This window comes from Pleurodeles waltl, chromosome 6 (assembly GCF_031143425.1).
Source record: "Pleurodeles waltl isolate 20211129_DDA chromosome 6, aPleWal1.hap1.20221129, whole genome shotgun sequence".
NCBI classification, from domain to species: Eukaryota; Metazoa; Chordata; class Amphibia; order Caudata; family Salamandridae; genus Pleurodeles; species Pleurodeles waltl.
Genome location: NC_090445.1, coordinates 428,234,547 through 428,378,725, shown reverse-complemented (window position 1 = coordinate 428,378,725; position 144,179 = coordinate 428,234,547). Strand labels below are relative to the sequence as shown.

The 144,179-nt window shown below is 46.1% G+C and overlaps 1 protein-coding gene across 1 annotated transcript; it reads right to left on the bottom strand.

The window, feature by feature from the left end:
• Nucleotides 1-44,103: 44,103 nt before the first annotated feature.
• On the bottom strand, nucleotides 44,104-125,297 carry LOC138299840 (lumican-like). Its single transcript, XM_069238440.1, has 4 exons — nucleotides 125,107-125,297; nucleotides 75,961-76,602; nucleotides 51,036-51,353; nucleotides 44,104-45,177 (listed from the first exon to the last, which is right to left on the bottom strand). The coding sequence occupies exons 2-4, from the start codon at nucleotides 76,580-76,582 to the stop codon at nucleotides 45,026-45,028; spliced, it is 1,092 nt and encodes a 363-aa protein (XP_069094541.1). The 5' UTR covers nucleotides 76,583-76,602; nucleotides 125,107-125,297; the 3' UTR covers nucleotides 44,104-45,025.
• Nucleotides 125,298-144,179: the final 18,882 nt, after the last annotated feature.

Here is a 144,179-nt window from a genome sequence, read left to right as displayed (position 1 = left end):
GAGAATGGGAGGTGGCCCGCACAGCATCAAACCCTGGGACTACTGCAGTTTAAAACAGTAAATCTGTCTTCCTCGCAACAAACCACAGTTTACTGCTTATTTACCCAGGGCCAGGACAAACCATGGCTCAGCCAGGGCGGATGTACCATCTGCTGGATGCAAAGGAAAGAACAGCATGTGGGGCTTGGGCTGGTGCCTATTATGAGCCATCTTGCTGGGGAGAGTCTGAAGGGAGGGCAGGGAAGGGATCAGAGGCGCACATTTGTGAATTATGTCATGTATTGCCTGGGGGGGGGGTTGACACACTTCATTTAGAAAGGACTGGGACGAGATGGGCTGAGGAGTTAATAGGGGCAGCATTAAACAATACACTGTTCTTTGGACATGTTTACAATACACATATTTATTGTTTCAGGCACAAGAGGATGCAGTGATTGGCCCATAATCAGCCATCTTTGGCCAAGTGCTGAAACAGGATCAGAGCCCAGATCTATGGTTCAAAGATCAGCAATTTAGCCACCAGACCACATCCTGCAGCCTGCACGCACTCCCTGGTGTTCATGCCAGACGTTTAACCTTTGCCACCACTGAGCTGTAGTGGGATCCCTACTAAATATGCGGTAAACAGATTACTGCGCATGTTAATTTTTTCCTGACTTAGAGTGATGTGGTAAGACCGCAAAAACAAGAACAAATCTGCTGGTCACGTGTTCAGTGTAAACCTATACTGCTGCTGCTCACGTTTACCCTGGTCTGAGTGGGAAGCGTGACACAGCCTGTGCCCATACACCACCTGTCCTCTGTCCGAGGGTACATGTTATGCACATGAGAGGAGCGTACCCTGCGTTTGCCTGTGATGTACATGTTCAGTATGTGGCAAGCATGTGCTGTACCTGCTCTTTGTGTGTGAGGTGTACCTGCAGTGCCGCTGCTCATGCTACACCTGCTTGTGAGGAAGGACCTTGTTTCCCTGCTGCTGTTGCGGTTTCTATTCTGTGCTGGAAGCAGAGGCAAGCTTTAATTGATCGAACAAAGTATGCAGCTTAACGGCCAGAATTGCCGACTTTGATGCTGGGGAAACAGGTTCGAGTCTTGGCAGAGGCTCAGCATCCTGTGATTTTGGGCAAATCACTTAGGTCCTCATTACGAGTGTGGCGGTCTCAAGACACACTCGCGATGGCGATTGGACCACCACAGACAGGGCGGTCCGACCACCCTATAATGTCTGTGGCAGACGGGCCACGGTCCGACTGCCGGCACCGCCAGCTTGCCGCCTGTCGACAGCCTGTCAGTCTCGGCGGTCACAATCCGCCAGCGCAGCGCTGCCCTGGGGATTACGAGTCCCCTTTCCGCCAGCCTTTGCAAGGCGGTCTCACCGCCATTCAAAGGCTGGCGGAAAGGGGGCATCGAGGTCCTACAGAGGCCCCTGCACTGCCCATGCACTTAGCATGGGCAGTGCAGGGGCCCCCATGGACAGCCCTTTCACACTTTCCACTGCCCGAATTAAGGTCAGTGAAATGCGCAACAGATGCTGTCGCACCTGACGCACCACCACATTGCCGCTGGCTCGATTACGAGCCGGTGTCAATGTTGTGGTGAGTTTTCCACTGGGCCAGCGGGCGTAAACGCTGTTTTCGCCCACTGGCCCAGCGGAAAACCCCTAATAGGGCGCCAGCACTGGCAGTATGCTGGCTGCAGCGGCTTCAGCGGTCTTGAAAAAAGACGACCGAAGCTGTAATGAGGGCCTCAGTCTCCCAGTGCCTAAATAAACATTTGTTCAACAGTGTCAATTGTTGTCTTCTGATAATGATGATTGCCCATCTTCGAGTGCCGTATACATCTGTATAATTAATACATCTGTGGCGATGTAACTCCACATATGACCCACACACATGCTGTTGTCTTAATTATCAGGGCTCTGCGACCAGAGTGGCCTGGCTCCGTGGGTTATTAGGGTAGCCTGACACAGACATCCTGCTTTCTGCAGGAAGCTTCGGCTGATGCTTGCTGGTCTGTCTGCGAGACAAGTGTTTGCCATCCCAGTGTCAGAGTAAATGCAGAGCTGCAGACTGTACACATGACGTGCTCTACATGTATCTATGCATTCTGACTGCCCTCTACCCATCTGGATTGGCCCTGGCGTTTCCCTGAGCAGAGTACGTGCTGCTCCTCAGTCGCCCCCAGTTCCGCAGTGAGCTCTGCCTCGGGGGACCACTGGGCCCCACCTTTGAGGCGGAAGTGAGCGCGTGGTTAGAGTGTGTAGTCAACTGTTGTGGTCCCTGGCCTTTCAGGATGGAATGAGGTCTCCCAGATCTGGGCCTGACTTCAAAGACTGCAAATGAAAAGCAGTAAGAGGGGTTTGAAGCTAATTGCAAACAGTAATTCCTGAGCAATAATTAGAACCGCAATATTTTCCTCACGCTTCTATGCCTTCCATTCTCTAGGCACACGCTATGAGCCTGCACACTGACAGGCGTCTCCATCCGTTGGACACACGTGATGGGACACGCGCTCCTGGACACTCAGGGTGGGCCTTCATGCTCTTCGTGCTTATATTAATCTGCAGAAACTGGAACACAAGGAAAGGCCTGGACGCTTCTTAGTGGAAGCGATGAGATGCATGCACCTGCACACGTACGGATCTGCCTGTCCAGGAAACACAAGATACGCTCCTGGCCGTCAACACTTGACTGGTCTCAGACTATTGATGCTCGCATATTGGGCTACATGTACAGAAATCAGGTTTTGTGACTCGCAAATTGCGAGTCACAAAACCTGATGTACAACAGTGTCAATGACACTGTTTGCGATTCACAATAGGGTCGCAAATGACCTACCTCATGAATATTCATGGGGTAGGTCGCAATTTGCGACCCCATTGGGAATGGCCGCCCTCACAGTGATGGTGGCCTGCTGGAGACAGCAGACCACTATGTCTGTGACTGCTTTTAAATAAAGCTGTTTTTTAAAAAAAATGCAGCCCGTTTTCCTTAAAGGAAAACAAGATGCATTTCAAAATCAAAAATGAAAAGTTTTCTTAGACCACTGCCTGCTCTAAAAAATATTTTCGCTACCATTCACAAAGGGGAAGGGGTCGCATGGGGACCCCTTCCTGTTTGTTAATGGGTTAGCACCAGTTTGGAACTAGTGCTAACTGCGATTGTTCTGCGACCGCATTCGCGGTCACAAAACAATCTTACATACCATCTGTATTCGATACTAGGAAGGGACACCCTTGTCACGCCCCTTCCTAATACCGAATCGCAAAACCCAAGCATTTTTCAAGTCGCAAACGGGCCTATTCTCCGTTTGCAACTCGAAAACTGCTTCATACATCTGGCCCATTGTGCCTTCCTCTGCAGTATTTAGAGTCCAAGTGACAGACCTGCATATTCAAGATATAGTCAATGGGCCTACACGTGTGTGGCATTTGTATAACACAAACCCCGTTAAAAGCCATTGTAGCGCTGCGCGGGAGTGATAGGCAGGGATACAGGCAACAGGTAATTTGAGCAGTAGCTGGTTTTTGGACTGTTATTGCATAATGAGCCACCTCATTGTAAAGAGTCACATCTTCCACTCTTTCCTGGATTGAAGAAGTGTTGGGATGGTCATGATGGGTCCAAGGATGTTATACAAGTTCCTAGTGTATACTTTTTACTCTTGGTCTGATGTCTAATGGTGTCCACGCTATGGGTGTGCCCACAGGCAACAGAGATGGCCAGTTTGTTAGACAGATAGGCGATGGTGCAGGTCATAAGGGCTTTGTAAATGATCTGTCTGATTTTGAAGATCATATGGGCCAGCAACAGGAGCTAGCAGAGCTCCATCAGGACAGGGGTAAAGTAATCATCTTTCGTCAGGTCCTGGATGGCACCTGCTGAAGCATCTGGCATGCCCTTAACGGGGATATGTTGTAGCATGGGAGGCCATGTAGTTGGATGTTTCCATCATCCTGCTGTGAAAGTGTGAGGGCTTAAAGAGCGTTTTGATATTTATATAGCGCGTACCACTCCATTGTGGGGCACTGAAGCACACTACACCGTCTGGGGTGTGTGGATGGAAAGGTGTTGTATTTATTTTGATCCTCTGTGGAAAGTGCCTTTTGATCACCAAAGTAAGTTATCAGCAAACAGCGCTTAGCAGTGTGATGAGTGATGTGTGAGGGGTAGGCACGTAGTTAATGGTTTTTGCTAAGCTGGCAGATTTATCAGCTCTGCAGGATTCTTTGTGGTATTTCACATGATCACAGTCCACTAAGCTTGTTAGAGCACGGAGTTGTTCATGCTGACGCTTTTTATTTTTTTTATAGCTATGAGCAGCCATAGGATGGAGGGAGATGGTAAGATCTGATGGGGTAAACGTCATTACAATGATCTAATATATAACTGTCATTCTCCCATGTCAAGAGGCAGTCATCATATGTGGTTAGTTGGGACCCACAGTAATGGACAAAGTTGAGTCCTGCAGTGGCCAGCAACATGCGACAGACCTGTTCAGTTATTCCATGTCTAATCTAATGATAATGATTTGTTTGTCGCCATAAACTGGTATACTACTGGGTGGTAGACATGACCTCTAATGGCTCTCTTTTATCTGAGTGTAGAAAGTCAAGCCCTATAAGGGAATTCTTATGCAACATGTTTGAGATACACTCAGCTGCAAACCTGCTGATTGTTATATTATTAACAAGGATCAGGATGCTTATGTATGCGTTTACATTACTATACAATATTCAGGCTAGACACTGGTCAGCTCTTGGTAACTTACCTGCACACAGAAAGTTGTTAGTGTGTTTGCGCAAATGATAACAGTTGTTGGTTGGGCTGTTACATATCTGTGGTCTGTTGATTTTAATGAAGGAGCAATTATTGTTCCAGGTTCTTTCTCAGGGTTATTTGATGGTGTAATTATCTTTAAAGCAGCCATGATTTTACTTCTCTTCTGACCTGAAAGTGTCACTGCATTCTTCCTATTTAGCTGGTAGTGACTTTTCAAGCTTTGAATGAGAAAGCAGTGCCTCAAATGGCTTTTTTATAGGAGGGCAGTATGATGATCTATGGTGCAAGCCTGGAGCGTAGTGTCCTAATGTGTTTGTATTGCAAGAATTTAATGCATATGTTTAATGGTCCTTTTCCTTGGGAGTCTCTCTGAATGGGGCAATGTGCCTTGAAATTACCAGAATTGACAACACTGCTAAAAAGGCAAGGCAAGCACTAGAGGGAAGCCCACTGAAGAATAAAACATACCTCCTCCGGCAGCAGGTATACAACACAATGGCAAGAACCAGTAAATTGGCTGTCCTCACATATCCACTACATATCTAGCAATCACAGGACCTGCCAACTAGCCCCAGCTCCATACCTTCAAAGATCCGAACACTGGATCATAATAGCTTTGGCTCCAGAAGGCATCATAGAGTGGAAGTCCTCCAGCTGAGGATGAAAAACACCTACGGTACACTCACACACATCCTTTCACTGGCAAGAGGCATGCACCATACACAGAAGGTAAGGCTGCAGCAAGGGTCACTAACACCCCTAACGGATAGAAACTGATGACCATGCCCGAGGAAATCCTACAACGTACAGTTAGAGTACCATCAAAATCCAAGCTACAAACACGGGACATCAATGAACTACAAAAATAATTATAAACACCAATACCAACCCTGAGAGGAGAATATGTGTATATACCATGTTAGATGACAGGAATGTAAATTGAAACTTTGATCATAACACATGCCATCCATCACTAGGAGGACACATGAATTAGGCCTATACAGCCCAACTAAACAACACCAAATACAGGGCAGGAACCTGTGCTAGAAACTACATAAAACCCACAGTTAAAGGGAAGGGCTCCACTCCAAGCGGGAAAAACCTTGTGCACATACCAACCCCCCAGCAGCCTACATAGACACAGTGTCAGAAAAAGAGAACCTCTTCCTTCTCAGTCACAAATCCTCTACGATGAGGCATTAAAGTAGCCTAACAGGGGAAACCCTTATGTACGAGGAGGAAAACTGTTGCTTTTGGTCTCTGTATCCCGGATGGAAATATGTCCCCAGAGCCACGTGGAGAAATATACGGCTGACGATCAGGGGGCGAGTGCTGGTCATACCTGGAAGGCCCTAGCTTCTGAACCTCCCATGACGCCTACAAGACATAGCTGTAGAAGATTGCAAGCCCCAAGATCAGGCACTAGCTAAGTTTTTTCCAGAACATTTATCATAGCAGATAGTTTGAATACATACATAGTAGTGTCTGCAAAAATAAATTTCCAATTAGGTTACAAACTCCATGAAACGCAACCTCTCTTCTTCCCATTGGAGGACATTTCCTGGAACAAAACGCTAGGTGCAGTTCACAGTTCAGGAAAAGATGTAAGGTTATTAATATGGAGGAAAACACCCAGAGGGATAACACTTCTGGGACTGCTTCTTAACGTTGCCTCCACTGCCCCAGTGTGGTTGGGAGTCTCTCTTCAGAGTGTTGTTCTTCCTAGGCAAGTAGGCCACAGGCAGGGTTGTTGCTCAGAGAACAAAACATCTCTCCATTACCTTACACACAGAGGCCTCAACATTACTTAACACTCCTTGTTAAAGTTTGCATGTTAGCAACTATGGCCCGAATTTATTCTTTTTGGCGCAAAACTGCAGGAATGTATTAGTAAAATCGCGCAAGCCAGCGCTAAACTTGGGCTAGCGTTTAAAAAAAAGATACTAGGCGGGTGGGGGTGGCAGTAGGGAAGGAGGCGGTTGTGTGTCAAAAATGACGCTAGCATGGTTAGAGGCAAAAAAATGCCTCTAACCAGACTAGTGCCATTTCCTGACGCACAACCATTAGAACATGACTCCTGTCTTAGAAAAGACAGAAGTCATGCCTACCACCCCAAAGGCCAGCACAGGGGACATGTCCCCTGGACATGGCCATTGCACCCTGTGCATGCAGGGGGCCCCACGTTAGGGCCCCCAATGGCAAACAAAATACTTTAAAACACTTACCTGGGATGGGGTCCCCCATCCTCCGGTGTCTCTCTGGTGGGGGTGTTCCTGGGGCTTGGGGTCTGACCCAGGCATTACATAATGGTGCTAAGCAAACTTAGCACCATTATTTAGCCCCTCCTCCCACCTGTGCTTCATTTTAGCACAGGGGGGGATAAATATGGAGCTATGGGGATAGTACCATTTGTTGGATGGGAACGCCTACCTTGCATCTCATTGACGGAAGGTAGGTTCACTCATCCCACAAATGGTGCAAACTCCTATATTTTGACGCTAGGCGTGTCTAACGTCAAAATATAAATATGGAGTTAAGTTTGCACCAAATTTGCAGAAAAAAAAATGACACAAATTTGACGCAAAAGAAGTATAAATATGGGCCTTAGTATCATGACAATGCTTACACAGCGACAGTATCACAGTGTGTAGGATGATGGCCGTTTTAGCTAGATAGACTGTGATGGATCTGGTGGATGAGGTGTATTACATAACACAAGAATAAAACATACATTATTCATATAAATGCATTCATAGCTATTTGTCTACCATAGGAAGAACTATAGTGAGTAGTTAATAAGATTCTTATAACAAAAAGCTAGTACCAAGTGGCCTTTGATTTTTGGCAATGTGTTGCTTGAAGATGAGGTTGGTGCCCTGAGTGCACCAAAGGGACTTCACATTGAGTTAATGTTGGGGCTTAAAGCAGTTAAGGTTCATGTCATTGAGCCAGGGTTGTACAATTTCTTGTTTGTCTTTCTTGACAAATAACAGTAACAATGTCTTGGTGGGTTGAGCTTCGGGTAAGTGCTGGACATCCAAGTCTGGATGAGGGGCATGCAGGGTTTGAGGTGTTGGATGTCTGTATGGTTCCATATAGGAGAATATGATACTATTACTGGTGAGTAGAGCACCAGTTGGCTCAACATAAAGGTTGAAGGAGACACAATGATAGGGATAATCTCAGACCTAGCAATCTAGTTTGAAAAGTGGGAAGAGAACCATTGAAGACATTGCAAGTTAATACCAATTGAGGTTTCAGGGTGTGGATAAGGGTGGGATGGTCAATGGTGTTCAAGGACAGCGGAAAGGTCCAACAATATCAGGAGGCAGAGTTCATCTTCTTCTGTGGTCAGGCAAGTGGTGACAATGATATGTCATGTAATTGTCTCTGTGCTGCAGTGTGTTCTGAGGCCAGATTGTTAGTCATTTAGGAGATCTTTGGGCCCAGATTTATGAAGTCTTCGCATTGTCCTTGTGTCACGCAAGGTAATGCAAGGACACCACAAAGGCTTTAGTAATAATTACAAAGCCACACAAGGGGCAATTTGCACCACCTTGCATGGCTTTGAAAAGAAATGTAAAGCAACACAGGTGCTTGAGCCACGTTACATTACATTTCAACTTGAAAGGTGTTCCATGGATGGAGCATGGGCATTCCAGTGCACTCACCTATGGCGTTTGGTGCATTCCCAGGTTTACTAATGCTAGCACACCTAGGAATGCGTAAAAATGCTACTTCTGCCACAGTGAGATGTAACGAGGAGAAATTGCTTTATTTCTACTCAGTAGTTCCTCTTTCCACTTGTGCAGTAGCACACACAGAAAAAGGAAAATGCCTCCAAAGATTGGTTTTGTGGAGTAAGTCTTACCTTCCTGCACAAAAACAATCTTGCCTATAACGAAGGCAGCCTTGCACCATGGTGCAATAGTGTATGCATTGGAGCTAGGCTGCACACAGTGTTAAAAGTGCAAGGAGAGGGCAGAAATGGTCTCTATCTTTGTAAATGTGGAGCTGTTCTGCTCCTCTCTACCTCCCACTCAAAGTAGCACAGTGACTCTGCTTGCTGCCCTATGTTGCTTGAAATATAAGTAAATGTGTCACTTGGTGTTTATGAGATCATCGAGCTGAGTGTACACTGATTTTTGATGATGTTGCTGATGAACGGTAAGTGAGTGATGGGCAGTAGTTGGTGACACCCTCGGGACCAGCATAGGTTTCTTTAGGAGCGTGAGGATCTAGTCTATCTTGAGGCAATTACTGGGCTTGTTCACTGTAGGTAGCTACACTATGCTTGCACTTTTTCATCACACATGCTGGTTGACGAGCTCCCCAGCATCCATAAAGAACATGCACAATCCTTATAAATTCTCTGGTCATGCATGTTCCCTGACACGCATACTTTTCAAGGTTTCTGTTCTGTCACCAGTTGAATCTCCATGCTCAGGAAACTATGATTCTGTCTGCATTCTAGTGGCAAGCATGATAGGCCTGTTTGCTACAGGCTTACAAATTAGGAACATGAAATGAGTTTGTACCCTTCCAGGTACACACCTGGAACACTGTACACACTGCTAAGCCTGCATACTAGAGGGCCAGTAGGGTGGGCCAACTTGCTCATGAAGGTCGTTTCTGCTCAAATAGTCTAGTTCTCTACTCTGAGGGCACTTTCACAGAGTTTATGTTTTTCCTAGGTCCTCACATTAGATCACTTGCTCCAGGGACAGACGGGCTAGGTTTGCACAGTGCAGGAAAGCAGGCTGGAAATGCACTCTGTGGGCACACATGCCCATTGATGTCCAGCAGTGTCATGAAAAACAGCTTGGGTCTCCATTCTACACGGCATAAATGCTGATGTGCTCTCCCTGGGCACTTGGAGTGGATCTGCACTCTTCAAGCATGCAGGCTTATTCTATACTGTCCATGCAGGCATGCTTGTTGGGCACTGCTGGGGAAACACAAGCTGGGTGTCACACTTCCGGGCACACAGGTAATAGACTTTTGCTTCTGAAAGACATAGACCTATACATGCCATTGGAATATCTATATCACTTTTGGAGACATAGATACCAAGTTATGGGGCTCATAAGACACAGGTCCCACCTATAAGTTTTGCTAGGCCGCAAAGGATGTTACTGGGACCGTTCACATCCTGCATCATGGCAGGACCTGCCTAAGGCTCCATGTATTGCGAGGTGCCAGCTCTCTCAAAGACCAGGGGTGAAATAGAGCAATGAGCATATGTAAAGGGAGGTGGTTGGAGTCAGAGACACATACAACTACAATTACAAGCCATCTCTCGGTTATCAGAGCATAAGCCCCAAAGTGTTAGAACTCTAAGGGCCTGATTTAGATCTTGGTGGACGGGTTACTCTGTCACAGGTATTCGATCCACGGTATTACAATTTCCATAGGATATAATGGAATTGTAATGCAGCGCACGGGATATTCGTCACGCTTGTGACAGAGTAGCTTCATCCGCCAAGATCTAAATCAGGCTTTAAATGCAGAATATTTGTATCACTAAAGTAGCAGGGAAGCTTACATGTCTTGTGTTAGAAAATGTTGTAATTTTTGGTCTTCTGCAAGTTCAACAACTCCTTTATATAGGAGAAACATGCAGGTGATTGAGAGTAGAAAAAATAACATTAAAATGTTTTTCCTCGTCTTGCGATAATACCTAGTTCATTGTATTTGTATTGCGGTCAAACACTCATGAGACCTCTCCAGAGCACTACTGAAATAAAAGATCATGGTCATAAATGTCTGCGATCCTGCATGTGAAACTGAACTCATGTCCCATGCCACACATTACATAATATATCAGAAATAAGTACATTTATTAAGATGGCATAATCACTTATATTGAATCAATACATTCCAAAAATTAAGAATAAAAGCAGTGCACAGTTACTTAAAAGCAATAGTTGCAGTCCTTAGTTTGTGTTTTATGGCAAGTATGAATGACTGTTTCGTTGATGCATGTATTTTTTTAAATATTACCTCATGTAATAACTGCAACATTGTCTGAGTTGCAGGTACATGGACATAAACGTGTGGCTAATGTATGAACATACATTGAACATCGTATAGTTACATTTATATATCATTTGAAATAATTCACTAGCCCAATTGTATCTTGCTGCAACCATGGTTATCTGCCCATGCTAACAAAAGTCTCTAGAAAGGGCCATCCTCTGAAGTGTTTGAGACTCTCTTCCACATCTTCGATCCCAAAACGAAAAAGTGCTGATTAACCTGCTCAGCTGAAAGGCCATCTTGTTCCTTTCTAATGACCTCGGTCTTCGGACACCTATAGACTCCCTTTGTTGTAATCTGTCACTTGCTCCCCATTGAAGAACCGTCCATGAAATAATATAAATGTGTGCCTTGCCTTTGCTTACCAAGCATGTCCTATCCCAGTATTATGGGGGACACCCTGGCTAGTTGGACTCGTGATTCGCAGGCTATTAATTTTTATTTGTTACTATGCCCTTGCAGGCTCTGATTGGATTGTGAGATTTATATAACAGACCTAGGATGTTTGGCCTACCCTTGACCAGATGCAGTAATCGTGGTTGGAACAGACTTTACACAACAGCCCCAGGTGCCAAAGGTTGATGGTGGATTCTCCATTAGGAACTTGATTGACTACTAAAGGCAGTGGTTGCCAGAGGACCAAGCAGGGATCCCTCACCGATGTTAGCCCTGTGCTCAGCTCACCGAAAAGGTCGGACAGTATCAACACTTTTCCAAATTTTTAAATTGGGAAATTGGATTGGATTGGATTGACTTCTGCAATTGTGCTTCAGACCTAAGCATCCATGGAATCAGCCCTACCAGAGGACAAAATGATCTTAGACGCTGGTAACAATGCTGTATTGATTTTATTAGATCTTTCTGCAGCATTTAAAATCATCTCTCACACCATTCTGGTTCAGTGGCGTTTCAATATTGATAGCTACCATAGTGCATTAGCTTGGCTCAGATCTTTCATTTCAGACAGGAAACATCTGGTTGCCATGGTTCAGTTTTCGACAGCTGAACGATCAGTAACTTCTGCTGTTCCGCAGGGCTCTTCACTCAGCCCTGCGTTATTTAATGCCTATATGGCCCCACTGATATCCTTAATAGCCTCTGTTGGAATTGCCACTGCATCATATACGGATAACACCCAATTGATCTTTTCTCTTGATAAAAACTCTCTGGTATCAGAGCAGAACTTCAGAAACTGGCTCACCAACATAATCCGCTGAATGAAACATAACCACGTCAAATTTTATACGGACAAGACCAAAATTCTCCTGTTCACCCTCACAATGTCGGCCTAACTCTGCCCCCGCTACAGTCGACATAGCAAAAAATGTTAGGAGTCAAATTCAACACTGCTCTTTCCTTTTTTCAGCAAACAGTTGCTGTGGCAGGCGTGTGCTTCTCTTTAATTAGATCTCTTAAAAATTCCACAAGTACCTTCCTTCAACTGCGAGGAAAATAGTTGCCTTTGCTTTAATCACCTCCAGAATTGCAATAGCCTTCACGCTGGAAGATCAAAACAGTTACTTCACAAGCTTCGGATGGTGCTGCATGCGGTAGACAGACTGGTTCTGAAACTCCCTAAACAGAGCTTAGCTTTCGAAGTGCTCAGAAAGCTGCATTGGTTACTAATCCACAAAAGAGTCCTTAAGGCCCTTGTCCTGGTTTTCAGACCTTTCAATTCCACTGGCTATAAATACCTCATGCCAGATTCACCCACTATGAGACCTAGAGGATGTTAAGATCCTCCAATGCCAATCTCGCAAAAATATCCCCAACTTCAGACTCAAATCCCAGGGTAGGAAATCCATTATGGTCTTAGGCACCAAAGCCTAGAATAAATTTCCATGTGTGCTCTGGTTTACAGACAATAAGGCCAACTTTAAAAAGAACCTGAAGACCAGGCTCTTCCTCGCAACTGACATTCTTTGTCACTCCTTAATTTAGGCGGGGCCTTGGCCCTCCCTCGTTTTTACTAAGCATAGTTACAAGTCGTCAGTCACAACACAGCCAGAGTGCTCTCTTGTGAGTGACAGTGCTCTACAAATCCTGAATTCACTCAAATGTAAAATTTGATTGTGTTTTGGGGAGTTTGTGTTTAAGAGTGAAATATTGTCATCAGTGTAGGTGATTACGGGATAAACTTGTTTGGATAGGTATGGGGGAGTCTTGGGACAGTAGGAGTTAGATTTTTGCATGTAATCCACAACATAAGAGAAGGAGGCTCAAGAGAAGCATGAGGAGGTAAGGGTTGCCTGGGACATCTAGTAGAGACCCTGATAGACTAATGTGTAAATGAAAGTGGTGCACCGATTTAGCCAACCCTGAACCTCAAAGCGGGCCAAAAGGCTGTTGTTACTGTGGGACTCTGAATGCAAGTGGGTTAGTGAATGAGTACGATTTCACTTCCCTACCTCCATCCACAATATACAGATTGGCAGAGCGGTTAGACTCACTCTTTTCCTTCTTTCCTACACAACCAATGGGAAGAGCTGCAGCATAAGCCTGGCAGTCACCTAAACATGTAACTAGATGGGGGGAATGAGGCTGTAGTAAGGAAATTAGGGCAGATAACTCAAAACTGGAGAAAGCCACAGTAAGACCCTCATTACAAGTTGTCCAGAGCAGTATCCCCCCAGGCATACTGCTCCAGGCAGCTACAAGGTTTCTTGTGTCTCCGGAGCTGGAGTTATCAGATCCTCAAACTCTCGACTTGATCATTAAGGCCCAGAGCCACAGGACCTGGTGAAACTCGGGGGGCTATGTGAAGCAGCTGCACCCTGCTCCTCTCTGTCCTCGTACTTCAGTTGGTGGAGCAGAAAAAGCTCCCCGCAGCTGAAGTGAAAGAACTTCTTCCTCCTATTGACCCCGGCTCCAGACCACATCTCACAGCTCAGAAAAAAGCAACCAGAACATTTACCGTCTGCTCAAAGCAGGTGGTAAATGCAGATTTGGGCCTGTTATTTCCTCCTGAGGGGACAAAACATGAGAAATTAGTCCTGGCATTAAAGGGCCCGCATGTCATTACCCATTCTGGAAGAAAAACTTGCTAGTGCAGGCAAACTCAGAACAGCTGTTATGTCCTTCTCCTTGCTTCTACGTGTTATGGGGTCTCGCTGATAATTAAGGGAAACATATAAGGAGTTGGCGATGCAGTAGGGCGACAAGTCCCTTAAATGACTAGTTTGGTATCTCAGTTTCTCATGTGTGCCATTCAATCCGTGTACCTAAGATTCTTGCGGTCATTTAATTGAACCTTAATTCCAGTTTAGAAAGGGTGCGCTTTGTTCCGGGTTAAATTTATTTATACTTTACTTAGGAACTTGTAATTGTTTCATAAGGTTATTCAAGAACTCAATGTCAAAGGTACCTTCTTCTGGAAAATACTTTCTGTCTTCATTACTAGTGGACGTAATCCAGCTGCAAATATACCTTGCATATGTTCTTGGCATTTTTGCGGTATTTCGCATGGATTAGAGCCCCATTTAAGGCCTCATTCCGAATTCCCCATAATCTCTGTGGAGAGGTGGTTGGGCTGGATTTAACAATACTGTCTCCCAGTGACAATGAGATAATTAGAATTACAAAGGATCTCATACTCACTCCTTTTCTTCACTACACTTTGGTTATGGTTTCCGTTTTTTTCACTGAGGGCGCGTTTACGCACATGCTTGAAAACATTTTGAATAATAACATTTGGTTTACAAATGTTGATAAAGTTTTATGCCTCTTTGCAATTCTTGAGTGTTAGTCGTGTGTTGCAAAATTATTTTTGGCATTAAATGCAGACAGCGATTTCACTGAATATTGTAATTTGTTTACGAACAATACCAATGAGAACCTTTAGAATAACCATTAACAGCCCCGTTTCCCATTTGCTTGAAGACTTCTCTTTGATATAAATATTTTTAGATATTTAGGGTACATCTTCTCAGTGGAGCAGTGACACTGCATCGAAGCTGTTCGTAAGTTGCCGCGACCTGTTATCATCTCCCATGTACACACTCATGTAGGAGCGGCAAGGCGCTGCAGGCAGTGGGTTGTGGGTATGCTAGCGTTGCCAAAGATTGCGACATTTCATTATGAGAGACACCACTGAACCTTTGCCTTGGTCCAAAGAGACAGAACGAGCACTTGTAGCTGAAACAAACATTATGCTGTGCACCGCATTTAGATTTCCTGACTATGCCATACCTTCCACGCTGTATTGCCATGAGAGGGAGGGCTTTGCTTTTGGGTTGTTGGTAGAAGATCATGGTGACAAAAAAAAAATCAAGTCCTTATCACCCCTTTGCCCTAGGTATAACAGGGGTGGGGCTGCCAATGGGCCTCTGCACGGGGCTCCCTGTAGCCCATCGGGTCAAACCATCTGAAAGCTTTATGTTGGTGCCACCCTCACTGTTGCTGTCCCTCATGCTGCAGGTGCATTGTTGTTGACCACTAAAACTCAGCACCTTTCCATGCCCTGGTTCTCAAGATAGGGGATACTCTTGTCATCTGCTTGTTAAATAACACTGGTACTATTAGACCTGGCATCTTTTGGTGGGGTGTCCCCTGACTTTTTGCTTTCTGACCTCCTGTTTTGATAGTGTGCTGAACTTCGTTTTTGCTGGCTTTAGGACCCTGTGCACTTTACCACTGCTATCCAGTGCTAAAGTGCATGTGCTCTGTGTCTAAAACAGTTGTAGCATTGCCTTCTACATGATTGGCCTATTTGATTTTATAGTAAATCCCTCATAAAGTGCACTATGTGTGCTAAGGGCCTGTAAGACAAATGCTACTAGTGGGCCTACGGCACTGGTTGTGCCACCCACTACAGTAGCCTTTCAAGCATCCCACAGGCCTGCCATTGCAGACCCTGTATGTGCAGTTTAAACTGCCATTTTAACCTAAAATTTCCTTTTTTTACATGTAGTTCACCCCTAAGATAGGCCCTGGCTAGCCCCAAGGGCAGAGTGCAGTGTATTTAAAAAGTTAGACATATACTTTTAAGTTTAGCACATCCAGGTAATGAAAAACTCTTATATTCGTTATGTACTTTTGCAAGGACTATCTCTCCCCTAGGCTAACGTTGGGGTTACCTAGGAACATCTTCTACATGTGATTTTGAATTGGAAAACGATAGAAAAATGGGAGTTTGGTGTCTCTGGACTCGCAATTCAAAAATACATCTTTTGGTAAAGTTGGTTTTTAAATTGCAGGTCTGAAAATGCCACTTTTAAAAAGATGACATTTTCTTACTTTAACCATTCTGCAGTTCCTTAGCCTCTGAATACACATTTGCGTTTAAATGACAGCTACATTTGTGCATTCTCTCTAGATAGCCACAAACAGGAAGGGCTGGGTGTGACAGGAGATACATCTGCATACTGATCGTCATCCTGGGTAGGGAGAGGGAGAGGCAGTTTACACTTACATCTGAATAGGCTGTGTCCTGCCCTCACACAAAGGGCTGATTACCCCCTACTGGTAGTCTGGAGCCAGGGCTGAGTTGAAAGGGAACCTTGTGCACTTCAGAGAATTATTTTGAAGTTACCCTTGCATCAAAATACTTTTTGTGTATATGTACTTGGCCTCTGACACCATATACTCAGAACTCTTCCAGACTGAGGACATTCTACCAGGAAGGACCACTGTGCTGTCAGGAGGGACTTCCATTTTGCTGTTTGCTCTGCTGTGTTGGCCTGCTGGTTCTTGCCTGGGAGTGCGAGGACTGGATCTAACTCTACATCCTGCAATCTAAAGTTCCTCCCAGGGCCTGACTTAGCTGATCTTTTGTTTCTGAAGTCTCAGGGATATCAAAGACTTTGCCTGCATCTTGCTACCACCACTTGGGCTCCTCTGCTGTGAGTCCTGCTCTGACACATGGTGCCAAATCTAGTCCTGGGCCCTTGGTGGTGAGTGTGGTGCTTCAACCCAATAACTGACACATCACTTAAAACCAACACAACCCGCTGCAGAAATGCTGCTTTGCCACTGCCTGCACCAAGCGCCCACTGCGCGATACAATGACCCTGACTTACAACGCAGCCCTGGCTTGGCCGACACAGCACAGACGCATCCGAACCAGTACTCATTGCTTCTGGATATCAATACATCAACGACATTGCCCACTCAGAACATGATGCATCGTCTGCCAGTGCAATGCATCCCCTCCTCTGGATCAGCACATCGTCACTGAGCATTGACACAACAAAGGTACTGTCAGTAGGTCTGCGTGACTCCTGTACCCAGACCGCGCTCCATTGCAGTTGGACTGCACTTTTTGGTTTGCCCCGGTCCAGCGTGACCAGATAGCTCCAGTTGAAACAATTGTCTTATAAGCACTGCACTTTGATTTAACCTTTAAAAATTCATAACTTGACTTGTGTATTTTGGATTGCTATCATTTTGTCTTGTTCTACTCAGATAAATATTTGCTATTTTTCTAAATTGGTGTGGAGTCTTTTTGTGGTGTTTTCACCATGTTACTGTGTGCACAAATACTTCACACATTGCCTCTTTAGTTTAGCCTGACTTAGTTTAGCCTGACTGCTGTGTGCCATTCTGCCAGAGGATGAGCACAGGTAAACGTTTAGGCCCATATTTATACTTTTTTTAGCGCCGCATTTGCATCATTTTTTTTACGCAAAAGTGGCGCAAACTTACAAAATACAATGATATTTTGTAAGTTTGCGCTACTTTTACATCAAAAAATGACGCAAATCTGGGGCTAAAAAAGTATAACTATGGGCCTTAGTATGTATCTTGCTTGCCCTGACTAGGATTGTGGTCCCTACCTGGACATAGTGCAAGCCTCTGCCAACTAGAGACCCAGTTTCTAACAGGTCCGATGTCCTGTGTTAAACCCTTCCTCCATCTTCCCTACATCTCGCCATGGACTGCCTTCATGAGTCCACACATTATACTGTAAGTGGACAACTGAATGGAGAGACACTGGACATGCAACCCCAGATGCACCTGAACCTGCAAACCAAAATACTCCTGCACCTACTGTCTAAAGCAACGGTACTCAAAGTACGGCCCGCGGGCCGCCAGCGGCCCCACGGACCTAACTTGGCGGCCCGCGAGACGCACACCAAACGCAATAAACAATGGCCGCCGTATGTAAACAGAGGAGGGCCGCAGGAGCATGCTCCCGCGGCCCTCCTCTATGTTTACATACGGCGGCCATTGTTTATTGCGTTGCCCTGACGATCGTGGAAGCCAAAGCCCCATAAAAGTCAGCGCTTGCAGCTAACTTTTACGGGGCTTTGGTCGTCTGCTTGCTGTCACCGGCTCCACGTCTGCTGCCCGCCTGCCTGCCTGCTGTTCCAGATTTGTGGCATCTTTACAGTGCTTTGAGTCAGGTAAGGCTCTTTGGTTATTTATTTATTTGTTTTTAATGTAGTGTGTGTTACTGGGGTAGGCGTGTGAGCAGATGGCGCTGTGTGTGTGCGCGCTGTGTGTGTTACTGGGGTAGGGGTGAGAGCAGATGGCGCTGTGTGTGTGCGCGCTGTGTGTGTTACTGGGGTAGGGGTGAGAGCAGATGGCGCTGTATGTGTGCGCGCTGTGTGTGTTACTGGGGTAGGGGTGAGAGCAGATGGCGCTGTATGTGTGCGCGCTGTGTGTGTTACTGGGGTAGGGGTGAGAGCAGATGGCACTGTGTGTGTGCGCGCTGTGTGTGTGTGTTACTGGGGTAGGTGTGAGAGCAGATGGCGCTGTGTGTGTGCGCGCTGTGTGTGTTACTGGGGTAGGTGTGAGAGCAGATGGCGCTGTGTGTGTGCGCTGTGTGTGTGTGTGTTACTGGGGTAGGGGTGAGAGCAGATGGCGCTGTGTGCAGATGGCGCTGTGTGTGTTACTGGGGTAGGGGTGAGAGCAGATGGCGCTGTATGTGTGCGCGCTGTGTGTTACTGGGGTAGGGGTGAGAGCAGATGGCGCTGTGTGCAGATGGCGCTGTGTGTGTTACTGGGGTAGGGGTGAGAGCAGATGGCGCTGTGTGCAGATGGCGCTGTGTGTGTTACTGGGGTAGGGGTGGGAGCAGATGGCGCTGTGTGTGTTACTGGGGTAGGGGTGAGAGCAGATGGCGCTGTGTGTGTTACTGGGGTAGGGGTGAGAGCAGATGGCGCTGTGTGTGTGCGCGCTGTGTGTGTTACTGGGGTAGGCGTGAGAGCAGATGGCGCTGTGTGTGTGCGCTGTGTGTGTGTGTTACTGGGGTAGGGGTGAGAGCAGATGGCGCTGTGTGCAGATGGCGCAGTGTGTGTTACTGGGGTAGGGGTGAGAGCAGATGGCGCTGTGTGTGTGCGCGCTGTGTGTGTTACTAGGGTAGGGGTGAGAGCAGATGGCGCTGTGTGCAGATGGCGCTGTGTGTGTTACTGGGGTAGGGGTGGGAGCAGATGGCGCTGTGTGTGTTACTGGGGTAGGGGTGAGAGCAGATGGCGCTGTGTGTGTTACTGGGGTAGGGGTGAGAGCAGATGGCGCTGTGTGTGTGCGCGCTGTGTGTGTTACTGGGGTAGGCGTGAGAGCAGATGGCGCTGTGTGTGTGCGCTGTGTGTGTGTGTTACTGGGGTAGGGGTGAGAGCAGATGGCGCTGTGTGCAGATGGCGCAGTGTGTGTTACTGGGGTAGGGGTGAGAGCAGATGGCGCTGTGTGTGTGCGCGCTGTGTGTGTTACTAGGGTAGGGGTGAGAGCAGATGGCGCTGTGTGCAGATGGCGCTGTGTGTGTTACTGGTGTAGGGGTGAGGGCAGATGGCGCTGTGTGTGTGTGCGCTGTGTGTGTTACTGGGGTAGGGGTGAGAGCAGATGGCGCTGTGTGCAGATGGCGCTGTGTGTGTTACTGGGGTAGGGGTGAGAGCAGATGGCGCTGTGTGCAGATGGCGCTGTGTGTGTTACTGGGGTAGGGGTGAGAGCAGATGGCGCTGTGTGTGTGCGCGCTGTGTGTGTTACTGGGGTAGGGGTGAGAGCAGATGGCGCTGTGTGCAGATGGCGCTGTGTGTGTTACTGGGGTAAAGAGCAGATGGCGCTGTGTGCAGATGGCGCTGTGTGTGTTACTGGGGTAGGGGTGAGAGCAGATGGCGCTGTGTGTGTGCGCGCTGTGTGTGTTACTGGGGTAGGGGTGAGAGCAGATGGCGCTGTATGTGTGCGCGCTGTGTGTGTTACTGGGGTAGGGGTGAGAGCAGATGGCGCTGTGTGTGTTACTGGGGTAGGGGTGAGAGCAGATGGCGCTGTGTGTGTGCGCGCTGTGTGTGTTACTGGGGTAGGGGTGAGAGCAGATGGCGCTGTATGTGTGCGCGCTGTGTGTGTTACTGGGGTAGGGGCATTGTTTTGAAAAAGGGGGTGGGGTGGTTGTTCCCCCTCTAAGCCCCGCCCCCCGCTGTCACTTCAGTGCGGCCCTCGGCCGCAAACCATACTGCAATTTTGGCCCCCGAGAAAAAGTTTGTGAGTACCCATGGTCTAAAGCAACAGTCCCTGGATTCCAAAGTGCTCCTGACCTTACGTCTGCTCTTATGAACTGAGGTGCTCCTTCATCCACACTCCTGCCGTAGCACTGCACTGATGGCATCAGAATGTGGCCCCTCCTGCTACCTACCGCTACGGCCTGTGAACGTGGTCCAGAGAACTCTTCCAGCTACCTCATACTTCGTTGGGTCTGGCTAGCCCTCTTCCCTGCAACCTTTTTTGGCTGACTCACTCCCTGTGACTGGAAGGATCAGGTATGGAGCAATCAACCATACTGAACCTGCTGTCCATCTTCGGGACCAATGTTCCCACTACAAGGAAAATACTTTGTTGCAAATCCTGTGGTGCTGCAAATAGGATTTGAACCTTTCCTCATGTTGCGTGTGCACCCACCTGCCCATGGATTCTAACAGAGGTGAATTGATTATCCCAACCACATTTGGTTTGAATGAACATGTGGTGATTTGCATTGTCGTCACATATCTGAAGGCGACCTTCATATTACCCAGCTCTCATTTGCTGATCAAGCAATGGCCTTGCCTGATCAATGCATCATGCCTTCTGCTGTCCGTCTTGCCACTGCTGTCCACAGAGTAGTTTGCTATGTCAAAAACAGAAGTTTCTTCGTGAGGCATAGTGACTGTAACTTGATCCCAAGTACCCAGTTATACCCAAGGATACTAAATAAATCCCCTATCCTGTTTTTACGTGTGTGAATGTGGCTCAATCTACTCTTCTACAGCCTTGCTTGCACACAGTATCTAACATGTATGTGGGAACAAAGTGTATGTGTGGTTGCTTAAGGGCTCATCTGGAGCATTGTGTCTTGCTTATGTTGTGCCAGGTGTTAGACATCTTTCCATATCCTCTTGTTTCTACAGACATTTCAGAGACTGTCTGGTTCTTTTCTCTCCTGATCCCTAGCTATGGAGTGGAACTGTCCATCTATGAGACATGCCAAGTTGTCAAATTATTGGAGGAAGCTGCAAACTCAAATGCTTAGTGCTGATCTCAGATCAATTAGTGGCTCAATGAACGGTATTTTTACAGAATAGACAAACTCTTAATTGTGTTCTGCTACCTGGGGTCAGAGCCATCTTCCCCTCTGAAAATCTAGAATAATAATGATGATCTGGATTTCAAATCTGATTATGGACGTCTGGAATATTACGAATCTGGTATGGAATAAGAAGTGAATGATTTGAAGTTTACTGAAATGTTTTAAGTTTTAAGAATTGCACCAATTAAATATCGCAAACAGGGAGGAATTGTGAAAACATGTAACTTTTTCTGCTCACGCTAGCAGTCGCCTAAGGGAAGTGCCCATCTGACACGTTTGAGCCTATCACATGTTGGCTCCTGAGATTAGAAAGTGCTGATTACCCTGTTAAACTGGAGTATATGCATTATTGTTGCAAAATGAAGATCACCTTTATCCTTTTTCCTGATCTCATTCTTTGCACAGCTGCATATTCCCTTTGTTTTAATCTATCAAATGCTCCCCATGCAGTCATTCATGAAATTCTATAAATGTGTGCTTTTCCTTTTGTTTACCAATCATGTTCTATCCTGACTTTCTGAGGGACACTGGATGGCTGGACCTGCGATTTGTGGGCTATTAATTTTGCTTTTGGTAATAAGCTCTTTCAGACTCTAATGTGTGGGCAGATTTTTTAACAATAATATAATTTGCAATGTGTGTGCCTTGACTGTAACTGCAAAGGAAGGGTTGTGACATCCCACGTTATGATGATGTGACATCATTGCCTTTGCTAATTATTCCCCCACCTATTTTTAAGGAGCTGTTCACTGCTTTGCAAGTTCGAGGGCTGCTTGGGTGCCCTGCCCTGGTTGGTTGGCACTGCACAAAATAAATACATTTGTTTTTGGTTTGAGCATGCAAGGGCTCTGGCCTGTTGTAATCTGTCTGTGGGCTTTTAACCACGTCCATCACTACCACTTGTTCATGGGCTTGCCTATCAAAAATCCCTTATTGTCACTGGTAAATGCTTTACATTTGTCCCTCCGTGGGGCAGTTTTGTTACCGCCTTGGCCATCGACCCTGATAGACGGATAATTGTATAATTGCCAATATGTTTGACTGAGTGAACTTCTTTTTCCTTTTGTGTCTCTCCTTCGCGCTCACGCTCATGGCGGCCGTGGCACTTTGAATCGGCCTGCTTATGCCAATTGTTTTACTTTTCATTTTTAATTTATGTGGCAAGAAAAGTCCAGTTTGGAATTTCAAACGCTAATAGCTCTAACTCGAGCAAACGTGAGACCCATTGCATTGCAAATGCTTGTTTATCCATGAGTCTGGGATGAGCACTGTGCTTAATTTGTTAAAAAACATATGTGCAAAGGTCCAAAGTTGTGCTTATGAGCCTGCTGCCAGTGCTGCTGAATACAGGAGGTGGTCAGATACCAAGGAGACCTAGAGTTTATTTCTCATTCTACCTCATGTCCCTTTCTTCCACCCCTTACATTACTGTTTCACCCTTTGTCACTGATTTCATATCTTTTGCTTCCTCCTTCTTCTGCTTTTCTCTAGGGGTGGGTGAAAAATTCTGCTCCGCGAGCGAAGTTCACTGAGTTTTAACCGCTCTGCTTGGGGTGTGGAGTTCCTGCAAAACTCTGTCAACCTTCGCATGGCAGAGATTTTCTTGCATGTGGCTTACAAACATTAACTTGATGACCATGAGTGAGAATTTACATCCTGTAGCACAATTATCAGGGACTAGAATGCCCCACAGCACGATTTCTCAATGTGGACGGTCGTGGCAGGTCGTGACCGTTCGCGTTGAGAAAGCTGCCACCGAGTAGAAAATCCACCCTTTGGAGCGCTTGTGGTGCCGTTTGCGCTGATTTGACAGCACGAAACAAGCTCTGTGCGCTAAAAATCAGTGCGAGCAGGGTAATGTGCTCACGTTCTGCCCACTTGCGGAACTCAGTGGAATCTCGCTGAGTTTTTATGTTACTGTGGATTTCCACAGAGTAAACTTCCTGAGTTTTGCCTAAGCCTACTTTTCTCCCTCTTTGTCCAAGTCTGATGATGAAAAACACATAAGCCTTGGTCCCCAACATGAGTACTACTGCACTCCACCTTAAACCACCAACAAAAATTCTGCACTGGGCCTGCTTTCATTCCTGCGTCCTAGCCATAGATGACTCTGCACCTAAGTAGGAGCATTGCAGGTACCACGCCGGTCATCTTGCCTCAGTGGAGTTATTCACGTGGCCCGGGCCCCAATAATAATTTTTTGGGCCAGGCTCCCATGTTGTGAGGCCGCCTTGAGTGACACTTTACCAAAACACAGCGCTATATGGACTGTCAGGGACGCTACCGTTTTCGTGGGGCGCAACTTTCTTCCGGCCGTGTGAAGCTCTTAAAAACATCATGGCATCTTAAATCCAGAAACACTTGCAAAATGACGATGCGTAATGGAGAGGAACCTGTTTTTCATCATTGGTGAAATATTGTGTGCAAGCAAAACGCCACATGTCATGGGAGACAAATGAACTGGAGAAGTCGGTTTACAGTGTATTATATTAAATATGCTTCACACGAGGAAGGACCCTCTGGGCAGGAGCCGGGTTCTTCTGGACCTGCAGCAGCTGCTCTTGGCTGACCTGCCAAGTGACCTCTCTTCAGCCAGATGTTCAGCTCGGATATGGTTGTTAAGGTTTTTGTAAGCGGGAGGGTGTGTGAATAAGAGAAACGGCCCCCAGAGCGGTGCCCCCAGTTTTGCTTCGTGGCGAGGGCTCAGAGCACCACACGATATTTACTTACAGTTATAACCTGTTGTGTCCTTTTTATTTTGTAAGTAAATGTCATTAATAAAAACCGAGTAAGTACCGTGTGCACGACATGATTTGAAGTACGCCGCTCACTTGGGTGCGCGTGAAGATAACATAGTCAGTTCGCACGTTCTGGGGTTCTGAGTATCGTGGGGAGGTGGCTCAGAGGAGCGGGGCGGGGGACTTAAACAAATGTATTGTTCTCCATAAAGTATCTCCCTTACAATAAAACTCCTAACAACGTGCCTCGGGTTATTTTTCATCACACGTTTCGTACACGTGTGAAATTCAGCTTTTCCCACAGCGTGACTCGAGAAAACAAGGCTGCGTCAGCCACTTCTGACCTCCCGTTCGTCGGTTGGAGCACCAAAAGTACCTGATTTCCGTTACCACAGAGCACCTCGTCCGTCTTCTAAAGCATAGCCCTCATTGAGGATTCATCAAGCTCAATGGTCCACCACAGGTCACCAGAAAAAAAGAGACATTTTCTGGGCCACTATATTTTCATACACTGAACAGATGTACACAAAAAAGTGAGCAAGACTTGCACTAAGTGATACCGGAGAGCAATTATCAATAGCCAGATTTCAATAGGGCGCAAGCACCTGTCAAATCTCACTGTAGCGCACTGCCCAGGATGCTACCATACCTTTTTGAATTTGTTTTGTAAACCTGCAGGAAGGATCTCCACCACTAATGTGTATGCTCTGGTATTTGCCTGTCTATTTCTTCAACTCAGTGGGGAAAAGGGAGGCTTTTCCCTGCGGGGATACGAGTCACCCAATCAATAGGATAACAAATAAATTGTGCAAAACTGCAGGGCAAATACAAGAGCAAAAAAGAAAGCCAATAGAATACAAAGAAAGCAAATAGGATAGACAAAACGCCAACCAATCATAAGTACGGCTCCCGGTTTTATGGTATTTTTTTTTAACATTTCTGTCTGTATCTATATTTATTTTTTGGCCATTTGATTGGTATTTATCCATATTTATTTTGTCGTTTGAAACTAAATGGAGTAGCAAAATGGTATATTTCCATATTTATTTAACTGTTAAACATGTACTCATACATTGATATGCCTGTAGCGTTTTAGCCAATTAAGCAAAACGCTACGGGAAATGCCCGTGATCAAGGTCTCTCAGACCGAAACGCGTAGGGCAGGTGATTGTTGAGCTGTAAACGAAGTTAATGGAGCCTGAATAAATGAATTTTGTGAAATAAGAGATCCCGGAGTGCGGTCGTTCGTGAAGTATTTCATGAATGTTGTTGATAAATTACGGAGTGTCCTGCCGTCACCAGCACCACCGCTGAATTAAGTGCGCTAGTACATGCCAAAACAGGGACAATCTTTGATATATATATATATATATATATATATATATATATATATACATCTATATATATATATATATATATATATATAGATTTATATATATATATATATATATATATATATATATATAATATAATAAACAGTTACTTCTGTTCTTCCTGATTGTGCCTTGCGGAGTTCATGCACAGCTATGGGCGCAGGACCCGTAATAAATCCAAAAAACAACACAGTTCACAAACGGCACTCTAAGCAGCTTCGATGTTTTCTTAAGGCTTATACAGTTTTTTCAAAATAACAAATTATCAGCTTGCGAAAAGCAACTAGTTTCGACCTATACGGTCTTCTTCATTGCTCCAAGGGTCAAGTGCCAATGAAGAAGGCCATAAAGGTCGAAACGCGTTGGTGAATTATCACACATCTCCAATAACAACAGTACCCCACTTGTGTGGGTAGGCCAAGAGATCGCCACATACAAGGCCCTGAAGCTTTATGTGGAGAGATCAGCAATAGTGGTAGCTCTTGTATTTGGGGCTGTACTGGACCACCACCCATGGAAACCTATCAACCACAGATGTGTATGAAAACTAGACACCCAGAGGATTCCCCGGTGGTGTGTCTTGCATGAATACCACAAGCTTTTCTTACCCACAATACCCTGCAAACCTCAAACTTTGGCTAAAATCACGCATTTTCCTTATATTTCTGTGATGGAAACTTTCAGAATCAGGAGGAATCCACAAAATTCATACAGCCCAGCATTCCACCACTTGTTCAGATAAAAATGCTGCCCCACTTGTGTGGCTGAGGCTATTGGTTGTGACAGGAACGGATCAAATCAAGGCCAATGGGAGCTCCACTGTGTGACTTCCATTGACCCTGGTTTGATCTCTTCCTTTCACGGTCAGTAAGTCCAGCCACAACTGTGGTAGCATTTTTATCGGAAAAAGTGGGGGAACGCTGGGTGGTAGAAATTTTGTAGCTCCCTACTGATTCCAGAAGTTTCCATCACAGAAAAGCAAAGACAATTTGTGATTCTAGGCAAAGTTTTAAGTTTGCAGGCCATTGTGGGTAAGAAGACATCATGGGATCCACGCAAAGCACACTACCCTGGAGTCCCCTGGGTGTTTAGGTTTCAGAAATCTGTGTGTGTGGTAGGTTTCCCTCAGTGGCCTCCAATCCCAGACCCAGTTAACGCAGCTAAGCCCATTGCCAAATCAGTTTAGCTTTTTTACAGGAACTGTTGATGTTTCCACATTACGTTTGGGGCTTTTCCTGTTGTGGACACCAGGCCCATCCACACAAGAAGGGAAGTGGGGAAATTCTGGGCAGTAGACATTTTGTGCATTCCTGTGTATTCTGGAAGTTTACATCATAGAAATGGAAAGAACATGTGTGTTTTAGGCAGAGTTTGAGGTATACAGAAAATTGTGGATATGAAAACATCATGGGATCCACGGAAGGCATATGCTGGACTGCCCTTGATGTCTAGTTATCTGAAAGTCTGGGCCTGGTAGTTTTCTCCAGGTAGCAGCCACCCAAACTCAGAAAGGGCAGCCATTCACCTAGGCAAGTAAGACTATATTGGGATTTAGCCCTACTTTCCTGGCCCATATGTAAAAACAACACCCAAAAGAATCAAGTGTCCTTTTGCTTGTCTTTGGCTGCAGGAGAGCAGAAAGACTGTTGAGGCTTTGGAGCTGAGGGTAGGGCCTGATGTCAGGATGGAGCAGACCCAACTCATTATTTTATAAATAAATATAGTCCTGTCATGAAGTGAGCTTTCTGCCCACAGGAGCAAATTAGGGCAAACTCCCTTTCTGCCCTCCGGGGAGCCAAAATACTGGTTTGTCCCCTTCGGAGTGGGAGTATGGACTGATGTCAGAGTGTGACACCTGTGCAACTTTCTTTTGCCCCAAATGGAAACTCCTTGGTGTTCAGTGGGCTTTCTATCCTGGAGGGGGGAGATTTGGGGCAATCTCCCAAATTGGGACAAAGTTCCTATCTGCACATAGGGGGCGCAGAAAAACAATATTGCCCCTTCTGAGGTTGGGGTATGGCTCAATGCCAGGGTAGCTGCTCCTCCTTTTGTTTTGAGTTCCCAGGTATCTATAGAACTTTCTGCCCCTCACAGGGGCAAATTGGGGTAACCCTCTGTCTGTCCTGGGGGAGAAGGCAGGAAGACTAGTATGCCCCTTTTGGGGTGAGGGTGGCAGCAATGCCAGAGTGCAAAACCCACACCCCTATCTTTTGTTCCTAATACAAAATGGCTGGTGTTTAGCGGCCTTGCTACTCACCAACACCCGAGGGGAAGATTTGGGGCAACCTCCCTAATTGGTACAAATTACTTATCTAACCAGGGGGAGGGCAGAAAGACATTGTGGCCCCTTTGGGGGAGTGGGTATGACTCGATGCCAGGGTAGGCTGCCCTCCACTTCGGTTGTTTTAGAGTAATTGTCAGTTTCCTGGTGCCTGAATGGCTTTCTGTCCCCCACAGGGGCACATAGGGGGTAAACCCTCTGTCTGACCATGGGGGTGGGGGGGGGGGTCAGGAAGACTGGTTTGTTTCTTTTGGGATGGAGGTGTGGGCAATGCCAGATTGCAATGCCTGTGCAGTTTCTTTTGCCCTAAATGCAACATGCCTTGTGTCTAGTGGGCTTTCCACCCCTACAGGGGACAGAGTTGGGTGGTGGGGGGGGTCAGAAAGACACTGTTGCCCTTTCTGTGGTGGTGAGATGGCTCGATGCCAGGCTAGGCCTCCCCCTCTTTTTGTTTGTTACAGTGCCATTTTGAAATCCTTGGTGTTTTGTGGGCTTTCTGTCCCCCACAGGAGCAAATTGGAGGCAAACTCCCTCTCTGCCCCGGGCGGGGGTACAGGAAGAGTGGTTTGTCCCTTTTGGGGTCAGAGTGTAGACAATACCAGAGTTCAACATCCATGCACTTTTATTTTGCTCCAAGTGCAAGTTGCACGGTGTCAAGTGGGCTTTCTACCTCGATGGAGAACAGATTTGGGGCAACCTCTTCAATTGGGACAAACTTTCTGTCTGCCCCTTTTTGGGCAGGGGAGGAGACAATATTGAACTTTCTGGGGCAGTGGTATGGCGCCATGCAAGGGTAGGCCACCCCTCCTTTTGTTTCTTTTGGCGCCATTTTGAGTTCTATGCTGTCTGATAATTTTCTACTCCCCTCAGGGGTGAATTGGGGCCAAACCCCAGTCTGCCCCAGGGGAAGGAAGGAAGTCTGGTTTATCCCTTTTGGGGTGGGGGCTGTAGGGAATACCAGAATGCAATTCCTGCACCCATTTCTCTTGCTCCAAATTCAAAATGCCTCGTGTCTAGTGGGCTTTCTACCCCAACGGGTAACAGATTTGGGGGAACCAGCTGGGACTGACATCCTATCTGCCATTGGAGGAGGGGCAAAAATACACTATTGCACCTTCTGGGGTTGTGGCATGGCTCAATTCCATTGTAAGCTGCCCCCTCCTTTTGTTTGCTTTAGTGTCATTTTGAAATCATTGGTGTTTAGTGGGATTTCTTCAAATCAAATCAAATCATAAATATTTATAAAGCGCGCTACTCACCCGTGCGGGTCTCAAGACGCTAGGGGGAAGGGGTTACTACTGCTCGAAGAGCCAGGTCTTGCCCCCACAGGGGCAATTTGGGGGCAAAACCTCTATCTGCCCCTAGCGGGGGTGGAAAGATCCAATTGTCCTTTCTACAGCAGCAGCATGCCTTGATGCAAGGGTAATCCACCCCTTTCATTTGTTTGTTTTAGCACCCTTTTGAAATCCTTTGTGTTTTAGGCTATCTGCCCCCTGCAGGGGCAAATTGGGGGCAAACCTCCCTGTCTGCCAAATGGCTGGAGAGCAGGAAGCCAGGTTTGTCCCTTTTGTAGTGGGGGTTTAGGCAATGCCAGAGTGCAGCACTCATGCCCCTTTATTTTGTTTCAGATAAAAAATGCTTGATGTTTTGTTGGCTTTCTACCCCGACAGGGTACAGATTTGAGGGAACCTCCCCAATTGAGGCAAACTTCCTACCTGCCTACAGGGGGCAGAAAGACACTATTGCTCTTCTGGGATGGCGGTATGGCTTGATGCCAGGGTTGGCCGTCCCCTCCATTTGTTTGTTTTGGCACTTGGTGCTTGGTGTTTTAGGGGACGTTCTGGCCCCCAAGAGGGCAGACTGGGTGAATACTTCAAACCACTCTCCTGGGATGGGGGAGGGGTTGTAGGGAGGGGGTGCATAAAGTCTATTGGACCCCAGGGTGGAGGAGAGCATGGGCCCATGCCTTGGGGGGCACTCCCAACCCTATCTAGTGGGCTGTCTACCCCTGGGTGGGTTGGGAATATTCACCCCAATCTGCCTTCCATGGGGTTCAGAAAGACTGTGCCTTTCTGGGGTGGGGGCATGGCCATGCTCATGATGGGCAGCCCCCACCCCCTATGTTTTTTTTTCAGTTACCCTGGTGTCTAGAGGGATTTCTGCCTACGTCGAGGAGCAGATTGAGGGTAATTACCCCCATCTGCCCACTGGGGAACAGCAAGACAGTCTGTGCACCCTTGGGGTGGGGTATAGTTATCTCCATGGTGGGAAGCCCCACTGCTAAGTTTAGTTTGAAAAACGATCCTGGTGTCTAGGGGACTTTCTCCCATGATGGACAGCCCACACCCAAATGTCTTCTTTTATAATTTACCCTGGTGTCTAGTGGGCTTTCTGCCACCCCGAAGCTCGGATTGGGAGTAATCATCCCCATAAGGCTGCCTGCCTCCTTCTTGAGGTTGGGACATGGCCATGCCCATGGTGGGCAGCCCATACCCCTATATTTGTAATAATATTCCCTGATGTCTAGTGGCCTTTCTGCCCCCCACCCCCCACCCCCCACCACAGGGGGAGGGGGCAGTTCAGGGGTAATTATTCTCATCTGACCACTGGAAAGGCAAAACCACTGACATTTTTTCAGGTGGGGGGAGTACAAGCCCTTGCCTAAGGGGCTCCTCACCCATGTCCCTGGGCCCTAGTGGGTGGATCCCTGCTTGGGGATCTCTCTGCTGTGGCGATCCTCGGGCAGGGATCCACTGACATACTAATAGAAAGAAGAGATTCTCCCCTTACCATTCATAACTCTCCAAAAGCAATCAGTGCTTAGGGGACTGAGATATGCCCCCAAGCACTGATTCACTGAAAGTCAAATGCACCAATTACATTTATACCCCTCCCCAGTGCAGGTAGAAAGAAAAAAACACAATGAATTTTAAAAATATGCTTTTTCATTGTTTGCATTGTAAATGTAATTTACACTGCTGTACATTACAATGTATTGTAAAATTTTTGTTGTAATGAGCACGTTGTAATGCACCACATTGTAAATCTAAGCATAGTATTGTCTAATATCCACAAGTAGCACTGCCCATAATGTAAATGAAACAGCTTGTAAACATACCAAATAAACAAGGTTGTGCTTACAGGCCATCTTCATTTACAAGTACTTGCAGATGTATTTGCGTCTCCCCATAGGATACAGCCATGGAACCCTATAAGGGTGTGGCCACAGACTGAAGTCCCCTGGTATAGTGTTTCTAAGAGCAGGTGTGCATCAGCTATTGTCATGCATTAACTGGAGGGAAGATGGACAGGGGCAAAGAGCTGGGGATGGGGGTGGGGGCAGGAAATGCTTTTTTTTTTTCTAAAGGATGCAATAGGTTTGAAGAGTTATGCTGTTACGTGGATGTGAGCTGGTTGTGGGAGCTAATTGGCTAACAGGGTGGAACAAGGGCGGGGTGGACGTTAGTATTTGCATTAATGAGAAAGGGCTTGTTAACAATGTTAACAAAATAGCTTATGAAGTTGTTGAATTAAAGTAACCTTTTGCACTAGAATTTTCTGGACTATGGTTATTCGGCCAGTCTTGCTCAATGAAAAGTGGCAATTGTCCCAAACTAAACTATACATATGACTACGTGGAAAACCATTCACTTTAAAGAAGACCTAACTTTTTATTTTTGTCAATGGGTATTTGCAGTAGGGCCAGGGTGTGAGGTAATTCTTTTGCTCCTTTTAGGTCGGACATAAGCGTACGACCTCAAGTATACTTTAGTATACATATATCTGTGGCTTAAAGCCATCCCCCTGCTTCCCATTTGTTTGTTTCAGTGTCCTTTAAAAATCCTTGTTTGCTAGTGGCCAGTCCTGCCTCTTTGTCCCTCCTTTTCTCATTCATCCATCCCAGGGAGCAGGGACCAACTACTGTATCATTACACTTTGGTTGTTTCATCTGTTCTTTAATTGGCTATTTTTTCTTCGTATGAATGTTTGTCTATGTTCAGCTTCGGTGCTGTAGCTGCTTGATTCTTTTGTTTCTGCAGGGCGGCATCAGAAGGTTCTCTTTCGCACAGCTGCTCCACCTGCCTTTGGAATTGCAGTGTGTTTGAAAACAGGCCTTTAAATCTTACTAACATGGCACGCATTTGATTTTATGAGCCTCTTGTTTTTTTATTTTCATCTCACACGGCTGCTGAGGGCTTTCTGATGCATGCGCAGCGAATGTCTATCCTCCCTCCCTCTCCTTTTATCTATATCCATGTGCAACCATTCACTCTTTAGTAGAGGCATCATTCTTTGCATGTAGTGACCAGTTTTTTGTATTGAGGTTTCTATTTCCTCCTTTTTCCATGTAAGTCTTGTTAGGGCCGGCCCCCGTTCCATCATGGCTGCCATTGTTTTGTGGGGTCAAGTTCAGTGTAGTTAGAGTCACTTTACTTTTTTATTCAGAGTAATGAAGGTGATGTTTCAGGGTTTTTATATTCACAGTAAGTGATATCATTTTTGCTTTTCCGACATTTTCCCATGTTTTGAATGTTAAGGTATCTGAGCAACAGAGATCATGCATGTGGTTTTCCGGTATGCACATACTTCTCCATTCAAGATGGCCAGTCTTAGGCCTTCTATTATTTTGAGTACCCGTGTGTGCGTGGTTGGCGTCTCCGCCGTACCACACTTGAAAAGTGGCCACTTTTTCAGGTCTCTCTTGCAGACGTATATCAAGTTGCAGACAAAGTCGTTTGAGCTGACATTCTGGTCCAGTCTCGCACCATGAGCCTGGGGATCGTGAAATATTTGTGCAGGCCCTTGTGTGTATGGGGAGTTAGTTTGAGGTAAGTTATGGCTTCCTGGTTTCAGGTGGGGGTTCTATTATCTATTACCTCTTAGCTCAGTTGCCAATCCGCTCCTCTCCTCATTTTTTAGTTTTACAGCCCTGAGGACGTTTGTTCCATTTACACTGCCAAAAAAGGTTGGATTTTGTAATGCCTATCTAGGAATTGTCACAGTACTTTGAAGTGTTCCCAAATGATCTGCAGATGAGTCTTGGCCTATTGGGAGACCTCAGCGATATCTGATGTTACGTATTGTAGGGCTTCTCCTTGTACTTAGTAAGCGATTCACATAAGCATGTCGCTATTTCTAATTTGCTTATCTTCTACCATATTGTTTTTCAGCCACGGGACCCTCTATTGAGGTCTAAGGGTTCGGGTATTTCTTCCAACTGAATTATGTACTATCCCTGACTACATCATCATAGTCAACTGTATCGATATTAGGGGGGTAAAATCAGCTTTGTTTGCTAAGCAGCATGTTATTGGGTTATTACAATATGGTGTAAGCAACCTGGGTTTATCTATGTCGGTTTTACAGAGGTCACCATGCTTTTGGGTTTTCTCGTTTGGCCTCCTGAACAATTCGATTTTTTTTGTTCACCGCTTTTGACTTATTTAATACTTAGCATGTTTGGGGCATGTTATTCTTCTTTTTGGAGTTTGCTAGGAGATGGCTGTTGCTCAGTGGCTACAAAATATTCAATTTATTTTGCATCTTTTGGTATAGGTTAGGGCATTAATAATTGCGATTGGTGAAATGTGATTGTAAAAACGGCTAGGAGGTGGATGTTCTGAAGAAGGTGCCTCTGCGCCGAAAAGCACGTCAATTTGATTAATGATCATTGCGATTCCATCAATTTGGTTAATGATTATTGCAATTCCACGGAGAAGAAATTATGGCATATTGACTGCAGGAGCATTCGGGCACAAGAGACCCTCATCCCTAGCCAGGCTACAGGTGCATTCAAAGCTTTACTGCGCCAGCCCCATTGCCACCATCCTACTAGCAACCCATCTATACCACTCACCATCTAGGCCCTGTTTCCCATACTCCCATGCTGCCTCTGCAGCACCAGCCCCTCTCCAGGGGCTTGGTTTTCAAAGGTGCCCCACTGGTGCTTCTGTACTGCCTCGGTGATTTTGGACCTTATCCAGGGCAGAAAGATATTCACACTGGACATCTGAGCTTTAGTTATATCCAGGGCTACTGCAATTATGTGGCACAGAGGACCAAATATTAAGGCAGGGCTGACCAATTTATGTGACAAGAAAAGTCCAGTTATGTATTTACAACGTCAATAGCTCTAACTGTCGCAAATGCGAGACCTATTGCATTGTAAATGCGTGCTCTTTCATTGACGCACAGGCTTTGTGCCATGAGCCCAGACGTGAGTGTTACCCCAGGGAAGAACGCCCTAGAATTCTGGGTGTTTGCAAATATGGTTTAGATGTGCAGTTGTATTTCAAAATGTAACTTTGCAGACAGCAGTAAACAGTCAAACTCTTGATGCTGTGGAAACGGTCGCTGCTGCAGGTCTAATCCCAGGATACGTCACTCTCCAACACTGCCTAATAGGAAAAAAAAAAAATCCTGAGCCTTTACATTTGAGTAACTTATTTTGTAATGTCGATAACTGAAACCCTGTCTGACCCTAGCTGGAGGCCAGGATAGCAGCTAATTGAAGGCAGTAGCAAAGAACCCTGATAGCGCCAGAAAGACGAAGTACTTGTGGCGCCAGAGGACACTGTGATCGCCAGAGAGAACATCTGGACGTAGCAGAGCGAGCACGAGGGTCAAAAGAAAAGCGCAGAGTTCACCCAAGAAAACACCTAGATGCGTGAGAGATAGCGCCGAGACCAGTGGTGCGGCAAGAGCGTCATGGGCCATAAGGCAAGCCAGGAAAATAAGCCCCTAAACTAAGGTGGTTTGTAAAGTACAACCTTTAATGGGGTGCAGAGGGTCAGTCATACTCCTGGCCTCCGGTGCTTCTGCCCTCCTGCGCTGTTGATCACTCTGACCCTGCCAAGGCGTGAGAGGAAGCACTGTAGTCGTCTGTTGTGCATATTCTTCATTAAACACGTGAGCAGTTGTAGACCAGTGAGTTATTGGTCATGGATCCGGGGAGCCACATAGGCAGCAGTCCGCTCCAGTGGAATCGGCTGACACAGAATGCCACGAGCCTCGGGGAACCAGAATGTTTAGCGTCACAGCATTCTGTATTCCACTGAGCCAAGCCCCACTACACACCCCCTTCCACAGTAGAAGCAATAAAAATGATAGAATATGCATCAGGATAACCAGACTGCAACTGTACACAGAATAATAATATAATTAGCGAAAAACAAGATTATATAACAGGAACAGTGGAGCGGAAAATGCAAAGAAAACCACAAATAAAAAACTCTGCACACGTGCTTTATAAAAGAATAGTGAAAATGAAAGGTGAATAACATCATACAAAGATATAATCAAGTTATGAGTGTGGAACAATCATACAATTCCTCTTCTTCTCCGTATACATAACGCTCCAGCTACTTTGGAAGTTTCCTGCACCTTTTGTTTGTAGATTCTCGACAGTGGTGGTTGTGATTCATTGCTTGCATCATCTCCAGCAATACTGTCGATTAAATCCAAAGGGAACACACCACCAGGTGTATCATCCCCTCCTGCAGTGGTGTACTCACATCATCCCATTATGATTTCCTGGATACACATCCTGGCCCACCTTCTGACTTGCTTCACCAGAATTTTTTAACAAAGTGTTTCCACCTTCTTCGGCAGATTCCTCAGTTGTCACAGTCATGGACATTATCAGCCACCTCCACTCCATCATTCAGTACACCACGGTCCTGTCTCACAAACTTCTCTTCATTACATATGCTTTTCCATTATTCACCATACTCCATTGGAAAGCAATTGAGGGGATACACTTTACTATCAATGAATCTTAGGAATTGTGCAAGACCTTTACAGCTTTTATGGACTCGTAGAACTGATTCTTCCCCCTTGGAACATTACTAGAGTGTTTTACATCCAGCCTGAATATTTACTTACATTTATGATAGAAGTCTATTATTTTGATCTTTACGACCTCCACTGACCACTGTTCAACCACAGAACTGAATAACCATCCTGAACTGTGTTTTTAGTTCTAGGGTTTTGTCCTCTCAAAATCATGAAGGAGACAAATCAGTAGCCTCCTTGTTGGTTGATCTATATGCACAGAAGGTCTCGCACCCTTAAGTACCTGGTTAAATCTTTCAATCACACTGTTTCTGCCAGGGATGCATAAAGATGTGATTGTGTCTTCCGCTACTAACCTGTGAAAATAGCAAGTTGCCTAGTTAGACAAAGGTTGCACCCTATTGTCACCAACAAAGTGACAGGAATACATTTATTAATGAATACTTGGCCCAAAAATTCTAATACCAAGTCCATGTCGTTTCTTGTCACTATTTTCGTGAAAGACCAATGCGCAAAGATATCGATAAGTATGATATTATACTTCTGTGAAACCATCACAAGTCCCATGATGTCTATTGCGAAAGAATCCCAGGGGCTTAAGGGCATAGTTGCTTAAGACACGGAAGACTTAAAAGTTCCTAATGTCTTATCCACCTTAAAGTGTAAAGTACACTCTTTTACACCGCTGTCTACCACTGTGTCCATAGCTGGCCAACCAAGTACTTTCTTCACTGCCTGACTTGAATCCTACAATGCAAAAAAATGTCCTACATGCCTTCCGGAAAGATCAGGTGGAACAGCTCTTTCTCCTCTCATAATCATCACATTTTCCACCGCAGATCCAATCTCATTTGCCAAAATGGTCTAAAATATTTTTCCAAGAAGTTCTATGCTGGCCAGCCTCTTTCCACATATTTCATGACGCATTGAAAAATAGCATCCTTCTCATATTTGTGAAGCCAGTACGTTCTTCCGTTCTACTAATAGCTACTAACCAAGTGTCATGAACTAATATTACATGGTATTCTTTCCACACTTCATCCTCGCACTCCTCAATTTGTTTGGTTATTCTAGAAAGAAAATTTGCAATGACGTTCTCTATCCCATGAACATAAATTATTCTGTAAAGGAAATCCTGCACATGCATAGATACTGCTGTAATTTTAGCAAAGGCATTTGCTGTACCTTTTGGAGGCAACATTTTCACAAGGGCTTTGTGATTACAATGCAATGAATGGCTTGCACCATACAAATGCCCTGAAATGTTCTAGCAACCAAACCCAAACAAGCATCGCCCATGCAACTGCCAAGTACTTTTCCTCATTAGGAGACAAGGATCTAGACTCATATGCAATGACTATTCCTCACCACACTCCTCAATCTGTGTTAACATCCCACCTAGACATTTGATGCTGGCGTTTGTTGTGATAATACAGTGAGCACTGAGGTCACAACCTATAAGAGCAGGCACGTTTTAAATAGGAAATCTTAAAACTCAACCAGATGTTCATCAGACTACATAAATGTGATATTATTTTTAAGCAGTTGCCTAGTATATTAAGCTTTATTTGCTGATCCAATGTAGCACCCACCAGGGAAAGTTGTTGGCTTCATTAATTACATGGTCAAAGTAGGTAACATTATTTTCTGAGAATCTGCATGAGGTATACTCAAGAGTAAGTCTTTTCTGTTTTAGAATGTTAAGTGCTCATGTTTACTTTTAGCAAAGATTGAAATGATATATTGGAAGAATTTAGTGCGTTTCTTTTTCCCAAAAAGTTGGGATATCAATTGCTGGAACTCAGAAGTGGATGACGATAAGCCAAATGGTGTGCACTTGAATTGAAAACACTCATCAGGGGCAATAAATTCACAAACACCTTGCTAATCAGGATCAAAGTAAATGTGGTGGCAAGCAGAGGATAGGTTCACCCTTGAAAACCATTTAGCCCCTTTATCCTTCGCCAACATCTCATTTATTTTAGTTGTTAAGCACCTGTCAACAATGACATTATTATTCCAGTGGCACAGAAAATACATCCAATGAATATATCATTGGTAACACCGGAAAGACAAAATCCACTTTCTCATTTGGTCCTCCAAAATGGCCAACTCACAAGGTCATGCTGTGTAACCCTGCATGAGCTGATGTGCATATAGTGTGCTGCCTGACACACTGAGATGAATCACACATGCCTGCTGGCATGCTGTCACTGGTGACTAGGCATTGTCAACAGAGGAAACAAGCATTGGCATAGCCAATATGTCTTGTCTTTGGGTCCTTTTAAGTACTTAGCCATGCAGCATGTTATCTTGGTTGCTACAACATCTACTGTTCTTTAACGTGGAAGCATTAATAATCCATGTAACAGGGTCAGTCTTCAAGGGGGTAACAAAACAGCCTCAAGGTGGGCCAAACATAAAAGCATTTACCTAACAAACCAAATGAATTTTGAAAGGCATGCCAAACAACGAATGAGAGTGATGGGCGTGGTGAAAGCCCACAGAAGTAGATTACAACATGTAGCGAGATAACGCATGAGCACTGCCTAGGCTCGACCTAATAAAGGGGACTGTCCAGGCTTGTACTAGCAGTCCAGGACCATATCTGGTAGCGCATAGCTCTACCTCCTGCGAGGCCTGGCAAGGCCTATGCGAGTGCCACTACCCTGGTAACAAGGGTGCCACCCCTCCATACACCACAGGCGAAGAGGCAGTTTGGTCCCAACTGCGCCCTTCATCTCTCTGCGGGGTGGCCCAGCCTTGCTCAAGCCGAAGCAACCCAGAAGTCAATGCAGAGGCAAGCTTGCAAGACCTGCATACCCTGTACGCATAACTTTAAAGAAGATCCCTGTCAGTTTGGGACCTGCCGCAGGCACTGTCGATCTCTGCTGCTAAACTAAGGTGTGACTGAACAAACCAAAGACCAGGGCTTCATTGTGCACCATGCACCAGCACTGTAGACCTTCACATATCTCCTATCCAACTGCATGAGGCGCTGGGCCTCAGACTCTATTCAGCTCCTTTTAAGGAGGGGATAGAGCTGCCCGCTCACATATAAGTAAGAACCATGTCAGGGCCCCACCTACCATTGTAGACGCCCACAAAACAGAGGCCACTGTAGCTGAGGGGTCCAGTTGCAGCCTGTTGGACACTTGTGAGGTTGCCACCACAGTCCCTCAGCAGCAGGTGGGCCAGAAAACATAGCAAGCCACCTACCTCTTCTGGTGAACACCAACTGGTGCAGCAGCCGCAACGGTGGGCCTCCCCCTCTTCTAGGATGAGTGATGGAGAGCTGGGGCCAGCAGAGAACGCAGTGGAGCCTCAACTCGGCAGAGCAGCATGTCCTCTAATTGGGCTCCCACCACACACAGTTCAGATGGCCATGGCCCAAGCACTGTGGGTAGCCTTTCACCAGTTCAGCTACTCTATCAATAATCTACTTTCGCCCTTCAACAAACTGCCTGCCCCTGCCACAGCTGCACCAAGTTGGAAGACCTGCATTGCAAGGCCAAACAATTATTCCAAAGCAATGAAGGATGTTGACAGAGGAATGAAGAGGTGCTTGCAATTTGTTTTATAGATGTTCAATCTCTTTGAGAAACTAACACCTGCTGAGAAGATTACTACAACATGGTGGTGACAGCATTTGATGCCCACTTTATCCATAGCTCAACCCTGATTTTGAATTACTTAAGCTGTGCTAGGCCAAACAGTATGAAAGATACAATTGATGACTTCTATGCACGACTGTGATCCCTTTAAGAAGGTCTGAGTTCAGCTGACCGAGAGCTGCAGGTCATCTGCCCTGAGACCTCACATCCTAAGGAAGCCAGGTATATATGCACCATGCCAGGCGCTCGCAAACCTAGAAGCGGCACAGGAGTGTGCCCAGTGAGCATCTGCAGCTATTGCAGAAGAAAACCTCACAGTCTCAACATATGCCCAGCCCATGGCAAAATATGCTCAGCATGTGGAAGGGTCAACCACTTCACAGGGATTGTTAAGGTGGGCGTTGAGGAGGACAAACCAGAGTTGCCCTCTATGCAACATTGCCAGTACCTAGGAAGCCCATGATGCCTCACGTACGCACCTGAAGATGCACTGCTCAATGACAGCGATGATGATGAAGAAGACTTTTAGGCATTTATCATCTCCTTTGCTACCCCAGCATCTGCTGAACGCTCCACAAGGCCCACCTGCATGGTCCAGCTATATGGCTGCAAAGTGGCAACGCTCATCGACACTGGCGCCTCCGTCAGTGTCATGAGCAAGAAGCAATTCAAGCACCTGAGTACTAGACCACAGCAGAATCTTACATAGACTATATGCCTTCTGCAATGCCAAGGCCTTCCTGGTGCTAGGTGCATTTGGCATGGATATCTGTCATGATGATCAAACTATCAGACAAAATTCCTTGTCACAACGACCAGAAACTAAACCCTCCTCAGCTGTTCTATGGCATAGTCCCTCTAGCTGGTCACGTTTGCCATGAAAGTCAATACTATTGGTGTCAAGGCCATCCTTCAGGATTTTCATTGCCTTGTTAAAGGTTTGAGGTGCCTGAAGACAGTTCCGCTGCAGCTACGCTCTGACCCTTCTGTACAACCTAGAGATCTCCAGTACTGGTGCATACCTTTGCACTTCCGCACCAAGATCTCAAAGGAACTGACAAAACTAGAAGACCTTATTGAAATAGAAAAAGTGCAAGGACCCACTTCCTGAGTCTCCTTAAATGAAAACAACTTGAAGCTGTCAGGAGTTGCGTGGATATGAGACTGCCCAACCAGGCAATGAAAAGAGAATGGCACCTAACCCTAACAATCAATGATCTTTTGCTTATATTGAGCTTTACCCAATAGTTCAATAAACTATAACTCAATGTGGGATATCATCAAAGCCCCTTGGATGATAGGAGCCAGTATAAAACAACCTTCTCTATAACCTATGGTTGAGACAGTACAAGGCAGTACAAACGCCTTAACTTCAGGATCTCACTGGTACAGAGTCTATCCTTCTGTTAATGTTGGAGCATATCAAACACTCCCTGGATGGGGAAAATAACGCTGCCCTAACCTTATTAGATTTATTTGCAACCTTCAACACCATTTCTCATTCCATTCTCATTCCAAGATTAGGGAAATAGGCATTGAAGGGCCTAAATTAACTTGGATCTCATATTTTCTAACCAATAGATCTCAGTCACTGCGTCTCCCTCCTTTTCTCTCAGATCCTACTCTTTTGGATTATAAAATGCCACACAGGCCAGGGAAGTGCTTGTCTCTGACACCAGCTGCCCAAAGGGGATCTCCAAGCTGGAGATAACAGCTCTCTCAGATCTTGACCCCTGCATTCAACTTGCCATGAAGGCCTTAAGGAACCACACATAGAGGAACTTCCTGTCCTAGGTGCAGAGACCTCAATAGTTGACAAGATGTGCTGGCCTTATGGAGGGTGAACGATAAGGTGAGTGCAACTGCAATCCGTATCCTGATGAGAGGGCTGAGGCTAGGTATGCCAACAATGCTGCATGACTGAGCCACCCAAGTGTCACATTAGGGGGGCACCAAGGCATTGTGAAAACCAAAGCCCGATTGTGGGAGGAATTGCATAAAAAGATGACACACCCACAGAAGGCAATGGGCAGACATATTTCACAGATGCATAACACAAGTACCATATTCATGCCTGTGTTTGCTTGTGCTAACACATTAAAGCCAACGCTAATGGCTTTGACAGTGCTTGTTGTCAGTATCTTGGAGGTCTCAAGATTTTACCATTTCCAAATCTGCATGTTTGGGGAGGGTTAATTAAAGTTAGACGTTTGAAAGGAATCAATAAGTGGTCTGACTAATCTAGTTTTTATGGATTTTGTGTGGTGTTTCTTATGACAATCAGGCTCAGGTTAAAGTCTAATTGTGGGCAGTGAAGGTGCAATGTCGTAATAGGTTGATGACCGACCAAAGGGATTTAAGGATGGATAATATGCTAGTTATAGATGAAAAACATTTAAGTATGATACGGATAGCGCACACAATGTCAAACAGTTACGGAAGAAGTAATGTAATGTGCATGGTGAAATGCTCCGAAGCATTTGGGTTAATGTTTGTGGTATGCATTTAGGAGCCGGGAGCTGAGTGAGAGTCTGGGGAGCAGGGGAAGGCTAGAGTGCTTTTGGGAGAGGTAGTGATATTAAGAAAGAAACGTAGGGTGTGGGTTTGCAGACTCTGTGCCAGATTTACGTACATGTCACTCAACACAGCGCAGCACACGGAGCTGCTGCGCTGAGTGAGAGGGAGATAGGAGGAAAGTGACATATCTACAGAGATATGGCACTATCCTCCACTCTCCCTAGCTGGTGTATAATCAGGTTGCTAAGCGCCAAGAACACCCCTTTGCACCATAGTACAAGAGTGGGAGTGTAAGTCTGAAAGGTAACCTTCCAGTACAAAATACTATGCCTAGAGAAGCTGTACAGTGCAGCACACATGCAAAGTCATAAAAGAAAGGAAAAATAAAAGCATTTCTCCTTTTAAAACATGCTTCAAAGTGGTGTTATCTTGTGATGCAAAACCCTGGCGACTATTGTTAGTAGATAGGATTTTGTGTCAAAAAGCATGGGTGGTTGCCAGGGAAAGCCCACGTAGTACCCATGTAACTCCCCTCTGTCGCAGAGTAACTCAAAGTTGTGCTTGTCGCTGTTTTGCGTTACTTTTAGGCAATGTTCCAATCCAACAAAAAATGTTTTACACAGGTTTTTATTACTTTTGTGACTCAAACCCAGCGCAAAACCCCTTTGATTCATCTCATGCATGGGCTACAGGGTCAGATTCATGTCAAGCAATTCATTTTGGGAAGTGTATGAAAGATTTGAACTCTAGTCAGTTTTAAGTGGGTGCACTGTGGTATGAGAAAAGTACTTTCTCCTCTCTTTTGAGTCATATTTAGGGGTGGTCGAGTGCGTCGTTGGAGAGTCTGTGTTGTTTTGAACTGGACTGGGCTAGGAGGTTGGTTAACAGAGGGAGGCTGTATGGAGGGGCGCTGGTGGCTGCCGGGAGAGTTGTGGGTTTGGCAATGGACCTTGATGTGTGTATTATTCAGTCTGGTTTAATTTCCCATGGGGTAGGTGGATGATAATGGGGAAATGGTGTAGTAGAGAAAGGTGAGCAAATTGCATCATCGTCAAGAGAGATGGTTGGCCTTGCATAAATATTAATATCCCTGCCCCCCGTAGATGATTTTAGTGCCTTCAGAGTATCTGACAACATAGTAATGATTTAAAGGTTGATATCTGAGAACTGGATCATGGACTTTCCATAGTCATACACGGGTCCAGCTCATTTTGCTGGTTATGGCACGTGTGATAATACGTTTTTTCACATAAGGGATTTTTTTTGTTATTTGAAACCAAGAAGTAAAGTGATAGTGTATTGGTCATTGAGAGAGTGCGGCTGCTGCATGTGGGAGAACAGAAAACTGATGCAGTGTAATCTTAATCCCACCTCGGACCTCATCAATCCATTTACAGCTGCTCCCTGCCCCTTGAGCTCTCTCTTGCAGCTTTCTGCTTTGTCCTTTCGTGGCTCTTTTCCATCTTTCTCTTACTCCGTTTTTCCCATATGTGTCTTATGCTCACAGTAAATGACTGCTGCAAAAAAATAAGTGTCAGCCCCCGATAAATAAACGCAGGTGCCCATCCAAATGCAACCAGCAGCTCACATTAAGCACTGTTTGCACCATAGTCAAATGTGTCTGTGTGATATCTAGCATACGTTTTGTACTGGGTGCCCTTCCAATACAAAATACAATGCTTAAACAACCATTTAAGCCTTTCTCACTTTGGGTGTGTGCTGTACAGTACAGCACACTTGCAAGGTCAAAAATATTTATAGAAGTAAACACAGTTCTCCCTTTTAAAGTTTGCCTCAGAGACATTACTTTTTGTCACAAAGGCCTGCCTGCCACTGTGAGTAGATCGGGCTTTGTGTGAAATAGGCATGGGTGGTCGCATTGTAATACCCATGTAGCACCAGGGAACACTCCTCTAACGCAAAGTAAAGGAAAGCAGCGCAAAGTACTATTTTGCACTACTTTCAGGCAGCATCCCAGTAAATCCCAAATAAACATTTTACAATGGTTTGCGTCACTTTTATGATGCAAACTGTTAACATATCTGCTCCTAGTCTTCCTCACTTGAGGACACGACTACTTCTTAGGAATTTGAATGGTCCTGGATTTCGTTGGAGAGAGGCCACTAAACAGTATGACGTAAGCTAGGGGCTTTCTGTGAAAGGATCTGGAAAGTCCACAACAGAACACTGGACAATACACCAGGACTTCCACACTCTTGGAAATCTCTGCCTGGAAGCTGGAGCCAGTGGACAGGTGTTGCTTGAGTCCTCACTGTGGGGTAATCCACGAGGCAGGGTTTTTGTAACGGTGTAAATAAGCAGACACTTGATTTTCTAATGAACTAGACTACAATCAGAAGAAAGAAAAAGTGACTCGGCATTAAGCATCTGTAGCAAAGTTTTGGGAGCTCTCAGCCCCTTGGCTCCTTTGGCTAAATAAGACTGAATATCAGTGGAAATGCACGTTCTGGATGTTGTAGGCAGAGATAGATTTATTGAACAGCCAAATGAGTACATAGATAGTGTAGGACATGACTGCATAAGTACACTCTTCAGGTATAAACAGGAAATAAACACTTATTATAACAAAAAATATTTAAAAACACTACTTTTACGGAACAGCGACCTTGTGAATAAAGAAACACAATACTTAGGGCTCAAATGCAAGCGTTTTTGATGCAACATGGCAAATATACATTATTTTAAAATGTTCTGGTACTGAAAGGAAATAAAGGTTTGTCCAAAAACTCTTAAGTCCTAGAACGCATAGCGTGGTCTGTTTAAAAGCCAGCGATGTTTCGGAATGTCACGTGCGCCATTGGGCCTCTTGGCCGCAAATTATGTGGAGGTTTTCTTAATTGAACCCGTGATTTGCTTCAGAATTTATGCCACTTCTAAGTAGCTTATCGAGTTGGGCCTGTTTCTTTGCATTCCGATACTTGTATTTCTAGTGTACTCATTATACAAATCTCAGAATGCAAATATACAAATCCAGGATTTCTTATGCACATAAGAGACACGAGACAGCCAGCGATCTCCTTTTTCCAGTGGGATATCAAGGGTGTTCTGAACCCTAATGCTAGCAAGGAAAACTGTCCCCGGCCCCATGCAGGTACTAAAGCACAGCCATAATTGGACTACAGTGGACACACTCACACCCCTGGGCGTAGTGCCTGACTAATTACAGCCGCAACCCTATTATTTTACTCCGGTTCCCCAACTAAACCAGTGGTAAATGGGTCGTGGCTGCCACATATCTTGGCCGCCCCAAAAGGAAACGAGGAGCCCTTGTGACAGGCTGTTGCCTACGCCAGGTCGGGCTAGATTCCGCGGAGTGTTCGGGCCTCGCTGCAACGTAAAGCTGGATACCTCTCCTCAAACTCCAGAGCGTGGCGACTAGATGTACACGTGGCCCACGAGGCGCAGGCAGTGCATCCAATTGGGAGGAAGATCGGAGGCGCGCAGTTTGTTGCCGTCGAGACGCAGCAGGCGTAGGCGGGAAAAGTGCACTGGGGACATCATGCGGCAGAAACTGCTGATGTTGAAGGCTGTGAGAGAAAAGAGCCGGAATGAGAATGAAAAGAAACCACGATCTAGCCAGAAAAGTAGCCAATATTTAGGTTCCCCACGTTCATCCAGAGCTGGGGCACACGAGTCTGCCCAAGTGCCTCAACACCGCCCTTCAGCGTCCCCTTCTTTTCCTATCTAAACCACACAAACTTGTGCGCACATACATACACAGCTCTGCCAAAGAACCCAAATCCTGCCTTGTAGTGTCGCATTCCTGACAATTCCAGCACTGTATCCTATAACAAATCCTATCAATAGCAGTGTTATAACCAAGTCCCACACACAGCTCTGCAAATTCAGTCTTGCATCATGCCTTACTATGCCAACATGGGAATCCACTCACAGCTCCACCAATGTACCTTGACCAAGATACACACCACCATGTTATTCCTGAACTATATGTGTTGTCGCTATGCCCACAACGTGCCCAGCACCACCACCTACTATTACAGAACAATAGCACAAATACATATACGCAAGTGTACCTCAGTCCTGCCTTGCAGCGCGTCCCTATTCCATCACAAAATCCTACACCTATCTCTGTCAATGCACCTCAGTATTGCCGCGCTGTTCCAGCCGTAGACACATCTTCCAATGCAATCCCTAGTGCCAGGATGTCTTCTACATGAAACAGATGCTGTTTGGAAAAGAGGAGCTGCCTATTCCAGAGGATAATTAAGAACAGAATGGAGGTTTGCAAGGCATGAGGAAACATAGGCCACCCCACCCTGCCACGCTTTCCTGTCTCTGGGGGCCCCTGGCAGCCGCCCATCCTGTCATGTCTCAGTCTTACAGATGGAGATTCTAAGATTACACTCGAGAACAAGCAGTCATGGGAGCAAAGTTAAAAACATCTTAAAGTTGCAGTGCTCTGGTGTTTTAGGAAGCAGGCTGTGGATTAATTCATTGCATGGACTAGGCAGTATATGCTGGTGCTGGTGCGTGTGGAGGATTGAGATCTAGGGTAAGACCTACAAGTAGAGCTCCCTGACGGCATAGCATGGGCGTCACTAGTCAGACTTGAGGTGCACTGGCAGACTTGGGAACAGCGTGTTGGCTCCTATGCTGAATTACCAAATCTGGAGTGGAGTGCACGTGAACAGTTGCATGTTGCAATAAAAAATGAAATGACTTGCATTTGTGGAGCTGTGCTTTATTCCTATTCCTAAAACACAAGCCAAGAAAGCTTCAAAGAAGGAAAGAGGTGCATCGACAGAGCTGCTGCAGTTTCCAGTACTGCATAAATTGAGAATGCAGCAGGTTAGGACTGAACTGAGTATGCACAGCTGTTAGCCTGTCTAGAAATGGTGCACCAGAAGGTGTTGCAGGTTTGAAGGACTGGGGTGTGTTGACAGAGCTGTGTCTCGGTCTTTTATTGGAATAGCACAGGGTGCTGCAGACGGGATTGAGGCCCATATTTACTTATATTTGACACAACACAAAAAATGGAGAGAAAAAATATGCCCCATATCTACAAAAATATAGCATATTTTTTCCCTCCCGCAGCTCTGGGGCACTTTGGCTGCCATGTGTCAAAGCTCACTCCTTTAATGCTATGCGGTCGGTACACCTATTGCCCCCCCCTTGAGCAGTGCGTGGACCACGCGCTGGTTGATCAATGGCTGTTGCCTCCGGGTGCAAGTGTGAAGTGCTGGACACAGGAGCGAAGTTGAATCCCCCAGCATTGTGGCCTTTGTTCACCTCCTTGTCTCTTTATGACCCTGCAGGGAATGCAGACTCCTCCCATGTTGATGTCCTCGCGGCTCCCCCCCTTGCCTTCCTGAGTACTGGATGCCTAAATAATGCTTGTTGTATACAAGCTGCACTGTGGATGTGTGCAGGAGCTGCTGTGATAACACTGCACATGTTTGTTATTTCACGTCATGCTTGAAAATTGTAACCCCTTCGCTGCCAGGCCTTTTCCTCCTCAGGTGCAGAGCCGTTTTTTGGCTTTTTGGGATAGTTCAAGCTTAGGCCCTCATAACTTTTTGTCCACATAAGCTATCCATGCCAAATTTGCGTCCTTTTTTCCAACATCCTAGGGATTCTAACGGTACCCAGAGTTTGTGGGGTCCCCTGGAGGAGACGAAGAAATTAGCCAAACTACAGCTAAAATTTAGTTTTTTTCGGAAAAAAAGTGCTGCAGAAGAAAACATGTGTTTTTTCCCCTGAATATGGTATCAACAAAGGGTTTATGGTTCTCAAATCATCATCTTCCTAGCTTTCAGGAACAGGCAGACTTGAATCAGAAAACACAATTTTTCAACACAATTTTGGCATTTTACTGGGACATGCCCCATTTTTACTATTTTTTGTGCTTTCAACCTCCTTCCAGTTAGTGACAGAAATGGGTGTGAAACCAATGGTGGATCCTGGACAGCTAAACATTTCTGAAAAGTACACACAATTCTGAATTCAGCAAGGGGTCATTTAGGTAGCTCCTGCAAGGCTTTTCTACAGAAAATAACAGCTGAAATAAAAATTAAAATTAAAATTGAGCTGAAGAAAACAGCTACTTGTGGCAGATTTTTGAAAGCAATATACTGTTACGTCTGCTGGACTGTTCTGGTTGTGGGGATATTTAGGGCTTCTAGGGTCATCAAGAACCCTAGATACCAGAGCCAATAAATGAGCTGCACCTTGCAATGGGTTTTCATTGTATAGTGGGTATACAGCAATTCATTTGATTAAATATAAAGAGTCCAAAACACAGCATGGACACATCACATTTTTCTTATAAAAACTGACCTGTTTTTTGCAAAGTGACTAACTGTGAATTTTGGCCTCTGCTCATCCGGCACCTAGGGACACCTAGCAAACCTGGGCATATCTGAAAACTAGACACCTGGGGGAACCTAGGATGGGGTAACTTGTGGTGCTCTCACCAGGTTCTGTTATCCAGAATCCTTTACAAACCTAACAATTTGAAAAAAAAACACTTTTTCCTCACATTTTGGTGCTACAAAGTTCTGGAATCCGAGGGGAGCCACAAACTTCCTTCTACCCAGCATTCCCCACATCTCCCGTTAAAAATGGTACATCACTTGTGTGGGTATCCCTAGTGCCCGCTAGAGGAAATGCCCCAAAACACTACATGGACACAACAATTTTATCAATTACAAAACTAACTGTTTTTGCAGGGCGGGCACCTGCTTTTTTGGTCCTGGGCTCAGCAAACATCTATGGAAACCTACCAAACCCAGACATTTCTGAAAACTTGACACCCGAGGGAGTCCAGGGAGGTGTGACTTGAGTGGATACCCCAGTGTTTTCTTACCCAGAATCCTCAGCAAACCTCAAATGTAGCTAAAAAATAAAAATGTCCCCACTTTTCTGTGAGGGATCACAGCAATAGCACAAATTTCTTCCAACCAGCGTTCCCCTCAGTCTCCAAATAAAAATGATACCTCACTTGTGTAGGTGGGCCAAGTGCCTGTGACAGGGAAGAGCCAAAAACATGTTGAAATTGAGGGGGAACCAAAGCGAGTTCAAAAGGGCAGTTTGAAAAAAAATGTTTTTTAGGCTGACAAGTGAGGCAGAATCTTTATCAGTATAGATGCGACAATGCTGGGTGGTAGGAAGTTTGTGGATTCCTGCAGATTCCGGAAGGTTCCATCACAAAAATATGGGGAAAATGAGTGATTTCAAGCAAAGTTGGAGGTTTGCCAGACATTGCGGCTAAGAAAATGGTGTGGGGTGCATGTGAAGCACACCACCCTGGACTCTCCCAGATGTTTAGTTTTCAGATATGTCTAGGTCTCGTAGATTTTTCTAGATGGCAGCGTCCCAAAGTCCAAAAAGTGGAGCCCTCACCATTCCAAGTGGGACAATTTTGAGAGTTAGCCATGCTCTCATGGCCCAAATATAAAATAAAAACCCCAAATAATCAAATGTCCTCTTACTTGCCGTTGGGATAAGATCTTTTAGTGTGCGGGGTGGGGAGAGCTGAAAGACTGTTATCCCCTTTAGTTGGGGTGGGGGCATAACCATGCCCATACTGGTTGGTAGCCACCACCCCACTATTTTTTTCTTTTTAATGCCCTGGTATCTAGTAGGCTTTCTGACCCCCTCCCATCCGGGGAGTGGTTCAGGGCTAACTGTCCCATCTGCCCACCAGTGGGCAGAGCAACTTTGTCCCATTTATTTGGGGTGGGGGTATGGCCATACCCCCGCCCTGTTTAAAAAAAAAAAAAAAAAAATCTTCCCTGGTGTCTAGTGCACTTTCTGCTCCCTTGGGGGCAGATGGGCCTTACTAAAATAGGCCGATCTGCCCCCAAGGGGGGCAGAAATGGCCAACAGTAATGTACCCCCATGGGGAGCGACTCTTGCCCAAGGGGCTGCCCCCACCAAACAAAACACACACACACACACTAATCCCTGGTACCTAAGTGGTGTCTGCCGATGAGCCTAATAGAAATAGGCCGATCTGCCCCCAAGGGCGGCAGAAATGTCTTAAAATAATTTGCCTCCATGGGAACGGCCCTTGCCCAAGGGGCCGCTCCCCTTAGGTAAAATAGTAAAGAAAACAAATCCCTGGTGTCTAGTGGTTTCTGCCCCCCTAGGGGGCAGATTGGCCTAATAAAAAGCCCCGATAAGGGGTCCCTCCCCTTGCATGAAATTGGCGCAAAAAAATATATCCCCTTGTGTCTGAGTGCTCAGACAGAACAGTGTATCAGATGCTGCCCTGGAATTGGGTCCGTTTCTGTAAGGGAGTGAGTCCTACACCTGTGAAGGGTTAAAATCTACAGGGGGTGGACTGTGGAACCCACTTGAACTTGAATGCAGAAAGCTATATGCTTCCTGCACCCAATACGCAAGTAGGATGTTCCCTGAAAACCCAGGAGCTAGGCTTTTTTTGTTTCAACATACGTGCTAGACTGAAGGCTTGCTTGCTACATGTGTGAAGATACATCTGAGGCTACCCAGGTGAAGTTCTGAGATCTACAAAAGGTATGATTTAGGTCTTTAGAGAGTAGATCTGGGGTTCACATGTTGAAGGACAGAGGCATACAGAGGTAAAGGATAGAGGTTCTCTGAAGTCTACCAGGCAGAACAGTTGCTGATACAGAGGAACAGGGCTGAACTGTATATGGGCACAAGTCAGAAGCATAGAAGGCTTGTGATATGAAGATTTAGGGTGAAAGACTGAGGCCAATAGAGATGTACCTTGTTAATACGATTTTTTTTAGCAATAGTATGAGTTTGTTTTAACACTTCTGCTTGCATCACTTCAAAACTGAAGTATGTTTCACTGATATTAACATGCAATGTTACTCTCAAAAGAAATATGTAAATTTCTTGTGGTACAGATGCCTAACAATAACTATAATATTCATAAACACCCCCTAAATTAAACAACCTTTTACCCAAAATTCTAAACTTATACCTTTAAACCCTACTTATATCATTCACGGTATACCCTTATCTAATCACATATTAATGTCGAACCCTTAATAATTAATCCTTATACATCAAGCCCTCAAACCTACTCCCCAAAGCCTTAATATGATATCTTAAACCTCTATCCCTAAGTCCACCCTTTTACACTTAAACCCAAACCCTTAATACGTTAACGCCTTTCACACATGACTTCAATATATCTTGGAAACACTTTGGGAAGCATTTCATGTATATATTTTTAAAACTAATAACTGAGGAGTGGTATTGATAGAAGTGGCACTTTGACATTTTGAATCAATAGTTCTTAAAACGTCTGCATGGATGAATGGGTGAAGAGCAGAGGCCCAGGAAGGAGAGAGAGGAGTTCAGCTCATCAGGGTGAATGGCAATGGCCTGCAAGTGAAGTCAATTCAAACTTTGCAAACAGTCTCTTTACCTTGGATCAGATTCCCCTCCAGGTAGAGGTACTGCAGGCTCTGCGGCACCCAGGGGACCCCCAGGAACCGGTTGTAGGCCAGGTCTAGCTCCACCAGTGATGATAGGTTGTAGGCCGCCACTGGCACCGTCTCGTCACTCAGGTTGTTGTGTGAGAGCCGCAGGTAGCGCAAGTCTTTGAAAGAAGCAAAAGGGTCTGCAGGAAGGTCTGAGAGTGAGTTGTTGGAGAGGTAGAGCTGCTGCACTGAGGGTGGGATGCGGCGTGGGAATTCATGGAATCTGTTCTGACTCAGATCCAGGAGGTTCAGGGACTTCAGATCTGAAAACAGCAAAAAAAGGAACAAAATGAGGATTCTTATTTGAAAACTGATGGAAGGGAGAAAATACGCTCATACAATAGTTACATCTCTTCAAAGACCCTATAGAGTCACTGGGAAAACAGGATTTCTCCACTGAAGAACCAAAATACACCTGAGAGAACAGGAGGCAAACAGAGAAGGCTACTGATAGAAGGTAACCCCTCCCTCACTGTTTATACCAATTGCAGAAATGGCTACAAAGTGCAGCTGTTGCCTGACCTTGTTGGATCACCAGAAAATAGAGTTTCAAGTATCACTTCTGAGGGGAGCTTTGGCTCTGCCCACATGTTGGTCACAAGAAGTACAGCATTTGATTGGGCTGAAGTAGTGTTCTTCCCCAGAAAGCGTTCTTTTAGTGCACTCCCAATAGATCGTAGAGGGTTTCGCCTAACCTAATATGGCCACCACGTCAAAGCGTACTCATGTGGCAGCATGGAGGAGTCCTCCGGCATTCAGGAATGTGCAGTTCATTTTGTTCTTCATAGACACTTTGGTGTTGGCAATATAAGGAGTGGCGAGACAACAATCCACTTAACTTTTGTGGTAATTTCACTATCTACCAAAGCGCAGGCATTTAAGTGGGCCAGGTCCGTCCGGGTATATAGACCTGGCAGTAATTAAAAACGGACTTTGAAATGGGTCCCTATCGGGTCTTAAGTTCATGTGCTTTCATTTACTGGCATAAACACTGGTCGTATTCTGAACAATGAATGCAAAAACACGAGAAGGCCATTCATATCAGCGATTTAGCTCCTCTTTACATCTCACGTGTTTTACATTAATTACTGCATTCCCTAAGAACGACATCATGTCGCCATGAAAGCAGGACCAAGCGAGCCAAAGGTAAACGCAGCTTGGGTTTTTATCTGTAAATGCAAATTGCTACCACTTAGCGAAGCAAGTTCCACCTCAAGGTTGGACCTGATCTCAGATTCACTGGAATCTGACATGTCTACTGGTGTCCGGTACCTGCTGGCGTGGGTCTTCGATGCATGTCTTGCACCAGCTGCACGACTGGTAAATGCACTTACAGTCGTTACCATGCAACGAGTGCTCTAGGTGTGCGACACTGCAGAAATACTAAAACCAGGGCTTTTAATAGGCCCGTCCACCTGGGGCTCAAACTCAGTAGTAACTGAAAACGGGTCCTTATTGGGCCCTACATTCATGTCCTTAACTTCACTAGGTAAAGCACTGACCTATTTCTGAATGATCAGTGTTAGAAATTTTAAGGTAATCCATGTCAGCTATTTAGTTTCTGTGTGTATTTCACCTTTAATACTCATAAGTAATGCAAGATTAAGTAAGTTATTTCCAAGATGTGTTTCCGTATTTTGTTCTGCAGTATATTATCCTTGTATAGCACATACTGCGTCATCTCCAGGTGTTTATAATGGTCACTGTTTAAAGCTCTGGACTTAAGGGTGAAGGCAGTGTGAGTTTTTGCAGTGCCTGTCAGCACGTGTGTAGCTTCCATTGCTGCAGCGGTTACAGAGGCACCCTGACCCAGAGAGGCCCACTGAGCCCTGATTATTTATTGCTATATTTTATAGTTACAACAGCCAGAGGTCCCCATTTCTTTCCTAGCATCAAGGCTGACACAGTGGCTATGCTACTGCCTGTCAGTGTGTTAAAAAGGTGTTCAGAATACATGGTCATCCACTCCTTGGCCTCTCTGCAGAGTACATAGAGCAATGGTCATGTGTGGAGGAGGTACACAGTTGTCAAAATATTGAGAAGGTGAAAGTGAAAGAAAATTCTGGGCTTACAAGTGAGTGGCTAAGTTGTGTTTTAGGAGGTGGTAAACATTTCCAGAGGCCACAGTAATGATTAATGTGCGGTCTCACAATTTCAGATTAAAGCATTTTCAGTAAAAGTATTGGGGAAAAAATAATTGTTGCTATTCATTTATCCTAAACAGCTAACAGCTGTTGACAAAGCCAGTAGTCCTGGCTGGCTTTAGATTTAGGTCAGTTGTGTTACATATCTGGATACAATCACAGAAAGCTCAGAGAGGAACCAAAAGACTGGCTGGGGGGAGGAAGTGGGGCTATGGAAATCACAGGAATATAGTTTACATGTTTAAGCCACGCCCTTAATTACACAGACCCCCCTTTCATGTTTTTCATCCCACTTAAAGCCGTGCCAAGGCAGGTGTTAGCATTTTTTTGGTAACTTTACATTTAGAATGTCCTATTTGGCCCGATGTCATAGCACGTTTGAAGCATTTTACGTTACTAGATGATTTCCGCACCATCAGGATGTTGAAGGGTTTTTCATTCCCAACGCTAGCAGCTCTGGACCCTAGGTCACATCTCCTCCTCATGGGTGAAAGTGTTTTTCATCATGCTTTGTTGCTGCTCCTGAGCGTCTCAGAAATGACAGCCAGGCCCCTGGACTAGCGCGAGAAGGTGGCCGAGCAGTAGCGACTTGTGCTCACCTGATTCTCGCACCCCCCTGACAGAAGCATCGGACAGCTCACAGGGGCAGAGGAGAACGGCACAGTCCGCTTCCTCTCACTCTTCCCAGCAGGCAACACATGGCATTGTTGCTTAAAGTCATGTGATTTCGATGTTTAAATGATGTGTCCTGGTTGAGGGCGTTATTACACACTTGTTAGACCTGACAGCTTTAGGGTGGTCATACCCCAACATTTTACCTGTCTCCCTCCACTTTTCTGACACAGTTTTTGCTGGTTTTAGGACTCTGTGCATGTTACCACTGCTAACCAGTCCTAGAGTGCATATGCTCGCTCCCTTAAACATGGTGACATTGGTTCATATTGGCATATTCCGATTTACTTATAAGTCCCTAGTAAAGTGCACTACATGTGCCCAGGGCCTGTTAAATTAAATGCTACTAGTGGGCCTGCAGCACTGATTGTGCCACCCGCATAAGTCACCCTTTACCCTTGTCTCAGGCCTGCCATTGCAAGGCCTGTGTGTGCAATTTCACTGCCACTTCGACTTGGCATCCAAGAGTACTTGTCCAGCCTTAAACTCCCCTTTTTCTACATATAAGTCACCCCTAAGGAAGGCCCCCGGTAACCAATAGGACAGGGTGCTATGTAGGTAAAAGGCAGGACATGTACATATGTTTTTTGTATGTCCTGGTAGTGAAAAACACCTAAATACGTTTTCCACTACTGTGAGGCGTGCTCCTTTTATATACTAGCATTAGGCCTGCCCTCATGTACTTTTTGAGTAGTAGATTGTGGTTTGAAAGGGGAAACCAGGTCATATTTAGTATGGGTTGAATAGTAATAGAAAATCCTGCTTATTGGTGAAGTTCGATTTTATATTATTATTTTAGAAATGCCACTTTCAGAAAGTGAGCATTTCTCCGCACTTAAAACCAACTGTGCCTTACAGCCTGTCTCCAATCAATGTCTAGTCTGTGCTGGTTGACAGCTCCCTTGTGCATTTCACCCAGACAACCACAAACACAGGACACTAGTCACATCTGCATTCATCTGCATACTGAATGGTTCTTCGTGGGCTGCAAGGGTAGAGGGTCTGACAGTTACATTTCAAAGGTCAGTGGCCTGTCCTCACACAAAGGACTGATTACCTTCCCCCCCCCCCCCCCCACCACCACCACTGGTGCCCTGGCAGACAGGACTGGGCTGAAAGGGGAACGTGTGAGCTTTAAAACCACTCTTTGACATCTCCCCTACTTCAAAGGCATTTTTGGGTATATAAACTGGGTCTCTGACCCTACCAACTCAGACACTTCTGGACCTGCAGCTAAACTCTGTCAGAAGCCCTGCCTGGCTGCCCAAAGGACTCTCTGGGCTGCTTTGCTGAGAAGGACTGCTGTCCTGCTGTTGCCTTGTTGTCCTCTAACTGTGCTGGAAGGACTCTGCATTCCCCCAAAAGTGCTCTCCAAGGGCTTAGATTGAGCTTGCCTCCTGTTTTGAAGCCTCAGGGACAGCAAAGACTTCAATTATTAGCTTTTTGTTGGTACCGGACTACAGCGACTCCGGAACAACTTCAGCGACGTAGCAGCCTGCTCCTACTCCGTGGACCTCGCAGCCTGAAACACAAGTCCGACGTTGCCGCAACTCCAATGATGTCACTCAGGGAATCGAGGCATTGCGAACGACGACGCATCATCTCCCCCTGCATCTGGACAGAACCGACGGCTCACCTCCACCTGCTTTGCACCGCAGAACTGACGACTCTTTGATGGAAGCTGTAAGGGACTGACGCCGTTCCATGCGACGTCCTCGTTCTTTGTTTTCAAAAGGCACTGTACCTGTGGGTCCGTGTGACTCCGTGACCTGCACCGGTGGTATCGGGTTGTTGGGAACAACTCCGTTAGCGACGTCATGATAGCCCCAGTTGGAGCTATTGTGTTTCTAGGCGTTTTAGTTGGATTTATTCTTTAAAAATTCATAACTTTGATTGTGTACATTGGATTTTTCTTGTTTCAACAGTATTTTATTTAGATAAGTATTCTCTATTTTCTCTAAACCAGTGTGGTGTCTTTTTGTGGTGATTTCACTGTGTTATGGTATAAATTCTGCACAAATACTTTACACATTGTCTTCTAAGTTAAGCCTGACTGCTCAGTGCCAAGCTACCCTAAGGGAGGGCACAGGATAATTTGGATTGTGTTGTGACTTACCCTGCCTAGGATTGTAGTTTCCTACTTGGCAAGGGTGTATACCTCTGCCAACTAGAGACGCCATTTCTAACAATACTTCAAGAAACTGTGTGTGTTTGAACAGATGTCAGTTTTTTTCAGTGCATCATTTCTTGTTAAATTTGACAATGTTGACTTTACAAAAAGTTGGGGAGCAGGTACACTGAAACACCTATTACATACTATCAAAGTTTTTGACACAAAGATTTCATTTTGACTTTCATATATGGTTTAAAAACTACTCTTTAAAAAGGATTCACAATTCTATGCAAATCCAAAATAAGGAGCTAACAATTGCCCTAATGGCTTCCCACTATATTGTTAGCAATTTAAGTTTCCGTCTGAATCGTAACATATCACAAGAGTTCTCAAAATTATATCCTCTCTCTCCCAATGATCAATATTTGCTCAGGCAAAGGTATTTAACTAACCCAGAGCTGAAATCTTAAGTTGAGCAAATATTGATCTTTGGGATAGAGAGGATTTAATTTTGAGAACTCTTGTGATATGTTAGGAAACGGAGAGAAACTTAAACTTACTGACAATATAGAAGGCAGTTCAATATAAGGAACATCTGGGCACTTACCAAGAAACTTGATAAGGCAAGTATAAACAGGACTCTTTTTTAGATGTTTTTTTTCTGTTTCCACCCTTACCACAGCTAGTTGGTAATCGTAATTGACCTAGTTGAAAAACATTGGCTAATTATGGTAAACATGCTCTTTTTAAACTTTATTTTCATGTTAATATATATGTTAACATTGTAGCATTGGACCGATACAGAAAAAAAACCACCTTTATTATATACTGGGTACATATATCAGATGGATAGTCACTTCGATGCACCTGGGGTGTGAAAGTTTTGCATGGTGAATCAACAAAAGAGGTGACACAGGTACTGAAATAGGAAACCTGGCATAGTTCTAAGTACATTAAGCAATGTCAAATATATTGGTTTGAGATTCCAGCAAGAGTCCATTTGCAACATAAGGAAACAGTGCAGTAGAAACACATCGATCCCATGTATTAACCCACACCACTGGCAACGCACAGCACAAAACTGTCCCATCCCCACTGTGGTCAACAGGGAGCAGCAGCCCGACCACCACGAACTACGCTACTCACACAATCAATGAATCAGGGGATTTGTAAAGCGCACTACTCACCCGTGAGGTTCTCAAGGCGCTGAGGAGGGGAGGGGAGAAAGAGGGGGGAGGTTCTGCTACTGCTCGAACAGCCAGGTCTTGAGAAGTTTCCTGAAGGTAAGGAGGTCTTTGGTCTGGTGCAGGTGGGTGGGAGGGAAGAGTGTTCCACGTTTTGGTGGCGAGGTGTGAAAATGATCTACCTGCGGTTGTAGTTCTGCGGACACATGGGACGGTTGCGAGGGCGAGGTCAGCGGAGCAGAGATGCCAGGTCGGGGTGTAGAAGGAGAGTAGTTTGTTGAGGTATTCTGGTCCGGTGTTGTGCAGTGCTTTTGTGAGCGTGGGTGAGGAGTTTGAAGGTGATTCTCTTGTTGACTGGAAGCCAGTGCAGGTCTTTCAGGTGGTCTGTGATGTGGCAGTGGCGGGGGATGTACAGGAAGAGGCGTGCGGAGGCATTCTGGATGCGTTGCAGCCTCTTCTGGAGTTTGGCCGTGGTTCCTACATAGAGGGCATTGCCGTAGTCCAGTTTGCTGCTTACGAGGGCTTGGGTGACTGTTCTTCTGGTTTCAGTGGGTATCCATTTGTAGTTCTTTCGGAGCATGAGGAGGGTGTCGAAGCAAGAGGAAATCATCACACCACCCGCTGAACCCCCCCTGCATCCTCAGCATCTGTGGTCACTCTTGGTATGGGCCCCATATATCTCTTGGTTGGTTGCGGTGGCATAAGTCCTGGTATGAATCTGAGTGCGTATTACAGTATGCCATATCTGTGTGCCAATCTGCTATTGTAGGTAAGGGCCCCTTCATCCAGTGCATTGCGACCCTATGCATAGTCAACAAAACACCCAAAGCTACAAGCCGCCAGCCTCCGCAGGGTACAGCCTGATCATACCCTAGAAGGGTCAGCAGTCCGTGATTTTCCCCAAAACCTTAAATGCCAAAAAGACTGTACACCCGGCAGTGCCACGCTGTGTGTGCAAAGCCAGAGTCATCCATACCATAACGAGGGCAGCAAGGGTCCTCTGTTAATCCATATCTGAACAGTCGAACCGGGGTGTAGCATACCCTGTTGAGGTACTTAAAATGTACCAGCTGATGGTGGCCATTCAGGGAAATAGTACGGATAAATGAACAGCAATAAGCCCACTGTCAATGTCAATACCTAGATCCACCTGCCACTTCTGGCATGCCCTAGAGAGACCAGGCTTCCTGATGTCCTGTGCGTAGAAATATAAGACTGACACTGCTCGTTGAGGATCTGTCAATTGTATCAAATAAGTAAGAGCAAGCAACTCCGGGGGCTCCACCAGAGTGCCCCGTCTGTTAAAGCCCTCAACGCATGATGTGCCTGAAAATAATGAAATCGTGCAAGTAGTGTGGGCTTCGCCGCATGTGCCCGGACCTGCTCCCCATCCCAAAGCAACTTATCTTCAAAAAAGTCACCCACACAGCGCCTCTATTTCTGCATGCGCCTGTCTCAGGGGAAACCAGCTACACTACTCCAAAGGTAGACTCAGAAAATAAAGCAGGGTCACCTGCTACATATCAGCCAGTTTCTTCAAGAGGTACCTCGTAGTGTCAACTGGGTCTATTACACGGAATCGACACACCAGCCTGTCAAGAAGGAAATGCGGTAGTGACAAAGCAGCTGCCCCATCACGCTCCAACCAAAGATGCAACAGATTAGATGGGCCATGCAGCCAATAGTAGGCAAACATAGCTTGTGCCGCTCTTTAATACATTTTGAGATCCGGTGCGCCAAGGCTACCCTCCAAATAGGGTAGAGTGGGCGTAGTATCTCATTGCACTCGTGGCTGTTAACCTGCCAACGCTAAGTGCAACATTAAGGAGCGCAGGGAGCGAAACATCGCACCGGGCAACAGAATGGGAATATTCGCAAAAAAGAACAAGTAGTGAGGAAATACAGACATCTCCATGATGGATATACGGCCAATGAGAGTGGAAGAAAAATCCAGCGATCAGCTGTCTCTGGGAGGGGCTGTAAAGCCCTCCCATAATTCTCCTGCACTACTGCCTCGGGATCGCTTTGGATCTGAACACCTAAATATCGCACTAGCTTGATGGCCCATCTGAGTGGAAACTCTAGTGGAACAGGCACCGTGGCCTCCGTGAGCAATAAAATAAGAGATTTATCCCAGTTTACTCGCATCCTGGAAAGACCACCACCTCGGGAAGGATCGGAGACAAATTTCGTTCCAGGTCGCGGACATAAAGGAGGGTGTCATCAGCATATGCCAAAAATTATTAAATTGTAGTGGGGAATGCGTATGCCACGGTGAGGATGATACTCACACAGCGCACAGGCCAGGGGCTCCACCACCACAGCACACAGAATGGGGGGATAGGGGCAGCCCTGCCGTGTTCCCCTGGTAATGACAACTGGTTCGGATATCAGACCATTTAACCCGCACGCTGGCAAGCGGATCTTTATACAATACCCAGACAAGCCACAAGAAGGCTTCCCCCACTCCGACACGACAAATATCATGAATTCCTACTCAATGGAATCAAAAGCTTGTTCCGCATCTAAAAAGATGGCTGCAGCGCGAACATCAGGGTCGATGTAAGAGATAACCCTGAAGAAGGTCCGGAGATTGTAACTGAGGGAACGACCAGGAATGAAGCCTGACTGTTCTGGACCCACTGTCCCACTGAATTTTGTGTCCATATTAAGGAGTGCTAACAACCAATAAAATGAACATTAATCGTCTGGCTTGCCGGGTTTCAGCAAAGTGATCAGTAACGCTTTGTGAATAGTTGGGGGCATGGTACCGTCACCTGCCATTTCCTCCAACAAACTGACTAAATGAGGGATGAGTTTGTCCTGAGAGGCCTTTTAGAAAGTGACCGTCAGCCCATCGGAACCAGGAGCCGTGCCACTAGGCATATCCTTTAACGCTGCATCGATTTCCGTGGGCGGAGTGGAGCCAAAAGATGCTCCCTATGCGAGTCTGATAGCCAATGCATTGTGATGTGTTCCAAATAGTCAGGTGTGGCCTGTGCGTCATGGGTAACCCGTGACGTGTATAAGTCATTATAATATTCGCAGAACCTCTCTACCACCTGCAGCGCTCCATGCACAGGCACCCCCATGTGCCCATCACCAAAAGTACCTCCCTTTCCCGCGATCATGTCTAAGGAGAGCAGCCAAAGTAGCACTTGGTCAGTCATCTTCACCATAAACCATGGCTTTAGCGTATTTACCTAAGTGTGTTACCTCATCATGTGCTAGCTCATTGTATTCTTCTAGTTTAGAACGGATCTGTCCCAATAGCGCCCCATCTGCCACTTCGACATGAGCGCGTTCTAGTTCTCCCAATTCCCTTTCCAACTTCTGCAAACGGTCTCGAATGGAGCAGAGCACCCCTGCACGCTAAGAGATAGTGATCCCTCAGATATAGGCCTTAAAGGCCTCCCAAATAGTAGCAAATTTTGAAACTGTACCTAGGTTAGTACGGAAAAATGTGTCTATGCCTGTGCCAGCTCATCGCAGAATGCTATGTCAAGTAAGGAGTACTGTGGGAAACACGAGGTAAATGCCTGAACATGAGGGCAGCCCAAGTCAAGGACCAGACGCACCGGAAATGATCTGAGTATTTGGGGGGAAGGTGGTCGTACTGCTGCACCCCGGTTAACAAACTGCGTGAGATAAGCCAGTAATCAACACGTGTGTATATATCATGGACCGTGGAATAGTGTGTTTAGCCTCTTTCCTGTGGCAAGTGACATCGCCATATGTCCACCAGGCCGCTGGCCTCGGAAACTGCTGCAATGTCACGGGCGGCCGCAGAAGGCCCCCCTCGGGCCCCCAGGAGCGGTCCAGGTCTTGATTTTGCACACAATTAAAATCACCCCACCAAAGCAGCCCACTCTTGCCAATCAAATGTGTCTCATGTAAAATAGCCACATTGATCTGTTGCTGATGTAGATACAGCCCCACTTTGCGGATCTTACGGGGATCGTTTAACCCTCTCACATTCTTGGTTAAGGACCTCAATTTAACCATGTGTTCACTCGAAGTGGGATTATCCTCCATCTCACCAGTCTCCACCAAGCATCCCATTAGTCAGCCAGTGATCGCAACCCACCCCATGCATCGGTGGCAGTCTTTGTCCACACAGTACTAATGATCAAATGCTGCAGAAACACCCCCTCCTGCACCGTCCCCCAACGACCAACATAGCCACTTACAACCCACCCTAATCCCTCCAAACTCCCAAAGCATATTACACAGATAACAACAATGTGGTTCACACAAGGAGGCAGATGGTGCCTGTCTTGCTATAACAACACATAGGTGTAGTGAGGCCGAAACAAGTGTGTAAATGCGCTGATCGTGCAAGTAATAAACAATTAAGCGTCAGGACTGCACTGCCTTACAGGGACACCAAGGCATGCAGCGAATGCCGACAAATCACAGACTTGCAGAACAAGGGAAGACATCCCCTAGGTCCGACGCGGAGTCCAACACCCAAGGCATTCAACCTCCGTGTCCCAGTACAACAAAAGAACTCAGTAATAGCGTAACCAATGTGACTAGCATGAGACATGGGAATACATTGGCGCATTCGTATGACCAAAAGCAGAAGGCATCTGTCCATTAATCAATCCTGCATCTGCATGCAGCGGTGACGACTCCTGGCTTTGGTGGACACATGTCGCCTAAGGAATTGCTGGAAACTCTTGGGGTCACTGAAGATCTTAGGTTTCCTGTCAAAAGTGACTCGCATGCAGGCCGGGTATAACATTGCATAGTCCAGCTTTAGCTCCTGCAGTTTGAGCTTCACTGATAGGAACTGTCTCCTTGCCTCATGCACGTGTGGTGTGAAATCCGGGAATATCAAGCGGTCCACGCCCTCACATCGAAGAGACCAGAGTTCTCTAGACCTGTGGAGTGCTGCATACCAGTCTCTATAACTGAGGAGCCCAGCAATAATGAGGCGGTGTGGGCTCCAGGTACAGGGCGCGGTGCCAAAGAGCAGTGGGCCCACTCTACCACAAATATATCTGAGAAAGTCCCTCAGCCCAAAAGTTCCATAAGGAGGCATTCAACAAAAGGTTCCATATTGCCAATATCTGTGGACTCTTCAAGGCCAGCAATGCGTAAATTATTCCACTGGGAATGGCCCTCCAGCTCATCAGCCCTCGCCTGCAGCACCAATACAGTTTTCTCAAGTTGCTTTTGTGCCTCCACCGATGTGGCCCACACCCCCTCAATGTCCGATAATCGCTTTTCCACTGTGTCAGTTCGTTCTTCATGCTTGTCTATGCGTTCCAAAATTCTGTCCATTCTATAGGAGAGGGAATCAATCTTTCCATCATTTTTCGTGAGGCTGAGCTGCATCGTTGTCAAGATTTGGTGCATTTCGTTATCCATTTCAGGTCCCGAGGCGTCAAGGTCAGCTCCTGCACGTATCACATCTTCCTTGCGTGACCTATGGGCTCTGCGCTGCTGGAACTGCAGTTTGGTTTGGCTCTTATCCATTTTCCCCATTGCAGCCAATGTGCCCCGCAGTGCGACTGAAGCCATTAGTGGGGAAATTATTAATAGTCAGGGGTGAGGCAATAACCCAATGGAATAAGTGGCTTGTGGGGTACACCCATCACAGGGAGTTAAGGAGAGCGCAATGGTAGTCCAAACACAACACCAACTTACATGTGCAAGGGAATCCCCGCACACCAGGAACAGCTAAGGCAAGTCCGACCCAACAGCAAAGTGTCACTCTGTCATGCGTCCTGTTTGTGGCATTCCACGTCCATGAATTGTTAACAAGGAAACCTCACTGTGCTCAACCAGTGGGAGGTATCCACCACAATGAAGAGTACTCAGAGAATCAACGTCACTATTTAGAGACCAGTCAATCCAGGGTTGTTCGCCAAATAGCTCTGCAACAGGGGTCCCGTATGGGAAGGAGAAGGATAACAGCCTGTATGTTGCACGAAGGTATACAGGGCCACAAAATAAGGGGGAATCACATCAGCCGAGCACCAGGGGCACAAGGCAACCCCAGGTGGCCAGGGTGCAGCTCATTGTAGTTCTTTAGCGTAGAGCAATGCTCCAACATGTACCTCCCTGACCAATTTATAGCAGTGCCCTGTGGCGGGCCCCCACAGGAAGAAGAGAGGCGAGGTAGGGAGTCGAAGCGCCCCCAGTTGTCAAGTCCCCCAGTGTCAGCAAAGGTAATGGGCCAGCCGGCCAAGTCCAGATTCACCCACCAGACTCCCGATCTGGCTCGCCTAATCACCACTGCACCCGGCTCCAGGATGTCGCGGCCAGACGCATACTGCCAGGCCGCTGTATGCAGGTTGGCATTCAGGCGATCACCACGTTCCCAGCCCCTGTGCCCCTGTGCCCCACTGCCTTGTTGACCGGAGGCAGTATGTCACACAGTGAGGGACACAGGGACGGGAGGTTACCACAGGGGGCATGCCACCAGAGCAGTTTCACGCCAGTCTCACAGGCGACTGCGGGCACAGCGGAGAAGGACAGGATAGTGCGCCATCCTGAGATGAAATTGGCAGTGCAAGAGAGCAGGATAATGTAGGATTATTATAGCGGCCTGAGGAGCTCGCGTAAGAGGCAGCCATCTTTAAGCCAGGTAGACTCCACCCTCCAAACATGCTCCTTTATGAAATAAAGTTGGGGAGAACTTTTTAAATGTAATGCAGAAATATAACTTTGCATAGTATTGTGGTCGAGCATTGCAAATAGGAGGGTTTTCTGGACTTGTCTGCCAATACTTATCCAATATGAGGAGTGGATTTGTTTTGGAAATGTCCATAGTTCACCAAAACTTAATATATTGTGGACGGTTCTAAGGTGTTAATTTATATGATCACTTATGTAACGCAGTTTGTAGCAAGACATTTTTTGTTTACTATGTTGTAAGTGAGCCCTGAAGAAGCGGCAGCAGGCTACAAAACATGTGTTGGCTCCTTGTCAGATGCTTGAGTTCAGATTTGTTGATTCAAGCCAATGACTGTGTAAATATTATGGTCCTAAACTGGAAAATCTAATGATTAATTTACATGTTGTAATAAAGCAAAGCAAATTTTTGATGGATGCGATTAGCTATTAAGACTGCGAAAGAACTTTTGAAAAATCTTGGAGTTAAGATTTTATAAATTAAACTGGAACAACCACTAAAATAATGGCGGACAAAATTAGCCTATATTGGACTATAAAGATGGCTGTAACTGTGGGCAGGAATGGATATGATTTATGATGGACTAACTTTGGAAACCGGAATTCTGCTTTATGGATTTGCCTAGAAATGTGAATCCTTTATAAAGTGTGGTTTATAGGTATATGAAAATAAGTCAAAATAAAAATAAAAAGAGAGTGTCAAAAATGGGATTGTCTGTAATAAGTGTATCAGTGTTACATGGTCACCAGCGTTTAGTGCCATGTGTAACATGAGCCATACAGGTAATGTAGCTCTATGGGTTTGAGCGAGAGCAAGGCCATTGGACCAGAGTAACCTCATTGGTTTTTGGGTAGATCAACTATGATGTTGTTGCTTAAAACCTGGACACAGCCTCTCACAATTCCCTAAAGTGTGCCAAAAAACTAACAAGGAGAGCTGAGCCAAGAGTCTGGCTAGGCTCTACAAGCCGAGCAATTAAAATATTTGGCATGTCAATCGTGCAACAATCATCATGTAAAAATAACATTGTCTCCTCAAAATACCCCCAAAAGTTTACTTAGCATGATGGGCTGCGTTTCACCCTAGTACGTCAGATTATTTCACTGCAATAAGAGGCATTTATTAAACGTTACAGTTTTTAAAGAGCATAGGAATATCCCTGTAAGTGCACATTCTGAGCTCACATTTATGACTGTTTTTCATATCTGATAATGAAGAAAAAGAAGTCTAGGGGCCAAATGTACCAAAGTTCCATTTTGCATTGCCTAAATAGTGAATCATAAGAAATCACTATTTAGGAAATGCAAAATGGAATGTAAGAAAATTCCGATTTTCTAATAGAAACGCCTCCATGAGTTGTAAATCGCTAGTAGGAAATTGGTAGTTAGGAATTACAAAACCATTCCAACCTAAGAGCCTTAGGCCCCTGTTAAATCTAAGGGAAGAACAAGCATTTGCAATGCAATGGGTCTAGCATCTGATCGAGCTATAATTAATAGTGTTGTAAATTCCTAATGGACTTTTCTTGCCACATAAATTGAAAATTAAAACTAAAGTAGTTGACATAAGCGAGACGATTTGAAGAGCCACGGCCGCCATGAGCATGAGCACGAAGGAGAGACACAAAGGGAAAAAGAAGTTCGTTTGCAGAAAACATATTGGCAAAACTGCAATTATCCACATAACTGGGTCGATGGCCAAAACAGCAACAAAACTGCCCCAAGGAGGGACAAACGTAAAGCATTTGCCAATGATAACAAAAGATTTTTGAAAGGCAAGCCCATGAACGAGTGGAAGTGATTGGCGTGGTTAAAGGCCCACAGTAAAGATTACAACAGGCCAGAGCGCTTGCGCACTCTACCTAAACAGTGGTGCTATTGAAAAGTGCTCTTATGCCCTCTGGAGCACTTCAAGGTACTGCAAAATGTGCACTTTGGCTGCCTTTTCCCATTTCGCACATGGTTACCATCAAATTGGATCTGATGATAATAGCATATCCTAAATGCCCATTTCGCATTTAGGGAATGCTAAGTACACGTGCTTAGGAAATTACAAATAGGAAATCCCTATTTGTGGCTTCCAATTTTGTGACTCACAAATTGTGAAATCACAGTTTGCTACACCACAGAGCCCTTTTGACATTTGAAAAGTGAGTTTTGCATTTCTTAATGGGCCAAAATTGTCATGCAAAAACCGTTGGTGAAGTCAAACAATTGGATCATGCAACTTAGTCACACCTCGCTCGAGCTTTCAGCGTCTCGCACACCCCATCTACCCTGAATATGTGAAATGAGTGTGTGTACAGATCCAGTGTGATGCCCTAGCCCCTGTTAAACTGAGAAATGAGCAGGACAGGAAGTTGGGTAGACAAGCACTACTCAGCCCAACTTACTTTCTTTTGTGCACATCAGTGCTTAATTTGTACAAAAAAAAAAAAACATGCCAGTGCCTAACGCCCTCCTCTTAAGCACATGGCTGCTGTGATTAAATGTGCAAGCACAGAATAATGAGTCAGTGTAATACTGAAGTCATCTCGGGCCTCTTCAATCCATTTACAGCAACTCCCTGCCCCTTCAGCTCATTCCTGCAGCTTTCTCCCATTGTGACGCTTTTTCGTTTTTCTCTTCCTCCGTCTTTCCCATGTGTCTTCTGCTCATATTTAATGTTTGAGAAAGAAAAATAAGTGATGGCCCTCAAAAATAAGTGTTGGTGCCTCGCACTGGAAACCTCCGGCTCAAATTAAGCACTGGTGCACATGACAGAAACAGAAAATTCACCAGAGTCCGTGCATGCAGTTAGGGATTATTGCCATTTTGCCCTGCACTTTTTTGCCCCAGGGTTTAGCTGGAAGACGTCACATTATAATCTGCCCTAGTGCAAGCACAACTGACCACCGCGGAGGTGGGGTAGCCACTATTAGAGAGCACGAATCTTAAGTAGGTTCTCGTCTGACATGTTTAGATTAATCAGGTAAAAAGTGAGACTCCGGTGATCCCCCTGTCCTTCGGAGCTACACAGAGCGGCTGTTTGCTGGGCGGATCACCCAGGTCTTTTGCCTTTTTACTGTATGTACAGCCAGTGCTTGAAATGGAAAAAATAAAGTGCAGGTACTCTGTGCCAGAGTACCTGCTTGTTTCCGAGAAGTGCCGGTACTCTCCAATTAAAATTATTAAGTTTTTCTTGAGATGTGCCGGTACTCTCCCTATCAAAATAAAAAAAGTGCCGGTACTCAGTACCGGACAGTACCGGCCCATTTAAAGCACTGTTTACAGCGAATGGTGCCCTCTCGGCCTGCTTGCTACCCCTGCTAACTCAACCGGCGAGTACGAAGTGATGAGTGAGGCTGAGACCTCGCTGTCCGCCATCACTGCTATAACATCAAGGCTGCTGGGGGTCGAGGAGCTTACCGGGGTGTTCGCCGTGGTCAGGGCTCGCCCAGGCCGGTGACCCTGGAATGAGTCACGGGTAGAGAGGAGAGTGCCTGGGCAGGGAAGTGCCCACGGCCTCGCAGGCGTGTCATTGCACCGCCCACTCTGGGAACGAGATTAGGACGGTGCTTCGGCCCCGGGTCCTCTTCTGTGGAAGGGTGTGTGATTCACTCGAAGTGCTTCACAGCCTCGCTCTGCCATGCACACAAAGCGTGTACAAGGCACCGCTGGGGGGGGGGGGGGGGGGGGGCATGGATGGACCTCTCCTATGTGCACGAGGACACAGGGGACCCAGTGCTGAAGGAAGACAAGGAGAAAGAAGCAGGGCACACGGGAGGGCGCAGAGGACGGCTCGAGTTCAACAGGACAAGGAGGAAGTAACGGAAGGTACATAGGAAACACTGTCCTGGGAAGGACAGGGGACATAAGGGACACGTGAGAGCTCAGAGGCAGGGCTCTGGACGCACAGAGAGCTCAGAGGAAGCACATACAGGCAGGGTACTGGGAAGCACATCGGGGTTCAGAAGGACTAGCGGAAGCCCGAGATACTTGAGAACATAGTGGATGCACGAGATGCTGAAGGACACGGTGGATGAAGGGCAGGATGCTGCAGGGCACGGAGGAATCGAAGCGCGCAGCGTGGCACGGGGGAAGCAGAGGGTGCAGAGCAAGGCATGGAGCGCGGGATACTGGAGAGCACAGTGAAAGCAAAGGATGCGGAGGCACAGAGGAAGCCTAGGAAGCAGGAGAGCACAGAAGCAGCACAGGATATGGAGATTCAAGAAAGGGCAGGACACTGGAAAGAACATTAGCATTCAGAATCGATAGAGGAGGTCCGGGGCAGTGGAGAGCATAGTCGGACCACTGGATGCTGCAGGGTGCAGAAGAAGTGAGGGATCCATGAGAGTTTCGAGGGAGAGCAGGAAAGCACAGAGGAATCAAATCAAGCAGCAGGACACCGAGCAAGCAGAGGATGAAGGAGGGCACAGAGGAAGCAAGGGATACCGGAGGACACAGAAGAACCCCAGAATACCACAGAGTACAGAGGAAGCACAGGATACAGATGGGGGTGGATTAAGTACATCACATAGTGGAGGCCTCAGAGGAAACCCTGCATCGGGACACAGAGGAGGCGTAAAGGAAACACTGGATACTGCAGAGCATAGTGGACGCACTGGATGCTTCAGCGCACAGGATGCAGGACGGTGCAGGGGGGATAGGGATATGTGAGGACATACTGGAAGCAATGGTTAGTGGTGAGCACAGAGGAAGCACATAATGTAAGAGGGCATAGAGGATACAAAGAAGACAAGGCGGCATAGAGGAAGCAGAGGATACTACAGAACAGAGGAAACAAAGGACGGATCACGTCAAGCCTTTATTTCCTTACTTATTCCCTTACTTCCTCTTTCTCCCTTCTTCCTTCCATCTCTTCTCCTTTGCCTCTCTTCTTTCCTCACTCCTTGTTTCTTCTTCCTTCCCTCCTTCCTGTCTCCCGCTTCTTCCTTCTCCCCTCCCTCCTCTTCTCCTTCCCTCTTTCTCTTCTTTTCATGCCCTTCCTTCTTCCACCCTTCCATCGTCCCCTTTCCTTTCTCACTCCCCCTTCCTTCATTCCCTTTTCTTGTAGCCTAAAGCATTGAAGTGGGAAAGCATAGATCAGTGATACTCAAAGTACAGCCCGGGGGCGGCTTGCGGTCCTCCTGACCTTCACATGCGGCCCACTGGTCAACAGCAGCGCTGGGCCACTGTTGACTCCACTCAGCACTAATATTAAAAAATGTTTAGTAAACATGCAAACTTTTATTTGAATGATAATTGGAGTTTAAGAAATGAAGTATCTAGGTAGTCCTGCACTGCTTAACGTTAGGAACACCTTCATTTTTAAAGACATCTTGCAGGAAAAGTGTAAAAATACGATAAGGTCTCTTACAAATTCAAAAAGTGTATTTTATTAGCACGCAGTACTAATTCATCTTAGTACAACAGATTATACCAGTGCATTGAGAAGTATTTTTTTAAAGTGATAGTTTTCAATCCTAAATTCAGACACATTCATTGCCGCCCCTAACCCTGGCAACGATGCCAATAGTGAGCTAAGAGGCCAGTCAGTTGTGGTGTGCACTTTTTGGGTGGCTTGCTTTCCTATTCTACATGAACAACATCACAGTTTATTAAATCAAACACAGGAGAAAGTCTTGTACAGTGCACATCCCGAAGTCATGCATTTTGAGGTCCTCTTGTATTCGATAATCAGGAAAAAGGAGGGAAAGTGAAATTAAACAATTGCCTAGGGTCACACAATTTGATAAAGTGGGCAAGCTGGCATTAATCCTAAGTTTTCAGATTCCACATTGTGCAGTTTAGCAACTAGATGTACATGCTTCACTTCCCCTCCTCCCACTATACTGCTAAATCTGCCCACCCCCAACGCCTCTCCCCCTTACCCGTCACCCTGCTAGCATCAATGTGGCCCTCAGACACATCATAGACCAAACTTTGTGAACCTTGGGAAAATGTTTGCAAGTACCCATGGCATAGATCATTTCTAAATCATGTTTGAAGTACTACAAGTGTTACATTTACTAATTAAAATAGCACCAAGAACATCCCACATTTTCTTCCTTATTCTGCTGCTGCTGTGGCCGGCACACGCCGACACACACCAACTCCAACTCCATGCCTTAGAAGGCATTATTAAAGAACTTGATGCTGCCTCTAATTGCAGCAGTACATTTTTGTAACCATTCCCCATATCACTGCTGCAACAATTATAACAACAATCATTTTCTCCCACACAAACAAGCATCTGCAACCCAATAGGTCTGACCAGTATTTTCAGTGCCAGACAGACCTATTGGTTTTGTCCATGCTTGTTATGATATTCTATTTATCTGGTGACACCTAGTTTATAGGTTGGAATACTTTTCCGACCTTAATTAGTTTTAGCATGTGCTTTTTTTGGCTGAGCGTGTTTATTTTCTGCTTCAGCATTTGCTATTTTTTAGTTGCTCTCCCATCCACCTTTTTTTTACAGTTCCTGGTTGCAATAGAGAAGTCCCACTTTAGTAACGCACTCTAGTTTTTTCTGATGTCCACGTCATGTGCAGATCTCTTATCCAGAGTATAGGGCCAGCTGCACCAGGGACACCCAGTGGATGCAGTGTTGGGATGCTAAGTGCGAGGCCACCTGCACACATCTACATCTCAACTGGGCCAAGGGCAGTGCTTGAGATACCTTTCACGTAAGATGCAATCATATTCTTATTGTGTGTAATGCACCTCCAAGTTTGATTTGCCCAACCACTTTGGAATTCTTTCCATATATCACAAAATCACATTAAATTTCCTGTAAACCTCCTCTTAAAGAGGGTTTTCCTATTCCTCCTCCCTAATGCAACCATTCTATTTTAGGATCATCCAACAAATTTCCTCACGGTATTCTCCTTTTGATGTAAAATACTCATAATACGCTGTGTCATTGATTTCTGTATGCTCTGGCCAAACATGCACATGAATTTACGAACATGTATATTGATTTTAATTTGATTATAATGGCTGTTACTGAAACATGGTTAAAGTCTATTCAGCATCTAATATTGCCGTAGCTTTTCTTCCAGTCTACCAAAGTCATCACTCATATTCACACTAACTGCCCTTGATGAGTTATTGCACTTATATACAAATCCTATTAATCTGTGATGAATTGGAATATATTATCTCTCAAAGATTGTGAATTTCCAGCCTTTATCCTATCAATTTGGCATCTGTTTTCTCTAAAATTGATTTTATTCTATAGATCTCCCTGCCCTGTAAATAGTTCCCTACTTTCTTTTCTTTTGCTCAGTCAAATTATCTTATGATTCTGTGAGATTTTAATCAGCACACTGATATTCCTACTGATCTACAGGCGTAAGAATTTAAGTCTTAGCATATTCCTACTGATATACAGGCGTAAGAATTTAAGTCTTAGCATTTGTTTGCTAGTTCACTGTTCTACAATCTCAGGAGGTCACATTCTTGACAAGATTAAAGCAGTGGCATAACAAAGGCCCCTGCAGACCCCGCTGTGCTGGGAGGCCCTCGACCACCAGGGGGCCCCCTCAGCACAGCACCTAGCTTGAGTGAGTCTGGAGGGGACTGCCTCCATGTTACTTGCAATGGACCACCATCCAGTTTTGTTATGCCACTGGATTAAAGATCTCATACACATCTCTCTTGACATGTCTTGCTCAGGTTGTTGACTATTCTTGTACTAACCATGAAGGAATGTCTTCCAATATCAAATCCCCTCAAAACAGCACTGCCTCCAGTGCCCATCTTTCAGGGAATTGGGCTAAACTCAATATTTCCCATTTCAGAGTCTCATAACACTACAAGACCAGCATTTTCGGGCAAAGATAACTCACTACCTGATCAATTCAAATAATGGACTATGTATTCACAAGAACCCCTTCTCCCTCTTAAACCAAGATATAAGCTTACTCCATCTTTCCTTTGGTACAATAAAGAACTTAGGGGCTGATTCTAACCCCGGCGACAGGCCGGCGGTGCCCCGCAGGGCATTCTGACCGCGGCAAAGGGTAAACCGGCGGTCTCCCGCCGGTTTACCGCTGCCCTCAGAATCCCCCATGGCGGCGCAGCTTGCTGCGCCGCCATGGGGGATTCTGACCCCCCCCTACCGCCATCCTGTTCATGGCGGGAAAGCCGCCATGAACAGGATGGCGGTAGGGGGGGGTCGCGGGGCCCCTGGGGGCCCCTGCCGTGCCCATGCCAATGGCATGGGCACGGCAGGGGCCCCCATAAGAGGGCCCCGCAAGGTATTTCAGTGTCTGCCTTGCAGACACTGAAATACGCGACGGGTGCTACTGCACCCGTCGCACCTTCCCACTCCGCCGGCTCGATTACGAGCCGGCATCCTCGTGGGAAGGGAGTTTTTCCCTGGGCTGGCGGGCGGTCTTTTGGAGACCGCCCGCCAGCCCAGGGAAAAACTCATAATACCCTCCGCGGTCTTCTGACCGCGGAGCAGTATTATGGGGGCGGAATTCTGGCGGGCGGCCTCCGCCGCCCGCCAGAATTAGAATCACCCCCTTAGTATGGTAAAAGACAGACATACTGCTCTAATGATATCTTCCTATACAGACAAGAACTGTGAACCTACAGACTATTAATTTGTAAAGGTAGGTCGCACTACTACTATATACGGATTCCTATGGCACAAAACTCCACATAGGAGATCTTTTCAATTTATTGAACTTCAGCTTATCCCGATTCTCTCTCTGCTTCTCACCCTGTTTCTCAAATGTTTTGCCCTGCCCTTTCTAACTTATTTTCTGGATACAATTTCTAATCTGATTAACCCATCATCGCATTCTCCTTTGTCCTCTTTTGACCCTTGCTCTGCCTTACCTATGGGCTGGACCACTTTTGCCAAAGTCATGCAGGAAGAGTTTACGATTAATTTCACCTTTATATCTTCTGCCCCCCTTGGATCTCATTCCCCCTAAAGTGGTATAAGTTGTTGGCCCGACTTTGATGCCTGATAGGCCATCTGTTCAGCCTCTCTCAAGTTGTGCACTATAGTTGATACCTGGAAAAATGCAAATATTATTTCTACTCAAATAAAAAAAAATGTTTAATTGGACCCCCTACGGCCTCACCCTTTCTCCCTTTTACCACTGCTTGCTAAATTTACTGAAAGATGTGTTAATTTCCAACTTAACAGTTTCACTGAATCAAGCCCTTAATCAATCCGCTTCAGTTTGGTTTAAAATCTTGCCTTAGCACTGACACTGCCTTAGTTGTAGCCGTTAATAGCATTAGGCTCACCTCAGAGGAGGGTGGCCCAGTAATCCTTATCCTTTTTGACTTCTCTGCTGCATTTGGCACTCTGTCCCATCACATCTTACTGAACAGAACTAGAGAGGTTGAGATCGGGGAACAGTGCTTGAGTGGTTCTCTTCTTTCTGATAGACCCCTCCACATCCAAATCTATTGTTTGTGATGTCCCTCAGGGGTCCTCCCTGAGTCCCACTCATATTAATTTCTATGCAGCTCTCTTGTCCAATCTCATTGCATCTTTCAGCTTGACATTTTAGGCCTAAACTGACGACACTCAAATTATTTTTAAAGTCAAGGGCCCTCTACAAACTCTTCAGGCACAGTGTCAAAATTGCCTTCAATCATTAGCTACTTGGATGAAAGCTAGCTCTCTGCCTAAATACTGACAAAACTGCAGTTTCGATTTTCAGTAAGCCAGAGTTTTGCTCCTTTCTCTGTTGCCCTGGCCCTCTCAGTGCATGTCCTATTCCGAAAATATCTGCTCATAATCTAGGGATCATGTTTGACCCCGTTCTCTCTTTCAGGGATCACATGGCTACCTGTCTAGATATGCGCAAAGTCATAAGTAAAATAACTTCTTTCCTCTCTTCATCATCATAACAGATTTTAGTCCAGTCTCTGATTTTGGGCAGAGTGGAGTATGTAATTCTTTGTATGTTGGCTTTCCTCAGTCCTCTACATACAAACTGCAACTTATTCCAAATGCGGCTTCTAGCCTCATTATTGCAACTTTAACCTTTTCTCCAGTCTTTGCACTGGATTCCCATTCAGAATAAATATATTCAGGGCTTTACGCTTTTGTCATAAGGTACGATTCTGTTCTCATCCCAAAAATGATATGTCTGAGGTATTCTCAGCATAAACGCCGGCTCCTTTAACTTGTGCCTTGTGACGGTCCCACTTTTAAAAACATCTCGCATGAGCGGCGATGCTCTTTCCACTATCACAGCTTTAACTTCGAATAGTCTTCCCCTTTTAATACACCCAGTACCACATCTGTTTAAGTTTTGCAAACTTTCCAAAACGTACCTCTTTACTCCCTGCTTTTCTCTGCCATCCTTCACTAGCAACAGGTTACCATTTGGTATTTGCGTGCTGAAAAAAAAAAAATCAAATACTGTACACTTGAGAAAGCAAATCCTCTATGGAAGTGCTGCTGCATAAATCTAGGAGAACAGGGAGCTGCGACAGAGGGGTTAAAGTTCAGATCGTAGGACAAGCATCATATGTAGAAGAGCTACTTTAATTCATGGAGAAAAGGAAGCAACAATAGAGAGCTAATGTACGCCTGAGAGAACACAAAACATATGTAGAAGTGCTACTGTAAACCTGTGGGAACAGACCTCTTCTGTAGAAGTACTACTGTACACCTGGGAGAATAGGCAGCTTCTGTAGAAGTACTACTGCACACCTGGGAGAACAGACCTCTTATACAGAAGTACTTCTGTACACCTGGGAGAACAGACGTCTTCTACAGAAATACTACTGCACACCGAGGAGAACAGACCTCTTCTACAAAAGTACTTCTGTACACCTGGGAGAACAGACCTCTTCTAGAAAAATACTACTGCACACCGAGGAGAACAGACCTCTTCTACAGAAGTACTTGTGTACACCTGGTAGAACAGAACTCTTCTATAGAAGTACTACTGTACACCTAGGAGAATAGACACCTTCTGTAGAAGAAGTACTACTGCACACATGAGAAAACAGACCTCTTCTACAGAAGTACTTCTGTACACCTGGGAGAACAGACTTCTTCTAGAGAAATACTACTGCAGACCGAGGAGAACAGACCTCTTCTACAAAAGTACTTCTGTATACCTGGGAGAACAGACCTCTTCTAGAAAAATACTACTGCACACGGACGAGAACAGACCTCTTCTACAGAAGTACTTGTGTACACATGGTAGAACAGACCTCTTCTGGAGAAATACTACTGCACACCAAGGAGAACAGACCTTTTCTATAGAAGTACTACTGTACACCAGGGAGAATAATCAGCTTCTGTAGAAGAAGTGCTACTGTGCATCATTGTTGAATATCCCTCTCCGGGTCGATATGCAGGCAGGGATAATCTACTTCAGGAAGACCGTTCTAAACAGAGTGGACTTTTCCTATGAAGTATCGGTGGTGGTGCTTTGCCAGACAGGCCTCCCCCAACCAACGCACCAGCAAAGATGGTTGAAGCTCCACACTACACTGTACGTCCTTGAAAGGATGTTGTAATGCAGTATAGCCTAAGTAGGAAGTGTATTAGCTTTGTGCTTGAGTGTCGAAAATAGTACTTTTATCCTGTCTTGGGGTGCAGCACTGAATGTGAGGTTGCAGAAAAATAGAGAGAGATAAAGTGCAGGTAGTTTACCTTAGTTGTCCACCATGAGTTAATCTCTTTCACTTTACTCACAGCCACCCAGTGACCCACATTATGTCCCTTCTTAACCCTAAATGCCACTCTCCTTCCCAAACCTGCCAACTTCACCAAAAATCTCACAGTGTGTGGTGGAGATGGGACCTTGGAGGGGGCGTGGCCTAATGCTCAGAAGCACCTAAGAGGCACTTTTGTCCCCGCCCTGGCCCTAACTCTTCCCCCCCGCCAAAAAAAAAAAAAGCTTGCTGAGGTTGTCGATGTCATGGGGTGTTTCACATTAATAGGCACCAGCAGTTAAAAGCCTCCGAAAATGAGCTGAAAACCACTGTTTACAGTGGTTTTCACCTCGTTTTCCCTGCCACCATGTGACGTTGGCTCCTCACTGGGAGAGCCAATATCATGTTTCACACGGTGGCACTGTGTGAGGTAGCAGGTCTGGCCTCTTCTCATAATCCCCAGTCCTTCTCCTCTTACCTCTCATAGCTCCATCCCCAAGGGTCTTCAGCAGGTTGCCCTGCAACAGCAGGAGGGTCAGGTTGACCAGGCCCCTAAGGGAGTCAGAAGGCACCTCAGAGATCTGGTTGTAAGCCAACCGGAGCTGGTGCAGCCCAGACGGCAAAGGTCCGGGAACACTAGTCAAGTTGTTGCGGTTCATTAGCAGTTTCTGCAACCCTGTGAAGCTTGCCAGAACCCCGGTCTCCAGCAGCTCATTGGTGATCTGGTTCCGGTCCAGCACAAGCCACCGAAGCTCTGTGGCGTTGGTAAAGTCTGCTCGTCTCAGCCCTTTCAGACGATTGCCTTGGAGGTAGAGGTAGTGGGTGTGTGCAGGGAGGCCTGACGGCGTTGTGTTATGGCCTCCATGGTCACAGTACACTGTTCCGGGCCACTGGAAGGGGCAGTCACAGTGAAGGGGACAACTGTCACCACCAGACAGGCCACGAGGGCTCGAATAGCCCTTGCCTCTGAAGGAGAAGATGGTGGGCTCGCGTGCCGAGCGGTCAGCCATAACGGGAATCCCAGCAAAGTCATACTCGTACCCAACGGCATCTACCATGGATGTGATGCCAATGAAAAGGTAGAAGTGGAGGGCGTCCATTCTAATGTTCTGTGCCAAACCTAGGAAAAACACAAGGTAGAACCATTAGCTAAAAGCTTCACCTAACAGCACAGAAATGCTCCCAAAAAAGAGGCAATGGCTTAAAATACCACCAAACAAAGAGCAACTGGTACAAAGCAATATTAACAAAGGCCAATTAGGACAAAATTACTATCAACAATCAATAAAAAGCCCCAGCCATACAGTTACACCCAAGAAATAACGAACGACACAGAACATCAGCAACAATGTGCTACTAGCATAGTGCTGCATCCAACAGAGTGTCATTGGCATGAAGATACAATGATGAAATAGAGACAATCACACAACTTCATTTACAATAAGCTAGAGGATCTATGCTAAGGCGACATGTAAATACAACAACCAAAACAATTGCACAAAAAGGAACTGGCACAATGCTACAACAGAAAAGAGAAAAAAACACACAAAGTTCACCAGCAAAGTATTCGATAGGTGACTAACTGTCATGGGCCTGCAACACTTTCTTGGAAAGGAGTTTGACTAGAATTCAGATGATTACTACAGAGCAATAAGCCACTGTCCTCTGTGGGGTATGCACTGTGGTGGGTAGCCTTGTGCCAAGTGCACAGTTGAAGTGGCAGTTTCCATGTGCCTACTGTCTGCCATGGCAAGGTGGCAAAAGGTCACAACAGCTGTTACACATTGTTCTACGTGTCCCCAGTAGTGTGGACATATACAAAGAGTCAGAAGATATCCCTATCACATTCCCTGCCGATACTGGAGGCACGGACATCTTTCACAAGGCAAATATTTACTACTTGCACTTGCAGACTGTAAGCATTCCATCCTGTGCCACTGCAGTATCAGTTACATATCACTGTTGCTTTCGTTGTTGCTGTGGGTGAGCTACAAAGTGAGAAAAATGCCTATGTGCCACCCCTTTCCATTAAAATGTGCAATATGCACTGACAATGGCGGGTTGAAATGCAAAAGCGGTAGATAGTGGTTTAGTACTTTGCACCCACAGTACCAACGTCATAAAGAGTGCCTTCTACACAATGAAAACACTACTTTGCATCTTCTCATACCTTGTATACCAACTTAAACTGCAAGCCATCTTCACTGCCATAACCTCCAAGCATGACTATGCCAACAGGGCTTTCATTAACCAATAATATGTTGTGCGTCATCGCCATGTACCGCAGTACACCCCAAAGGTACCGCACTATACAGTGGTCCAATGTATCACTGGGTTTTTATCCTTTATAATTTAAAAACTACTAAACAAATTCGAAACAAGTAACAAAAGGACCATTTCCACACCATAATCTATATACCAGCCAAATTGTACTTAAACCCCTTCAGGCATTTTCCTAGTACACCTGTTTAAAAAGTTTATAGAAAATGAATTGGTGGGAAAACATGCTTTGGGACCCCCCGTTTTTCTTTGCACCCCTCAACTAATCACCACAAAACGTTGCATCATCTGCCAATGTAGAAAAGGGAATAGGTCTGCAAAGTTCTGTGGGGGGGGTGGGACGAGTGTGTGTGTGTGTGTGTTGTATGTGTGTAAAGTTTCACACTAATCTGGCAAGCGGTGGCCAAGAAAAAGGGAAGGTCCCAAAACACTAATTTCCCATGTTAATTTTCATCCAATACTGACAAAATGGCTGAGTGGAATAACACTAACATTGGCAAAAAAAATAAAATAAATTAGAAGTATACTCAGAAAGCGTGCTTATTGGGATTTAGTGTGCCTGTTCAGCCAAGCATTATGCATTGAAAGGGCTGCTTGGGTTAGACTTTAAGAGGCAGTTCTGTCATTCAGAAGACGCTGAAGAGCCACCTCTTCAGATATTGCTTCATCTCCACATGATAGGACCTATCACCGCACACATTTGGCTTCATTGTAGACAATCCTGAATCATAACTCAGTGCTCCCTCCCTTGTTCAGCATTCCACTGCTCTGTAGCTATCTTTGCCATTTACAAATGCATAGATATATTATATCCATTCTTATTGTTAATATATTCTCCTTTTTCTGACAGCCTAAAATTTCATGAGAGTGTCAGGTAGCTCTCATGTTTACTGTGTTTATTTGTTTGTGAGGCTAATTAGGTTATGTAGAGAATTGGATTCTGAGTTGACTGAACCATTTTGTGGCTTTCTTCGTTTGTGCCTCTTGTAGGGAGTGTTCCGTTCTGTTCCGTTCTGTTGCTTTTTGTAGAGAACATGTACTACTGCAAATGTTTCCTGATGCTGAACTTCCACAGACCACAGCCATGGACGCAGAGCAGTTGTCGAAACAAAGAGCCAAATCTTAAGCTGTTTCCAAGTTCCAGAGTGCGGGAGCCAGTCATAAACCTTTTTAATGGAGGACACATCAAGCTGATGTTGACCAGGGTGTGGATAGGTTTGACAGAAAAATACAAATTATAATCACCTTGGTCTGAACAGGAAGGCAGTGAAGTTTCCCGTGAAGATGATTCCCATGAGTAAGTTTGGAAGAGCCAGGATCTAGGCGCACCTGTAATTAGGCCTCCAAGGTTTTTGTTATTTAAAGATACATAGTATAGCCAAAGGTACAAATATGGCAGAAACTGAAAGACGTTTCCTTTCCAGTGCAAGCTAGGACATGATTTGAGTCAGTGTGTTGAAATAAACCAGGAGGACACACGAGCAGAGAGATGGGCCTGCAATTCACTGTTGCCACCCAATCATAGGCGTCGTGAAACCCCTGCCCCGCTTTAGTAGATATCAATCAATCAATCAATCACTGCATTTGTAAAGCGCGCTACATACCCACAAGGGTCTCAAGGCGCTGGGGAGGGGGGGTGCTACTGGTCGAAGAGCCAGGTCTTGAGGAGTCTTCTGAAGGCCAGCAGGTCCTGGGTCTATCGTAGGATGGTGGGGAGAGTGTTCCAGGTCTTGGCGGCGAGGTAGGAGAAGGATCTGCCACCGGCGGTGGTTTTTCGGATGCGGGGGACTGTGGCGAGGGCGAGGTTGGCTGAGCGGAGGCTTCGGGTGGGGGTGTGGAAGCTGAGTCGGTTGTTGAGGTAGGTGGGTCCGGTGTTGTGCAGTGCTTTGTGTGCGTGGATCAGGAGCTTGAAGGTGATCCTTTTGTTGATGGGGAGCCAGTGCAGGCCTCTCAGGTGGAGTGTGATGTGGCTGCGGCGGGGGACATCGAGGATGAGTCGGGCCGAGGCGTTCTGGATGCGTTGGAGTTGTCTCAGGAGCTTGTTTGTAGTTCCTGAGTAGAGGGCGTTCCCGTAGTCGAGTCTGTTGGTGATGAGGGCCTGGGTAACGGTTTTTCTCGTGTCGAGGGGGATCCATTTGAAGATCCTGCGGAGCATACGGAGGGTGTTGAAGCAGGACGCGGAGACGGCGTTGACTTGCCTGGTCATGGAGAGAGTGGAGTCGAGGATGACCCCCAGGTTGCGTGCGTGGTCCGTGGGTTCCGGGGCTGTGCCTAGTGACGTGGGCCACCAAGAGTCATCCCAGGCTGATGGGGTGGGTCCTAGAATGAGGACCTCCGTCTTGTCTGAGTTCAGCTTCAGTCTGCTGTCCTTCATCCAGTCGGCTATGGCCTTCATTCCTCGGTGGAGGTTAGCTTTGGCGGTGTCGGGATCTTCGGTGAGGGATATGATCAGCTGGGTGTCGTCGGCGTAGGAGATGATGTTGAGGTTGTGTTGTCGTGCGACGTGGGCAAGGGGGGCCATGTAGATATTGAACAGTGTCGGGCTGAAGGAGGATCCCTGTGGGACGCCGCAGATGATCTCAGTGGTTTTGGAGCGGAAGGGTGGGAGGCAGACGCTCTGGGTTCTGCCGGAGAGGAAGGATGTGGTCCAGGCCAGGGCCTTCTCTTGGATACCGGCGTCATGGAGGCGTGCTGATAGGGTGCGGTGGCAGACCGTGTCAAAGGCTGCTGATAGGTCCAGGAGGATGAGGGCAGCTGTTTCTCATTTGTCCATCAGGGTCCGGATGTCGTCAGTGGCGGCGATGAGGGCGGTCTCGGTGCTGTGGTTACAGTGAAAACCAGATTGGGACGGGTCCAGGATGTTGTTGACTTCGAGGTAGCGGGTCAGCTGTTTGTTGACAATCTTCTCGGTCACTTTTGCAGGGAAAGGGAGCAGGGAGATGGGATGGAAGTTCTTGAGGTCCTTGGGGTCTGCCTTGGGCTTCTTCAGAAGGGCGTTGATCTCGGCGTGCTTCCAGCTTTCTGGGAAGGTTGCTGTCTCGAAGGAACAGTTGATTGTTTTCCGGAGGTGGGGCGCGATGGCTGCGCTGGCTTTGTTGAAGACGTGGTGAGGGCAGGGGTCCGATGGGGATCCGGAGTGGATGGAGTTCATGGTTTTGATGGTGTCTTCGTCGCTGACGCTGGACCAGACGGTCAGGCGACTGGTGCGAGTGGTAGTCGCAGGGGTGATGGACTCGGTGGTGGGTGAGGGGGGGTTGGGGTTGAAGCTGTCGTGGATGTCGGTGATCTTGCGGTGGAAGAAGGTGGCCAGGGAGTCGCACAGGTCTTGAGATGGCGGGATGTCGTTGGTGATGGAGCTGGGGTTGGAGAGTTCTTTCACGATGCTGAAGAGCTCTTTGGTGTTGTGTGCGTTGTTGTCTAGGCGGTCCTTGAAGGCGGTCTTCTTGGCGGTCCTGATGAGTTGGTGATGTCTGCGGGTGGCACTCTTGAGGGCTGTGTGGTTGTCTGGTGTTTGGTCGTTGGGCCATTTCTTCTCCAGCTTCCGACAGGTGTGCTTGGAGATCCGGAGGACCTCGGTGAACCAGGCGTCTTTCTTGTTGGTGTGGTTGGTTGTAAAGGCCTTTTGAGAGGCTGAGGGTGTTGGCGCAGTCGTTGATCCACTGTGTGAGGTTGGTCGCGGCAGTGTCTGGGTCGGTGGGGTCGGTGGGTGGTCTCAGGGCGAGGGCGGTAGTCAGTTGGTCCCCGGTGACCTTGCCCCAGCAGCGGCATGGTAGCTGTTGGGTGCGGTGGTGTGTGGTGGGTTTTCTGAAGGTGAAGTGGACGCATCTGTGGTCGTTCCAGTGTGGTTCGGTGGTGTGGTTGAAGGAGACGTGGGGGCTTGCGGAGAAGATGGGGTCAAGCGTGTGTCCAGCGGCGTGAGTGGGTGTCGTTACTAGCTGTTTGAGTCCGAGGTTGGCGAGGTTGTCGATCAGGGCGGTGGAGTTGGCGTCGTTGTTCTCGAGGTGGAAGTTCAGGTCCCCGAGGAGGATGTAGTCCGTGGAAGCGAGGGCGTGGGTGCTGATGAGGTCAGCGATGGTGTCACTGAAGTGTGGGCGGGGTCCGGGAGGTCTGTAGGTGAGAGTTCCTCTGAGGGTGGTGTTGGGGTCGGTGTGGATCTGGAAGTGCATGTGCTCGGCCGTGGTGAGGGTGTCATCGGTGTTCGTTGAGATTCCTCCTCCCACTCCGTTGGTGCGGTCTCTGCGGGAGATCTTGTAGCCCTGTGGGATGGCTATGGCAATGTCTGGTGCTCAGGTGGCGTTCAGCCAGGTCTCCATCAGGAAGGCAACGTCAGGGGCAGTGGAGTCTAGGAGGTCCCAAAGTTCGACGGCGTGCTTGCGAGCGGAGCGGGTGTTGAGGAGGATGCAGCGGAGGTGGTTGGGTTCTCTGGCTGGTGGTGTGGAGGGTTGGATGCTGGTGAATCTGCAGTTCCTGCAGGTGAAAGTCCCCTGGGTGCGTTTCGGAGTAGCCCGGTAGCAGGGGTGGGCTCGTCTGGTGTTGAGTGCGTGGAGGGTGCTTGCGTCGTAGTGCAGTCTGGCGTTGCGGGGGTGCGGGTTCCAGGGGTTCTGGTGCTGGGTGCGGTCCAGGCGCGGACGGGCGTAGACGGGCTTGCCTTAGGCGCGCCTTCGGCACGCCAGCAGCGCGCCAGCTTCACGGCCTCCATATGAGGGCAGAGGGAGGGAGGAGCAGCTGGGAGGTGGGAGCAGGGCGGCCAATGGGAGTGAAGGGGGCGGGGCAGCAGGGGCTCAGCAGCAAGGGAAAAACCCGGGAAAAACCCAGGGGAAAACCCGGGGGAAAAACGGCGGGAAAAGATGGCGGGAGAGGGACAACAGAGCACAGGGGTACAGAAAGCAAAACACAGGGGCACAGAATGGAAAAAACAAGTGGCACAGAAGCACAAGCTCAGGGGAATAGAAAAAAGGGAGCGAGTAGTCAGGCGGCAAAAGTGGCAACGGAGGTTCAACCCACAGGGGGCTGCGTGGCAGATGGGGGGAGCGACCTGCCTGGCCTGGTGATATGGCTTAGGCGGAGTTCTTTATGTGCCCTCTTCTGTCTACAACAGGCACACAAAAGCTTATAACTAACGTGAAAGGGTTGGTGGGTGAGTGTGTGGGTGGATGGAAGGATGGGTCGGTAAAATGGTGGATAGATGAGTGAGTGAAAAGATGTCTGTGCGGATGGATGAGTAAAAGAGAAGGTGGATGGAAGGGTGGACAGATGTATGTATGAGTGAAATGGTGGATAGATGCATGATGAGGAAAAGGGGGAAAGAGTAAATCGATGGACAGGTGAGTGGATGGATGGGTGAGTTAAAAGAGGGATGTAAGGAAGGATGAGTGAAAGAATGGCTGATGAGTGGAAGGATGGATGAGTGAAAGAATGATGGATGAGTAAAAGTGCTGATGGATGGATGAAAGGGTAGATGGGTGGAGGAGTGAAAGAATGCATGGATCAGTGAAAGGGAAAATGGCTGCATGAATGGATGGGTGGGAGGAAGGGTGGATGAATTAAAGGATGGACGAGTGAAAGGGAGGATGGATGAGTGAAAGGGAGGATGGATGGAGATGATGGATGGAGTGAAAGGGTGGGTGGATGAGCGAAAGGATGGATGGATGAATGAAAGGGTGGAGGGATGGAGGGATGGCTGGATGAAGAAAGGATGGCTAAATGGTGGATGGATGAATGGGAAGGGTTGATGGATAGGTTTGGAGATGGTTAGGTTAGAATATTGATGAGTGGACAGAATGGTGAAAGACTGAGGGATGGATCAAAGAAGGAATGAATTACAGAATGTGAAGGTGAAATGGTGGATATCAGCGGGTGGATGAAGGCTGAAATAATGAATGTATAGATTTTGGATGAGAGAGACAAAAGTTCTTCTGGGGAGAGTCACAATGACTTGCTTTCTCTTGCTCAGTGCAATAGCAGCTTTGGGTCAAAGTTGGGGGGGGGGGGTATTTTAGTCGTCTGACTACCCCCTGGGCCACCTTCACCAGCTTGGGGAACCTACCAAAGGTTTGGGGCTAGATAGTAAAGCTCTAAAAGTTGGCTGTCCTTTAACTACTTAACCTCTTCTCGGAATTCAGTTGAAGACAATGCCTACCCTTCTTCCTCCCGATCTCCATCACATGTTGGAACGATAGTGTGGGAACACCCCGTGCTCCAACCAATGGATGATTTAAGCATAATATGTATGCAGCAGCAGTTACAAATTGTTTAAAAAACTATACAGAAGCAAAATCAAATTATTTGGCTACGTCTATTTTGAATTCTAAGAATTTAATGAGGGAATCGTTTAGCACAGTAAAGTATTTCATGCAACCCGATGACATCAAGTACATTAAGATCCTCCATAGTGTTCTGTAATAAACGGGCAACTTCTGAACAATTCAGAAGATTTATGATAAAATGAAGTCGGATAGTGAGGCTCTAACTACTTATGACACCCTAGAGCAGATGGCGGAGACCTCCCAGAACTGGGTCTCTTATCAGGAGATGAGGAGATAAGAGTAAGGATATTGGAACCAAAGTCAGGGTCTCCAGGTGACACAATTCCCATTTCCCGTTTACATAATTGTGCCTTGATTTTCGCTCCTTATGTGACAAAGATGGTCAGCCTGTCTTTTAGTACTGGTACACTTCCATTGGATTGGAAGAAGGGGGTGGTGTGGGCGGGCTCTTTTAACCCCTTCTGTGCCGCGGACGTAGTGGTTACGTCCCGCGGCACAGTGCTGCTGTGCCGAGGACGTAACCACTACGTCCTCGGCACACAGCCCAGAGGGAGCGCTCTCGCTCCCTCTGTGTGCTTCCCCCCACCCCCCAAAGTCATGGATGGAAGGGGAAGCCCTTCCCCTTCCACCCCCGACCGCCCCACCCCCCCATAATGACGTCAGCGAGCGATCACGCGCTGACTTCATTATGGGATCCTCGCCGCACAGGAAGCCATTTGCTTCCTGTGCGGCGACGAGTGAAGAGGAGAGTTCCTCTTCCCGGTGGGTGGGGGGTTGGGGCTAAAGAGGCACCGGGGAAAAGGAAAGGCTTTTCCTTTTCCCCGGTGTCTCTTTGAGCATTCCTGCTGCCCGATCGCATTGCGATCGGGCAGCAGGAATGCCCACTAGACACCAGGGATTTCTTTTTTTTTGTTGTACTTTCTGTTTCTGGCTTGCGGGGAGCGGCCCCTTGGGCAAGGGTTGCTCCCCTTTAGGGGGCAATTACTTAGGCCATTTCTGCCCCCAAGGGGGGCAGAAAACACTAGATCACCAGGGATTTATATTGTTATGTGCATTTATGTGTGGGGGGGTGCCCCCTTGGGCAAGGAGCGCCCCCCCCCAAGGGGGCAGAGAACTGTTGGCCTTTCCTGCCCCCTTGGGGGCAAACCGGCCTATTTTTTTTAGGTCCATCTGCCCCCAAGGGGGGCAGAAGCCACTTAGGCACCAGGGATTGTGTGTGTAGTGGATGGGGGGGCGCCCCCTTGGGCAAGGGTCGCTCCCCTTTGGGGGGAATGTCTTTTAGGGCCATTTCTGCCCCCCTTGAGGGCAGATCAGCCTATTATTTTTAGGCTGATCTGCCCCAAGGGGGGCAGAAACCACTAGAACGCCAGGGATTTTTTTTTATGTGTTTATTTTTGTGGGGGGGCGTCCCCTTGGGCACGGGGCGCCCCCCCAAGGGGGGCATTGACCTGTTGGCCATTTCTGCCCCCCCCTGGGGGCAGATGGGCCTATTTTGTTAGGCCCACCTGCCCCCAAGGGGGGCAGAAGCCACTTAGACACCAGGGATAGTGTGTGGGTGTGTTAGTGGATGGGGGGGGGCCTTGGGCAAGGGTCGCCCCCCACTTTGGGGGCACATGTACCCAGGCCATTTCTGCACCCCTTGGAGACAGATCAGCCTATTATTTTTAGGCTGGTCTGCCCCCAAGGGGGGCAGAAACCACTAGAACGCCAGGGATTTTTTTTTATTTGTTTATTTTTGTGGGGGGGGCGTCCCCTTGGTCACGGGGCGCCCCCCCAAGGGAGGCATTGACCTGTTGGCCATTTCTTCACCCCCTGGGGGCAGATGGGCCTATTTTGTTAGGCCCACCTGCCCCCAAGGGGGGCAGAAGCCACTTAGCCACCAGGGATAGTGTGTGTGTGTGTTAGTGGATGGGGGGGGGGCCTTGGGCAAGGGTCGCCCCCCACTTTGGGGGCACATGTACCCAGGCCATTTCTGCACCCCTTGGAGACAGATCAGCCTATTATTTTTAGGCTGGTCTGCCCCCAAGGGGGGCAGAAACCACTAGAACGCCAGGGATTTTTTTAAATTTGTTTATTTTTGTGGGGGGGCGTCCCCTTGGTCACGGGGCGCCCCCCCCAAGGGGGGCATTGACCTGTTGCCCATTTCTACACCACCTGGGGGCAGATGGGCCTATTTTGTTAGGCCCACCTGCCCCCAAGGGGGGCAGAAGCCACTTAGACACCAGGGATAGTGTGTGTGTGTGTGTGTGTGTTAGTGGATGGGGGGGGCCTTGGGCAAGGGTCGCCCCCCACTTTGGGGGCACATGTACCCAGGCCATTTCTGCACCCCTTGGAGACAGATCAGCCTATTATTTTTAGGCTGATCTGCCCCCCAGGGGGGCAGAAACCACTAGAACGCCAGGGATTTTTTTAATTTGTTTATTTTTGTGGGGGGGCGTCCCCTTGGTCACGGGGCGCCCCCCCAAGGGAGGCATTGACCTGTTGGCCATTTCTACACCCCCTGGGGGCAGATGGGCCTATTTTGTTAGGCCCCCCTGCCCCCAAGGGGGGCAGAAGCCACTTAGACACCAGGGATAGTGTGTGTGTGTGTGTGTGTTAGTGGATGGGGGGGGCCTTGGGCAAGGGTCGCCCCCCACTTTGGGGGCACATGTACCCAGGCCATTTCTGCACCCCTTGGAGACAGATCAGCCTATTATTTTTAGGCTGGTCTGCCCCCAAGGGGGGCAGAAACCACTAGAACGCCAGGGATTTTTTTTTATTTGTTTATTTTTGTGGGGGGGCGTCCCCTTGGTCACGGGGCGCCCCCCCAAGGGGGGCATTGACCTGTTGCCCATTTCTACACCCCCTGGGGGCAGATGGGCCTATTTTGTTAGGCCCACCTGCCCCCAAGGGGGGCAGAAGCCACTTAGACACCAGGGATAGTGTGTGTGTGTGTTAGTGGATGGGGGGGGCCTTGGGCAAGGGTCGCCTCCCACTTTGGGGGCACATGTACCCAGGCCATTTCTGCACCCCTTGGAGACAGATCAGCCTATTATTTTTAGGCTGGTCTGCCCCCAAGGGGGGCAGAAACCACTAGAACGCCAGGGATTTTTTTTTATTTGTTTATTTTTGTGGGGGGGCGTCCCCTTGGTCATGGGGCGCCCCCCCCAAGGGGGGCATTGACCTGTTGCCCATTTCTACTCCCCCTGGGGGCAGATAGGCCTATTTTGTTAGGCCCACCTGCCCCCAAGGGGGGTAGAAGCCACTTAGGCACCAGGGATAGTGTTGTGTGTGTTTTTTTTTTTTGGTTTTTTTTTTAGGGCTGTCCCCTTTGGCAAGGGTCGCTCTCCATGGGGACACACTACTAAAGGTATTTTCTGGCTTCCTTGGGGCAGACAGGCCTATTTTATTAGTAGGCCCATCTGCCCCTATGGCAGAATCCACTTAGGCACCAATTTCTAAATGTTTGATGGTGGGGTGTTTGTCAACTGAAGAAGTCTTTGCATTTGTGATAAAAAATGTTTTCCTCCTTTTTGTTCTAGTTCAAAGCTTTTGCTTTATTTGCTGTGGCTCCTTGCGGTTTTGGCGGTGGTTGACCTGCAGTTTGCACAGTTGCATGTTTTAGGTAAGTAAAAACAATTTACTCCAAAGGAGTATTGTTGCCATGCATGAATGACATGTTTGTAGGGGGTGTACTAAATGCAGGATTGTGTGTGAAATTGTCCTTAGGTTTGTGCACAATGATATTTGTTTTGTCTTATTTCTAATTTGCCTTTCTTTCTTTATTTTTAGTGGGATATCATTGGTGATTGCTGTGTAGTTGCTGGTGAATCAAGCTTTTTCAGGCAAGTGAGCGGTATAGTTTTTGAGTTTATAACTCTTACTAACAAAGCTACACTTTGTTACTTGTCTTACACAGTGCTGGTTGTTCGTGGTGAATTTGTCCAGTTAATTTTAGCAGGAGAGATCATGGCTAGCCGCAGGATGACCGCTCAGCAGGTGGTTGGTATGCTTTTTGAGTCACAGTCTGATCATGACTATGAGACGGATTCTGCATCTGAGGCAGAGGAGGAAGTCAGAGATTCTGGCAGTGATGTTTCTGTTGGAGGGGAATCTTCTGATGATGAAGCCACACTCAGTGCAGATGAAGGCCCTGTTTTAGAGGAGGACATTGATGTGCCAATAGTGCAGCAACCTGGGGCTGAAAGGTTTCCCGTTATAAGACCTGATGTCTGGGTTGCCCCAAACATGGGGCAGCCAGAGTTGCCTGCCTTTACTGGTCTCCCGGGGTGTAACGCCAATACAGAGAACTTTATGCCTATCAATTTCTTTGAGTTATTCATGGATGATGTGTTTTTGGAAGAGATTGTTGAGCAGACTAATTTGTATGCGGAGCAGCATTTGAGGGACAACGCTGCTAGACTTAGGCCACACTCTAGAGCTGCTCAGTGGATTCCCACAAATTTGGAGGAGTTAAAAAAAAATTTGGGTTTGACTTTTTTGATGGGGTTGATAAGGAAGCCGTCACTGGCTTCTTATTGGTCTACTAGTCCCTTGATGGCAACAGCTATATTTCCAGCGACCATGAGTCGTAATCGGTATTTGCTTCTTCTTAGGATGCTGCATTTTGTTGACAATGCATTAGCCTTGCCACGAGATCACCCAGATTCTGACCGTCTTTTTAAGATTAGGCCTGTCCTTGATCATTTTGTAGATCGGTTTTCGGAGGTCTATGTTCCAGGCAAAGAGTTGAGTGTGGACGAGTCTTTGGTCCTCTTCAAGGGTCGTTTGGTTTTTAGGCAGTACATTCCTAGCAAAAGAGCACGATATGGAATTAAATTGTATATGCTGTCTGAAAGTAGGACAGGATATGTGTATAGTTTCCGTGTGTACACTGGTAGGGATTCCAATATTGACCCCCCTGGTTGTCCTCCCACTTTTGGAGTTACTGAGAAAATTGTGTGGGATCTTGGTAGACGACTGTTCAACAAAGGTCACCATTTGTATGTAGATAACTTCTACACTGGTGTGCAATTGTTCAAGGAATTGTTTAGAGTGGACACAGTTGCTTGTGGCACAATCCGTTCTAACCAGAAAGGCTATCCAAGGGAGCTTGTCTGTAAAAAACTTGAGAGAGGACAGTGCTGTGCCTTGCGGAACGAGGAGCTGCTAGCTTTGAAATTTTCAGACAAGAGGGATGTCTACATGCTAAGTACCATCCATGATGAGAGTACTTCCCCTGTGACTGTTTGGGGCCAGGTTGCTGAAGTGCGCAAACCTGTGTGCATTTTAGATTATAATAAGCACATGGGAGGTGTAGATAGAGTTGACCAGAAGTTGGAACCTTATACTGCTATTCGTAAGTCTTATGTTTGGTATAAGAAGTTAGCACTTCACCTCTTCCACTTAGCAACCTTCAATGCTTTTAGTGTGTTTAGGGATAGGTCTCCAGAGTCAAAGATGACATTTGTGAAATTTCAGGAGTCAGTGATAGAGAGCCTTATTGTGGTGGAACAGGCCAGAGTTCCTAGAGAAGCAGTGGTGGAGGATGTGGCTAGATTGAAAGATCACCACTTTGCTGAGCACATTCCTCCCACACCCAAAAAAGACTTTCCAGCTAAGAAATGTAGAGTGTGTTTTCGAAGAGGTATCCGGAGGGAGACTCGAATGTACTGCCCAGATTGTCCTTCAAAGCCTGGGCTGTGTGTCGGTGCTTGTTTTAAGAATTACCACACCCAGAAGAATTTCTGGGAACAACCATGAGTGTAAACTCATGTCTGTTTTCTATTTTCATGTGTTTAGTTTCATGGTTAGCATTTCTGTCATGTTCTTAGTTAGAGCTTTTGTGTTTGTAGTTTTGTAATTCTTTCTACTTAGTTAGGGGTTCCTCTGTTAAAAAAAAAATAAAAAAATGATGCCATTGTGGGTGGAGTGGGGCTTGGCTGAGAGTGTACATATTGACTTGCTATTGGCTACTGCAACACACTGCCAGCCAAACACCAGTCCACACACTCTCATCAGCTGGTGTGATTGTTGTATCAGGCATGTGGGCGTATGTAAGTGATGGGCCCTTGAGTGGCGCTGTCTGTCGATGTGAGTGTTGTAATGTGCTGGGCCCGTGGCTGGCGGTGTGAATGGCCTTGTGTGTGTCATGTATGAAAGTTGTGTGAATGGACTGTAAAGCGGTTGGTGCCTTGTCGCGGCTTTACAGCTCACGAGCTGTGAGTCATTGGTTCAGTTTTTTGCCTTTCAGTTACTAACAGTGCATTTCATTTTTGTGAAAGCTCTTGTTAGTAAAATTTGATCCACTGAACCATCACTCACCCTCGTGCCAAATCCAACCAGTATGTGTGGTAAAAATGACAAAACCTGCTCCGCTGTAATCAGGCGTCGCAGCACACCTGTGACACGCTAGGTGCCTCAGGTGGGACCCCGATGATGAAGCATGCCACCAACTTGGTTGGTGGGTGAGGGGTCTTTTTCACATAACCTAACTGTGTTTCTTTTCAAAATTTTAGTGTTTGGCACATCACGGACGTATGTGGGCACATCAAAACGATATATTACAAAACTACCTGTGTTTGGGGGGGAGAGGGCACCTATGTTTTTGGTCCTGTGTGCGGCCTTCATCTAGGGAAACCTACCAAACCCAGACATTTTTTAAAACTAGACACCCCAAGGAGTCCAGGGAGGTGTGGCTTGCGTGGATCCCCCAACATTTTCTTACCCAGACTACTCTGTAAACCTCAAAATGTGCTTAAAAAAGCATATTTTCCTTACTTTTCTTCGTAGGATCACCACTCCAGCACAAAATTCCTACTCCCCAGTGTTCCCCTCAGCCTCCCAAGTAAAATGACACCTCACTTATGTGGGTCCCCAAAGCAGAGTCAGTCTAAAGATGTATAAAAGAATATGTCCTTATAAACTTGCTGTGCTATCCCCTCTATCTCTACAAGTTTTGGGCCTTATTCTGTTGCAGGCACCTGGCCCACCCACACAAGTGAGGTATCATTTTTATCGGGAGATGTGGGGGAACGCTGGGTGGAAGGACATTTGTGGCTCCTCTCAGATTCCAGAACTTTCTGCCACAGAAATGTTAGGAAGATGTGTTTTTTTAGCCAAATTTTGAGGTTTGCAAAGGATTCTGGGTAACAGAACCTGGTCCGAGCCACACAAGTCACCCCATCTTGGATTCCCCTAGGTCTCTAGTTTTCAGAAATGCACAGGTTTGGTAGGTTTCCCTAGGTGGCGGCTGAGCTACAGGCCAAAATCTACAGGTAGGCACTTTGCAAAAAACACCTCTGTTTTCCTTCAAAAATTTGGCTGTGTCCACGTTGCGCTTTGGGGCATTTCCTGTCACGGGCGTTAGGCCTACCCACACAAGTGAGGTATCATTTTTATCGGGAGACGTGGGGGAACGCTGGGTGGAAGGAAATTCGTGGCTCCTCTCAGATTCCAGAACTTTCTGCCACAGAAATGTGAGGAACATGTGTTTTTTTAGCCAAATTTTGAGGTTTGCAAAGGATTCTGGGTAACAGAACCTGGTCCGAGCCACACAAGTCACCCCATCTTGGATTCCCCTAGGTCTCTAGTTTTCAGAAATGCACAGGTTTGGTAGGTTTCCCTAGGTGGCGGCTGAGCTACAAACCAAAATCTACAGGTAGGCACTTTGCAAAAAACACCTCTGTTTTCCTTCACAAATTTGGATGCGTCCACGTTGCGGTTTGGGGCGTTTTCTGTCGCGGGCGCTAGGCCTACCCACACAAGTGAGGTATCATTTTTATCGGGAGACGTGGGGGAACGCTGGGTGGAAGGAAATTTGTGGCTCCTCTCAGATTCCAGAACTTTCTGCCACAGAAATGTGAGGAACATGTGTTTTTTTAGCCAAATTCTGAGGTTTGCAAAGGATTCTGGGTAACAGAACCTGGTCCGAGCCACACAAGTCACCCCATCTTGGATTCCCCTAGGTCTCTAGTTTTCAGAAATGCACAGGTTTGGTAGGTTTCCCTAGGTGGCGGCTGAGCTACAGGCCAAAATCTACAGGTAGGTACTTTGCAAAAAACACCTCTGTTTTCCTTAAAAAATGTGGCTGTGTCCACGTTGCGCTTTGGGGCATTTCCTGTCCCGGGCGCTAGGCCTACCCACACAAGTGAGGTATCATTTTTATCGGGAGACGTGGGGGAACGCTGGGTGGAAGGAAATTCGTGGCTCCTCTCAGATTCCAGAACTTTCTGCCACAGAAATGTGAGGAACATGTGTTTTTTTAGCCAAATTTTGAGGTTTGCAAAGGATTCTGGGTAACAGAACCTGGTCCGAGCCACACAAGTCACCCCATCTTGGATTCCCCTAGGTCTCTAGTTTTCAGAAATGCACAGATTTGGGAGGTTTCCCTAGGTGGCGGCTGAGCTACAGGGCAAAATCTACAGGTAGGCACTTTGCAAAAAACACCTCTGTTTTCCTTCAAAAATTTGGCTGTGTCCACGTTGTGCTTTGGGGCATTTCCTGTCACGGGCGCTAGGCCTACCCACACAAGTGAGGTATCATTTTTATCGGGAGACGTGGGGGAACGCTGGGTGGAAGGAAATTCGTGGCTCCTCTCAGATTCCAGAACTTTCTGCCACAGAAATGTGAGGAACATGTGTTTTTTTAGCCAAATTTTGAGGTTTGCAAAGGATTCTGGGTAACAGAACCTGGTCCGAGCCACACAAGTCACCCCATCTTGGATTCCCCTAGGTCTCTAGTTTTCAGAAATGCACAGATTTGGGAGGTTTCCCTAGGTGGCGGCTGAGCTACAGGGCAAAATCTACAGGTAGGCACTTTGCAAAAAACACCTCTGTTTTCCTTCAAAAATTTGGCTGTGTCCACGTTGTGCTTTGGGGCATTTCCTGTCACGGGCGCTAGGCCTACCCACACAAGTGAGGTATCATTTTTATCGGGAGACGTGGGGGAACGCTGGGTGGAAGGAAATTTGTGGCTCCTCTCAGATTCCAGAACTTTCTGCCACAGAAATGTTAGGAACATGTGTTTTTTTTAGCCAAATTTTGAGGTTTGCAAAGGATTCTGGGTAACAGAACCTGGTCCGAGCCACACAAGTCACCCCATCTTGGATTCCCCTAGGTCCCTAGTTTTCAGAAATGCACAGGTTTGGTAGGTTTCCCTAGGTGGCGGCTGAGCTACAGGCCAAAATCTACAGGTAGGCACTTTGCAAAAAACACCTCTGTTTTCCTTCAAAAATTTGGCTGTGTCCACGTTGCGCTTTGGGGCATTTCCTGTCACGGGCGCTAGGCCTACCCACACAAGTGAGGTATCATTTTTATCGGGAGACGTGGGGGAACGCTGGGTGGAAGGAAATTCGTGGCTCCTCTCAGATTCCAGAACTTTCTGCCACAGAAATGTGAGGAACATGTGTTTTTTTAGCCAAATTTTGAGGTTTGCAAAGGATTCTGGGTAACAGAACCTGGTCCGAGCCACACAAGTCACCCCATCTTGGATTCCCCTAGGTCTCTAGTTTTCAGAAATGCACAGGTTTGGTAGGTTTCCCTAGGTGGCGGCTGAGCTACAAGCCAAAATCTACAGGTAGGCACTTTGCAAAAAACACCTCTGTTTTCCTTCACAAATATGGATGTGTCCACGTTGCGGTTTGGGGCGTTTTCTGTCGCGGGCGCTAGGCCTACCCACACAAGTGAGGTATCATTTTTATCGGGAGACGTGGGGGAACGCTGGGTGGAAGGAAATTCGTGGCTCCTCTCAGATTCCAGAACTTTCTGCCACAGAAATGTTAGGAACATGTGTTTTTTTAGGCAAATTTTGAGGTTTGCAAAGGATTCTGGGTAACAGAACATGGTCCGAGCCACACAAGTCACCCCATCTTGGATTCCCCTAGGTCTCTAGTTTTCAGAAATGCACAGGTTTGGTAGGTTTCCCTAGGTGGCGGCTGAGCTACAGGCTAAAATCTACAGGTAGGCACTTTCCAAAAAACACCTCTGTTTTCCTTCAAAAATTTGGCTGTGTCCACGTTGCGCTTTGGGACATTTCCTGTCCCGGGCGCTAGGCCTACCCACACAAGTGAGGTATCATTTTTATCGGGAGACGTGGGGGAACGCTGTGTGGAAGGAAATTCGTGGCTCCTCTCAGATTCCAGAACTTTCTGCCACAGAAATGTTAGGAACATGTGTTTTTTTAGCCAAATTTTGAGGTTTGCAAAGGATTCTGGGTAACAGAACCTGGTCCGAGCCACACAAGTCACCCCATCTTGGATTCCCCTAGGTCTCTAGTTTTCAGAAATGCACAGGTTTGGTAGGTTTCCCTAGGTAGCGGCTGAGCTACAGGCCAAAATCTACAGGTGGGCACTTTCCAAAAAACACCTCTGTTTTCCTTCACAAATTTGGATGTGTCCACGTTGCGGTTTGGGGCGTTTTCTGTCGCGGGCGCTAGGCCTACCCACACAAGTGAGGTATCATTTTTATCGGGAGACGTGGGGGAACGCTGGGTGGAAGGAAATTCGTGGCTCCTCTCAGATTCCAGAACTTTCTGCCACAGAAATGTGAGGAACATGTGTTTTTTTAGCCAAATTTTGAGGTTTGCAAAGGATTCGGGGTAACAGAACCTGGTCCGAGCCACACAAGTCACCCCATCTTGGATTCCCCTAGGTCTCTAGTTTAAAGAAATGCACAGGTTTGGTAGGTTTCCCTAGGTGGCGGCTGAGCTACAAGCCAAATGTACAGGTAGGCACTTTGCAAAAAACACCTCTGTTTTCCTTCACAAATTTGGATGTGTCCACGTTGCGGTTTGGGGCGTTTTCTGTCGCGGGCGCTAGGCCTACCCACACAAGTGAGGTATCATTTTTTTCGGGAGACGTGGGGGAATGCTGGGTGGAAGGAAATTCGTGGCTCCTCTCAGATTCCAGAACTTTCTGCCACAGAAATGTGAGGAACATGTGTTTTTTTAGCCAAATTTTGAGGTTTGCAAAGGATTCGGGGTAACAGAACCTGGTCCGAGCCACACAAGTCACCCCATCTTGGATTCCCCTAGGTCTCTAGTTTAAAGAAATGCACAGGTTTGGTAGGTTTCCCTAGGTGGCGGCTGAGCTACAAGCCAAATGTACAGGTAGGCACTTTGCAAAAAACACCTCTGTTTTCCTTCACAAATTTGGATGTGTCCACGTTGCGGTTTGGGGCGTTTTCTGTCGCGGGCGCTAGGCCTACCCACACAAGTGAGGTATCATTTTTATCGGGAGACGTGGGGGAATGCTGGGTGGAAGGAAATTCGTGGCTCCTCTCAGATTCCAGAACTTTCTGCCACAGAAATGTGAGGAACATGTGTTTTTTTAGCCAAATTTTGAGGTTTGCAAAGGATTCTGGGTAACAGAACCTGGTCCGAGCCACACAAGTCACCCCATCTTGGATTCCCCTAGGTCTCTAGTTTTCAGAAATGCACAGGTTTGGTAGGTTTCCCTAGGTGGCGGCTGAGCTACAAGCCAAAATCTACAGGTAGGCACTTTGCAAAAAACACCTCTGTTTTCCTTCACAAATTTGGATGTGTCCATGTTGCGGTTTGGGGCGTTTCCTGTCGCGGGCGCTAGGCCTACCCACACAAGTGAGGTATCATTTTTATCGGGAGATGTGGGGGAACGCTGGGTGGAAGGAAATTTGTGGCTCCTCTCAGATTCCAGAACTTTCTGCCACAGAAATGTGAGGAACATGTGTTTGTTTAGCCAAATTTTGAGGTTTGCAAAGGATTCTGGGTAACAGAACCTGGTCCGAGCCACACAAGTCACCCCATCATGGATTCCCCTAGGTCTCTAGTTTTCAGAAATGCACAGGTTTGGTAGGTTTCCCTAGGTGGCGGCTGAGCTACAGGCCAAAATCTACAGGTAGGCACTTTCCAAAAAACACCTCTGTTTTCCTTCACAAATTTGGATGTGTCCACTTTGCGGTTTGGGGCGTTTTCTGTCGCGGGCGCTAGGCCTACCCACACAAGTGAGGTATCATTTTTATCGGGAGACGTGGGGGAACGCTGGGTGGAAGGAAATTCGTGGCTCCTCTCAGATTCCAGAACTTTCTGCCACAGAAATGTGAGGAACATGTGTTTTTTTAGCCAAATTTTGAGGTTTGCAAAGGATTCTGGGTAACAGAACCTGGTCCGAGCCACACAAGTCACCCCATCTTGGATTCCCCTAGGTCTCTAGTTTTCAGAAATGCACAGGTTTGGTAGGTTTCCCTAGGTGGCGGCTGAGCTACAGGCCAAAATCTACAGGTAGGCACTTTGCAAAAAACACCTCTGTTTTCCTTCAAAAATTTGGCTGTGTCCACGTTGCGCTTTGGGGCATTTCCTGTCCCGGGCACTAGGCCTACCCACACAAGTGAGGTATCATTTTTATCGGGAGACGTGGGGGAACGCTGGGTGGAAGGAAATTTGTGGCTCCTCTGAGATTCCAGAACTTTCTGCCACAGAAATGTTAGGAACATGTGTTTTTTAAGCCAAATTTTGAGGTTTGCAAAGGATTCTGTGTAACAGAACCTGGTCCGAGCCACACAAGTCACCCCATCTTAGATTCCCCTAGGTCTCTAGTTTTCAGAAATGCACAGGTTTGGTAGGTTTCCCTAGGTGGCAGCTGAGCTAGAGGCCAAAATCTACAGGTAGGCACTTTCCCAAAAACACCTCTGTTTTCCTTCACAAATTTGGATGTGTCCACGTTGCGGTTTGGGGCGTTTTCTGTCGCGGGCGCTAGGCCTACCCACACAAGTGAGGTATCATTTTTATTGGGAGACGTGGGGGAACGCTGGGTGGAAGGAAATTCGTGGCTCCTCTCAGATTCCAGAACTTTCTGCCACAGAAATGTTAGGAACATGTGTTTTTTTAGCCAAATTTTGAGGTGTGCAAAGGATTCTGGGTAACAGAACCTGGTCCGAGCCACACAAGTCACCCCATCTTGGATTCCCCTAGGTCTCTAGTTTTCAGAAATGCACAGGTTTGGTAGGTTTCCCTAGGTGGCGGCTGAGCTACAGGCCAAAATCTACAGGTAGGCACATTGCAAAAAAGACCTCTGTTTTCCTTCAAAAATTTGGCTGTGTCCACGTTGCGCTTTGGGGCATTTCCTGTCCCGGGCGCTAGGCCTACCCACACAAGTGAGGTATCATTTTTATTGGGAGACGTGGGGGAACGCTGGGTGGAAGGAAATTCGTGGCTCCTCTGAGATTCCAGAACTTTCTGCCACAGAAATGTTAGGAACATGTGTTTTTTTAGCCAAATTTTGAGGTTTGCAAAGGATTCTGTGTAACAGAACCTGGTCCGAGCCACACAAGTCACCCCATCTTGGATTCCCCTAGGTCTCTAGTTTTCAGAAATGCACAGGTTTGGTAGGTTTCCCTAGGTGGCGGCTGAGCTACAGGCCAAAATCTACAGGTAGGCAGTTTCCAAAAAACACCTCTGTTTTCCTTCACAAATTTGGATGTGTCCACGTTGCGGTTTGGGGCGTTTTCTGTCGCGGGCGCTAGGCCTACCCACACAAGTGAGGTATCATTTTTATCGGGAGACGTGGGGGAACGCTGGGTGGAAGGAAATTCGTGGCTCCTCTCAGATTCCAGAACTTTCTGCCACAGAAATGTGAGGAACATGTGTTTTTTTAGCCAAATTTTGAGGTTTGCAAAGGATTCTGGGTAACAGAACCTGGTCCGAGCCACACAAGTCACCCCATCTTGGATTCCCCTGGGTCTCTAGTTTTCAGAAATGCACAGGTTTGGTAGGTTTCCCTAGGTGGCGGCTGAGCTACAAGCCAAAATCTACAGGTAGGCACTTTGCAAAAAACACCTCTGTTTTCCTTCACAAATTTGGATGTGTCCACGTTGCGGTTTGGGGCGTTTCCTGTCGCGGGCGCTAGGCCTACCCACACAAGTGAGGTATCATTTTTATCGGGAGACATGGGGGAACGCTGGGTGGAAGGAAATTCGTGGCTCCTCTCAGATTCCAGAACTTTCTGCCACAGAAATGTGAGGAACATGTGTTTTTTTAGCCAAATTTTGAGGTTTGCAAAGGATTCTGGGTAACAGAACCTGGTCCGAGCCACACAAGTCACCCCATCTTGGATTCCCCTGGGTCTCTAGTTTTCAGAAATGCACAGGTTTGGTAGGTTTCCCTAGGTGGCGGCTGAGCTACAAGCCAAAATCTACAGGTAGGCACTTTGCAAAAAACACCTCTGTTTTCCTTCACAAATTTGGATGTGTCCACGTTGCGGTTTGGGGCGTTTCCTGTCGCGGGCGCTAGGCCTACCCACACAAGTGAGGTATCATTTTTATCGGGAGACATGGGGGAACGCTGGGTGGAAGGAAATTCGTGGCTCCTCTCAGATTCCAGAACTTTCTGCCACAGAAATGTGAGGAACATGTGTTTTTTCAGCCAAATTTTGAGGTTTGCAAAGGATTCTGGGTAACAGAACCTGGTCCGAGCCACACAAGTCACCCCATCTTGGATTCCCCTAGGTCTCTAGTTTTCAGAAATGCACAGGTTTGGTAGGTTTCCCTAGGTGGCGGCTGAGCTACAGGCCAAAATCTACAGGTAGGCACTTTGCAAAAAACACCTCTGTTTTCCTTCACAAATTTGGATGTGTCCACGTTGCGGTTTGGGGCGTTTTCTGTCGCGGGCGCTAGGCCTACCCACACAAGTGAGGTATCATTTTTATCGGGAGACGTGGGGGAACGCTGGGTGGAAGGAAATTCGTGGCTCCTCTCAGATTCCAGAACTTTCTGCCACAGAAATGTGAGGAACATGTTTTTTTTTTAGCTAAATTTCGAGGTTTGCAAAGGATTCTGGGTAACAGAACCTGGTCCGAGCCACACGTCACCCCATCTTGGATTCCCCTAGGTCTCTAGTTTTCAGAAATGCACAGGTTTGGTAGGTTTCCCTAGGTGGCGGCTGAGCTACAGGCCAAAATCTACAGGTAGGCACTTTGCAAAAAACACCTCTGTTTTCCTTCACCAATTTGGCTGTGTCCACGTTGCGCTTTGGGGCATTTCCTGTCACAGGCGCTAGGCCTACCCACACAAGTGAGGTATCATTTTTATCGGGAGACGTGGGGGAACGCTGGGTGGAAGGAAATTCGTGGCTCCTCTCAGATTCCAGAACTTTCTGCCACAGAAATATGAGGAACATGTGTTTTTTTAGCCAAATTTTGAGGTTTGCAAAGGATTCTGGGTAACAGAACCTGGTCCGAGCCACACAAGTCACCCCATCTTGGATTCCCCTGGGTCTCTAGTTTTCAGAAATGCACAGGTTTGGTAGGTTTCCCTAGGTGGCGGCTGAGCTACAAGCCAAAATCTACAGGTAGGCACTTTGCAAAAAACACCTCTGTTTTCCTTCACAAATTTGGATGTGTCCACGTTGCGGTTTGGGGCGTTTCCTGTCGCGGGCGCTAGGCCTACCCACACAAGTGAGGTATCATTTTTATCGGGAGACATGGGGGAACGCTGGGTGGAAGGAAATTCGTGGCTCCTCTCAGATTCCAGAACTTTCTGCCACAGAAATGTGAGGAACATGTGTTTTTTTAGCCAAATTTTGAGGTTTGCAAAGGATTCTGGGTAACAGAACCTGGTCCGAGCCACACAAGTCACCCCATCTTGGATTCCCCTGGGTCTCTAGTTTTCAGAAATGCACAGGTTTGGTAGGTTTCCCTAGGTGGCGGCTGAGCTACAAGCCAAAATCTACAGGTAGGCACTTTGCAAAAAACACCTCTGTTTTCCTTCACAAATTTGGATGTGTCCACGTTGCGGTTTGGGGCGTTTCCTGTCGCGGGCGCTAGGCCTACCCACACAAGTGAGGTATCATTTTTATCGGGAGACATGGGGGAACGCTGGGTGGAAGGAAATTCGTGGCTCCTCTCAGATTCCAGAACTTTCTGCCACAGAAATGTGAGGAACATGTGTTTTTTCAGCCAAATTTTGAGGTTTGCAAAGGATTCTGGGTAACAGAACCTGGTCCGAGCCACACAAGTCACCCCATCTTGGATTCCCCTAGGTCTCTAGTTTTCAGAAATGCACAGGTTTGGTAGGTTTCCCTAGGTGGCGGCTGAGCTACAGGCCAAAATCTACAGGTAGGCACTTTGCAAAAAACACCTCTGTTTTCCTTCACAAATTTGGATGTGTCCACGTTGCGGTTTGGGGCGTTTTCTGTCGCGGGCGCTAGGCCTACCCACACAAGTGAGGTATCATTTTTATCGGGAGACGTGGGGGAACGCTGGGTGGAAGGAAATTCGTGGCTCCTCTCAGATTCCAGAACTTTCTGCCACAGAAATGTGAGGAACATGTTTTTTTTTTAGCTAAATTTCGAGGTTTGCAAAGGATTCTGGGTAACAGAACCTGGTCCGAGCCACACGTCACCCCATCTTGGATTCCCCTAGGTCTCTAGTTTTCAGAAATGCACAGGTTTGGTAGGTTTCCCTAGGTGGCGGCTGAGCTACAGGCCAAAATCTACAGGTAGGCACTTTGCAAAAAACACCTCTGTTTTCCTTCACCAATTTGGCTGTGTCCACGTTGCGCTTTGGGGCATTTCCTGTCACAGGCGCTAGGCCTACCCACACAAGTGAGGTATCATTTTTATCGGGAGACGTGGGGGAACGCTGGGTGGAAGGAAATTCGTGGCTCCTCTCAGATTCCAGAACTTTCTGCCACAGAAATATGAGGAACATGTGTTTTTTTAGCCAAATTTTGAGGTTTGCAAAGGATTCTGGGTAACAGAACCTGGTCCGAGCCACACAAGTCACCCCATCTTGGATTCCCCTAGGTCTCTAGTTTTCAGAAATGCACAGGTTTGGTAGGTTTCCCTGGGAGGCGGCTGAGCTACAAGCCAAAATCTACAGGTAGGCACTTTGCAAAAAACACCTCTGTTTTCCTTAAAAAATTTGGCTGTGTCCACGTTGCGCTTTGGGGCATTTCCTTTCACGGGCGCTAGGCCTACCCACACAAGTGAGGTATCATTTTTATCGGGAGACGTGGGGGAACGCTGGGTGGAAGGAAATTCGTGGCTCCTCTCAGATTCCAGAACTTTCTGCCACAGAAATGTGAGGAACATGTGTTTTTTTAGCCAAATTTTGAGGTTTGCAAAGGATTCTGGGTAACAGAACCTGGTCGGAGCCACACAAGTCAACCCATCTTGGATTCCCCTAGGTCTCTAGTTTTCAGAAATGCACAGGTTTGGTAGGTTTCCCTAGGTGGCGGCTGAGCTAGAGGCCAAAATCTACAGGTAGTCACTTTGCTAAAAACAGCTCTGTTTTCTGTGATGTGTCCACGTTGTGTTTTGGGGCATATCCTGTCGCGGGCGCTAGGCCTACCCACACAAGTGAGGTATCATTTTTATCGGGAGACGTGGGGGAACATAGAATAGCAAAACAAGTGTTATTGCGCCTTGTCTTTCTCTACATTTTTTCCTTCCAAATGTAAGACAGTGTGTAAAAAAGACGTCTATTTGAGAAATGCCCTGTAATTCACATGTTAGTATGGGCACCCCGGAATTCAGAGATGTGCAAATAACCACTGCTTCTCAACACCTTATCTTGTGCCCATTTTGGAAATACAAAGGTTTTCTTGATAGCTATTTTTTACTCTTTATATTTCAGCAAATGAATTGCTGTATACCCGGCATAGATTGAAAACCCACTGCAGGGTGCAGGTCATTTATTGGCTCTGGGAACCTAGAGTTCTTGATGAACCTATAAGCCCTATATATCCCCGCAACCAGAAGAGTCCAGCAGACGTAACGGTATATTGCTTTCGAAAATCTGACATTGCTGGAAAAAGTTACAGAGTAAAACGTAGAGAAAAATTGATTTATTTTCACCTCAATTTCAATATTTTTCTTTTTCAGTTGTTATTTTCTGTAGGAAACCCTTGTAGGATCTACACAAATTACCCCTTGCTGAATTCAGATTTTTGTCTACTTTTCAAAAATGTTGCGGTTTCTGGGATCCAGCGTTGGTTTCACGCCCATTTCTGTCACTGACTGGAAGGAGGCTGAAAGCACAAAAAATCGTAAAAATGGGGTATGTCCCCGTAAAATGCCAAAATTGTGTTGAAAAATTGGGTTTTCTGATTCAAGTCTGCCTGTTCCTGAAAGCTGGGAAGCTGGTGATTTTATCACCGCAAACCCTTTGTTGATGCCCTTTTCAGGGAAAAAACCACAAGCCTTCTTCTGCAGCCCATTTTTCCAATTTTGTTGAAAAAAACGAAATTTTCACTGTTTTTTGGCTAATTTCTTGGCCTCCTTCTGGGGAACCCACAAAGTCTGGGTACCTCTAGAATCCCTAGGATGTTGGAAAAAAAGGACGCAAATGTGGCGTGGGTAGCTTATGTGAACAAAAAGTTATGAGGGCCTAAGAGCGAACTGCTCCAAATAGCCAAAAAAAGGCTTGGCACAGGAGGGGGAAAAGGCCTGGCAGCGAAGGGGTTAAAGAAATGTAACTTCGTTGGTTCTAAGGGGGAGTGCTACAGACCCATCACCTTTTTACTCTCTATGAGTAAAATCACAGAAAGAGCGCTGTGCAAACTGTTGACAAAGCAGCTAGCAGAGGGTGGTTGCCTAGATGAATAGCAGCAAGGCGTCAGGCCTGGCAGAGGAATGGGATCAGCTATGGCTCTTATACTGGGTGAGCTGTGCCTATCAATGAGGTGATGTATTTCCTTATTGGAGAATCAACCTTACATAGTGATGTTAGCCTATCTGAACAAGTTTCATGCAGGGTGCTTTAGGGGTTGTCTTTCTCACCCACTTTGTTTAATATATATCTATATCTGACTGCTCCTGGTACTCATTAAATCCTTTGGCTTCACAATAGTGTCCTAGGCGGGCAACACACAACTGATTGTGAGACTTGATCAAAATGGACCTAGATCTGCAGGCAATCTAGCACGATGCCTCACTGCGGTACACCCCTGGATGGCGTTTACATTTCTGCACCTTAACACCAATAAAATGGAGCGGCTGCTACTGGGAATAGTGTGACTAGTGGGTAGGGTATAGCTCCTTCCCTGGTGTCGTAGGTAAAATCACTTGATGTCCATATAGATGAACATATGTCCACAACTTCATCATCTTTTTATTCATTGAAGGTTTTAGAAAATTCCTACCTTATGTACTTAAATATTTATATAAACAAGTAGCATCAGTGTGCGTTTTACCCAAAACTGGCTATTGTAACATAGCGTGTCTCAGTCTTCCAAAATCTCCATTTAACACATTACAGGGGGATTCAAAATCTGTTGGCTTGAACAGTGTGTGAACTATAGAAAATGAGGTCTGTTTCTAAAAGAAGCAGGGATGTGCACTGGCTTCCTGTCAGGCAGGGAATCCGGTCTAAGTCCCTCTGTTTGAAAAACCCTCAAGCAATCAATTTCAAACACTATATATTCTAACTCAAAACTATTATGTGTTGTCCTTCCAGTCAAGAAAGTAAGGGTGGATGGTAGAGCTCTTTCATACCTGGGACGGCGTCTATGGAACGATCTACCGCTTCAGATGAAAGCCACAGACTAGCGCGTGGGCTTTCAGAAGGCTCCCAATGCCTTCCTGATTTGTTAGTTTCAGTGAAGGATGCTGCCTGTTGGTGCCTGTGATCTGTGCTTATTGAGCGCCCGCGAGTGAAGGCTGCGTTTTATCAGTTTTGTGGGTTCTATTACAATACTTCCAACAGACCTAATACAATCAGAGCACGGATGCTCTGATGTCCAGCAATGACAACAAATCCCAGTGTCTGATTTGGGCAGGAGTCTGCCTGTGCATTGGCTGCTCAGTGCTTCCATGGTCGGTGCTGTTTTTTAAAAAAAATTTAACAGGAATGTGTCTGGTGGGATTTCGTTTCCTCTGCTCTTTGGAGTGTGTGTAGTGGGCTTTGATATTTTACTGTCCACTGGTGTCTAGTGGGCAGTTTGTGCACACCTGGTATGGATTTAGTGTCTGACTGCTCTGACTGTCCTCTGCTAGTGCGGCAGGGTTTGTTTGTGATTAAATGGGTGGTTAGGGGGCCTGGCTGGGAATGCTTTCATCATGCGTGTCTGTATGTCCGTAATAACCTAATCAATCACGCTCCTGCCAAGAAGGCTGTTAAATATAAAACCATTTAACATTGCCAGGCGCACAATGTTTTGTGCAGATGCAGTAGTTTGTCTCCATGGTCCCTGTGCTCTGCCAGGGCTTCGGGTACAGACACACTGAGCGATGCCAGGAATGCTGCTGTCTGCCAGGGATGGGCTGCAGGCACACCCCACTCTTCCATGGCTTGAGCACAGACTCTGTACAGGTTCATGTGGCTGGGCCAGGCCTGGGGATACAGACACGCTCTGCCACATCGGATCATTGCCTGGGCTATAGCACTGCTGCCTGCCAGGATGGGCTGCAGACACGGTATTCTGCCAGGGCTGGGGCTACAAAGGCGCTGAGCTTTGCCAGGGCTGTCAGTACAAGTACATTGTGCTCTGCTTGCAGTACACACGAGCTCTAGCACCCGCGGTCAGTACTGGCGCATAGGCACACTCCGCTCTGACCGGGCTGGGTTGACAGTACAGACAAAAAGAGGAATGTCGGGTCTGGGGGACGGACACGTTGTCCTCTGCCTGCCAGGGTGACACTCTGCTCGGCTAGGGCTGAGAGTATAAAGAGGGCAGCCTGTGTTTTGCCAGTCGTTGTCATACAGACCCATTGTTCTTCAAGAGGGCTGGGGGAAAGTTACCCCTGCTCTGTGGCTGGATGGACAGACTCCGTGTGCCCTGCCTCAAGTGCTGACCCACTGTGCTGCACCCGGTCAGCGCTGAGAACTAAAGACCACTGTTCTGCCAGGATTGGTGGACCTGGCCTGGCAGTTCGGGCTGGACTCTTCCCATGCAGAGTAGGGTCGACCCTGATTGCCATACGGCTGGGTCCAAACTGGGGTGGCATGGTGAGCAAATAAATGATGGATTAAACCCAGATCTGTGACTAGAGGTGAATGTTTGATTTGTCCAGCACTCCGTCCCCCCCTCTGTTTTTTTGCTTTAGGGCTGGGATATAGGCACACTGAACTCTGCCATGTCTGGGTTACAGACACACTGAGCTCTGCCAAGGTTAGGATACAGACACACTGATCGCTGCCAGGGCTAGGGTAATTGCACATTAAACTCTGCTTGGGCCGTTATACAGAAACGCAGAACTCTGCCAGGTCTCGGGTACCGACACATTGAGCTCTGCCATAAATGGGGCACAGACAAATTGAGCTCTGCTAGAGTTAGAACACAGACGCAGTAAACTCTGCCATGACTTGTGTAAAGACACTGAGGTCTGCTATGAGTGGGGTACACACAGGCTGAACTCTGTCAGGTTTCGAGTACAGACACACTGAGCTCGGTCATGGCTGGGGTACAGGCGCGCTGACCTCTGCTAGGGCAAAGTCCAGACACACAGACCTACGCCAGATCTGTTTTGCTCAGATTTTTTACAGACATGAAAATCTAGAGGGGCTGGGGTTCAGACATATTTGCCGATCTGTGCCAGGGTAGGGGGTACAGAGACATAGAACTCTGCCGGGACTGAGGGTGCAGACACACACTGATGCACTGGCGGAATTTGGAGCACAGGCAGGCTCAGACTTTAGGGGTGTTTTCATCCTTCTTCCTAGGATTTTATTTGTTTTATTCACTGTTTATTCACCGGCACCGTCTGGGCTTTCAGAACTCTTTGGAATGTTCTTCGCACAGAAGCTTATTTTCAGAGGGAGGAAATGAGAAAACGAGATGTTCAAAAGGAAGGAAAATATGTGGAAAAAGAAATGAGAACATTTTTAAGCAGCAAAGGAAAAAATTCACTCTGTCCACTTCCAAAAAGACTTGTAAAAAGTATTCCCGGCCTCCAGCAGCAGCTCACACCAAGACATCAGCCTCCAGATAATTTGAAATTTTTTAATACCCAATTTTCCAAGCCCCAAACCCACCAGAGCATCATTTAAGAGGCACCGGCCGTGTGCACCAGATAATGCCAAGGTCCCTGCACACAGTATTCACACTGTTTGGCCTTGATCCCTTTAAGACCCAGCTCCAGTGCTTAATCTGTGCTGCTGGCTAGCACCACCACTCATTAGGCCGAAGCCTACCAGACAGCACAGCTGTCTAGTTTGCTAACAACACCCTGGGGACATTCGGAAAGCTTCCCTGGGAATGCATTCCGCCCACTGCTTACCATTGGCTTTGTGGTTTGTACCTCACTGATTTCTATTTGCTGACTCTATTTCTTTTAGGCTGTCCAGCTTGAGTTTGCCCATTCCGTTTCCCAAACCATACTAACTGTATTCTTCCACCAGTACTGGATTTAAATCTTGTTTTTATCTTGTCACATTTGCTGTGCATTCAAAGACTGAGGTCAAATGTCAGGCTCTGTCTTCCAGGAAGCTTGGTGTTCTCTGGCTTCAAGGATTTATGAGAAAATCATGCTGGCTATTGGGGGTGCGCTTGGAGAAGGCTGAACCGATGTTACAACAGAATGTAGATGTCTCTAAATGAACTGTGCAGATTTTTCACAATTAGAAAAGCACTAATGAAGCAGATTTTGGGGTAATTCTGTAGTGTGGTTGAAACAAATATTTTAATACGACCAGAACAAATCAATACACTAGATGATGACATTTTCCCACATTGTCATTTGTGCGCTGCATACTTTTATCAGTAAACTTGCGTGCCTGTGAAAATCTAATGGTCATTTCAATTGAAGATGTGTTGTCTGGAATGGCAGTTTGCTACCACATCATGCGTACCCCATTTTAGCCCGCTTCACTCTACTCTGCACCACTCCACTCTATGCCACTTCACTCTTTGCCTCTCTGCACCCCTCTACTCTATGCCAAGGCACTCTACCACACAATACTTCACTCTGCCCCTCACCATTGCACTCTACACCACTCCACTATGCCACTCTACTCTGCAACACTGCACTCACTGCCACTGCACTCTGCTCTATTGCACTCTGCGCTACTCCACTCTGCACCAGTCTGCACCACTTTATTCTACTCTACACCATTGTACTAAAAACAAATGCACGCTATGCCACTGCAGTCAACACCAATCTACTCTGCATCACTGCATTCTATGCCACTATACTTTCTTCTGCTACACTTTACACCATTGCATGCTACACCATTGTACTCTGTCACTGCTCTCTATGCAACTCTATTCTACTCTGCACCACTGTATTCTATGTCACTGTTCTCTATGCCACTCTACTCTGCACAACTCTACATCACTGCACTCCACACCAATGCACTCTATGCACCTCTACTATACATCACTGCACTCTACAACAGTCTACTCTTCAACACTGCAGTCTCTGCCATTGAACTCTGACAATCTATTCTATGCCACTTCACTCTACGCCAATCCATTCTACACCACTGCAATCTATGCCACTCCACTCTGCACCACTCCACTCTGCACAACTCCACTCTCTGCCACTTTACTCTGCAACACTGCACTCTCTGCCATGAAATTCTTGGCTCTTTTCATTCCACTACTGCACTCTGTGCCACTGCACTATTCTCTGCACCTCCCTACTGTGCACCACTCTACTGCACTCTATGTCCATGCACTATATGCCACTGCACTCTACGCCACTCTCATATACTCTACACCACTACACTCTACTCTGAAATAATCTACTCTATGCCACTGCACTCTACGCCACTCTATTCCACTCTGCACCATAGCAATCTATCCTGCGCCACTCCACTCCATGCCACTGCACACTACGCCACTACACTCAATGCCAATGCACTCTACACTTTACTGAAAACCAATACACTCTATGCCACTGCATTCTACTCAATCTACTCTGCACCACAGCACTCATCGCCACTATACTCTACAACACTCTACTCAACACTACTGCACTTCCTCCACTCAGCTCTACACACTTGTCCCTCTATGTCACTTTACTCTGCATTACTTTATGCCACTGCACTCTACACCAATGCACTCCACGTACCCTACTCTACACCATGCACTCCACGTACCCTACTCTACACCATTGCACTCTACAACACTGTGCTCTGCAACTCTGCATCACTCTAATCCACTGCACTCCATGCCACTGCACTGTATCCTGGACCATTCTACTCTATGCCACTCTACTGCACTCTCTGCCAATGCATTCCACACCTATGCATGCTATGCTACTACACTCTGTCACTACACTCTACACCACTCTAATCTACTGTGCACCACTATACTCTATGTCAGTGCCCTCTACACCTCTCTATTCTACTCTGCACTACTCTACGCCCTTGCACACTACCACATTCTACTATTCACTATGGCACTCTTTTCCACAGCACTCTGTATCACTCCACAATACTATAATCTATTCTGCACCACTGCACACCACTCTACTCTTTGCTACTGCGCTTTACACCAACCCTTTATGCCACTACACCCTACCATGCACCAGTCCACTCTATTACACTTCACTCTGAAACAATCTACTCTATGCCACTACATCATGGATACTCAAAGTACGGCCCAGCGGCCTCATGCGGCCCCTCTGACCTTTACATGCGCAGGAGCACTGGCAGCTGTTTGCTCGACTCTGCACTAACAATAAAAATATTAAATACACACACAATCATTTATTTCAAACTTTATTGGTGTTAAAGAGAGGAAGTAACTAGGGGCTCCTGCACTTAACTTTAGAAATGCCTTCATTTTTAAAGACATCTTGCAGCACAAGTGTAAAACTAAGACAGTCTCTTTGAAATTAAAAAAAGTGTATTTAGATAACATGCAGAACCTTTTTGCCTTAGTACAATTTATTTTATCAGTGCACTGAGATGTATTCCTTTAAAAGTGATAGTTTTCAAACATACATTTTGAAACATACATTTTGAAACATTAATTATTTCCCTTATCCTGAGAACACAACCAATAGTAAAAGAGGCCAGTCACTTGGTATGTGCACTTTATGGGTGGCCTGGGTTCCTATCATACATTAACAACATTATAGTTTATTAAATCAAACATAGAGGCAGGTTTTGTGCAGCGCACACCATGAATCATGTATTTCGAGGTCATCTTAAATGTGATAATGCAGAAAAATGAGTGAAGTGAGTCTAAACAATTGCCTAGGATCACACAATTTGGAAAAGTGGGAACGCCGGGATACATTCCAGGTTTTCTGTTTTTTCATTGTTTATTTCTGCCACTAGATGTATATAATTTGCTTCTCCTACACCTACCTTGCCACCAATCCCCCCAGCCACCCCACTTGACTACCACAGCCCTGGCATCAATGCGGCCCCCAGGCGCGTCACAGACCAAACTTTTTGGCACCTGGGAAAATATTTGTGAGTACCCATGCACTACACTATATGCCACTGCACTATGCGCCACTCTTTTCCACTCTGCACATCTCCACTCTCTGCCACTGCGCTCTACACTGTGCCACTGTACTCTACACTGCTCTGCTCTATGCCACTGTGTCCTACACCACTCGAGTCTAAACCACTGCACTCTACACCAATGCACTGTACGTCACTGCATGCTATGCCACTAAACAGCACTGGGATCTGCATCACTGCACTCTATGGCACTCTATTCTACTCTGCACCACTGTACTCAATGCCACTGCTCTCTGCACCAATCTACTCTATGCCGCTGCACTCTGTGCCACTGCACTCTACTCTGCACCTTTCAGCTCTACACCACTCCACTGCACTCTATGCCAGTGCACTCTACGCCACTACACTCTGCATCACTCCACGGAAATATAATTTATTCTGCACTATTGCACTTCACACCATTGCACTCTACGCCACTTTACTCTATGTCACTGCACTGTACAACACTCTATTCTACACCTCTGCACTTTACCCTGCACCACTCCACTCTACCCTAAACCCACTTTACTCTGAAACAATCTATTCTACACCATTGTACTCTACGCCACGGCACTCTATGCAACTGCAGTCTACTCTGCACCACTCCACTCTACTCTATGCCACTCTACTCTACGGTACTACACTATACGCCAATGCACACTCAAAACTAATGCACTGTATGCCACTACACTCTACACCAATCTACTCCAGTGCTGTAGTTCACGCTACGTTAGGCCATTCTGCTCCACTCTACGACACTAAGCTCTATGACATTACACTCTGACATTCTATTCCATTAAACTCTACTCCACTCTGACACTCAACTCCACTCTATGCCACTCCACAACACTCTACTCCATTATTTGCTACTCTACAACACTACTCAACTCTACGATGCTCCACGTATCCCTCTATGCCACTTTACTATACTCTGTTCTGACACACTACTCGACTCTATTCCAATTTACGCCACGCCACTCCACACCACTCCACTCTGACACTCTAAGCCACTCCAGTCTACTCTACGCCAATCCCTTCTACAACGCTCTGCCCCACTCTGTCATTCCACTCTCCGACTATGCCACTTCTCTTATTGACAATCTACTTTGCGCTACACCACTCTACTTTAAAACACTCTGCTCCACTCTACCCACCCGCTATGCCACTCCCTTTAGCTATACACCACTCCACAACTCTACTCTGACACACTACTCCAATGTACTCCCTTTCACGGCACTCCACACCACTCAACTCTACTCAACACCACTTCATGCCACTCTTCTTCACTTTATGCCATTCCACTAACTTCTAGCTATGCTGAACAGCAGGTGTACAACATGGCTAAAACATATTGGCAAGCCAACAGTTCTTTCACAGGGGATACCTATTGGCTTTAACAGTACTTATGTCTAGGGATTGGCTCTGACTCAAAGTCATTGGACAAAGAGAAAGGAAGGCGAAAAATAATGCTAGGAACACAGTGAAAAAGTATGGATGAAAAAGAACTTGCAATTATGAGAGAAAGAAACAGACAGTATAGTTGTGATGGGGAAAAAAGTGATGAGGTGCAATCAAGACTAAGCAGCCTTGGTATTCAGCAACCATTTGGCAGCGGGCCCAGAAGAAAGTTTGGGCCCCTATACTTTTGGACCACTTAGTAGAGAGGCGTCAGGGATTTCTTCACACCTACTAATCAGGGGTGTAGCTTCAAGGGGAGTGTTTAGAGTATGACACCCCCAAAAAACGTATTCTTGGCTTGGTAGTTATGTCTGGAGGACTAAGTCGAGTCTGCTATATCTGTTTTTTTCAGTGTTTTCATTTGGTGTTTTAACATATTTAGACCCATATTTATGCTTTTTTAGTGCCCCATTTGCATCATATTTTGATGCAAAAGCAGTGCAAACTTACAAAATACAGTAGTATTTTGTAAGTTTGCACCAATTTTGCGTCAAAAAACATCGCAAATGTGGCGCTAAAAAAATATAAATATGGGCCTTATTTTTTGGATCGGAAACCAAAAACGTAGTAAATCTACACCTATGAAAGTACTTCTGAATGGCTGTAAATGTACTACTTTTGGAACATTGGCAGTAGGAGGCTTGGAAAGCTGCACCAGTTACAGGTTTCTAGACTTACTACTGCCAATCAAACACCCTAAAGGTAATGGGACAAATGCTTGCAAATAGTCTAACCACTGGTAATCTCTCGGGGTAGCATTGCAACTCAGTGTTTTTAGCCCACTGTGCCACTCTAGAGAGAGGCCCACCTAATGCAAATCAGTACAGAACGTGTTCCTCACAGGAACATTCCATCAGGAACCTTGGTCTTCTCAACCCTCCACATTGCATCCCACCGCATTTTCACTTTGTAAATTTGACATTCACACCCTTCCTCCCCCAAACCTCACTAAGCTATGCCCTCTGCTATTAACGTTTATGGTTCTGCAGAGAGCAGTCGCTCTTGTTCCACTTTGTGGTGTAAGAGGGCTAAAGTGAGTAGATTTTTAGAACCAAAAACCAGGACAGTGCTAGAAATAGGACTAAACTTTAGCACCTACCGTAAACCTTGAAGTATCACAATGACAGCACTCGAGATATAAGAGTATACAGGAATAAAATACAAATATATTACAGAGACTACATATAATAAAACCAAAAAACGGTGTTTCAGTTTTTGGGCATCTTGTTCCATTTTTCAAAAACTTAAGACGAGCTGATATTCAATCTGATTTTACTTTGCAATCTGGGAATTGTAGTCCTTTATCTATGTTAGTGAAACAAGATTGAAAATACTGTAGTCAAATGGAAGAAACAACTGGATACGCTTCAATACGTGTTTCTGTAAGGGGGAGGTGGAGGTTGTGGGGAGATGGGCAGTTCACCCTAAATTCCCAGTGGCCTGAGTAAGATGCCTCCTGCTAGCCCTCACCATTGCCTCTCCAGTCTCCAACTTCCGGACGTCCGGGTCTTTGAGTGCACCTTACTCTGCCATTCACAACCTTACCATGGCAGGATGGCTCCTAGGGGCATGCTGTTGATGCAGTGGATACTGATTCACCCCTCATTAAAACCTGCTGTGCGAATGAGCCAGCACTAGAGGCGACTCTTTCAAGTACAAAACTTCTGTCCCTCGTATGAAACAAGCATTTGCAATGCAATGGGTCCAGCATTTACTTGAGTTAAAGCTATTAGCTTTGTAAACTCCTAACCTGACTTTTCTTGCCACATAAACTGAAAAGTAAAACAGTTTCACATAAGCGAGTCGACATCCGCCATGAGTGCAAAGCAAACACACAAAGGGAAACAGAAGTTCGCTTGCAGTGAAACGTATCGGCAAAAGTGCAATTATCCATGTAACCCACAAAAGTGCAAATATCCATGTAACAAAGTAGTCCAGAAACCATGCTGACAACACGGAGCCTTGCTTGTTTTCAGTAGTTGGATGGTGCGCTCGAGGAGGGCTAAGCACCGGAAAAGGCAGGACGTATGCATGCCTTTCATTAATGAAATGAAGAAATTGTAAAAAGGCAAGCCCACGAACCAACCAAAGTGATTGGCTTGACAAGGCCGTGGTTACAAGCCTGTAGAGAGATAACAACAGGGACAGAGCACTTTGTGCTTGACCCTAAAAAGGGTCAGTGGAAACGTGAGCACTGAACTGTCATGCACGAGTTCAACGGACCCACATCAAAAACCGGTACATGAATGCACTTCACAAAAAGGTGTTGTTACCCAGGGACAAATACTTTGAAAACTAGGACTGTCCAGGGAAATTCAGGATGTTTGGTCACCCTAAGGCCACATCCCATCCAATAATACAGATTAGGTACCAGACTACTTCTGTGGCACTAATGCATCACATAGGTGTAGCTACTGCTAACCCTGACTTGTTCTTTAGTACCACTGGCACAGTTGGTGGCCTTGGTGTCTTGGCGAGTCGATATCCATGGTAGGCATATACCACAAAGTGTATGTGCAACCTTCACGGAACACAGACTTCGAACGTTTCTGTGTCATGCCACGCAAAGACTAGATATTCCCATGGACGTTCTCATTGCAGGACGTTTTCACATTAGAAGTACATGGTGTTGTATTGATAGTGGGAGCAGGGATTTGATCATTTACCACTTAGATGCTTCATTTTGATAGAACCTGGCAAGGCTCTGTCTCGCACCCTTGCTTTGGCAAATGATCTGGATAGCTCAAGAGCTGCTACAATGGATTCTGCTCCTCTGATAGAAAAGTCTGAGAGTGCCACCTTAATGGCTACACATGCTTCCACAATAGGCCCTGTAGATGAAGGGCCCTGCAGGCTAGGAAATTAGAGTGAGAAATGAAGTGATAAAAAAATCCTGTGCCAGTGGTGGTGGTGATGTAGGACATGACAGCACGTGCTAAGCCACGGGGTTGTCATCTCAGAAAAATGCCTACCTGAATTTTCCTCTATATACAGGAAATCACTGTTTAAAAGCAGGTCTCAGAATGTCACAAGTTCATACATGCTTTCAAGGAGACTTCAATTGGAAGGAGATTTCTAAGAATCCTGCGATTTGGAAAAGGCACTCATCAATTTCAATATTCACTCAGATGTTTCCATGACATGACTAGGCCTCACAGTTGGGACTCTTATTTACATGTTTGCTTCTGACCTTGTATTGATTATGACTCAATTCCAACAGTTAAAACGAAGAGTACACGTGTGAAGACATACGTCTTATGATGCCTGCAATCCCTGCCTCTTGCAGGGATGACAGCACTCTGATGTATGCTGCTGCCCCACTTTGCATTCTGTTTTGTCTACGGTGGTTTCCTACTTGGCTTGTTTCTGTGGCCCCTATTTCCTGAGAACCACCAGGATAACAAAAGTAGTGCATTCCTCACTGAGCCCAAGTCTACACCTGGTAATAAGGAGGCACCAAAATGTCACCCTGCCAAGTCTTGAGGAGTACTTTTCGTAGACGGATTGCAGGAGTGCTGACTGGTTGGTGTCAATGTAATTTGTAAATGGAGGTGACTTTTTTTTGCTTTAGTGGAGGCATGGTTTACTGAACCCACAAATACAATCCATCCTATCCCCCATAAACTGACCATGTTCTTCCTACCTCAAGTGTGGCTTAAAATAAAATACCGAAAGTAAAATCTGCAGTCTTGACAGAAGGGGTGAGTAACTGCTGACTGGTGTGGTACCCATAGAGGTCCAGCACTGTGGCCATAAACCTCTTCCTTCACCTCTCATAACCTTCTTCCTCCTTCCCCATCTGTCTACTCATTAACTTATTTAGAAGTTAGGATGTGGAATACATAACACCCTTCCACCCATTAGGCATAAACCATTTTATGCAGTGGAAGCCCTACTTTCAATGACTTGCCACCAAAGGTTTAGAACAATGAGGGCCCATAACTGGGAGACAGACCCATCCCACTGGCTTCCACATGCACTGGTGCTCCAAGCCACATTTTGATGCTACTGGTAATCAGCAACCATCGCCAGTGCGTCTATGACGTCAACAACTCAAGTACTCACTGCAATTTGAACTCTCAAGTGGGGGAGCCAGAGTGAGCAAGAGGACTATGGGCATGATTTAGATCTTGGCGGACAGGGTTACTCTGTCACAAATGTGATGGATATTCTGCCCATCGTATTACAATCCCATTATGTCCTTTGGAAATTGTAATACAGTGCATGGACTAATGGTCACGTTTGTGGTGATAGAGTAACCCATCCGCCGAGATTTCAGTCAGGCCCTATGACTTAGGGTAGTGGACTTATAAGCCTCCACTACTGTAACTGTGCAATCCCCAGGGCACATGGTCCCCATGAGCAGCCAAAGATGCTAACAGTTGATACAAGAATTGAGCAGAGGCTTTTCAGTCTTGGGTACCAAAGAGAACCTGACAGTGAATGGTGAATGCAGAGCGATTCCTCTTCCAATACAACCCAATGACTCTAACTGTGCTGGCCGCCTGAGAAAGTAGACATTTCCTGAAAATGGCTATCAAACCAGGAGCCATTGGTCTTTATAGATTAGATATAACCTGACACTATCTGTAAAGTAAAAGGGAAGAGCCTCCGAAACTTTTGACTGTGACCCTGTAGTACCAAGATACAGTTTTTTTTCAGTTCTAGTCTTCGTTGACCTTAACATTAAATTACGGTAGATCCTGTAGCCCAGGAGCGTAAAAGGGGAACTAAAATAATTGAAGCCACGATGCATTAGGAACTAGAAAAGCACAGAGTTTTACATTAATGTTGTGGCTGGAGTTATTTTACAAAATCTAAGGTAAAGTAGCCCTGAAGCAAGGGGGACTATAAAGAAATATAGCAGGCTGTCTTCCCCTAGTAACTTGTTTTGAAGGCACCCATAATTCCTCATGTTAATAAAACTTTGAACACCAAAGACACCTCTAGTTTGTTAGAAAAGCATAATATTGGCTATTGCACCCCTTTTTTTATAGGAAAAGATAGGGCAAATCCCTGTGGTTTACAAGCCAGGCCCTTAAACCTAAATTGATAATGTCTACCATAACTTCAACTGCTAGGGTTAGTGATTTCATATTTTCACATTTTCACTATTTTTCTTCATATTCATTATCAGATAATTCTAATAAAAAGACATGGTTTAATGGCTAAGCAGCTCTCTTTTGAACCAGAGGACTAGGACTCTAATCGCTTCAGGGTAAATCATTTACTCTACCCATCTTTGCATAAAATTGTAAATATGAGACATCATTGTGTATCTAAAAGTAAAAAAAATCTCCATATGATGTACTGATGCAGTGATGAGGGCAGAGAAACAGATCAAAACATTGCTCTCACTCGGTAGATGCAGCATAGGTAGCTGCTCGCTGCGGGCAGGAGCAATGCTGCTCCCACTGCATGCGGGAAGCCAGTTGGGGCCGTGGAGGCCTTCGGGCTCCCTATGTGGCCCCTAATGTGGTGGGTGTCCTGGGTGGGCACCAGGGCACCTACCTTTAATAATGCAGGCACCAGGAGATCAGATCCCCGGGCCCGGAAAGAGCTGGGGAAGAGAGTCTGTGTGGCCAACCTCTCCTTTATTTTAGATAGTGGCCCTGGGGATGGGGTCCCCAGGGCCTAGCACGGCTTGGGGAGGAGGGCAATGTGGCTCCTCTCCCCTTTAATAAGAAAAGGCCCTTTGATGTTGGAGTCCCCAGGGCCTAAAGAGACTTAGGGAGGGGGACAGTGTGGCCCCTACCCTTTTTTGCAAGTTTTGGTCACTGGTGAGGGCTCCATGGGGCCCATAATGGCTTGGTGAGGGGGCCCGCATACCCCTCCCCTTTAAAAAAAAAAAAAAGGCTATGGGGGATGATGGGATCACTTGGCTCCCCTCCCCTTTTAAAGAGATATAGCTCTGGGGGACGGGGTTCCCAGGGCTTTTAAAAGGCTCAGGTAGCGGAGCCGGTGAAAGAGGAAGGGTTTTGGGAAGAGGTGGAGGATCGAAATTCTTGTATATGTGGGAGATTTTGTCATGGAACAAGTCAGAGGTCCTGCAATGGGATGATGGAGCTGGATGCAACTGTGGGGTGGGTGAAATTTTTGATGATTGTGAAAACATCTTTAGTTTTGTTTTTGCCAGCTTTGATTCTCTGAGATAGGGCCCTCTTCTTGGCCTCTTTCAGTTCAGTTTGTGGTGGTAGGATCTGAGTGAGTTCTTGTAGGTGCTCATGTCTGGGACTTCTAAGAGGCTTGCCACCTCCTTTCTAGCAGTCTACAGTGTCTCTTGGTCATCCTGAGGGTGTCTGTGTACCAGCTTACATGTTTTTGGGTTCTCTTGGGTGGGATGACCTTCAGGGAGCAAGGTTATTTGGTGCAGGTGGTGAACTATTCGTTGAGGCGCTGGATGTTTCTGTCGGCGGCGTCAGAGAGAGTGGGATGGTGTAGGTTGAGGGTGAGGTCTGGTGCATGTGTGTGGATGAGGTCCCAAACCTCAGTGGTGGGTTTGTTGAGAGGGCAGGTGTAGAGTAGCATTCATGTGAGTGGTTGGTAGCAGATGGTGGGTGCCTTGATATGGTGGTTGGATGTGGTGCTGGGTGCGGCTGGAGTGTGGATGAGATGAGAAGTGGCAGTGTGAGCATTAAAAGGACCTGATCATGGTGTTGGGTGCAGCTTGAAGCAATGGTCTTCTCTGCGTCCGTGGTTCTGGTGATGGAGTTCCACGGAGGAGTATTTATAGGTAGTAGGGGACCAGGATTTCTGCTGCTGGGCTCGGTCCAAATGCAGATGGGTGCATACGGGCTTGCCTTTGGTGCACCTTCAGGCCCACTGTGCTGTTGTACTGTGGCTGCCAATAGGTCAATCCTGGGGGTAGGCGGAGCTTGGGAGGATGGGCTGCAAAATTACAGGAAGCCACTGTCGCATGCGAGCAGAGCAGCACCCAACAAAAGTGTAAAGTAAGTAAAAATAGTAAAAAAGGAGGCAGACAGGAGAGTGGACCTGAGGCGGCTGGGGCACCAGGCAATCTACTCAATGGGGTTGTACTGCAGCCACCATTAAGTAGGTCCTGGAGGGAGATGGAGCTCAGGAGGTGGGGCTACAAAATGACAGGAAGCTGCTGTGGCGTGCAGGCAGCACCCAACAAAAGTAAAAGTAAAAAGTATGTAAAACAAAGTAGGTCCTGGGGGAGGCGGAGCTTGGCAGGAGGGGCTGCAAAGCAGCGGAAAGTTGCTGTGGGGTGCGGGAAGCACCCAACAAAAGTAAAAGTAAAAAGTAAGCAAAAATAGTGAACGTAAAAGGTAGTGAGCGAGAGAAGGCAGGCAGGAGGGCAGATATGAGACAGCTGGGGCACCAGGCACCTACTCTCCTAGGGTCCCCAGGGCTAATAAGGCTCAAGAAGGGGGCCACTTAGTGCCCGTCCCCTTTAAAAGACATAAGGCACTGGAAGATGGGGTTTCCAGGGCCTAAAGAGACTTGGGGAGAGGGGCAACACGGCCCCTCACCTTTTTTGTAAGTTTCAGCTTCCGGGAATGGGCTCCCCAAGCCCTAGTTTGGCTTTGGGAAGAGGGCCCTAAGACCCCCCAATTCTTAAAAAAAGGCTTTGGGGCATGGGGCCCCCAGGGCCTCATAAAGCTGAGGGGGGGGGGGGCACTTGCCCCCACTTGAAAATACATAGGGCCTTGGGGAATGGGATCCCCAGGGCCTGAGGCTCAGAGAGCGGGCCCAGCGACCCTGCTCCCCTTTAAAAGAGATTTGGCTCTGAGGTACTCAGGGCTATTCAAAGTCTCAGGAAGGGGGGGCACTTGACTACCCTCTGCTTCAAAAAACATAAGGCCCTGGCAATGGGGTCCCCAGGGATATACTTTACGTTAAAAAAAAAAAACTAAAAAGTCACTGGAAAAGCAAAGGTTAAAGTAACATTATAGTTAAGTGTGATAATAAGATCTGTTTTTACTTTTTTTTTTTTTATCGAAATTCGCAGAAAAAAACAAAAGGTTAAAGTAATGTTATAGTTAGGTGACTATGTCAGTGACAACATTGGCGTTTTTAACTGAAAAAAACACAGAAATTCACAGGTTATAGTTAGCAGCGCTAACTACAATTTGTGCCCCCGCCATGCACTGCTTATGACCTCACATATTACATCACTCATGACATAATTTATGACATCACTCATGACATCTCAAATGACATAATTGATGACAGCAGCCAAGCTTCGTTTTTATACATATTTTGCATGTTTAGAGGCCTGAAAGTAAGTACGAAATAGCTCAGAAGAATATGAGGCATCATTAATGTCATCACAGACACAACTCCCTTAGGTGTAGAAAGCAAGGGTTATGTGCAACATTGAAGATATATCATATACTTCACAGATAGCGTAGTTCACATTAACAATCAACCACAGATATATGGGAAACCCACATTGCATACGGTGTTGAATCTGTACACAATGTTTCAGAGAAAGCCATGTTCCTAAAAATACTGAACGTTCCAAAATGAATGCCCTACTGCAGACAGCTTTAATCTGTATCAAACACCTGACAGTCACCGACTGAGCCATGAAGTTGATATGAGTAGAGAAGTGGGTACTGTAAATACCATTCTCTGTATGGAGAAAATTTACCCTGTACTACACAGTTTGCAAGGCAATAAAACTCTACCCCAAAGAGTATTAACATAACCAGGGTCTGAAGGTGCTAAAGATTATACTACCTGCAGCCTTCATACTGAGGTGAAAACTCTACAGGTAGCCAATCTTCTGAAGCAAAAGAAGCACGTGTACATAGGTTAGTACCCAGTGCACACAGTCTTCTATGTTATGTAGAAATTGTAGAAAATATCATGCTGAGACAATCCTGTCTAATAACTCAAAGCTCGTTACAATACTTAGGGGCTTATTTATAACATTTGGTGCAGGGCAGCGCCACAAGGTTTCTTGCGGCACTGCCCTGCATCAAAACAAAAGGGCACAAATGCGCTGTACCTATAAGATACGGAGCATTCCTGTCCTCTACCATTGCATGGGTGCATGATTGGCTGGCTTGCACCAATACAGACATCCAAGGCCGTCTGCACTGTAGCAATTGTTTTTGTGCAGGAAGGCACATCTTCCTGCACAAAAGCATTCAATAGAGGTGTTTTACTCCTTCTATAAGTGCTGCAGAATGCAGCACACATAGAAAGAGCAAAAAACTAGGAGCAATAACGTCATTTCTGCTTGTTACACCTCAGGCTTTTGACTCATCCCAGGTTTATAAATCCTTGTAAATCTGGGAATACATCAAAATCTATGGGTGCTGTATGGGAATACCCACCACAATGCCCTTGAAACGCATCTTTGGCACGGAGTAAGGCAACACAGAGACTTGCCCTGTGTCGCCTTACTCTATAACTACAAGGCCAATAAAATCCATTCAAAGTGGCTCTGCATGGCCTTGTAGATATGGGTCTGCGCTGCCTATGCATCACGTAAAGTGACGCACTGGCACTGCAAGCTGCTTGTAAATATGCTCCTTAGGGACTTATGTACAACATTTTGGTGCAGGGCCTATGAGATGCCGCACATTCCTGTCCACTTCTGCTGGCACACAATTAGCTGCCTTGCATTGTAGGAACCATTGTTTTGTACAGGAAGGGACACAGTCCTACATAAAAACAATCAATGAAGGTGTTTCCTACTATGTGTGCTGCATTTTGCAGCACACAAAGAAAGACAAAAAAAACAAGGAGAAAGAACATTATTTCTCCTTGTTACACCTGGGAGGTGTAGGCTTTTGACGCATTCCCAGGTGTACAAATCCTTGTGACTCTCGGAATGCATCAAAATCCATGGGTGTTGCATGGGAACACCCACTGCAATGCCCATGAAATGCCTCCTTGATGCAGAGTATGGGAGTGCAGTGACTTGCATGGGCTACCTTACTTCATATCTACAAGGCCATGAAAAGCCACGCAAAGTGGCTTTGCGTGGGCTTGTAGATATGGATCTGCAGCTTGAGCCAACGGTGCGTCATGAAAAGAGATGCACCAGTGGCACAAACCACTTGTAAATATGCCCCTTAGTATCTACTAAGTAGTATTTTTGCCCTGTTAGAAACTTTTTCTGCAGAACCAAAAAACTTATATATATGCTAAACACAAGTTGTCAGCTGTCATCTGCACACAGAGTTACTCCTGAATGCAAAGATTTACAACGTAATCAATACCTCTACACACCTATGATGCATTAGGAGAATGTGTGTTTTGTATACACTTTCACCCCTTAGATGGACATAGGGTGTATGTAAACTATAAAATAAACTAGCACACTCATTGGATGATGCCATCAGTGATGTCATCAATTATATCATTTGAGTTGTCATCAATGATGTCATAGAACGTGCTGTGAGTGATGTAATATGTGAGGTCATAAGCAAAACATAGCAGAAGATGCAGCAACACCAGAACACAATTGAACAAGCAGTTTCAGGCTCAGATATCTATGCTCTGTACACCACATTCTTCTTATCAAAACTTGTTGAAGACGCCAATTGTGACATATCAGAAGTATGAAGCTCAGTGGCTACCTAAAGATTTATTGGTTTAAATATATATAAAAAAATCTCCACTTTGTAGAGGCCTGATATATTCATGCAACCATGTCACATTCAAAAGACAAGCCCTTGGCAAAGAGGGAATTCTTTCAATTTAAAGGTTTGGGCAGATATTAAGAAACCTTCAGTTTGGTCCCATTTGTTATTAAAACGGTTATTAACAAAATTAAGAATGAGTTCTATGCACTTTGTTATCTTTTTCAAAAGGTTCAACAATATTTGATTTTACTATCCCCTGTCCTTGTGATCAACTGTCTGTTCAAACTTTTGTGCACTTTTTTTGCAAGTTTTATAAAAATCCCTTGAGATAAATGTCTTACTCCTTTGTTGAGATCCTTAAGTTTTACTGGTTATAATCCTGCTTTTTTATTAATTTTTGTTATTGTGCCTTTCTGGTTTGCTACTCTGGTAGGCAATTGTATGTGCAACTGTGAAGCAAAGAAATGTGTTATCTATTAATGAAGCACTTAAGTATATGGCTTTTAACTTTACTAAATTCATGAACTTATCAATTTGTGGATTTCTTACTGTTATATTTTTCTATTTATTATTGTTTTCATTCTATAAACTGTATTTTATGGTGTATTTGAACTGAAATAAATTTGTTATGATTGTGATATCAGAAGTGTGGCCCCACAACATATACTCTAGTATTAATAAACATAGCACCAATATAGATAAAGTAGTTGTCTAGAAGAGGAGCAAAGGCAGGGGACTAGAACTAGATATGATATATCCAAGGGAAGTGTTTAATACACTCCATATCAGAGGTCGAAGTAGGCGGGATCGGAGGGGCACAACGATTTATGAAAAAACATTCCCCTACTTTCGTAAAAAGACCACCATCCCGGGATGGGCAATTTCGATAGTTTAAATGCTTCAACTGAAGTGCCATTCACTGTGCCTCCTGTGCTCGAAATAGAAGCAGGGAAGACAGCTAAACAGGCCTTATTGTCAGGGTGCCTGCTTGCCTGACAGAAATTCAGATGTGCACAAGGAGTTAATCTACAAATGTAAAGGGTAATCTGCAAATGTAAAGGATGTGTGGGAGTGGTATTGGCTTTAATTGAACTATGCACTCAAAGCTTTATAATGACAAAGATTTTATTCTTTTTGAGTGCTAGTGCAAAGAGTTAACTGAGCTGTGAAGTGCATGTTTATTAAGTGCTTACTACCCCTGAAGAGGTGTTGAAGGGACAGTTATGTAAAAATAATTGCATTATGCACAGTGAGGGTATTGCTAAAATCTATATTTTGGAAGCGCTGTTTTATCCTAAACCTTTTTCTGCATAAACTAATAGAGGATTCCTAATGTACTGTGGTGCATTTCCCACAGAGTATCCACTTTCTTTTATTTATTTTTCATTTAAGCTGTGCATTATTTTATATGTATCTACCTGACAGTGAAAGACCAAAAAACTTACAGAATATGTTGGGTTCTTTTAGCCACAGCTTTGACCCCGCCCCCACGCTTACTGACCCCACCCCTATTGCATGCAGCATCACAATTCCCATATTTTGATTAATGCATTTTGACTGCTCCTTCATATATGTTTGATACTTGACCATTCTAGAGGTCAACGCGAGCCAGCGCTCTTGGACAATTATTCTGTACACCACAAACAGTTCATGATAGGTAGAGGCTGTCCAAAGCCGCAGAAATATATATGAAAATATGCATAATGTTGTTTTTAAATATTCTGCATGAAAAAAATATGTGGGCCCAACGGTGGAAAATCCTAGTCATGTTTTTTACAAAATATCAAAATTAATGATAAACGTACATCAAACTGCACGTCGCTGTATTTTACAATGTTAAACATTGTTTATATACAAACCTATTCACACATGGCCGGTCCCCACCCTTCCTACCCTCCGCCTCCCCCCCCCCCCAAAAAAAAAAAGAAATCTCAGCTACAGTTCGGCAGTTGGGATGTCAAGTAACCCATCTCGTCCCTTGGCACATTGTGTGACCTTAAGCAAGACTGTCTTTTTTCCTTCCTTAAATATAACGGCCCTTAGGTCTTAAATGATAGATATGTGAACAGGATAAAAGGTGCACATATTTAATTTGTTTTTAAAAGAGCCTAATTTCCAGATGCCCCTATACTCCTGCTTTAATCTGTACTAGAAGAGATATCTAGAGCGTTTGTTGCCTCGGAGGTTAGAGAGGTAGGTTTAAAATATTTGCACACTATGCACTCCTTACTACATTCAGTAGAGATCCAGTTTAGTGGTTAATCTATCGATGGAGAAGCCAGTGGGGCTTAACTATTTTTCCAGCTTTCCCCTTTGACCTCCTAGTGTGCTCCTGGGTAAATCACGTCACCTCACATTACCTCAGCTCTTGTCCCTTCCAAAACTGGGAGTGCCCTGACCAATTATTAAGTACTATACAGAAGACCGAGCACGTACTCTTCAGGAGTAGCTGAGCAGGCCCGTGGTAACCTAGAGCAGACTCCCTCTCTAGCCCCTTTAAAGTTCTGGTCTCTCCTTTGCTTATGGGTTATTTTTAGGGAAATGCCAGACACCCACATCAATGAACTGCAGGCCAAGGAGCGGCCGCGTGGGATGCAAGGATTCTTCAGAAGGGGCTGAACCAGCGCCCAGAGTCTTTCCAAGAATGTTCAATGCACTTTATTTTACTAGAGTTCGTGCAAAGCCTTTTGTAGTCTATCTAGATCTGCTCGCAACTTCATACCACCGGTTTTAGAGCCCAAACTTGAAACGTAACAAGCCAGAACTACGTCGTCATTAAACAAAGCTGCTTTGGGCGTGACGGCTTCACAGTTGTGCATGATGGATGCAAATCTCAGGAGCTCCTCGATATATTCTGGATGGGGGAGAAGGGTTTTCGATGTTCATCGTTGTGCCCTCCGGTTAGCTAACGACTCCGTTGCGTTTACATCTATACAGTCCTTGCTACTCCCGACGGGGCTTTGAAGCGCTTTGAGGAGGACGTTTTTGGCCCCTGAAAGAATGTAAGGCCTTTGAAAAATTAAAGATTTTTAGCCCATGGCAATCCACTGAGGTTCTTTTCTTCCCAGCTTTCATGGGATGTCAAATCGCGCGAGCCAACACTTCACCCAATATGTTGTACCATTCACATCCAATCACTCCGCGGGTGTGAGGACTGTATAGCGCGGCCAGGTGAGTTACACGAACAAGTCTGCAGTCTGACTGAAAACATAACAGTGCAGATTTATAAAGTGAATTTAAAGGCGGGTACAAAACACAGTGATTCACGAATAAACCGAGGCCCATGAAAAGTACGTGTGTACAGTCATTCCATTATTTTAAGAAAACCTCACTTGTAGTTTGTAACGCTGTGGGGCACATTAACATCATGTTCACAATAAGCCTCATTCAATAGACACAGCCTTCTGACGGCACCCCCAGATTGAGACGCAACGTAATCCTATATGCTGACGAGAAGCATGGATTTACAATCTGACGCGAAGGACCAATAGATTTACGCTGTGCAGCCTAAAGTCATATAAGCTTATGGGCCACATAAATCTCGTCGGTTTCGATTTAGTTCTGCGTAGCAGATTACAAACACAGGTTTATTTAATCCAATAGGGTTCATTAAAAATGATTTACAATGTGACCGCATTACTCACCCGGGTGCTATGCGGAAGCCAACTAACGATCACACAAATGAAGAGAAAGATGGCGCTTACCTGCTACAGGGATCTGAGTTCTTGTTACGGTCTAGGCCAGGTCAGGCCGATGGGTGGGCGCGTTGAGCTTTCACGGCCTAGGCCTGCCTGGCAGTGCTAGCCGGGGTATACCTGGGCCAGGCTTCTCTGCCCTGCTCGGGCCACAGTGCTCTTATATCTGCTGGGCCCCTGAGAGCACATCTGGAGATCATTCCTTCAGGCCACTTCAGGCGAGCCGGGACTTGAACCCAACCATGAGAAAGCCATCGTCGGCGCCAGCTGTCAGCCGTGACATCATCAGAGTCTGCCTTGAGGAATAATGGCCTCATGATGAAGGGGAACAGGCCCCATCCTCATAATGAGACGATTAGGCCTCAGGCAGACCCTTAATGATCCAGGGTCGGTTATTAGGGGGTGCTGCGCATACAGTAACCCCATAATAACCCACACATGATAAAGAGGGGCCCGGGGGCTTGCAGCTGGTTATGGGCATTAATAGCAGGGCCGTACTAACCGGGGAGGGTGGTTGGACGGTGAGGAATAAGTGAATAACTTTGACCTCTTCTACAGACTTGGCACGTGCATTACAAACTTTCACCGAATACCATTTAGGTGTTAAACCCTTCACCTTTTGAGAAGAACAGAAACGCTATAATAGAAAACCCGTTGTGAGTTTAATATGACAGGAACCGTGCAAAGATATTCAGAGCACCAGGCTAAACAAAAATGCAACTGGAGAAATCCATATCCACAGCGTACGAGTAGTTCTTGAGGCCTTTCCTTATAATTTGGCACCAGCTAGTAGCGGACTCCTAAAAATCGTGACTTGTGGGACTTATCAGGTTTTATGAACGGGCCCGTCCTGATGGTGATGGCGCTCCCCGGCGGAACTGCTATGAATTTAAAGGGACAGTACTAGTGCTTCAGGGTGTGGGCAGGAAGTATTTTCAGTGCCTGGGTGTGCCTGTTACATCTTTGCAGGTGACTATATTTATCTCTTTGTATTCCTAGTTTTTGGTTTAAATTATCGTGATAAACGTAGCTGTTTTAATACAGCCTCGACATTTGTTTTGTGTATTTTAAAATATTACCAATATTACTATGTGACCATAATTTGATGTATTGTTTCTCTTTTTAACACATTGTTTATATATTGACATGTACTTCTCAATAAACATATACAAAAAAATATATTACCAAGAGAGGTTATTAGTGGAAGTAGGGTGTGGAGCAGGGGCGGCTTCTCCAATAGGGCGGAAAAGTGTGTACGGCCGGCCAAACACACATGCTCACAGCGCTCTCTCCAACCTAGCAACACAGTTGCTGGGCTGGAGAGAGCCTGCACATGCTCCCAGTCTGCCTGGGAGTGCCCTGGCTGGGCACTCCCAGCCAATCCTGACACTGCTCTGCACTGCAACTGGTGTGGAGACTGATAATGGTCTAATTGTTCGTACATTTAGTGGAAGTTTTGCCTAAAGTTGGTACTGTTTTATTTAATTATGTCGTTATTTTCTGGGGCTTTTCAATTTGAGGTAATTTGGGTTTGTTGAGATCTGAGGTGAAGGAGAATTCTACAGGGCGAGGAAAGGCGAGGGAAGGTCAGAAAGCAGCTGCACAGTTATGTAGTGGTGCAAGTTTTTCAGGTGGTGAGGTGGCAGGCATATGGAGAAGTGGGCTTGCAGGGCACTGATGTTATATTTGTACCTGAGAATGGTAATAGGTGTCTAGTTTTCAGCTGCTGCGAGTTTTTAGGGTGGCATTACTGAGACACATTCCTTTTGACTTGGGCAACAATGAGGCTGATGTTAGAGGCTGTTCAGAGAGAGTTACAAAATGATTGGGTAGTTGGAAATCTGGTTGCTATAGGATGTTATGTGTACCACAGTGGCTGTCAATGTAATACGTTATTCTAATAATCTATCATGTTTTTGTTCTCCTTTAGGTTGCGTTGCTGGCACGTCTGCAGTCACTGTGCCTGAATGGATGTGTAATAATTCCTTCATCAAATAGTGAGGCCAGTGGAGAAAAGGAGATGTAGCTAACATCTTAGGGCCTGATTTAGATCTTGGTGTTAACTGTCCCACCGTCGGTTTTACGACTGAAAACCTGTCCGAAGCCTTAGCAGTCCATCTGACTGATTCTGATGTTGCAATCCTATAGGTGAGAACTCATCCGAGTCCTGCTGACTCTGCCAAGGATTCCCATCCCTTTTGATGGCACCATAGGAAATAGTGGCTGATGGCTGGAATCCAGCCATCCATTCCGCTGTACAGATTTGGATGTGCCTTACCGCCAAGCCATCTGTGGCGTTCTGACCTCCACATCCGAGTGGGCGGATTGGAGGGAAACTGGCTGAAAACCTACGTTTTTTCCAGAATCTACTTCCATTTTCAACTGGACACAACTGAACAACACCTTCCATCACTGCTGCCACTAGACCACAGAGAAAACACAACCCCTCCCATCACTAGACTTAAAAGTAGGGCACCCGCATTGGCTGTGTATGTTGTGTGGTCACTGCATATGAACTCGGGACCACTGCAGTCATATACACATCTGTTAGAAATGGGGTCTCTATTTGACAGTCGGTTTGAACCCTGTCCAAGTAGGGACCCTCACTCTAGTCAGGATAAAAGGGATAACCCCTGCTCACCCCCTTGGTCGCCTGGCACGAGCAGTTAGGCTTATCTCAGAAGCAACGTGTAAAGCATTTGCACATAACATACAGTAATAAGTGAAAACACTACAACAGTAGCCAATATTTATCTGTGTAAAACAAGACCAAAATGATAAAAATCCAACATAGTGTTAAAGATAAGAATTTTACAAGATTTACTCAAAAATACCGTTTCTTGAAGTCAATAGCTCCACCTGGGGCTATCACGGCATTGTGATCAATGAAACCAACAGTTCAGGTCAGCCGCAGCATCGCATGCCAGCTACGATGTCGGAGAGACCAGCAAACAGTACCCTTGGATTTACAGGGCATTGTGATCCTCGCAGTGAGCTCCGGAGAATGGCGTAGCTGACGTCATGGTGTTGGTCTCGGAGTCGGTGCGGGAGTCGTCGGGCCCTTGAAGTCACACTCCTTGCGGATCGAACTCTAAGCTGATGAAGTCAGGAGCGCTGATGTGGATGGCGTTGGGGCTGTGATGCAAAGCAGGACGATGTGATGTTCGGTGCCCACAGTGCAGGCAGCGGCTCAGTAACGGCGTCCAGCGGCATCGGTGAGACCAGGGCTGCGGTGTGAAGTGGGGCAGTGCGACGTGCAGTGTCACCAGCTCACGGTGCAGTCAGCATCATCGTTGCTGAAGCGCTGCCGTCGTTAGGCCCAAGCCAGCGGTGCAGGACGGGACAGTGCTTCGTGACCCTCACGAGCAATGTCCACAGGCCACGGTGCAGGCAAGGATGCCTGGTGACGACACTGGAGTCGATGATGCTGGTGTCGGTGGACCGGGGCTGCGGTGCAGGACGGGACGGAGCTTTGTGTACCTCATGAGCGGTGTCCAAAGGCCACGGTGCAGGCAGTGGCGCCGGTGTCAGCAGGAGCTGTGTCATCGGGATGCCCAGGCACTCTTTTCAGGCAGAAGCAGCAACTGCAGGCCAGTCCAGCAAAGCAACACAGCAAAGGGACAGTACTCCTCCTTCAGCTCTTCTCCAGGGCAGATGTTCCTCTTGATTCTAGAAAGATTCTAAAAGTTTGGGGGTTTGGGTCTTGTTCTTATACCCCTTTGTGCCTTTGAAGCTGGCAAACTTAAAAGCAAGTGTTTGCAAGATACATCCTTGCCCAGGCCATGTCCCAGCTACACACCAAAGGGTTGGAGACTGCATTGTGTGAGGGCAGCCACAGTCCTTTCAGGTGTAAGTGACCACCCCTCCCTCCGCTCCAGCCCAAATGGCTCTACAGGATATGCAGGCTACACCCCAGCTCCCTTTGTGTCACTGTCTAGAGTAGAGGTGTGAACAATCCAACTGTCAAACTGACCCAGATGGGGAATCCACAAACAGGCAGAGTCACAGAATGGTTTAAGCAAGAAAATGCCTACTTTCTAAAAGTGCCATTTTCAAACACACAATCTAAAAACCAACTACACTAAAAGATGTATTTTTAAATTGTGAGTTCAGTGACCCCTGTAGGAATCAGTACTCTTCGGTGGCAGGTATGTAGAGAGTATCCTTTATTCAAATAGAGCAGGTCGGAACACATCCATGTACGATCACAGCTAACGGCAATCTGCCGTGCACATTCTCAATTCCTCCCCACCATTCCACCCACACAGTTCTATAACAAGTCGCGTGCAAATGTAATGCACGCACTATAAATACCACACATTCCTTCCCTTTATTAACAACCAATATATGCAACAAAAATTAGATTAAGCTCTATAACTACAGATCATAAAAATACATATTTTCCTTTAAATGTCTAACACAAAATCTCAGAACTTCTTTGGCAAATCTACCACCCTTAATCTACGCGTAGCCACCAGAGGCAATTCCTCTCGGTTATTAACACAAGAGGGGTTCGGCACTCGTCCCTGTGTTTCTTGAGCTGGTGACAACTCATTTTGGATGACTGAAGGTGTGGAACTTGAAGAATGCCCTTGTAGATCATGCCTTCTAGATTGTTCTTGTACTATTTGCAGATGCTCATAATCACTCTCCACCTCTGGCCATGGCCAATCAAAATCAGCACACGATTTTTCCCTTACATTCATACCAGAATGCTTCACTTTGTCACTACACTTGGCCAATTTACCACAATGCCATATCTTCCCATCACTCAAAAACGCTGAACACCTGAACATTTTTTTACTTGAAGTGGATCAGAGAATTTGCTGTCCCCCTTTCGTGTTTTACACGTCAATTTCACATTGACCCAATCTCTTGGCTTAAGTTTGACTTCCATAGTCTTATGACTATGATCATAATACTTCCTATCAGCTTCCTGTGCTTTCAAAATATTGCTTTTGACCATGAAAGGGTACCACTTACTCTGAATCTTAAGTTTTAACCACACTCTGTTATCTTTAGTGAACGGTTCTCTACCCCTGTGTGGGTGCAGTGTCAATAGTGTGTGTCTGTTGTGTCATGGATGTACGTCAATGTGTGTTTGTGGCATGTATGAGTGTGTATGTGGTGTGTTGTGTGTGATGCAGGTGTACACATATGGAGTAGGTACAGTGTGTGTGTGTGTGTGTGTGTGTGAGAATAACCTGTATTCCATAGCCACTGCTATTGTCTGATGTCTATTGGGTCCAGCGATGGTCTCCCCCCGTCATCAGTTCTCTGGCAGTACACTGCCTGCAGAATTGTTATATCTAAATATGGTTGGTGGGAACCCTCCCGCCTGATGGCTAGAAAGATCACGTGATTCAGTTGCAATACATCTAAATATGGTGGGCGGAACAACATCAATTTGACCGTGTTCTTGGGGCTGCAGCTGACTGGCGGGTAAGACCTCCAGGATCTAAGTGACCCTTAGTTTTCATAACCACAGGGTGTAAATTGTATGGTAGAGGGTTGGGTAATCCATTGGGGCAATTCTTGCCATGATTGGTGGAACTGTTTGAAGATAGAGGTTATCATGATGTTTTGGTTGTACGTCTCGGTGAAATGATTTACGTCAGCTTAAAGGTTTGGCTTTACAGAAGAAAATGAAGAGGGATTTGATTGAGATTACCCATTTGTGGTCAGTAACATTGATTTTATGGACTGAGTTGATACCCAGGAAAGTGTGTAGGGAAGCCTTGAAACAGGTAGCAACAGATGGAGCTCATAGGAAGATGGATCGTGAACTGAGGAATTTCAATAGAGAACAAGGGTTCGGAAGAGTGAGACATGGTGAGATTCACCTTGAGGACAAACACTATTTCACAGATGATTGAATACACCTGTCGTTTATGAACTCTGTCTGATGGAGTTGCAGGATACTTTAGCGGTTGTTTGGAAAAAAATGTTGGGTATATGGGAGCAGAAAAACTCCTTGTTGAGTTTTTTTGGAGTCACAGGTTTGTAGGTTTTACTTGAAGGTACAAGCGTTGGTTGGTCTTGCTACTGTTTGAAGGAGGGAAAGGGGTAAGGAGTTGCCAGTTTGTGATCATGCTTTAGGCTTAAGCACATTCAGGCGGTCATTCCGACCCTGGCGGTAAATACCGCCAGGGCCGGGGTCCGCGGGAGCTGGCGGTGCTCCTTTGGGCGCCACGGCCAGAAACGGAAAGTCGGCGGTGTACCGCCGACTTTCCGCTGCCCAGGGGAGCTGCGCCGCCATGGGGATTCCGACCCCCATACTGCCATCCTGTTCCTGGCGGTTTCGGGCGCCAGGAACAGGATGGCGGTATGGGGTGTCGTGGGGCCCCTGGGGGCCCCTGCAGTGCCCATGCCAATGGCATGGGCACTGCAGGGGCCCCCGTAAGAGGGGCCCACTTAGAATTTCAGTGTCTGCGTAGCAGACACTGAAATTCGCGACGGGTGCTACTGCACCCGTCGCACCCCTTCCACTCCGCCGGCTCCATTCGGAGCCGGCTTCCTCGTGGAAGGGTGTTTCCCGCTGGGCTGGCGGGCGGCCTTTTGGCGGTCGCCCGCCAGCCCAGCGGGAAACCCAGAATGACCGCCGCGGTCTTTTGACCGCAGTGCGGTCTTCTGGCGGTTCCCTCTTGGCGGGCGGCTCCCGCCGCCCGCCAAGCTTGGAATGACCCTCTCAGTGTTGAAAGTGTTTGGCCATGGGGCTTGATTCAAGGGAGGAATTGTTACAGGGCCTAACTTAGGACAATGATAGTTGGGGTGGTTAAGGGTGGAATTGCTTGACAGGATTAACTTGATGTATAGTGAGGTTGTTAATTAATCAGGTGTGAGGAATTTGTCAGGAACAGTGTTGTGATGTGCACCAGTTTCATTAAGGCAGCCTTTTCACACAGAGGTATATTCACAACAAAGTGGAGCAGGGCAGAAATGCACCATAATTAATAAATATGGTGCATTTCTGTCGCCTCTCTCTATGTTGGTGCCATTTTGCCTGCCTAGCACCAATTGAGGCACCCTTGCACCATGGTGCACAGGTGCCTGCGTTCCATGCAGGATAATGTTTTGTGAAGGAAAGGACACTGTTGTAATGTATGTGCAATATAACATTCCAAAGCTCCCTATAGGATTATTGGATCTTAAAAGAGTTTGCAGACATTTTCCAAGAGGAAATGGGCCTTTTACATGGTTACACACATAGGATTAAATTAAAGCAAGGGGCAATACCTGTACAACACACATTTAGGAGATTACCAGTAATGGTCAGAAATGAGGTTAAGAAATTACTGGACAAAATGTTGAAAAGTGGTGTCATAGAACATGTTGAAGTGTCAAATTGAATTAGTCCAGTGGTAATTACAACCAAAGCTGGTGGTAAGTGAAGATTGTGTGTTGATTTGAGGAGCTTGAATCAAAACTTGGTGGCAGACAATTTTACTCTTCCAAATATCAATGAACTGATATCCTTATTGAAGGGAGGAACATTTTTCTCCAAACTTGATTTAAGAATTGCTTGCCATCAAATGAAACTTCATGAAGAATCCATGTCCATCACAACCTTTTTTTACTATGGATGGCACATTCCAATTTACCAGAATGCTGTCTGGACTGTGTTCTGCGCAAGCGTTTTTCAAAGGGCGATGACAGAAATTTTAAGGGATTGAACAACATAATTTATTTTTCCAAGACAACATTCTAGTTTATGGTGATATTGAAGCAAACCTCAATTTCATGCTAACACAGGTTCTAGATAGAATTTAAAAGTCTGGGTTAACTCTACGGAAGGAGAAGTGTGTGTTTCTTACCAAAGAAATTGAATATTTAGGCCACACATAACTGCAGACAGCATTAGGCCTAAGAAAGACTTACTGGAGGCCATAAGGTTAGCACCTCCACCTCATGACAAAGATCAATTAAGATCCTTCTTAGGACTGATTGAGTATTATTCTAAGTTTGTTAATAATTGTGCATCCAAAACTGAAGATCTCAAGAGATTACTGAGGAAATAGGTCAATTTTTCCTGATCTACCTCACAACAGAAAAGCTTTGAGAACATAAAACAAGAAATTTGTGAAACATGTATACTATCACCTTTTGATACTAAGTCCAAATATATTATAACTGTAGGTGCTAGTGCATGTGGGATAAGAGCTGTTCAGAATGCTGAGGAAAAAGCAGTTGCGTTTGCTTCCTGCTTGTTAACATGTATAGAGCGTCACTATTCAGTGATAGAGAGAGAAGCTTTAGCAGCAGCATGGGGACGGAAACATTTTAGGACATTTGTGTGGGGAAGTCAAATCAAACTACGTACTGATCACAAACCACTCATCAAGATTTTGTCACCAAGTGAGGCTGGTAAGGGATCGTCCAGGCTTGCAAGATTTGCTGCCAAATTAAAAGAATTCAGCTATACACTAGAGTACATACCAGGGTGGAGGAACATTCAGGCTGACTGTCTTTCGTGTTTGTCTCTTGATTGGGAGATGGTATATAAGGAGTCGGTGAATGATGTGGTGTATTGGTCTTTGGGGGCCGTGCGCAGTCAAGAATGGTTGATGGCTATGCAACAGGATGAAGTTCTTAAAGATGTGATTCGGATGGTAGAGCAGGGTGGTAGAAAAGGGAGCACCCTACTTAAGGCCCTGCGCACCTTTAGAAAAGTTCTAGGTTAGTTATCATTGATAGATGGTAAGGTACTCATGCAAGGGAAAACAATTGTGCCCCCTGTTGGAATGAGGAAAAAATTGTTCTCCATAGCACATGAAGGTCACCTGGCCAAACCATGACAAACAAGAGGTTTAGATCGGAATTCTCGTGGCCCAGTATGGACGATGATGTGGTGCAGTGGGTTGAAAGGTATATGAGTTACTTATAGAGTGAGAAAAGTTTGAAAGTGGGAAGTCAAACTGACCTTGGAAACATCAGTGACCCCGGGCAACTGTGACAAACCATTTGTGGAGACCTTATTGGTTCCCTTGCAGGTGTTAAATCTGGACTGAGGTTTGCTTTTGGTCTTATATATGTACATTCCAGGTGGCTGATCGTTAAGTTTATGTCTGAGATCACAACGGCTTCCACTATAGGTGTTTTGACAGAAGTTTTCAAGGATGAGGGTTTTCCCAGTTAGGTGATATCAGACGATGGTACACAGTTACCATCATATGAAATGATAGAGTTTTTGAGAGACTGTGGTGCGAAGCATTCATATACAGCTTTGTACAATCCTCAGGCCAGTGGTATTGTGGAAAGAGCAAACAGAATGGTGAAAGGGGCCATTTAGTTGGCATTGGCCAACAACAGAAGTATGGAATGCACCATAACAGATTTAATTTGGGCTCATCGCACTACAAAACAATTCCAGCGTGAATACTACTTCATTTGCTGTTATGCATGGAAGGAAACCCAGTATCAGGTTAACACCATGTTGGTTGAAGAATGTATTAGAGTTTGGCAGTGAGGGCACCTGGAGTACGGCTAATAAGAGTAATGGAGAGGGTTTAGCTTGGAAGCTAAGGTACAACAGTGGCATTGAACCAAGAGATATGGTGAAGGTTAGAACGGGAAGGACTGTCGGAGGTTTAAATAAGTTTAAGGGACCTTTTTGTGTTAAGCAGAGACACATGTGGCATGTGGTTTTGAACAATGAAGAAATGTGGAATAACAGAAGAACTGCAAAATTTGCATCAAAGGTTGAAGGTTGTGTGCGCAAAGAGTGTGAAACAGAGAATGAGTGTGAGAATGGGTGGAGGCTATTCATTTTTGGAGGAAAATGGGGTAAACAAACCTGTTTCTGAGATACCGGGGAACTCCACCAGGGTCTATTCAGTTTTCAGATTTGACACAAGATTCACAGAGCATGTCATTGACAGTGATGAGGAGTGATAAAGCAATAGTGCAAGCTCAAACAGACAAGAGCTCCAACATATTTACAGGATTATGTGATGTAAAAAAAAAATCATAACCTGTCGTTCAGTTAATAATTTAAGAACTGTATTTATTTATTTTTTTGCATCTTTTGGCCATTTCACTTCTTAGTAGGTATTGAGGGATAAAATGTTTTATGAATATGAAGAAAGGAAGTTATGTTGTAATGTACGTGCAATCCAATAATCCTATAGGGAGTTTTAGAATGTTATATTGCTCTTTGAGGTTAAGTGATTCAGAGCAACATGAACATTCTGTGTTTGTCGGTGTCTGTGAGCTGGTGAGGGCAGAAGTCATGTACAATCTTTCTTAAATAAATAACTATATTTCCTCACCTATCTGTTCCTGGATTACAACATATTTATTTAGTATTATAGAATGTTCATGTCACACCAAACCACGTAACCTCAATGAGCAATATATATAAAATTCCAAAGCTCCCTATTGGATTATTGGATTGCATATACATTACAACAGACACCTTCCTATACAAAAACAATCCATGGAGGCATTTTCCTTTTTCTATGGAGAAAGAAAACGAGGAAAAATAGAGATATTTCTCCTTGTTACGCCTTTCCACGTTTACAGAGCTTTGTAAATCCGGGAATGCGTCAAAACCCATGAGTGTTGTGTAGGAAAACCCACTGCAACGCCCATGGAACGCCCAAGATTCAGAGTAAGGCACCTCAGCGACTTGTGTTGCCTTGACTTACTCTATATCTAGGAGGTCAAAGTGGCTTTGCGTGGCCTCATAGATACAGGTTCACACTGCGCTACCGGGGCATAAAAAAAAGTGACACCCCATAGGCACATGAGGCTTGTAAATCTACCCCTTGAATCTGGTATGGTTCTTTGATTAGCACTGTCTTGCCCAATCTGCAAGAAAGTACCGCTGTCACCTGAACACCGTAACAGTGCTCAATGCTTGTTTGAGCTTAACACTGCTTACGTGATGCAGTGGAAGGTCACCGCTCTCCCTCTGATACCCTCTTCTGACACTCGTCACTTATGACAGAGACAGCTGCAGGACTAACCTAGAAAGTCACCTGAACATTTCTGTAGGAAAGATAAATAACATCTGCGAAGAAAACCTAAGAATTCTATGGAAACAACAGTGAAAATCTACACTGATACTTTTCAACTTAATTCCTTAAATTAATCAGTGAGAACTTCTCCTTATAAGGGGTTCTGCCTCATCCACCGCATCCCTGAAGTGCATCTCTCACCAAAGACCAGAGTGTCATCATACCCCTGGCTTCATGTAGGCTGGTAGAACTCGGGGTAGGGCTACTGCCCCTACCATTGGCTCCAGAGTCCTTCGCCTTTGCCAATACAAGAATGTGAAGGACTGAGGAAGCTGCTTACCATTGGCAGCTAGGGAACTTTGGAAATAGTGGAGCATACTAATTTGTCCCAAATTGCAGCAATCAAAGCAAATGAGCCTGACATCCTCCAGTGGGGTTAATAAGGAATCTCTCTAAAAATGTCCACAAATATAGAGCTAAATCCATTTGACAAAACAATTCTTACATAAAATTCTGTGTTATGAAAGGGCATTCATGAAATATTCCAGTGCTTTCATGGAGTGCCAAGCAAGCCAGACCCTTGCCAGACGTGTTGGAGATGCATCTACCCAATGAAAGTCTTGAAAAATAGTGGCAAAATTGTGCATGTTTTAGAACAACTTTCATATTAAAAGATCTTTAAAGGCCCCTCTGATATTGGCAGTTCACAAAGGAAATTCGCATGCCCAATTATCACATCAGTCGATTGTCTGCGTTTTATATCCTTTCATATTTCCATCCTGTGCATCTTTCAGGAAGTTCACCAATCACATGTTTTTTTATAGACAAACTTTTGTAAGTAATACTTTCTTCTGCCTTGCTCTGCATTCACTGCTCACGTGGCCCACATCACCATCACACTCCTTCATTTGCTCCTGTGAGATGGAAGACCCTGTGTTACTCTGCTGAAGTGATTGATAGCACACGGCCTGATTTCACCCTGATCTGTCAATCACACTGTTAGCGGCGTGACACAGACTCTGCCACTGAATTCTGAGCGCTTCTACAGCATCTGTTTAAGAGCTTAGGGGTGCGGCAATCAGACTGCTGTTGTGACAGAGCCTGTCATTGATTTCTGCTTAAGAGCTGCGAGGTCGTCTGCAGCACATCGTCTTGCATCAGTGTTTTAACCTATACAAATTCTATATGCCCTATGGGCCAATCAGGGACAGTCAGTCCATCAGACAAGCAAAGTTAGTATTTTGTTCCCGTCACATCCAGAGCCTGGAGAGGTACGTGCACATCTCCAGACCCTGGAGATGGATGACTGAAGAAGAGGAGGCGTGGTGCCGGAATCCTCTAGTGAGCCACACTACTGTCTACTTGTTGAAAGGAGGAGTCATGCACTCCTGCACCTCTCTGGTCCTACTCCATGGAAACTGGGGTGCATCTAAAGATTCAGGTGGTTGGGGTCTATCGGGAACAATGTCTCAAGCAAAAATTACTGTTCCTGAATTGTGAATGCCGACCTAAAGTTGCCTCCGACTGAAAACGAAGGAGAAAAACTCATGTAATCTGAAGCAGAGAGAGCCAAGAGAAGGGACAAACAGCTAAAGAAACAAGATTTCTCTCTAGGGTGTTTGCTACCTGAAATAAATGTAAGTATGCGCAGTCGGGTAATCAACAAATCTAAAGTCTCCTTGGAAGTTAGGGCTTAAAATTCAGTTGACATAATTAGTTGAAGCTTCATGGCAACAGAGAGTTAGTATTATAGAGGAGGTGTATTGTGAGGATTTCAACAATTCAGAAATAGTTCCTTTTAGTGGAAGCCTATTTAGAAAAAAGCAAGCATTGGCAAAGCCAATAGCTTTTGCCTTTGTGACATCTATTGATTTTGTCAATATCTTTTAGACATGTTGCACAGCAGCATAGGCTGCTGTGCAACATGGCAAAAAGCAAAGAAAACAATAGGTGACCAATGCTTGTTTTTAAAATCTGTCTTGTCTGCCTCTTCTGCAGGTCGCAGAGTGCTGACATAGGCACAAGAAAGAAGGACAATTAAGGGGTGAGACTAGGTGAGGGCAAACAAAGATGACGGGGAAAAATGGCAAGCCACAAGGTCACAGGAAGAGGTTGGAGGGTTGAGGGCAAGCAACTACTAAGCGGGAGGGCGGTGGGAGGGACGGGGCAAAGAACGATGAAGCAGAAGTGGGGAGGAGGGATGTGGAAAGCAGCAAGGAGGGGAGGAATGTTGGGAGGACTGCCTGAAAACACATACACTCTTATGGAGTGCTAGTTTAAAAGTAACAGAAATGAAACTCTGGAAGTGGGCAGTCAGTGAAAGGTCACTGGCCGCCGACAGGAAACTGTACTTGGTCAAGCTCCATGGCAGACAGGAAGAACCAAAGAGAAAGTGAAAGCAGTAGGCGCTACCCAATGAGAAGCACGGAAATGAGGGTGATGCCAAAGCCAACCAATCGTAAGTAATGTGGAGCCTCCACACCTGTTTTAAGCATTTTTTTGTTTTGTTTGCAAGAGATTTTGCAAGTGCAGTGCACAGGTGAAACCTGAAAAGGTTTGCACTGGGAATAGTCTGATTCTGTTTTTCTGAACATGTAACATTTGAAAACATTATAAGCACTGAGGCAGCCTATCTTAAACTGTGGCACCCTATCTCACAATGTGTGTTATACATTTTTAAACTAATGACTTTTATATAAACAGTGTTTTCTGTCACAGGCTGAGACCCAGCCTGCACATTCACTTTCCCTTCCCCCTTTGTATTCTGGATCTTTGGTGTCCATGCCCCACACACTGGATTGTAAAGCCTCCCTTTACGAGGTACCCTCAGTTCTTGCACTTAATCACTCTTGGAGAGCGACGGGCATACTATGACCCTGCTGCTAAGGGTTCTCTCTTCTGCTAGTGCACTTGGAATGAAGGTACGGCAACAGCAGCTACTTCTGTGTCTGAAAGGTTTTAGCCATCATATCTAGGACTCCAGTGGGTCTTTCCTGATTCCTCAGCAGGTTTTCCTCCTGGAAATGACATAGCAAACTTTATAAGATTGTGGCAACTATTGTTCAAAGAGGAGAGCACAGAAAAGATTCTCAGGCATGGCGACATGGCTCTAACATCAACTCTGAAGATCGCTAGTGCCAGTGTTAGTGCAGCCACAATTGGCATGTAAGTGTGGAGTTACACCAATGGAGATAACTTAGCCATTAAAAAAAAACTTAGTCCTACAATTACTTCTTGGTTTAACTGTTTACGATTACTCTGTATTATTATTTATGAAAAAAGTAGTGTTGAACCCTTGGGGTTTTAAATGACGATTTGAAGTTACCAGTGCATAACACCTATTCAGAAGATTTTATTGATCTTCTGGAAGATCCAGCAAGTCTTTCTCCACCTTGGCTTTATTTTTTAAGAACAAAACTGTTGACATCAATATGTATAACCTTTTGTTAGACTGCACTGCTCTAAACGGTATAGAACATTTGCCCTGAATGACCAGTATCATTAGGTCAGTTAGGAGCAACCTGCTGCTATCCCATGGGAATAAATTGTTAGTTAATTAATATCTTTCATTGAAAAATAATTGAGCAGTTTAACCATTTGCCCGTTAGGCCAAATATAAAGTGCAAGAGATAAAATTGCTTTTCTTGAAATTTCTTTATGAAACTTTTCCTGACTTTCACAGTGGAGTGGGAACACTAAAAGAGGGAATCCTGTCTGTAGGTATATGAAAAGAGCCACATCAGTTGTAGGGTGTTGGGCTGTGATCCCTCACAATATATAGGTATGTTCCCCTGCCCTGAGTGCCCAGTTGCATATGAACTTGACATCCTGACTTTTATTTTGGCTCTGGCATCATACTAATCTAGAGTGTGTTCAGAGGCAGGGTCTGTCACTGACAATGCAAGATCCATCAACTGTCCTGTGACGTGGAGCAGTGCACCAATCATGCCCTCATAGTATACAAAGGACGACTGTCCATCTCTTAAGCTCAGTACATATAGTGGTGGTGACAGAGTTCTATATTTTATGATCTTATAGTTGACCAGACCTTCTACCTGTATCCTTGAGAGTATGGCCAACTGACCCTCTTGTGTAAAGTACTGCTGTTATGTGAAACCCAGAACCTTGCATTGACATCCTAGGAGTATGTTGAGTGCATGAAAATTATTCATGTAATACATGTGTGGCATTAAGACTCTGTGTGGGTACAGGTCTGAGCACTGGAGACAGAAGGATCCATTTTAGATGCCCCTGGTTTTGCATGGCATAGGGTGGAAGATGATGACAGCTTCTTCAGACCCTGAATGTGTATTGCCAAGATTCCTATAGCTGGAGGATACCGATCCAGACACTGAAGTATGGAGGATGGAGACAGTCTACCTTTACAAATTCCACATAGACATCACTTGAAGTCTGCACATTCTGATGAAGGAGGTGAAGTTCTGCCTAGTGTATTGAAGCATGCCTGCTGAGAGAGGGAAAGAATCTGTCTACCCCTGCAGGAGGGTAGCCTACCAATGAGAAGCCCAGATTGTCCCCAGGCTGTGAGTGAAGGCAGGAGCAACCCATTCTGTGCTAGAGTCTCCTGTTCTTTATCCATGGTTGCTGCTGAGAACTGCACCAAAAAGACTGCTCAGTTTCCACAATCTTTGTGTCCCCATGGCAGCTGTTGTCATATAAAATATTGTGCTGCCACCGCCAACAGCAGGAAAACCTCTATGCTGCTGAGAGATCATTGAATTACCTAGCAAAGATGCATCTGCCAACAACATAGATCAGCTGACCCATCGGCTCGATTGGGGCCACAACTGCCTTGCTGTATGACTCATCTGTAATCAGCCAATGGGGGCACAATTGTTAAAGACACTGTAATTGCTTTAACAAGTCCTGTCATTCTACATTCACCCACAAACTCTGTTCTGAAGGGAGGCCACTCATGATGAAGGCACAGGCTGTGTCCAACCTTTCCCATTACTGCTAAAGAACCAACATATTACCAGGAACATCTCCCTCCGGTCAAAACAGAGAAACTGTGAGGTGCTGACCCAAGCAGGAGGACTTAAGAATGTTTCTGCCCCTTAATGGGAGTAAGAACAAGTGAACAGATTTTGCATCTGAACCATTGAGAACAGTATCTCTACCTGTTTCTAATTCATGACAATTACAAAGACTACTGGTGACTAGAACTAATAGCGCCACCCAGGCGGGGTCAGAGAGGGGTGCTGTAGCACCCATGTGGAATTATATTCCGAGGTATCATCCTGCATTCATAATTTGGACTGTGTAGTATTTAGTTCTGCTTCTGATTAAAAGTACTTTCTTTTATAACAAGCATTGGCAAAGCCATTAGGTCTCACTTATGAAACAGCTATTGGCTTTGCCAATATGCTTTAACCATGTTGTACACCAGCTTGGCTAGTGATCAGCATGGCTAAAAGTTAGTGGCCTAAAGGCGAGTGGTGTGAAGTGGAGTGTAATAAAGCAGAGTATTGTGGAGTAAAGTGGACTGTTATGGAATAGCGTAGAGAGTGATGGAGTGGTATGGAGTGGTGTAGAGTAGAGCTGAGTAGCATGGAGTGTCATGGAGTGGCATAGAGTGGCGTGGCATATAATGTGGAGGGTTGTGGACAGAACTGTATTGAAGAGTGGAAGGGCTTAGAGTGTCATAGAGTAGATTGATATAGAGTGTTGTGAAGTGGTGTAGAGCAGAGTGGAGTGTCGTAGAGGGTGTTGCGTAGAGTGGAGTCTTGTAGAGTACAGTGGCAAGGAGCAGAGTAGATTGTCATAGAGTGGAGTAGTGTCAGAGTGGAGTTGAGTGGTGTGAAATTAAGTGTACTAGAGTGGAGTTGAGTGTCAGAGTGGAGTAGAGTTTATTCAAGTAGAGCTTCAGAGTGGATGTTTGTAGACTAGTAGAGTGGCCTAGAGTGATGTGACAAAGTACATTGCTGCATAGTAGATTGGCATATAGAGCTGTGTTAAATAGTGCATTGGTTTTGAGGAAGTGGTGTAGAGTGCTTTGGAGTAGAATGGAGTTGCACAAAGTAGAGTAGAGTGGAGTGGTGCAGCTTAGATTGCAGTGGCATAGAGTGCAATTGGTGGAGTGGCAGAGGGTGGAGTGGAGTGGTGTAGAGTACAGTGGCATAGAGTAGATTGTTTCAGAGTAGAGTGAAGTGGTGCAGGGTAAATTGAAGTGTGCAGGATAGAGTGCAGAAGTGTAGTGTAGAGTGGCTTAGAGTGTAGTGGCATAGAGTGGTGTAAAGTGCAGTGTAGTGTAGTGGAGTACAGTGCTGCAGAGTAGATTAGAGTGGCATAGAGTGCTGTCGAGTGGAGTGGGCAGAGTGTAGAGTTGTAGATTGTAGTGGCGTAGAATCCAGTGATGTAGAGTTGAGTGGTGCAGTGGCATAGAGTGCAGTGGAATGGACTATAATGGTGCAAAGTAGAGTGTCATATTGTGCAGTGGCATAGAGTGCAGTGTTGCAGAGCGGGGTGCCATAGAGAGCAGTGGTGTACAGTACAATAGTGCAGAGTAGAATAGAGTGGCATAGAGTACAGTGACAAAGAGTGCAATGACGTAGAGTGCAATGGCGTAGCTTGCAGTGGCACAGAGTGCAGTGAAATGGAGGAGAGTGTTGCAGAGTAGAATACAATGGCATAGAGTGCACTGGTGCCGAGTAATTCGAGTACAGTGCACTGTTTATGAGTAAAGGGGTATAGAGTACATTGGGTAGACTGCAGAGGTTTAGAGTAGAGTGGCATAGAGTGCAGTGACATAGAATAGAGTGGAACAGAGTAGAGTGGTGTAGATTGGTGAAGCATTGAGTACAGTGGCCTTGAGTGCAGTGACATAGAGTGCAGTGTCATAGAGTAGATTTTTTCAGAGTAGAGTGAAGTAGTATAGGGTGGTGCAGGGTAGAGTGGAGTAGCATAGAATGGTGGCGTAGAGTGGAGTGGCCTAGACTGGAGTGGTGTAGAGTGCAGTGGTGCATAATAAAGTAGAGTGCATTGGCATACAGTAGAGTGGTGCACAGTAGAGAGGTGTAGAGTGAAGTGGTGTGGAGTGCAGTGGTCCCTAGAAGATTAGAGTGGTGTAGAGTACCATAGAGTAGAGTGGGTCAGTGGCATAGAGTGCAGTGGTGCAGAATAGAGTGGCATAGAGTAGAGTGGCTTAAAATTCAATGGCAGAGAGTGCAGAGTAAAGTGTAGAGTGCACTGGTGTAGAGTGCAGTTGCACAGAGTGCATAGAGTGGTGCATATTAAAGTGGCCTAGAGAGCAGTGGTGTAGAGTATAGTGGTGCAGAGTAGAATAGAGGTGCATAGAATCTAGTGACGTAGAGTGCAGTGACATAGAGGAGACTGTTGCAGAGTACAGAATAGTGGCATATAGAGCAGTGGCGTAGAGTGTATTGGTTTTGAGTAAAGTGGTGTAAAGTGCATTAGCATATACTGCATTGGCGCAGAGTGCAGTGGTGTAGAATACAGTGGCATGCATTGGAGTAGTGCAGCGGGGTAGAGTGTAGTGGCATAGAGTAGAGTGCTGTAGAGTGCAGTGGTGCAGTGTAGACTAAAGTGGCTTAGAGTGGATTGATGTAGGATGGAGTGATGCACACTAGAGTAGCATAGAGGGTAGTGGCATACAGTGCATTGGCATAGAGTGCACTAGAGTAGCATAGAGTGCAGTGGTGCAGAGTAGAGTGGCTTAAAGTTCAGAGTCGAAGAGTGCAATTTTGCAGAGTAGAGTGGTGAGGAGTAGAGTGGGCAGTGCAAAGTGGAGTGGTGCAGAGTAGAGTGCAGTGGTGTAGAGTAGAGTAATGCAGAGTAGAGTGGCATAGAGTGCATTGGCATGGAGTGGTGTAGAGTAGAGTGATGCATAATAGAGTGCAGTGGCATAGCATAGAGCTGCATAGAGTTCACTGGTAGAGTGCAGTTTTGCAGAATAGACTGTCGTAGAGTGCAGTGGTGTATAGTAGAGTGGCATAGAATGATTTGTGTACAGTGTAGTGATATAGAGAGGAGTGATGCAGAGTAGTGTGGTGTAGAGAGCAGTGACGTGGAGTACAGTGGTGCAGAATAGAACAGAGTGGCATAGACTGCAGTGGTGCAGAGCGTTGCAGAGTAGAGTATAGT

Coding starts and splice junctions, on each gene's coding strand:
- LOC138299840 (XM_069238440.1), bottom strand. CDS start 76,582: ATGGACGCCCTCCACTTCTACCTTTTCATTGGCATCACATCCATGGTA. Junction 51,354..75,960: donor TGGGGATGGAGCTATGAGAG/GTAAGAGGAGAA, acceptor TGCTGTTTTCAG/ATCTGAAGTCCCTGAACCTC. Junction 45,178..51,035: donor GGAGGGGAATCTGATCCAAG/GTAAAGAGACTG, acceptor TTTCTCTCACAG/CCTTCAACATCAGCAGTTTC.